The sequence below is a fragment of the Amblyomma mixtum genome, chromosome 2 (genome assembly GCF_055824585.1).
Source record: "Amblyomma mixtum isolate Tamu chromosome 2, ASM5582458v1, whole genome shotgun sequence".
Taxonomy (NCBI): domain Eukaryota; kingdom Metazoa; phylum Arthropoda; class Arachnida; order Ixodida; family Ixodidae; genus Amblyomma; species Amblyomma mixtum.
Window position 1 is genome coordinate 239,767,028 of NC_143013.1, and position 134,347 is coordinate 239,901,374.

General features: G+C 45.7%; 3 protein-coding genes and 5 long non-coding RNA genes across 9 annotated transcripts; all 8 read right to left on the reverse strand.

The window, feature by feature from the left end:
- Positions 1-6,843: 6,843 nt before the first annotated feature.
- Positions 6,844-9,993, reverse strand: LOC149363119 (uncharacterized). Its single transcript, XR_016288564.1, has 3 exons — positions 9,867-9,993; positions 7,836-7,876; positions 6,844-7,055 (listed from the first exon to the last, which is right to left on the reverse strand). It is a non-coding gene; the product is annotated as an uncharacterized LOC149363119 (long non-coding RNA).
- Positions 9,994-14,342: 4,349 nt separating this feature from the next.
- Positions 14,343-16,670, reverse strand: LOC149363120 (uncharacterized). Its single transcript, XR_016288565.1, has 3 exons — positions 16,578-16,670; positions 15,380-15,468; positions 14,343-14,574 (listed from the first exon to the last, which is right to left on the reverse strand). It is a non-coding gene; the product is annotated as an uncharacterized LOC149363120 (long non-coding RNA).
- A 5,336-nt stretch (positions 16,671-22,006) lies between these two features.
- LOC149363121 (uncharacterized) lies at positions 22,007-23,689 on the reverse strand. The gene is made up of 3 exons (XR_016288566.1): positions 23,592-23,689; positions 22,570-22,640; positions 22,007-22,216 (listed from the first exon to the last, which is right to left on the reverse strand). It is a non-coding gene; the product is annotated as an uncharacterized LOC149363121 (long non-coding RNA).
- Positions 23,690-29,389: 5,700 nt separating this feature from the next.
- LOC149363122 (uncharacterized) lies at positions 29,390-50,536 on the reverse strand. 2 transcript variants are annotated; one of them, XR_016288569.1, is made up of 3 exons: positions 50,395-50,536; positions 49,026-49,099; positions 29,390-29,542 (listed from the first exon to the last, which is right to left on the reverse strand). It is a non-coding gene; the product is annotated as an uncharacterized LOC149363122 (long non-coding RNA). The 2 variants fall into 2 exon arrangements; XR_016288568.1 differs by lacking the exon at positions 29,390-29,542 and adding an exon at positions 48,140-48,327.
- Positions 35,158-36,879, reverse strand: LOC149363123 (uncharacterized). The gene is made up of 3 exons (XR_016288567.1): positions 36,757-36,879; positions 35,735-35,805; positions 35,158-35,379 (listed from the first exon to the last, which is right to left on the reverse strand). It is a non-coding gene; the product is annotated as an uncharacterized LOC149363123 (long non-coding RNA).
- A 19,010-nt stretch (positions 50,537-69,546) lies between the features above and the next one.
- On the reverse strand, positions 69,547-103,192 carry LOC149363124 (uncharacterized). The gene is made up of 5 exons (XM_089569894.1): positions 103,089-103,192; positions 80,770-80,947; positions 72,103-73,235; positions 70,110-70,516; positions 69,547-69,789 (listed from the first exon to the last, which is right to left on the reverse strand). Exons 2-5 carry the CDS (start codon positions 80,898-80,900, stop codon positions 69,547-69,549), a joined length of 1,914 nt encoding a protein of 637 aa, XP_089426020.1. The 5' UTR covers positions 80,901-80,947; positions 103,089-103,192.
- LOC149363125 (uncharacterized) lies at positions 94,417-103,340 on the reverse strand (the record flags this gene model as incomplete). The annotated part of the gene is made up of 3 exons (XM_089568437.1): positions 94,417-95,175; positions 99,023-99,286; positions 103,089-103,340. Coding segments are annotated over 3 exons (789 nt in total), but the record flags the coding sequence as incomplete, so codon positions are not given.
- Positions 103,341-109,999: 6,659 nt separating this feature from the next.
- On the reverse strand, positions 110,000-114,725 carry LOC149363126 (uncharacterized). Its single transcript, XM_089569895.1, has 2 exons — positions 114,629-114,725; positions 110,000-110,875 (listed from the first exon to the last, which is right to left on the reverse strand). Exons 1-2 carry the CDS (start codon positions 114,717-114,719, stop codon positions 110,058-110,060), a joined length of 909 nt encoding a protein of 302 aa, XP_089426021.1. The 5' UTR covers positions 114,720-114,725; the 3' UTR covers positions 110,000-110,057.
- Between the last annotated feature and the right edge of the window lie 19,622 nt (positions 114,726-134,347).

Sequence of the window (134,347 nt, forward strand, 5' to 3'; positions counted from 1 at the left end):
TTCGTCTTCATCTGAACATGTCCATAATCATCGCTCAAAGCACAACATGCGACCTTCGTCTTCATCTGTACATATCCATCATCATCGCTCGTCTTCTTCTTCGAAGGGTTGGTCGCCATACTTGCGGGTGCCATTAAAGCTCGCTCCATCCTGCGCTCTGTCTCCTGTCTCACAATATAAAATACGGCCGTGTGCTGTGCTGTGTCAGGGCATGAACAACAAGTAGCCTCACGAAACCCGGAACCCTTGGACTATGACGCCTCCCTAAGCATGAAAAACAGCGCAAAACCATATGCAGGCCACAGGAGGATAAGGCGAGATGCAGGCGAGTTTCTGTGTCCTCTGTGTGGTTTGTCGCTGTTTTCCACCCTAGATAAACAACCAACTAGCTCTAAATGTGCAATTGAAGTCCCTTAAGGTCCAATGTATCGCTTGGGGACGTTAAACCCCACAATTTACAAGACTTCTGCAAAGTACATCTCGAGCGATTTTCTTTCCATTGTAAACAGTTTTCTACGCTGACAAGGAGTGCTCAAGCACTGCGGTAGCCTAATTGTGAACGCTCTTGAAGGTTCATACGAACAAATCGCTGAGAAGTGTTGAACCTCATGAACAGTGAATTTTAGAGTTGGTGAAGCCAAGCTATTAAAAGCCCTCTCTTCTCACGTGTTTCCGCCGACTGGCGGGCAGGAGTTAAGCGTTGGTGCTTGTCGTGCCTCTGAGTCAGATGGTGGAAGCCTGGCTCGTTGCTACGTGGACAGACAGCCTCGCGAATGGAAGTACTGCATCCTGTTTCATCACAAGCTTACTCTAAAACAAGCTGCAGGTGGTACAGACGGCACACATGGCGCCCGAACGCGCAACTCTCCAGAGAACATGTAGCACATGGAGAAATCTGCCCTATGAAATTCATCGGCAGTGCAGCGTACAGTCAAGTGTGCATTCCTAGCCTTCCAATTGTGCACCCCGAAAAATAAAAATAAAAGGAAAGTGCAGAGTGAAGTGAAAAGGTACAAATATATAATACATCGTGGCGTTGGCGACAGGCAAGGTTACAATACGAAGACATGACACGTTCAGGCTACAGTACAAATCGGATTGCTAGTTTTGTATATAAGCTGTTAATGGCTTCTCTGGATCATTTTTGGAGACTGTTCACCGCGCCTTTAGTATGCAAAAATGTGTTGCCGAAGTTTGTACACAATTTTCGGCCGTGAAATTTGTGCCCGAATATATCCCAAGAAATCTTGGAATGTTTAAAGGTACGGCAGCTTATATGGAATACGCAAGTGAGGGTTCATATGAATATATGCCATGCCAAGGGAAGAAGAAACCGTAAATAACAAATAAGACTGCAAGAAGTCGACCTTGCGTGCGTAGACTTGACATTAACATTATGTAGAACTCCAAAAGCAATGAATGGTACCATGAGCCTACAACAAAAGAATTGTCCTCTTGTTTGTTCAACACAGCGCCACGCGAATTATACTTCTGTGTTGCCCAGAGCCTTGATATTTAGACTATTTTCTTCCTTTTTCTCTGCATTCGTCGGCTGCAACCGATGTGTGTAACCGCATACACAACTCAGGTAGTTAGGAACTCCCGACGTTTAAAGACGAGACGGGTGTCAGTACTCCAAAATTCCTTCTATTAAACACATAAAGCTTCGAGCAGCTTAGCCACGCGCGAAAGAAGAAATTGCTTGGAGTGTCCAAAACTGTTAAAAATGTACAAATCTGCATTAACAATTCATGATGGAAAAGCCCACCTTCCACGACTCCTACCACCGTTCCCGTATCCGCTGCGGCTGCTACTTTGTAAACTCCCCATTATAATGATTCCTGCGTTTATCTTGCTTTTCAAAGAGTAATTAGCTGTATTTTTGCTGTCTTTATAAAGTTACTGAATTTCATTGTGTCTTTCTTTTCAGTGCCTATTAGGTTCCTTTCCTGCACTCGTTCACTTCTTTCCATTCTTCCCGGCATAATGCATGTGTTTCTTTAGCTTCGTGTATTGTATCATCGGCTTGGTGTAACAAAGTCGACGTTTCTGTTCTTGAGGTACTCACAGCTTGTAATAATAAACCCATGTGGCCGCTGTACGTATTGCGTAAATATGCTTAAAAATAAATAAAAATGCAAAAAGCACTTTCAATTCACTTCTTGCACGGCGCACCCCGTACCCTGAACGTGCAGGGCTAAATGCACAGTGCCGCCGAGTACCTACCGGTTTTCCCATGCATAGAAGCATTCTTTGACAAATTCGTCTTGGGTGAAAGGCTTAAGTATATTGGTCTTCGGTTTAAGCTGCAGCAGAACGAGTACCATATTTATGTTGCCCTTTGGCCAAATTGAGATTTGATCGTCCTCATTTGCTTTCCCCTGGCAGCCGGAATCTAACCTCCGATCTCGTGCTCAGAAGCAAACAGTCATAGCCAATGATTTATTTGGCGAGTATTTGTAGCAATTGTTTCTCTGCGCCCAGTCACATATTTTCGACTACACTGCACCGCTGGACGTCTGAACAAACCCGTGGAAAAACAGATGCCTGAAGATATGTACCTCAATTCCTACAGATTTCGTAATAAAACAGAAATGTTGTGAGCTATATTCCGTGTTCACACGTGGCCCCAAAACGTAAAGGGCGGAATGAAGAGTAAGATCCTCTGGGACCCAGGAATATCAAGGGTTGCAAGACGACTGCGGGTAATAATTTTATAAACGCTGTAATAAGACATACCACGTGACCTATAGCAGACTGCTACCGTTCTTGTGCACCGTGTGCGATTTAAAAAAAGCAGCGACACATGTACGATTCTTGCTAAGTCTTTTCCTTATGGAAGTCTGGCTATTATATTATTGGCCAAACCACCGGGTTGCTGTAAGTGATATGCTATACTAAGATGATTCATGAAACGGCTAAAACTAAGGCTTGTGTAGGCAGCTATAAGCACCGCTTCGCGCCCTTTACGACAGCACTCACAAGCAGCTGCAACAAAATCACTATTTCTTCAAGAACCCGCCATGGTGCCTCCATTTCTTTGGCTTCGGCTGCTGATCCCAAGGCCGCGGATTCGATCCTGGCCGTGGAATCTGTTTTCATGGAGGCTAAATACTAAAACGCCCATGCGTTGGGCGGTGTCAGCACACGTCAAACAACCAAGTGCCGTCTAAATTAACCAACAGCCTTTCTCTAAGGCGTACCTGTTATACCGTGCGTCGGTCGGTCACGATAAAGCCCACAGTGTATAAGAACGCTGCAAAGTGAAACGCATCTGATTTGCGCGCTTAGTTTAAAGGACTTTGAATTTAATCACAATGTTCCTGGTTGAAAAGGGCTGCTCGAACGCGAAAACTGCGGCAGCCTGATTGTGAACCTTTTTATAGGTTCGTATATAAAAACTGCTGAGCTGGAATGACGGTTGCAGAAACTCAACTATAAAGAGTCCTCTTATGTCGCGTGTTTCTGTCGTCCATGCGACCCGTGTGTTCGCCGAACTGCGCGATGTGCGTCAGGTGGCCAAAGCCTGCCTTGTTGCTCCGATGCAATGTGGTGGCGCGACCGAAGATAACGGGTTCTGTTTCGTCACATCCTTGCTATAAAACAAGGTACTGGTGGCATGCACGTCATGCGTGGCACCTGAACAGACTACTCTGGAGAGCACGTGAAACACCTGCGGATAACCGTACCGCTGAAACTTCAGACCGAGGAAAGTGTACAGTTGTATGTGCACATCAGCATTTGCACCACTCCCAACCCTCCTGGGAAAAAGTGAAATATGAAAAAGAAGAAATATATAGCTCCACGTGGCGGTAAAAAAAAAAGGTAAAAATAAAGTAGCCGAACATCCAATACACTCTACACAACATGGAGAACACGTCAGAAATCTCCTCATTTATGCACACACCTTACAAATATTAATGTAAAAACCTTAAATACCAGTCCAAACCTCCTCCAGAGTACTGGTCTCTTCACAGCAAAATTCTTCGATCCTTGCTAAAAATTGGTCGTGCACTTCTAGGCAAAGTCTAAAAATGCAGACAGAAGCCATTATTTTCCTACTGATAGTAATTAGTTAAGAAAACGGAAAGGGGCAGTATTGTCTCACTCTCGGTGGACACCAGACCCACGCCATGTGGGCGAGATAAAAACGAAGTGAAAGACAGAAAGAAAGAACACAGCAGGAGGCGCACATCTAGAGGACGCCGCATTAAAATTCGGCCACCTGGATTTGATAGACGTGCACTAACATCGCGCCGCACACGAACGCCTTTGCGTCTCGCTTACATCTGAACGCGGGTGCTGCTGCCCGGATCGAACCCGCGACCAAGGATTTACATTATTTAATTCTTTGTCCTGAATTCCCAACGGGTCTCCATATAAATACGAACTCTAATTGGATTTGTTTAAAAAAAACAAATTTCACAAGTCCGTTGTCTTAGACCCTTCTTCGAATGCGACAAGCGGACGCAAACTCTATTTAACGCATTGTCTATCTTGTTCATAGGTACCATAGCCCAAAAAAGGTTAAAAATGCTTGTATTCTTCTGGTATATACGCGCGAATTACGACGAACAGCGACAACTTGGACGTGCTTTCGAACCGTCACTCGTAGTCACAGTACAGAACCAACAATGATCGTTGAGACTCTGCGCTTCAAAGCCAGATGAATCAGCAGCACATAAAAAAAATAAAAGATGGGTATACTCGTGTATGCTCGTCATTACTACTCCTGTGTTTATACTGCACAGTTCGTCCCGTAATCATTGTAATATATCATGTATTCTTAGACCGTATGAGAAGCCTCTGGCGCTCTATACCACCTAAAGATCAGGGGCGAGGCGACAGGCAATTACTTTTTATTTACGCTTCCGCATTTTTCGAGATACACATTTCATCAATCGTATATAATCAAACACAACTTGAACAGACTTACAATTCATAGTCTTTAGTTGTCGCCAAAAATGGACTCATCATCATTATCAGCTTCACTACGTTCACTGAAGGACAAAGGACTTTCCTATGCCTTTCCAGTAACCTTTTCTTTTGTGAGCTGCGGCCACCGTATCCCCGCAAACTTCTTAACCTCAACCGGCCACCTAACTTTCTGCCGCTCCCTGCTACGCCTGCCTTCTTTTGGAATCCACTCCGTTAGCTTTAAGGACTACCGGCATCTTTGCATTATATGCCCTGGCCAAGACCATTTCTTCCTCTTGATTTTGACTTGGATGTCACTAACCCGCGTTTATTCCCTCAGCCACTCTGCTCGCTTCCGGTCTCTTAACGTTACACCTATCATTTTTTTTTTCATAATGGAAAGAAAAAAATAGACTGTAGTCAAAGAAAACAAGAATGCAGCCACTGAAAATGAATAAATAATTGGATAATGTTTTCATTTATATTGATTAGAGCGCGAAGTGAATAAAGTAATCACTCCAGGTCATAGATTACTTGACAGAAAGTAGAAAGAAAGACTACATGCCGTTGGTGCGATTCCAGCCCGTGACATTCGCATGACGCGTGCGTAGGAGTACAAACTTGGCCACCGCAGCGACTGTCCCGCATCTTATTTTCGAATGCATTTCTGCTCGTGTTCTTAACGTTAAGAAATTCTAGAGAAATGCTGTCGCCGAAACTCTCCACTAAAAGCTGATGGACGGCTCCTGTCTGTTTTAGCGTGGTCTAGACATCGAATTCACACAAAGGTCCCTGGGTTCTGATCAACAAGCTGCATATTTTCCTTTGTAGTTTAAACCAATGACTACTGCCCACTGAAAAACCGTTTCGCGAGAAAACCGCTTCATTCTTGTGCTTCCAACAAAGCCGCCTGTCAAAATAATACTTGAAGCATCCTGCAGGAGGAAATTAAAAATATCGAGATCTCCGCATCTTTATACCGCCGTTAAGCATTCAGTGCCTTTTAACATTTTTAACGCGATAGCGTACAAGGCATCGTTCATCTGAATATTCGGTGTGGGCGTTGTCGGCGTCGGCCTTGCGAGCGAAAAATAACGGGCATGGCTCTGGCAGGTGCTCCCCATAAAGCTACCTGGGAGGCCAATGGGCCACCTAGATCAAGCGACCTTGCGGCTACATCACAACCTGCACACCTGATAATGAGCAAACTGCCAAATTATTGATTGGTCGCTCGGGAAAAGCAACCTGAGTCCCACAAGGCTAACCGTGGGAGCACCTGCCATCGCAGGGCTGTGGCGCCTCGCTTAATCGCTGCACCACTGCGCCAGGAGGGGTATGAGGACTTTCAGAAATCCGGTTTAAGGTTTATGGAAGTTTAACATCCCAAAGCGACTCAAGCTGTGAGGGACGCCGTAGTGAAGGGCTCGGGAAATTTCGACCACCTGGGGTTCTGACATTGCACTGACATTGCACAGTACACGGGCCTCCAGAATTTCGCCTCCATCAAAAATTCGACCGCCACGGCCGGGATCGAACCCGAGTTGTTCGGGTCAGCCGCCGAGGACCATAACCACTGAGCCACCGCGGCAGTGGCAGTCAGGGATCTATCAATGCAAAGTGGGGAATGACCTCCTGCATATATGGGAATTAACCCATTACGTTATAGCGTCATACCTTTAAGAAGGTGCTTAAATGCCCCCCCCCCCCCCCCCCCCCCCCCCCCTTGAAAACTCACATTCGGAAGACATCGGTCAGACAGGCGCAGCTACACCGAAAAGGCTCTGGAAAAAGTCGCTGGTTTGATACTCTCCAGATTTCGAGTAGCCTAGTCTTTCACACATAGTCTTTTGTCAAATGCATACGTGCATTGTCTTCCCTGGTGTGAATTCTGTCACCCTGCCTGGAAATGATGTGAAACATGGCGACTGCTCTTTTCCCCATTTTATTACGCATCAGAATATTCTTCGCTGGTTTCTTCAGCAAAGTGCCACCGGAACTCTTATAAGCGTATCTGATGCGCAGGGTGGTGGCCATCCTCGGTGGACTCATCAGCCAACCGGGTTCGTCGTCGTCACGTTGCCTGCAGGCGGCTGTGTTGTGGTTGCGTTATGGCAGCGGCGTCTCAGCCACCGAGGGCCCTGAAAGAATAGAGAGCTACATGACTGGTCTATGTTTGTTTAAGAAGAATAGCTTTAAAGAGGCAGCACTTAATGGCAACTCTACCTTTTTGTTTCAACAGATTATGTCAGATTATTAGAAATAGAAGTCTTCATTGGCTTCAGCTTGTTGAAAGCATTAAAGGCTGAATGCAAGATTCTGCTATGCTGCTTCAATCCAAGAGAGGAGGTTCTCTAACTGATGCAGATATAGCCGCATCCCCGAGCCAAAAATTCTATATTGGTTATTTGTACGGATTCCCCTTTCCTCTGTCCAAAGGAATGACGAAAAAAGTATTGCACATGTAGAATCATTCACACTGTAGTGTAATATGGTTCTCACTATTGCTGCCCAGGACAATCGTACCCTTTCGGTGCGTCACTCCCTAGAGCCTATTTTGGCGCCCTCATAACAGACGGCCTTAGTGATGCAGCTTTTTTGTTCGAGAGGCAACCAGCGCCTTTAAAATTAGAAATTCTTTGTAGCGTCACACCGGTTCATCTAAAAATACCTCATATAGAAGTGAGGAGGCTGCGGAGGTGGCTAAAATGATCGCTAAGGCGAGAGATTAAAACAAGGCGTACGCGGCCCTAAACACACAAGTCTTCCGGCCGAAACATATTGAAAAAACGCTACGCCAGTTCCCAGAGCATTCCATGCTGATGCCTGTTTTTGGACAAAGCGATAGCTCGAAACTTTTTGGCATTGCTGGCGCAATTCTCTGACCTCAGCCCTGCCACGCGGAACTAGTAATGTCATACATGATCGCAGTGACGTCCATGGCGCCCGGCTTCTTCAGAGGCTGCGGAAAGGAAGAAAAGAAGAAACGTGCACTTCAAACACGCATGAAAGTTTTCCTTTTCATGCAAAGCAGCTTCAGCCAACTTTTGTAGAAACTACGTTGCCGTTTTTATTGCGGCCGAAACTAACCGCCACAGAATTTTACAACGTTCACGCTGCTTGCTTTAATTGCATAATTTAGTGGGAGCTTCGGTAACGTGGTTATTTTTCCTAACTCTTTCCCCTTTCCCTTCGTTTTTAATCCCTTTCTTTCCGAAACGGTCCAGGTACGCCCAAAGCAAGATTGCTACCGCGCTTTTCCTTTTAAGTGCTTGTACATTGTTTTCACAGACGCCAAAGTAGCGGCAACCTTTAGGACCGGAAGGCCGGCAAAACCCTGTGTGTTACTGTAATTCGCTCACCCCACCTGCTCCAACGTGCGCTATGCAAGAGACTAGCGCCCAAAGATGACGCCCATTATGTCGCGTGCAAACTATGTATTGCTAAGTTACAAGAAGTTATTCGCTCACGTGTCACCACCTAATCGTATTTTTACCCAATACCATTTTTCAGTGCATTTGCCGGCGTTGTCATTTGCTCTTCCCTCTTCATTTCGGTAAAATGTTCAATATCTCAATTTTTTCTCTGCGATGTTTATAGCGTAGGGCTTATTTTGTTCATCTATAATTTATTACTTTTTTTCATAAAAGCGCAATATATAATCTGAGACCAATGAATGTAGCCCAGGACCATGTAACACCCTAGTACTGAAAAAATACCGAAGGTGAACAAGCACTGGGGTATTCTGAATTAATAGGTAAATAACCCTTACGAAGATATACACTCTCCGTGATTTCGGCAGAGGTATGGCGCTCATTCATCTAGTTTGTGTTCTGGACCTTATGTCATAAATGAAGTGGAACGCGTCATCAGCGATTACATCTTTCACTGCTATATTCGAATTTGCCACATTAAACAACATGAGTAGACGCTGTCATATTTTGTCTAAAAAATGTGAACGCATAAAACTGCGCAAGTTTTCGGCTCGAGAATTTACGGGCAGCGTCCGTATAGTGTGCTCCCTGCACTCAATCCACCGCGTGTTTACAGCCTGTCAGACATTTCATCTATCTCTCACGAAATGCCGGGGCCCATTTTCCACCACAAAAACCGGTTTCTTTCAAAAATTGATTTACAGAAAATATACAAAACTATCTGCTTAAAACTGGTGTTGTTGGTTCTTATACTTTGCATGCAAAACATGCAACATGGGAAAAGAACGAATTCTCGCAAGAGTACTCAGATCTAAGGCAACATTTCGATAGCACGAACTCCGGGTCATAATCTTCACTTTTTTCGTTTTGTTTGCATCTTTCTGGCTTGATAATTCAAAGAGCTGTCATGCAGATATATTCGTAGCTGTAACGAGTAAACCTTATAGCCACCGCACATCGTAAGCGTACTTCATCTAACTTTATTTTCAATGCCATCTCAAATGTATGTAACAAAAATTCGTCTACCCTTTCATACTGATATGCTGTTTGCCATGCTGAGCAGTGGTGTCACTTCAGGAAGATATTCTATTAATATGAGACATCCCATTCTTCTTTAGGTTAAAAATGCATTATACCTAAAACTGTCAGGTTAGAGAACTTCCGATTATCGACCTTCTACTCGTAGTGAGGGGAGAGATAGAAGAAGCTGTCGCAGTAGGCGGCCCCGGATTGAACAAAACGCAAGGAATCAAAGTGCGCAGCAAGGCAGAGCCAAACGAAGTGCCGCAGTCGCAACCTCTCTGGAGCAGCCTGGGAGCGTTCTCACAAAATCCGTGTACAAAAAAGCTCATACTTAGAGACACATTATAATATCTGTGGCACTTTTCCCCGAACCTATCTTCATCTTATTCGAAGCGATGTTTTGGTACTGGTTCCGAGTTTATATGTCATCTTATCAGGCAAAGCAATACAGTGAATAAACATTGCACCGATACGGTTGAAAATTGAAGCGCTCACCGAGGACGACAGTTAACAAGCCAAGGAGGAAGATGAGAGTCCAAGCCTTCATTTTGCTCAATCAGAGAGTTGTTTGGAAACGATCGGGTACAACCGGCTTTCTGATCGCTTGTGGAACCACAGAGTTACGGGCCACTTTATAGGGCTCTTTGGTAAAGGTGACGCCGGTACTGGAAAACTACGAGCCGTATGCACGTGGCGATGACATGCCCGTAAACTCATAAAACATAACGCAGAGGTTAAAAAAAGAAACGGGTATGAACCACAAACTATTTGTCATCACTGGGATGACTGTGTAATGCTTAGCTTGAGGTCTACTGAAATGGATAGCTTCTAGCCGAAACGAATTTCCAAAAATAGGAAACCACTGCTTTCGCGGTAAGTTATTTTCTGTCCACACATAGTTAGTACTAACTCCACTCTGCCCGCCTTGACTCATCCTGCCAAAGGAGTTACACATGGCGGAAGTTCCCTCGCCCCCCTAACATGAGAGGCACTTGTTATTCGGCTGTGGCTAGTACGAATTGTGAGAGCTTTTAGACTGCGAGTATTAGCAGTTTCCGGTGTGACCACGAGAAAAATATTTTTGATGAATGGTATTCAAAGAATGGTGCTTCTGATTAGAGTGATAGAGTTGATCTGCTTCTTTGCCTGCAAGTTGAAAGCGGCAAAGCTTTTTCTGAAGTCTGTTATAACTTGTAGCTCCATGAACTGTGGCGACGGCTTACAAAATACTTTGGAATGTGGATTTAGCCCATTTAAAGGAAATAAATGAAAGAAAAATTATTTAAAGTAAATATTAGTGAAATCGGACAGGCTCAATTGCTTATGAATATTTTATGCACTCACATGTGCTAAAGTGGATTTATGGACTCTAGGATGCGCTCTGGATTTGTTTAAATCTGTGTGTTTTGTTTAAATTGAGCCGAAAATTCAGTACATCAGCGTTTTTGCATTTCACGTGCTTTCGAATGACGCCACCGAGGACGATATCAAATGGATGAATCTGGGTACAACCGAAGTCGTCTCGGGTTCAGCGCGATGGTTGGTAATATTGTTTGTTCCCAGTCAGGTACGTATTAAACACCTTTCGGAAATTTTAACTGTACTGGTTTGACAACCGTAATTTGCAGGCCCCTTGAAGCCTCTACAATTCGTTTGAAAACAGGAGAAAAAAAAGTGTAATAGGAGGTTTTCTGGCTCATATTTAGGCATGCCCTTTCCGCAAATTCTTTCATATCTTTCGCATTGAGGATGCCTTTCCGCTGACGTATTTGTGAACGCTGAAAGTTATTGCAGACAAACAAATGTATTTTGTCAACCGGGGCAATATGCTGAGACCATTGATGCGTCTACTACTCTTGGCGTGGGTTGATGTACGTAAAAATAAGTCAATATATGCCAACATAAGCAAGCTCTTCATAACAGTTCTCAGATTTACATGCACTATCGCAGTAAGTATGGCATTCCTATAGAATTGACGCTTAACCTGTTCCAGTGTTGTTTTCTTTAGAGAAAGTGACTATTAAAGAATCAATGAAAAAAGAATCAGTACCGGATAAACGCATCGCGTCATTTCAAATGCTTCATGTAAAGCTATTCTCCGTATGCCCCTGAAATAAAAATATGCCTGCTACTGGGCGATGCGATTCCAGGTTCGCATGTTTTCTGCTTGTTTTAATACAGCCGCTTATTATCGCATTTGTCTGCTATTGGAGAGCTTCCGCACCTCGCAGACCTTACATTACCTCAGGTCGTAAAGAGTCTGTAATAATACCATGCGGAACGGACTCGACTTTACTACAGCCTAAATTTATTCTACAAAAACACTCAAAGAACGTGCACTGCAGCAAGCTAACCGCAACGTCTTTGTATGCGTTTAAAATGTGTTGGTTTAAAATTTGCTACAGTGTATTTGTTTTTTTTTTATTCTGTTCCCTTTTTGTTTGCCCAAGTTAGTCCTGTAGTTTCTGAATAAGTTAACTGCTTTCTGAGCACTACTGCCATTGACAACTTCTGCTGGTGATGAAGGCTCTCAAGTGCTCACAGCAGCTGTTTTTTTTCGGTCTTCCGGTGAGAGAGACAGGTTTTTCATTTTCAGAGTTGTGCCCTTTGAATCTATGAAGTAGATTAAGATAGAAATGGAAGGCACCATTTCAGCCATACCTCCAAGGCTTGTTACAATTAGCAGAAAAACAACACTATATCAGTGTTGTGGTATCTCATTAGAAAACGTGCCTAAGCCCAAACATGTAAAGGCGAACTTCGTAAAACGACAGCATGCGATTACGATTGTTTTACACCGATCTAACTATGCATTGGTTGCAACAGAGGGAGTTTTAAAAACTCCTTGCCAGTGGCAAAACAAAAATAAACAAGCAAAACTACACGTAGCGAAACTTTGCGGCTGTATTTACCGTCTTCCTAAACCGGACCATCTTGGATAATCCGAATAACACCTCAACATAACTAACAGAACTCTTGTGTGTGAACTAAAGCAGCCAAAAATGATATATATGACGTGGCCATTGGGCAAAAGCCAGAATTGCGCAAATCTGGACATTTTCCTTGTATGTGTTGCCTGTCTTCGCACAGGCATTTTTCAGATGTTATAGATTGGAAACAAATAACCGTGGCGTTGCCCACTTTTCTAATTCCAGACAGGCATTACAATTTCTCGGTGCCTCCTTCCTTTTCGCTGGCAAACTCTTAAGCAATTGCATATCAACTAAACCAGCTAGAACACGCCCGGTATCATTTGGTTCAAGAAAAGGGCTAGAGGGCTTCTCTTGCGTCCTGTCTGTTAGGGCTGTTGAGTGGTTTCTATTGTTTTGTGTTTACTATTGCGGCAATAAGGACCACCAGCAAAGAGAGGAAGCCAGTTTTTGTTGAAACTGTGGAAAGCACGGGTGAGTGTAGTTTTCTTGAAACCGTCTAGTTGATTAGAGTGCAAATTAAATGTGTAGTCATTTTGAATAGGTGATTTCACTGAGAGTAGAAGAAAAGAAAATCGCATGCAAACGGTACAATGCGAACTTACGACGCCCATATGTCGTAAACAGTGTACCACACACTGAGCTTTTTAAAGTAGCGTACACGCTTGGCTGGGTGCTATGCTCGGGTATGGGCACCTCCCCTCTACTTGGGAGACGATAAAGTTAAAAAAAAAATAGCAAAACGTGAATGCGTATCACTTATGGGATTATTTCCTTGCGTGACATGCTATCTGAGGAGCAGCCAGATGAAGAGGGCGGCCTGCTCCTATCATTATTTCCAGCTTCCAGCATGCACTGCAGTGCAACGGTGTGTCTTTCAAAACTGAATTCAGACGCCAGTGTACATGGCAACAAACGATCAAGAAGTGACGCCGATAGGACGTCTAAGAAGGTGTGCATGGGGGTTTTAAATTCTTGGAGGACGGTGTTGCCAGGGACACTTGAGAATTTTAAAATTGCATAAGTTTTCAATGCACTGGATGAGACAAAAGATGACTTAAGCTTTGATAAGCCAGGCCCGAGCCGCGGTAACAGTGATAGCGATGAAGAACTTCAAGTGTGCCTGTAATTAGATGTCAGATAAAGCGTCAGGCTGAATGATAGAATAGATTATTTCCTGCGTTTTGTTGTCGGAAAATTGAAGAGAAGAAAAATGCTGCTTTCGTATGCGGACTCCATTCCGCCAAATTCGCAGTAAACAGTGCGGAACTTAGTGTCCTGTATACGGTAAGTGAACTGCGCACTGAATGTGTGCAGCAACGCCGCCCCCATTACATCGGCTAATGTGGGCAGCAACCTGTTGGCAATGCAGGCGTAGATTTAACATGACAACTACTGTAACGCAGGTGGCGCAGATGTCCTGTAAAATGTGTATCGCAGTCGTTCTCCCTGCTTGAGTAAACTAAACACACAGTTTAGGTAGAAGTTGTTCACTTTTGATCAACCATTGGCATCGTCTTTTGATCAACACTTGGCATCGCCTTCTTCGCGGAACTGATTTTATTCCACTGGATGGCTTTTTCACCACCCAATTACATTACCATGGTGACAACGAATAAGCCACTTCTTGTACCAACAGTGGATTCAGCTTGGTGCAGGAAGCAGAGCCATTATTCGCGCACTAAGCGTCAGATGCAACGACGTTAAAACAAGTAACCAAATATCAAACAGGCGTTGGCTTGACTCCTGGGTTCCATTTTGCTCGAAACCTCTTTTCTCGGCTACACTTTTCGTCGCTTCCTTGCCACCTTACGAGTAAGGAAGGAGTCCTCTTTTAAAGTCGGTAGTGGTAAGTTAATGGTCAGCCCACCTGGCTTAAATCCGAAAAGGCTCTGATATAATCCTCGCTAGGCCGCTACTAGTCTCAGAATAGAGCATCCCCAATGAGATCATGTTTCTTTTACACATAATGCGAACTGGCGCCCTTGTAATACCTGCTGTGTATTCTTTCCCGCTGCAGCCGCAATTCCAGACGCTTAGATCACTGAATCTTTCATTTTATTCCGCATCACATCATTATTTTGCTCTTTTCTTCACTCAGGTATCACAGGATCCTTTCTGGACGCCTTTGATTCTCGGAATGGCTGCCGCCTTCGGTAGCTTCATCAACCGACCGTGCTCAAGGTCACGTTGCCGGTGGAAGGCTGTGCGGTTGTCGTGTTCGACGGAGTTGCAGTAGTATTACGGCAGCGGTGTCTCAGCCAACGAGGTGCCTGAAAAAAAAATAGAGAATGCGTCGCTAATTTATGATTGCCTGAAGAGAATAGCCTGAAATGAGGGCTAATTTTTTGGTGGTCGTCTACGGGTTGATGGCAGCGGAAGGTGCTGTACGGGATGAGGAAATTGGAGTAAAATATTTCAAGCAAATAAAAGGCTAAAGAAAAAGCCTGTGCAGCAGCTTCGATTAAAAAAACCTTAAAATAGTGGATCTAAGAATCCTCCCTAGCAAGAAAGTCTTAATTAAAAACGAACACTAATGCTTCTTTCTTCTGTCATTAAATTTAAAATAAAGTGCTCAGAGAATAACCAAAATACGTATTTGTGTGACCACCACAGCTGCATATCTAGTTCGCGGCACTCGCTACAGACAAAGAGTAGTCGGGCCACCAGTAACAGGTGGCACTAGCAGTCATGCCATTGCAGTATTCGAGCAGTGACAACATTTTTAAACTCGACTTGCACAGGGCCACCACAGCGGAGCCCAGAAGCGCTTGACTGTTTCGGGAACACCTTTATGCGTCCGCACACAAAGATGGCAAGGCGACGAAGGCGACCAAGGGTATCAGTGTGGGCAAAATTTCGACGCGGGCGTACGCCACATCTATCACATATATTGGCGAATTCCAGCGGATACAGCAGGAGCTGGAGCAAGCACAATTGAAGACCAATCGAAGAAGTTGCTATGCACGTTCTACAAAGCGTTTGCTCCTGACACCTCCTCTCGGCAACGATGAAGACCGAAAGCTGTTAGTTATGCGTTTTATTTACCCACTTGCCATCGGAATAGGAACGTCTTACATGTAATGGGATGCGAGAGCAGGGTGGTCCACGACCAGCTCGAGGTCCATGGCCATCTGGGGGCCCACGGCGCCTTGGTTCCTGCGAGGCTGTTGAAGGCAATAAAGCAATTAATACGTCTCGCTTGAAAAGCTGATGAAGGTCGAACTTATCGCGAAACTTAGATCGTACCCAAGTGTTACTTTAGATCTGCACCCTACACTTAATGTCTACCCTTGCTGTCATTGCCAACCCTTAACTCGAGGAGGTCTCCAAATTATTTAAGGCGCCCTGAATACGTTGCTCCACGGTTCCAAAAACCGGACCGATGCGTCATGTCGGTGTTTCCTACTTTTATACAGTCCTGAGATTTTGAATAATAAAATTCTGTCATAGAAGAGCAAACTCTTAGTTTGAACGAAGCAATAATAAAATTCTGCCATACAAGATAGAGCTTCTAGTGTGAACCATTCACTGTACAAGTAGGATCTTTTGGAATACAACATATTTCAAGATGTCTCACAGTTGACGTAGGTGTCACGAGTATAGAAAATGAAGCAGAGAAAGGGTTTTCCCTTCTTTGCTAGGATAAGCGGCAGGATAAAATTAGAATCAGTAAAAGATTAATAAATGGCAACGATCGGGTATAAGGAAAGGAGCAGTAACTGTTTTTCTCATGGGGGCCACCTGAACAACTCCGGGAGAGAAGAGGTGAAGGAGAAGAGGTGCCGTAGTGGGGGGCTCCGAGTTAAGACGCTACGAAAACAATTCGAAAATGAAACAGAGCGTTTCAAAAGCACGCCGTTGCTACCCTTACGGCGCAGACTAGGGATATTGTGATGGCAGCCATCGACGAAGACGCCCAAGCGTACGGAACCACTCTCCTCTTCACACATTATGAAGAGCTTTAAAGCGACGTTGGGATAAATGGAGTGCATAATAGTTTGTACCGGTAAGTTGGTTGGTTTATAGGGTTTAACGTCCCGAAGCGACTCAGGCTATGAGAGACGCCGTAGTGAAGGGCTCCGGAAATTTCGACCACCTGGGGTTCTGCAACTGACATCGCACAGTACAAAGGCCTCTAGAATTTCTCCTCCAAAGAAATTCAGCTGCCGCGGCCGGGATCGAACCCGCGTCCTTTGGGTCAGCAGCCAAGCACCATAACCACTGAGCCACCACGGCGGCTAAAACCGGTACGAATAAGAAATAAAATGCTCACCGTAGGCAATAGCTATCAAGCCAAGGAGAAAGACGAGAGTCAAAGTCCTCATTCTCTCCAGTCGCCGAGCTGTTAGGCAAAGTTCTCGTACAACCACCTTCCTGATCGCTGATTCAAACGCTGTGTTACAGGCCGTTTTATAGGGCCCTTCAAAAGAGGCGACGCAGCTTCTGGAAGGCCACGAGGAGAGCGCACGTGGCGATGACGCATCCGAATACGGATATAACTCCGAGGACTAACGCAGAGAAAAAAACGTCACGCAAGTTGTCGTCACTCGGGTTACTGTGCAATGCTTAACCTGAAGGCTGTTGTAATTTATGGCTGCCGTCCGGAAGATCTGCTTAATATAGGGTACGGCTCCTTCCGCATTCATTTATTTTAAACCCATACCGTAGGCAGTGTCAAATTTCAGGGACCCTATGTCATCCGGGAATATCTTTAGTGAAATGTAGGTTTCTACAGTTGGAACCATGGGTGTTTTTTCAAAGTATCCATATAAAATTTGCGCAAAATTTACAAAAACCATCGTTGCTCAGTCCTATTAAAGTAATTAGGTTGCAGGATGGCCCTTCTAGTTTCCTTGCACGCTGAAGGGGTGAGGTTTATCTTTATGTCCATTGGGGTTTAACGTCCCAAGTGACTCGGGCTATAAGAGATGCCGTAGTGGAGGGCACTGGAAATTTCAACCACCTGGGGTCCTTTAACGTGCACTGACATCGCACAGCACACGGCCTCTAGCATTTTGCCTCAATCGAAATGCAACCACCGCAGCCGGGGTCCAACTTGCGTCCTTCGCGTCAGCAGCCGAGCACCATACCCACTGAACAACCGGGGCTGCCCTTGCAAGCTGAAGGTAATGGAGATATTCGCACAGTTTTTTATTGATTGCTTGTCTAAAATGTGTCAGAAGCAGTGGCAATGGCTAAACAATCATTTTACAAAAAAGCAATTTTCATACCGAAAATCTGATTAGAGCAGTAAAACTGAGTAGAGCAGTTCTGATGGGTTTTGATGCTCTCAAACACAGTTATGGACTATGAAACGCGCTATCGATTAATTTCAAATGCTAAGTTTGTTTATGTACACAAATAACTCTGTCCACAGCAGTTTTTCTTTTATTTCACGTTCACGAAATTGTGGCTGCGCTGCCGGTACTGAACCCTGGGCCTCGGGCTCAGGCATCCAAGGTCTCACACTGAGCCTCTACGCCAATCAAGTCTGAAATCCAGAGTAAAATTTGTTATTATAAGCTTTGCGCAAATGCTGTCTATGCTGGTTTTACTCCAGTATTTACCCAGTGCCCTAGGACCCCTATTAACGCTTTAAAAATACATCACTGTGTAAAAATACAAGTAACATGTTGTGGACACGACCAATAGCAAACGCCTCAAGATCAAGACAATTACAGAAAATTGGAATAAATGCTACAAAGGAGGAAGACCTCATCCAGTGGCTGATGGACAATACTAAAAGACGCAGTCGGCTCAGGTTCCTGGATGAAAATGACGTCCACGACCTTTCTATAGCATGTTGAAAGCCCCATCTTATGCCACATGATAACTACTCAAGATAAAAAATTGCCGACGATTACGTTACTTCCTAATGCGAAATCTGAGCGCAGCTCATCAGCTGTTTCAGCTTTTCGATAGATTTAGGCAAAAAGTTCAAGCACGACATGTAAGTACGTACAATTACAGACAATTTGTTATGCTTCACACATATTCCTTCTTCAAAAACACTCCACTAGCAGTTCTTGATTTTCATGAAGGAAGCTTTGTAGACGGAGAAATAGATGGATATATGCTCGACTTGCTGCACCAACGCCTCGATCTCAAAGACGAGGTCTCCTCAAGTATTTCGCGAGGTTGTTGCAGCTGTGAGAGCCGTTACGAACGAGAGGAACGGGATGTTCTCCGGCGTAAGTGGTAAGAAATTCCAGCTTGTCGTTATATCTACATTACAGTCCACACCCACCCTGCCACCCTTGCAGGTGACAGCATTTCTGGCCCAACACTGTCAATGCCAAAGCATGCAGCGCGGATCTGTCACTACCGCCACGTAGCTTAAAGCACGATTGAGGTGTCCACTGTTCCAAGAGGGCAATTAAGCGCCTTCCCTCTGCTTCAGGTGTCCACCGAGATGTGTGAGAAAGAGACTGCGCATTTCCTTTCCTCCAATACCAATTTATAAGTTTTATGGAAGTTTTATGGCACTATGGAAAATCTAAAGTGGGCTTGGCGAAAGCCTTGTGGTCAACCTACTGCCGCTTCCCCGAACCGCTCGGCGCGGAATCACTGGGCCGCTTCGGAGCCATGCGTCTCACTCACTCGACTGTAACGAGACGTCTGGCGAAGGAGCGGCGGTGTAGCTGTCACCGCCGACGCGCGCGCGCTCGTTCTACCCCTACTGTGTGACGTCACAGTTGTTTTTTTACAGCAGCGCGGTGGACACCAGCCCTGGTGAGGGGAGCGGACGCTTGTCGTACCGGCTCCCGCATTGTGGGATAATGAAAAACTAATGGTACTACTGAGAGTATCGAACACCTTCGACAAACTACGAGAAGCGCAACGTAGTGCGCAATTAAACAGACTAACTCAAACCAGGACGGGAACACACCTACTGGAGGAGTTACGGATACCTCTAGGCACACAGAGACAAGGAAGAGATGAATAATAAAGGCAGAAACAACATCCTGGTAAGACCCGTACCCCAACACATGTACCCCAATATACACCAAGAAAGACGACAAGCCCGAGTCGGAGCACTGAGCAGGGAACTCAGCGACAATCCCAGCGTAGTCTACACGGACGCAGCAAAGTACCGATACCAACGCAAAACAATCGCCGTTGTAACAGACGAAGGAGTGAAAGAAGTAACCAGCGCAACGATAAACAACCCAAACATAGAAGCAGAGAAGAAGCCGCCATTGCTCTGGCATGTCGCACGGCAACGCAACAGGACGCAACCTCACTATAGTGACGGACTCCAAACAAGCATGCATAAACTACACAAGAGGCAGGATCGACAGCATCGCCAATCATATTCTACACACGACGAGAGGACACAAAAACACTAATCATAGTATAGTGTGTGTTCCCGGACATGAGGGGATGAGGGGCAACGTGGCAGCAGACGAGTTAGCTCGCGGGTCGTCAACCGAGCAGACTCAACACTTTGCACCACGGGCACCTTTGACTCAGTTACCCCCACGTACTCAGATATACTCGATCATTACAGGGGTCAGCGGAAGCGCTAGCCAGACCCACACAAAAGGCTTACCAAAGAGGAGGCGATAGACTGGCGCGGACTACAAACCGGTACCTACCCGCACCTGCACAAACTACACAAGATTTTTCCTACACAATGCGCAGACGAATGTCCATGGTGTCAGGGTAGACCAACACTAGAACATGTCACATGGACCTGCCCTAAGGCAAGAGCCAAGAATAAACAACCCGAGTGTGATGCAGTGGGAGCACTTGCTGGCCAGCGAGGACGAGGAAGCGCAACGACTTCTCGTGCGCCGAGTCACGATGGCAGCAGTCAAGTGCGGCATCCTGGATCAAGGATGGACCACGGCACCCAGTGACCCGTGAGGGTCAAGAAAACTTTAAATTTGTCAACTATAAAGGTTTTTATCCATCCATCCATCCATCCACAGCTGTGCCCCCACCGGCGCGCCGGCTGCTAAGGAGGGGAGGAGGTTGCGCTTTTGTTTTCTCCTTTCCAAGCTCCCGCTTCATTGATTTCGCAGCTTAAAGGGTGTCCACTGCTGGTTATAACAGAAAACGGCGACGGCAACGGTGACGCCGCGAAACGCAGATACGGGCGCCTAAGAGCTGCGCTCTAAAACAAAGTATTGAGAATAAACTTCCTTTTCCTGCAATCAAAGATTCGTAATAAAGGTTTCTTTCCGAGGACATCTTTCGGAGTGCTGGAAGATGTTACAGATTAAACATATTTAATTTAGACAACAGCAGGGGAACGTCGAGCGCGACGACGCATGTCATCCGCTCTGGGTCCCTTCACGGCCAAAATGTCATTGGATGTCAACGTATGCAAGATGTACTCGCATGGTAGATCATGCTCGGTGAAGCCATGTGAAAGAAAATGTGGTCGCACTCTTTAGTAACAGGAGCCTGTTACCTGTATGTGTATGAAGAGCAGGCGGGGGCTCATTATTTTTCAGTTGTTTTGGTTAGCCCCATCCTAATGAATATGTTAGACAAGAGGCAGTGATATCTCTGTTTAACGATCGTACTCTCCGCTTTATCGCGGTCTTAGGCGACAACTAGTTGGTCTTTCTGTACAAAGAGGCGATGTGAGGGTTGTGTTAACGTCCGGAAACTGCACAGGAACTGTGACGGGGACTGTAGCTCGTTGTCGTAGATTGTGGCGCTCTCTGTTTGTAGGTTCTTTAATTGCTTAGGTTGCTTCCTTTCTGTGGTAGGCCTGCTCACGATGCGCATATGCCTCCAAAGGAATCTTTTATTCAAAAGAAAACGTTGCAGAAGCAGCCGTGGCACGTTCTGAAATACGATAGCTCAATGGCTCAGTCGATATGCAAAGAAAAAAATCAGGCCTTTACGCTTTTTACGTGAAAGCAAGAGAAACGAAGAGCGTTATATTTTTTTTTCACTATTCGTGTGCGACAGCTCCTTATTTTTTCTTTTGCTTCCGTTCGTTTTTGTTATCTTCTGCTCGTTCTGTTTATGCTACCTCTGTTTCCTGCCACAAAATGCCGCACAATTAGGCCCACTTCATTCAGTATGCCGCGACGGCTTAATTCCGCCCTGATTTATGCTTCAGAAGTAGTGAGAGACAGCACTTGCACGCACGCACCCATACACATACACACACAACACTCACGCCAAACGCATGCACCATCGTGTGCTTGCGTGTGCGCGTGTGTTTCGTGTATGTACGTGAGTGAGCGTGTCTGCAGGTTTCTGTCGTCGAAAGAAATTTGTAGGCAGCTACAATGTTCTCTACAATGGCACCGGTAACGCCATTCATTTGACTTCATTGTGCATTCAATACAAGCTAAGAGCTAACTGCGCCACTCCTTTTCTTTCATAGTTCTTGAGTAAGTGGCGTACACTGCCGAATCGATGTTTTATTAGCTTCAAATATCAGGTTAACTAATCTCACGTGCCGCAGTACCCAATTAGGAGACACTAACTTAACCGATAATGTCCATGCTTCAGGCTGTTGTGCCCAACATTCAAAGACACTGTTTTGCCGATTGCAGGCTGCGTGCCCATTGTAAAATAACTATTTCCTGTTTGTAGCTCGTGACATTACTGTAGGAGAACTGCATGTGAAACAAAAAACACAGGGGATCATGCACAGCAAAATGTTTCGTCGCAGTATTGCGATGAATCATTGTACTGTGACAAACTCAAGCAGCGCATGAATTGAGCGGTTTGTGTTGCACATCATGCAACTTAGTTGCTTTATTCTGCTCGGAAAAAGCAATACGTGCTTTTCTAAGAGATTTTACAACGGCAGCGTAATATAAACACTGGTAGTCGGTGCGGGTGTTAACCAGACGAGCTCGCCGTCGAATTGTCCGTCCCTGTTGTATTCGACGGCCCTCCAGTTTCGTTGTGGCAAGGCGGTCTGAACGGGCCACGAGGCTGCGAAAAAAAAGGCGCGTAAGAAACTATTTCTGCAAAGAACAACACATCAACTCCCGAAGTGTTCGCTCCTCATATAAACGGTTGCATTATATTGCACTATAGTTCAATTAGTGTCAACTGAATAAGTAACAATTAAACAGGAAAAATCACACTTTTCTTTAATGTCCAAGATATCGCTGTTAGTTTCACAAAGCCATTCGCTCGATGCAAGACCGAAGATTAACCTTTGCCCCAAAGTGGTACTTTTTAGCATGCTGCTCGTCATTGTTTATTTTCTAATTCTAGGCGCAGTATATTCGTGGATCATGTTTTCTTTCGTTACACAAGACTCTGAAAGTAGGGCACCTTACCGGTGGTGGGAAACCCTGGCCTGGTGGTCCGCTTCCACCTGGCGGTCCGCGACCTCTTGGTCCCTGAGAAGCTGCGGGTAAAAATAAGTTAACCATTGGTCAAGATAAATGTCAATCAAAGTACAAAAAATAAAAACGTTACGTTGTCAAATAAAATCCCCAAGGTCTCCATTTGATGTTTTCTGATTTCAGCAAACCATCGCGTCATCTTGGTAACTGGCAGCATCGTCGGCATCGATCCCCATATCATGTGTTTGTGCATTAAGAACCGTGAGACTAGAGCGGCGTCAAGTGCGCGTAACCATCATCAGACGAGAACATTTCCAAACAATCCACAGAAACACCAAACCCAGCAGCCAGTAGACATGCGTTTGTGGGGGAAATGCGCCCTTCTTCTGCGTTTTCGGGTCAAAATTTTTTCTCTTCTAGTATGCTCTTCGTCGGTGTGTACCACGTGTAATATTAGCAAAGTGGCTCTGTAAGTCTGGGAGGCCTTTACCAAGGACCTGGGTGTTAGGGGCAGGGAATTGATTAGCTCTTTACATTTCGACACCATTTATGAGGTTGCTAAAAATTCTCACCTAAGTATATGTGCACAAAAACAATTTTTCTGAGCTTTGCAACTAACAGAAATCCAGAAGGTCTAAAGAGACGAAATGTGTTTGGGCGTGTTGCGTAATTTTCTCTTTATTGTAATTGTTCTCGAGCCCACCAAGTACGCAACTATTCCACCATTAGAAGTTATGAGCCTGCATTATCTGGTCGTAATTGTGACCTCATTATTCTGTCACAAATATCCCGCGGATGTATTGAAAGGCTGCTGCACTGGCTATCTTTGAGAAAAATGCTTTCCACAATTGCAAATTGGAGACTAACACCTCTTACATTCTAACCCAGAATATGATAAGGTGTCTAGGACTAAAGTTCTTTGTTTCACTTTGTAAAGAGCATTAAGAAAGATCTCCATTTCGCAAGGTGTTTCACAAGCAAAGTGTTCTATCAGTTCAGTCGCGGCCACTCACCGGAAACCACCATCGCCAGACCAAGCAGCAGCACAAGAGTAAAGGCCTTCATCGCCGCCATTTCCGAGCCACCGGAAGAAAAGATGCCGTTCAAGGTGTTTTCTTCGGCTCTGGTGTCACCACAATACATGGCGCTTCTTTTATAGAAAAATCACAGAATTAATTTATGTTTCAGGGATGAGCAACAGCATGACTCATGTAGAGAAAGAGAGGACGTGTTCATTTTTGAATGGTTCAAAACATAATAAAAATTCACAAAATAAAATGCATATGGCTCTGGGTGCATTCGGCACGTGGAGTTCCGTCGCACCGGAAGCAGTCTGTAATGTATCCATGTGCAGTGAGAGCTTTTTTTTTTTAACTGGACCCGGAGATGTCTGCTGTACACACCCGGAGATGTCTGCTGCCAAAGCGCAGAACTATGAAACATTTCTCATCAGGAATTGAAGATAAAAAATCTACCAGCTATAATTCGCTGAAAACGTACTTTACGGCATCACGCCGAAACTTTTTTCAGCTAACAGGACATGCATTGCTTACAGCTATGCACAGCATTCTGCCGTGCCATGTGTCGGGTTCGAAGAAATGCAAACACACTACCAGCACCAAGCCACTCATCACTTGGTGCCTGCATTTGGGGCTGTCAGCTAGAGCGAGAGAGATGTCAAAACAACGGATCTACCGCACCGTCCCGGCGGCTAGCAGGAATGACAGATGAAAGAAATGTGCACAGGTGTTGTGCTTTACCTGGAAAAGGCGTCCCATGATCTGGGCCTCACGGTGTTTCTAGTGCGCTTGAATATGCGCATGCCAAAATGATAGCGACTTTCAAATGTGACACACAGGAACAAAATGGCGTTTTTCTTTGCCTGATAGCGAAACGAAAGTTTTGAGGGTTTCTGGCTAAAATTGTTGGTCTCAAATAAAGAAGCTCACTTTGTTCATGACACTGCGCTGATGATCACAAAGGAATTTAACATGTTCCAAAGATAATTGCTTAGGTGAAACTTGGTTGAAAAATAATATGCCATGAATTGGCATGTTTTGCGGGATAATCCGCTTTTATGGGCTGGAGACATTTTGTAGCTTAATTTAACAATTTCTGATAGTGTAAGCAAGGTGCATCGAGACCTCAGTACACAGGCACTTGAACACTTAGCTGACATTCAAATGCAGCTGCCGCTGTGTGGTTTTCAACCCGCGAACTTTGGGACTGATAAAAAATGGAGATTGATATTAGTTCTGTGCTGGCAGTAAAGATTGCTCCAACTGAATTTCACTACAGGTTTCACTGCCGCATCTTCTCAGCCACTTGTGGCTGCTTGTACGCCTTTGAAGAGTTCAGCGTCACATCATTGAAGAAAAATGGGATTATTTATTTGTTGCAAGAACAAAAACTGGTAAGGATGCTACAGACTAAGTTTCGCGAATAAGCTCCTGTAGTTTGTTTTCGAACATTCCTACTAGAACTTCTACGTTTTGAGCGTTGGAATTAGATTCAAATATAAAGAGTATTTGGAACAACTCATCGAATACGTCGAGTGCGCCGAAGAATCTGCTTTTCTTCGTGACACTTTGACGGCAAAAATCACGTTAGGTGTCAACATAAGAAAGAGTTTCCTAGAGCTTTATAATATTTGTCTCGCTGTATCCTGCCAACAGGACTGACGCTTAAGCATTTTACGCCTTCTTCTTCTTGTCCTTAAAAGGACTGATTTTTGTTTTCAGAAATGTGACAGGCTTGAAACGAATTTTTTCCCAAGTGTCCTTGCGTCATGACAAAGGAACCTTATGACGCGAATTCTCCTTGTTTGCGCCTCAAGCAGGATTATTTCCATTAATAAACTGTTAGAGACAATCTTTCGGCAGTTTTTTATAAAACACACGAGCACGAAAATCCGCGTTTTTATCTCACGCATGCCTTCTTCACGGCGACAAACTACGTCGGCACAGGCTTAAATTATTTGAAGTAGCCAAGTGCGGCATTCCCTACGGCTTTACTAAGTTGAAATATATTCTACCGGAACTTAAAAACTTAAAATTCCAGGGCAAGCTGACTGCAATGTTTCTTCATGCTTTTCGGGGAGTATGCATTTAGCTAGGTGCACTTACACTTTGTCGAAACGTATAGCTGCACTTTGTCTCATTTTTCTTTTCTTTATGCCCTTCCTGTTTATTTCTGTTGTCTGAAAAACAGGCTCACTGAGGCCACGTGAAAGAAATATTGTCTCACTGCTGTTAGAATAGCAAATGGTGGAATTTCGACGTAGCGGTAATATTTTCTATTACATTGCCAGCTAAGGGAGAGAGCTGCTCGTTTACTAGGAGCTGTGTCTACTAAATTTGCGGACTTTTGCATTGATAACTTTTTTGCTTTCGCTGCCGTCTTTCGTTGGTAACTGTGCTCTACTTGTCAATGCGCCTGCTCGCGATAGAAACCTAATGCAGCAATGGATCCTAGCGCTTATCTTTTTGAAGAAATAGCTCTACCACAGTTGTAGCGGCATGATATAAATCTGAAAACACAAAAGATCAGTTAAAAAAACCAAAAAATCCAAACGATTTTTTATGATCCTGGCAAGAAAAGACAACAGCTTGATTCTTTTTGCAGAATTGCGGTGCAAAGTTTTCTTCCTCACACACCTTTTTTTCTTTCGCTTCTCCTTTTTGCACACGTTTGCTGCCTCGTCCACGTCTACAACTCCTTTTTTTCCGTCGACAAAAATCTCAGCAACAGTGCAACCTGGCGAAAGGCACATAACGGTCATTCATACTTTAACTGCTGTCAGAAAAACACAATCTACCATGCAAGCATGTACAGGCGCGGCCATAAGTAAACGGAGCACGCTATTGTGTTCGAAGTGCAATCACGCCTTCTCCATTGGTAATGAAGTGGCGTTGCCTGTCTACAAGAAAGCCCACCAACCTTCTCTACCGGCGTGCGCGTTCCACTGCTGGAAATTTCAATTAGGTGACACGTGAAAAATCTTCGAAGACGGTTGCGTGCTGCGTTTACTTTTGTCCGCGCCTGTACGTATGCACAAAAGGTTTCGCATCTCTTTAGCAACAGTACTATCCATGGCTGCAGTAGCATTGGTAAAGGCTTCTGATTCTACTGCAAATGATACTGCATACGCAATACAAGGCTGCGAAAGGAGGGCTTTTTGCGCCACTTTAATTCCCTGCCGTGATCCTCAAAGAAATGGCACACGAGATGGAAAAAAATGTGTTGGTACTCGTAAACTATACTTCCCTTTTTCAAAAATCTATCTTGGTTGTGATGCGGGTATGCGCGACCGAGTTCCGGCTGCAAGTCACTAGTTCGATTCCCTGCTGGTATGTCATTTTTCCCCAAATGCATTTCGATTTCAGTTAGGCTTATCTCATCAAGGTATTAACGTTGCAATGGGTCCCCTCATACAGATACAGTTGTAAAAAAACTAGGTATACAATAACTGCACCACCCATTTAGGCAGCCCCCAAATCAATACGACTGCATCGGGTTCACACCATAATTTTTCTGTCAAGGCAACTTTCTGCTGAGGCATCACACTAGCAGCGATTCTCTGCGCTTTGCGGTTGAACGAAACAAAAATGTATGCGAGAACGTGCTTTTTTCCAAGCTTTAGCGGGAAAGAGAAGGAAGGAAATAATATCCCCGTTTGTATGCATTCTTGCAGAGACGCTCTGTACCTGGCTGAACGCATCTGGACGTTAGTTCACCACTGGCCATAGTCACCTAAAGCCCGAAGTGCCGAATGTCGTCAACAGGCCGTGATTATGATTGTCAATCATGATTCAACGCAGATGTTTCAAATATTAGCCGTTAGTGTGAAGCAGGAAAATCACAAGTTTGCAGTGATTGCAGATGATTTAGACACTGCAGCTTTTCGTTGGGCTCAGAGCGTGAAATGGCGGTCGGAGAAATTCCATTTTCTCCAGATAGTTCCGTTTACGCCGCTGAATACAGTTAAATACAAAGTGACATGCAGCAGGGATGGCAACTGGGCCTCTCCGGTTCCATTAGCGGCATGCTATCAGCTCAGCCGCGAGATGTTGAGTGGAAGGCTGCTGTCAATCCCACTTGTGTTCTTTGAAAAAAAAAAAGCTTACTTTTCAGAGAACAATGACACGAGTTGCCGAAAGAAGGCCATTCTGTACGCCGAATATATGACAGTTCTTGCTATTTTGAGCTGATATTTTGATTCCTGTTGTGGGTCAAATTGTATATTTGTCGACGTTATACCGCAGACTCACTAAAAACAGTGCCTTTAAGGTTGCCGTGGACAAACGTTGTTCACCTCGGAGTCTACTGGGGCGGAAATCATTCTCAGAAATTACGTTACAGAGAGATTTAGTATGCGCGTGTTTCTCAGTGCTTGCATTTCGTCTTTACAATGGACTAAAACGACAAACTCAGAACAATAATTATTCATAAAACGCACTACCCATACGTACACTGGGAACCCGTACTCGAGGAGAGAAGAACGCAAGGACTCATTGCTGCGGACATCGCAACTTCCTGTCGCGGCTATTAGCCCGAGTTTTTATGGTGCATGCCGTGTTTTATATCGGAGTTACTGTACCAGCGAGATTGTCGCACCATAAAAGTAGTGGCGACTTTAATTTTGATAAACGAAGAGGAAACAATGTAAACAAGCTAATCTAAAGCGACTATTTCATCGGCTTTGTGCGCCTCCTTCAATGGTGGTTCTAGGCTTTTCACCTTAGTAGCCACAAGATCGTATCAAGCAAAACTTAGGCTTTTCTAACAACTATACGTTCGTGCCTCAGTACCTCGTTAGTTTCAAAACCCGGCAATGCAGCAGAAGTCAAGTTATTGCCGTTCCTGTAAGCAAAAGCATCGTGAAGTTCTGGCGTTCACGAAAGTGCCGCGTAGTAGCACGAGTTGTGTTACGCTTAAGCAGCATAATACTTTCCAAGTCTCTTACCTCGACTATTGTTAACGTGAGTATTCCCTTCAACATTATTTTCGTACGAAGTTCTTGATTTCGAGGCAGCTCCGACAAATCTCCTTGGGGGTAAATGGTATTTAGTTAACACTACTCCATTCAAGTCTACCATAATTGGTGATCGTCTCGATAGAAGCGAGCCATTACGCGTATGTTGAAGAAATTCATTCAGTGGCACAAAAAGGTATGACCTAAGCAAGCTAATCGACATTTGTATGGGTGACGAGCAGTATGTACAGAGCAACGTGCCGGTTAAACACGCCCCATCTGGGTTGTTCAGGAATCGTCACCCCTCCTCCCACCCTTGGAGTGGTTCTAGAACTTTTCAACGGGTGCAGACAGCTACACACAGCGCGGGAAGAAAGAGCAGTCATTAGTATTATGCACCTGGTCCACATGTTTCTCCACTGGTCATTAATGACGAATTGTTTAACTGCATTACTGTATTACAAGGCGACGACGTGACCAGGAATTTCTATGGTTTAGGCTGTCACACCAAAAAATTTTAAAAGAATTTGCTACGCACGGTTCTTGATATCTCTGTTTTTGTATACTTCATGTGTATCAAGAAAACAGGGAGCTCTCCCGACAAAATCTTTCGTCAGTGTATTGTGCCAACCATTTCGAAAGAACCCCAGGTGGTCGAAATTTCCGGAGCCCTTCACTACGGCGTCGCTCATAGCCTGAGTTGCTTCGGGACGTTGAACCCCAATAAACCAAACTAAACCAAACACCTAGTTAGAAGTTATACAACGCGTAAATATATTGTTTTGTGTCGCAGTTGCTGCACACCTGCGGCTTTATTTTTGTAACACAAAAGAAAGATTGCTTTCTTAAGCAGAACTCTTTATTTCCATATAACAAGAACGTTGGTCGCCGATGAAGGCATCAACCAGAAGAGCTCTCCGTGGAATTGACCGTCCCAGTTGTGTTAGATGGACTTTCAGTTTCGTTGTGGCAAGGAGGACCACCATGTGGCTGTAAAAAGAATGCAGCTGTAAATCGAACAACTACGTGCAAATAACAACACATCTACTTGAGAAGTAGCCTGCAGCTCATAAACCTAGCAACTTTTCTCACCATACTAGACCCTCGACTAGCTATGGGTACCGAAAGCCTTTCGAGGCCGAAGAAAAATTCTGACTTCGTTACTTCAAGACGCACGGTCATCGATGTCATTTCAGAAAAGCTGTTCACTCGATGGCGGACACAACCATGGGCTTCACGCCGCAGTGGCACATTCCTACTTACTGCATTTTACTGTTATTTTTATTTCTGTAATAGGATACAACTTAAAAAGAACAGGAGTTGGTAATAACGGGCCATGGTCCACGGCGTCATGTATTACTCCGTTGACCAACCACAACACGAAACGAAATGTGCTTAAATATGTTTTACTATATCACACAAGGAAAATATGTAACATTTTGAGCTTATAATTTCATCTCGTGGTTAGCTTTTTTCCTCTAACAGAAAAGGCTTTAATTATGGCTTTATAATCTGCGCTGCGGTCCTGAATGTGGTACAGCTTCAGTGCAGAGATGAGTTATATCGGGCTATAGTCGTTTTATCATCTAGTGTTCGCGGTTTAACTTGGGATGAAATACAAAACAAAGTATGCTCGTCTTACCGGAGGCGGAAAGCCGTTCCCAGGAGGAGGAGGAGGAGGTGGTGGAGGTCCGCGTCCTCCTCCAGGTCCGCGAGAGGCTGCCGGAAAAACGAATGCCATTAATCACTACGTATAGAGTGGTAATGCGAAGCACATCTCGTTGCCATAAATAAATGCTAATTAAAATTTAATAAAACCTGAATCGTGCTCTTACCTCGAACACATGTCTCTGCCTTTATTACTTTCTGGATTAAGAAAAACATCAAGCCTACGCGATAACTTCCAGCTGCCAATATCATCTGTCTTTTCTTTGACGTCGTGTTTCACGTCTTTGACATTTCCTTTGATGTCATCAGCCAAGTAACCCGTTTATTCATCAACTTTGAGGTCACACCGATGTCTCGAATCTCGAGTGTGTAACTAACCACCAACCACGAATATCAGCTTGCAAATTGATGTAAACAACCAATGCGGTAGAAAACGTGCGCTTACGAGCACAGTCCGTTTATTTTATAATTTCGACATCAGTTAACATCATCGCTTTACGCTGCACCGCCTGTGTGCGCGGCGCACCATTAGCAAGAGGGCTTGTTGACTTTTGAGGTAACAACTACTGCAGCACCCGCACAGAGCACTTTAGAATTCAAAGGCATTTATTGCCATTCTGTGTTTCAGGAGCTCGACTTGTAGTCATGAACCTGCATTACTCAGTTTTGATGAGGTTGCTAATTATTATCACCGAAATCTCATTAGAGAAACTGAAATTTCTGAGCTTGGGTAGTGTGAAAATTGACATTAAACTGGGCTAATTAACGTGCCACTTTTGTGCGATCGCGCGTTTCGTTCGGATAGTTTAGTCTTGAAGACACGGGCTGTGAATAATATTTTGAAACAATAATGCTTACGAGTGTGCATCAATTTCTCCTGACTCTCACTTCACTGTTCCATCACCTCTACGTCGCATGAAGTACTAACCTTTCTTTCCTTACAAGCTCATTTACCGTATATGCTTTTTGGACTAACTCAAACCAGGACGGGAAGACACCTACTGGAGGAATTACGGCTACCTCTGGGCGCACAAAGAGACAAGGAACAGATGAATAATGAAGACAGAAACAACATCCTGGTAAGACCCGTACCCCAACACATGGACCTCAATATACACCATGAAAGACGACAAGCCAGAGTCGGAGCACTCAGCAGGCAACACAGCGACAATCCCCGCGTAGTCTACACGAACGCAGCAAGGTACCAATACCAACGAAAGAAGATCGCCGTTGTAGCAGACGAAGGAGGGAATGAAATAACGAGCGCAACGATAAACAACCCAAACAGAAGCAGCTGAAGAAGCCGCCGTTATTTATTTTTATTTATTTATTTATCTTTTACCCACAGCGCCATTTGGCATTACAGTGGGGGGGTTGATACAGTAACACAGCACATAAATGCAGGTAAATACAAAAAAAAGAGAAACAGCAGCCCAAGCATTCACAAAGTAAGCAAAGAATAACAACATTGACGCAATGCGCATCTATGTACAGAATTTGGGGTACAGAAAGTCAACTGTGTTGTTCACGCAATAAACGTGTATTTTAGGAGAAAGCACCAACGCAGTAGATATATATATATATATATATATATATATATATATATATATATATATATATATATATATATATATATATATATATATATATATATATATATATATATAAAAAACTTCAAACGTGTATTTCACGCAGGTATACTGCGCATTGACAGGAAGACACAGGTAAACACAGTGGAACGCACGAAACGAGGAAGCAGCGCACAGATAACGACGCACCGTCTAGCTATGAAATGACGTGACATTGTTCAAAGCGGAATAAAAGGATTCATTTGATGAGATGGAAGTAACAACGGCCGGCAAACGGTTCCATTGACGAATGGTCTTCGGAAAAAAAGAGTCGCTGTATGCTGCCGTCCTGCACTTGTATTCACGTACCTTTTGATCATGGTCAAGGCGTGCGGATACGTAATGTGGTTTGAAGATGTATGTTTCGCGTGGAATGCCAATGTGGGAGTAGTATATGTTATGGAAGAGTTTGAGCCTCAGCTTAGTTCTCCGCTGTTCTAGCGATTCCCAAACGAGGACTTTTTTCGCTATTGTTGCACTGAAAGTTGAGTTTACATGACTTACCAAGTACGCATCGAGCCGCCAAGGACTGAACTTTCTGAAGTTTTTCTATGTCACCTACGGTAGGAGGGTCCCACACCGTGCTAGCATACTCCAACACTGACCGCACATAAGTTTTGTAAAGGAGTTCTTTGGTAACTTGCGGGAAGGAACGAGTGTTTCGGCGGATAAATCCTAAGGATTTGCAGGCCTTTCCAACTATATAACCAATGTGCCGATGCCAGCAGAGCGATGACTTGAAATAGACACCTAAATACTTAAGTTCTTCGATTTTTTTCAGATTTGCGTTATTTATAGTATATGTGGGTACTAGCGATATTGCTCTGGCAATATCGCACGGCAACGCAACAGGACGCAACCTCACTATAGTGACGGACTCCAAACAAGCATGCATAAACTACACAAGAGGCAGGATCGACAGCATCACCAATCATATTCTACACACGACGAGAGGACACAAAAACACTAAACATAGTATAGTGTGGGTTCCAGGACAGAAGGGGATGAGGGGCAACGTGGCAGCAGACGAGTTAGCTCGCGGGTCGTCAACCGAGCAGACTGAACACTCTGCACCACGGGCACCTTTGACTCAGTTACCCCCACGTACTCAGATATCCTCGATCGTTACAGGGGTCAGCAGAAACGCTACCCAGACCCACACAACAGCCTTACCAAAGAGGAGGCGATAGATTGGCGCAGACTGCAAACCGGTACCTACCCGAATCTGCACAAACTACAGAAGATTTTCACTACACAATATGCCAACGAATGTTCATGGTGTCAGGGTAAACCTACACTAGAACATGTCACATGGACCTGCCCTAAGGCAGACTTAGAGCCAATAATAAACAACCCGAGTGTGATGCATTGGGAGCGCTTGCTGGCCAGCGAGGACGAGGAAGCGCAATGACTTCTCGTACGCCGAGTCACGATGGCAGCAGTCAAGTGCGGCATCCTGGACCAAGGATCGACCACGGCGCCCAGTGACTCGTGAGGGTCAAGAACACTTTAAATTTCTCAAGAATAAAGTTTTTTCCATCCATCCACAGCAGCGCCCCCCACTGGCAAGCCGGCTGCTAAGGAGGGGAGGAAGTTGCGCTTTTGCTTTCTCATTTCCAAGCTCCCGCTTCATTGATTTCGCAGCTTAAATGGTGTCCACTGCTGGTTACAACAGAAAACGGCGACGGCAACGGCGACGGTGAGGCCGCGAAACGCAGATACGGGCGCCTAAGAGCTGCGCTCTAAAACAAAGTATTGAGAACAAACTTTCCGTTCCTACAGTCAAAGATTCGTACCAAAAGTTTCTTTCGGAGGACATCTCTCTGAGTGCATGAAGATGTTAAAGATTAAACATATTTAATTCAGACAACGGCAGGGGCACGTCAACGACGACGACGCACGTCATCCACTCTGGGTCCCTTCACGGCCAAAATGCCATTGGTTGTCAACGTATGCAGGATGTACTCGAATGGTAGATCATGCTCGGTGAAGCCATGTGAAAAAAAAAGTGGTCGCATTGTTTAGTAACAGGAGCCTGGTACCTGTATGTTTAAGCAGAGCAGGCGGGGGCTCATTATTTTTCAGTTGTTTTGGTTAACCCGACCCTAATGAATGTTAGACAAGAGGCAGTGATATCTCCGTTTCACGACCGTACTCTGCGCTTTATCGCGGTCTTAGGCAAGAACTTGTTCGTCTTTTTGTAGAAAGACGTGATGTGAGGGTGGTGTGAACATCCGGAAACTGCACAGGAACTGTGACGGAGACCTATCTCGTTCTGATAGATTGTGCCGCTCTCATTTTGTAGTTTCTTTAATTGCTTAGGCTGCTTCCTTTCGGTGGTAGGCCTGCTCACAATGCGCTTATGACTCCAAAAGAATCAAACGAAAACGCTGCAGAAGCAACCATGGCACGTTCTGAAATCCGATAGCTCAACAGCTCAGTCGATAAGCAGAAAAAAATTCAGGCCGTTACGCTTTTTACGTGAAAACAAGAGAAACGTGTTTAGTGTCAAATTTTTTTCTTTTTCACTATTCGTGTGCAACAGCTCCTTATTTTTTCTTTTGCTTCCGTTCGTTTTTCTTATCTTCTGCTCGTTCTGTTTATGTTACCTCTGTTTCCTGCCACAAAATGCCGCACAATAAGGCACACTTCATTCAGTATGCCGCGGCGTCTTAATACCGCCCTGATTTATACTTCATAAGTAGTGAGAGACAGCACTTGCACGCACGCACCCACACACATACACACACAAACATTCACGCCAAACGCATGCACCATCGTGTGCTTGCGTGTGCACGTGTGTTTCGTGTATGTACGTGAGTGATCGTGTGTGCAGGTTTCTCTGGTCGAAAGAAATTTGTAGGCAGCTACAATGTTCCCTACAATGGCACCGGTAACGGCATCCATTTGACTTCATTGTGCATTCAATACAAGCTAAGAGCTAACTGCGCCACTCCTTTTCTTTCATAGTCCTTGAGTAAGTGGCGTACACTGCCGAATCGATGTTTTATTAACTTCAAATATCAGGTTAACTAATCACACGTGCCGCAGTACCCAATTAGGAGACACTAACTTAACCGATAATGTCTATGCTTCAGGCTGATGTGTCCAACATTCAAAGAGACTGTTTTGCCGATTGCAGGGTGGTGTGCCCATTGTAAAATAACTATTTCCTGTTTGTAGCTCGTGACATTACTGTAGCAGAATTGCACGTGAAACAAAAAGCACAGGGGATCATGCACAGCAAAATGTTTCGTCGCAGTATTGCGATGAATCATTGTACTGTGACAAACTCAAGCAGCGCATGAATTGAGCGGTTTGTGTTGCACATCATGCAACTTAGTTGCTTTATTCTCCACGGAAAAAGCAATACGGGCTTTTCTAAGAGATTTTACAACGGCAGCGTAATATAAACACTGGTCGCCGGTGCGGGTGTTATCCAGACGAGCTCGCCGTCGAATTGTCCGTCCCTGTTGTGTTCGACGGCCCTCCAGTTTCGTTGTGGCAAGGCGGTCTGAACGGGCCACGAGGCTGCGAAAAAAAAAGGCGCGTCAGAAACTATTTCTGCAAATAACAACACATCAACTCCCGAAGTGTTCGTTCCTCATATAAACGGTTGCATTATATTGCACTATAGTTCGATTAGTTTCAACTGATTAAGTAACACTTAAACAGAAAAAAATCACACTTTTCTTTAATGTCCAATATGTCGCTGGTAGTTTCACAAAGCCATTCGCTCGATGCAAGACAGAAGATTTAGCTTTGCCCCAAAGTGGTACTTTTTAGCATGCTGCTCGTCATCGTTTCTTTTCTAATTCTAGCCGCTGTATATTCGTGGATTATGCTTTCTTTTGCTACTGAAGACTCTGAAAGTAGGGTGCCTTACCGGTGGTGGGAAACCCTGGCCTGGTGGTCCACTTCCGCCTGGAGGTCCGCGACCTCTTGGTCCCTGAGAAGCTGCGGGTTAAAATAAGTTAACCATTGGTTAAGATAAATGTCAATCAAAGTACAAAAAATAAAAACGTTACGTTGTCAAATAAAATCCCCAAAGTCTCCATCTGATGTTTTCTGATTTCAGCAAAGCATCGCGTCATCTTGGTAACTGGCAGTATCGTCGGAATCGACCACCATATTTTGTGTTCGTGCATCAAGAACTGTGAGACTAAAGCGCCGTCACGTGCGTGTAACCATCACGACACGCGGACACTTCCATACAATGCACATAAACACCAAACCTGCCAGTAGACATGCATTTGTGGGGGAGATGCGCTCTTTTTCTGCGTTTTCGGGTCAAAATTTCTTCTCTTCTAGTATGTTCTTCGTCGCAATGTGCCACGTGTCACATTAGCAAAGCGGCTTTGTAAGTATCAAAAGCGTGTATCTAGGAACTATGTGTTAGGGGCAGGGAATATATTAACCTTTTATATTTCGACACTACTTATGAGGTTGTTAAAAATTCTCACCTAAATGTGAGTGCACGAAACGAATTATGCTGATCTTAGCAACTAACAGAAACCCAGGCGGTCTAAAGAGACGAAATGTTTATGATCCTGGCGCACCATTTTTCTGTACTGTAATTGTTTTCGAGCCCACTAAGTATGCTAACTATTCCATCATTAGAGGTTATGAGCCTGCATTAACTCGTCGTAATTATGACCTCATTATTCTGTCACGAATATCCCGCGGATGTATAGAAAGAAAGGCTGCTGCACCGGCTATCTTTGAGAAATAAGCTTTACACAGTTGCCAATTGGAGACTAAAACCACTTGCTTTCTAATCCAGAGGCTGATAAGGTGTCTGCGACTAAAGTTCTTTGTTTCGATTTGTAAAGAGCATTCCGAAAGGTCTTCATTTAGCTAGGTGTTACAAAAGCAAAGTGCGTTACCAGTTCAGTTGTGGCCACTCACCGGAAACCACCATCGCCAGTCCAAGCAGCAGCACAAGAGTAAAGGCCTTCATGGCCGCCATTTCCGAGCCACCGGAAGAAAAGATGCCGTTCAAGCTGTTTTCTTCAGCACTGATGCCACCACAATACATGGCGCTTCTTTTATAGAAAAATCACAGAATTAATTTGTGTTTCAGGGATGACAGCAGCATGACTCATGTGGAGAAAAAGACGTGTTCATTTTTGGATGGTTCAAAATTGAATAAAAATGCACAAAATAAAATGCGTATGAATGTGGGTGCATTCGGCACGTGGCGTTCCATCGCAACGGAAAGCAGTCTGCAATGAATCCATGTGCAGTGAAAGCCTTTTTTTTTCAACTGGACCCCACTCTGTTTTACACACCCGGAGATGTGTGCTGCAAAAGCCCAGAACCATGAATAATTTCTCAACAGGAATTGAAAATAAAAAAGCGAGCAGCTAAAATTCGCGGAAAACGCACTTAACAGCGTCACGCCGAAACTTTTTTCAGCGAACAGGACATGCTTTGCTCACAGTCATGCACAGCACTCTGCCGTGCCATGTGTCGGGTTCGAAGAAATGCAAACAAACTACCAGCACCAAGCCACTCATCACTTGGTGCCTGCATTTGGGGCTGTCAGCCAGAGCGAGCTAGATGTCAAAACAACGGATCTACCACACTGTCCCGGCGGCTAGCAGAGATAACAGATGGAAGAGATGTGCACAGGTGTTGTGCTTTGCCTGGAAAAGGCGTCCCATGATCTGGGCGTTGCGGTGTTTCTAGTGCGCTTGAATATGCGCATGCCAAAGTGATAGCGACTTTCAAATGTGACAGAGAGGAACAAAATGGCGCTTCGCTTTTCTTTACCTGATAGCGAAATAAAATTTTGAGGGTTTCTGGCTAAAATTGTGGGTCTCAAATAAAGAAGCCCACTTTGTTCATGTCACTGCGCTGATGATCACAAATGACTGAATTAAATATTTAGAAATTGATCTTCGATAAAAATTACACGTATTGAAGCTTTGTAACAAATATGAACACGAGATAGCTGTATTGGCCAAGGAGCCGAGATTAGAAACACTCATGATAGAGTAAAGTTAGTTTGATGCAATCCCAGCCAAATATATTTATATTGAGACTGTTTTACTTTTTTTGCATTGTTTTCTTCAGCATAGCTGTATACTTGCAGCAAGAGAAAGCAGGAACAATGTATGACTGGGTAGCCTAAAATTAAACAGCTCTGATTAAAATTTTAGTGCTTTTGAAATAGTTTCGAAATATGAGCAACATATTAAACTTTATTTGCTTAGGGTTAGAGCTTTCAGAATTTCAGCTTCATTTTTCCTTTCCGGAAAAACCATCATGTAGAACTGCGGTGAGCAACTCGCAACAACTTGTATATAAAAGTAACTAGTGGGCTGTTCAGAAAAATGAAGTCTGCGAGAAGTTTTCTCATCTATAGGTACATTTGTTGACCCTTCCTTGTTTACCCTGAAATTCCTCTACAAATGCCTTCTAATACAAAGGCTTTCATCGACGAACGATATCATGTGTTAAATCACTTACCAGAGAAGCTTCTGCGTCTATTTTATGCATGCGTTTTATATATAATGTTTGCGCAGCCCAATTCGGATACACCAGGAATAAGTGCGCTTGCCACCCACTCTTGCTTTTTAATAAAGCAGCACAACAAGCCGATTAGAAGTCTTCATAATTTTTTAAGAGAATAGAAAAATGTTATCGTGTAGTGGTTTTCTTTCAACGTACAATTGGCCAGATATTAAGCAACACCAGGTACCTGTTTAGTTCAGAATTGCGTGGATAATGTGCCGACAGTTACTTTGCCGGCGGAGGTCGCGTATTCGGTTACATTGCAAATCCAAGGTGAAAAATGGTGTCAGAATGACTGCACACAACAATGCCGACTTCCAAACTGAGGCTTTTTTTAACAAAATCTCTGGTATAGCACCCTTCAATGCTAGAATTTTTTTTATTCCACTCTGGGTTTATATTTCAAGAGGTCGTGACGCCAATATAATAAGGTTCAACCAGCGCACCTGCACTAGGAAAAGGGAAGCAGATACGAGACAACGCTGATTTACAATTGATAGAAGTTGATTCAGAGCGCCACCGTTTAAGTAAAAAAACCTGACGACGAGCGCGAAATTCGACAGGGAACAGAATGAAAAGAGAACACGTGCGTGTCTTTTCTTGTTGTACCTTGTCGAATTTCGCGCTGGTCGTCGGAATGAACACCATCCAGCTAGCCCAGTACAGTGTGCTGCAAAGAAGCCTAGATAGCAAGTGTGAAACAAGCAAAAAAAAAGTTTCAAGACTGCCATCGGGTGATCTGCAGATATATTGATTGTTATAGTGAAATTTTACATTATATGAAAAAATTGCATTCATAAAAGGCTTTCCGTTCAAGAGTACTTTTGCCCAGAATTGTTGGGTATGAAAAGCGAAGGTTAAGTCACCACGTCAACGCACTACTAGACTAGAGTTTTTCGTTCAGAACTACGAAAAGTTGAAGAAGTTCTTAAGTTAGGAGTCTCGCAAGCAGCAAACCTCTGCTGCCCTCTATACGACGCTCCCTCCGGTTTTCACCAAACCTTGACCACAAGCTGACGCTACCTCTACCTACCTCTGCCGGAATGTAATAGTCTATGGGGAATCGCGCAGCATTTTCGCGCGAAGCCTCTCATCTTCCGGCAGTGAAAGCGCTTCGCGTTTGTAGTGCCCCACGAAGTATTCAGAAATAGACTGCAGCTTCCCCATGATCTGTACCTCGCTCACTTCACGTCTCATCAGCTCAGTGCAAGGATCTCAGGAGTGCACTGCAGTGCGGAAGCATTGAATTGCTTCAATGCAATGCGCAAGGAGAAATGTTGGCACAATTTTGTACCTATTATTTTTCCTCCTCTTATATCTGCGAACTTAATAGGGGGCCTTATTGTATTTCTTACCTGTAAGAAGAACAGCGCACTTATTATCACGTGATCATCACCTGCATGCATTCAGTCCTGCGTTTAAGTATTAATAAGGCACTCCTCGGTCTTGAAAGAACAGTAGTTGGTTGTTGGAGTGAACAGCTTACCAACCTGTTTTTTTTTTCGGCAAGGAAGTTAAATACAACTTTAATCGATGGTTTCCTTGATGACAAGAGTGGCACGGAAGTAAAGGCGCGGTGCTTGTCATCATGTCTGGGCTCAGTAACATGCACTAACACTGCGGAGCACAGGGCTGTTTTAGCATTTTGCGGGCACCTAAATGCGCACGCCGCTACCATGGTTCAGTGCCGCGATCTTGGAAAGAGCGTCAGTGGCTCTTTAATATTTCTGCCGTTTCGAGCGTAATGGTCATACATTGCAATCTTCCGGTCCCTGCTGCGCTTTAGGTGTGGGTATCGTGATATAATTTGAAATAGAGAGAAAACTACGGTCGCATTGACGGTTATGTAAAGCAACGGATTTGTACAATATTCAAGCTTTCTGCTGCAATGATATCGAACTCTTTCACTTTAGAGTCCAAACACGAAATGGATGTTTCAACATCCTATACTAAAATGTTACGAGAAGTTGCAAGACGCCCTGCTTATTGCGTATAGGGGGCCTTTTATGTGCTGTGGCCGTGGGTGCATAAAAGGCGTTTAAAAGCTACAGCACAATGTGACGCTCAAAGACGGTAAAAGGTCATCATCTATCCCGCTCCTTGATGAATGATTTCGCGCAGCAGACGTCCTCAAAACACTCAGCGAAAGCACGGGGCAAGCGCAATAATAAAAAATAGGCAAACAAATGCGATGCTTCAAGAAAAAGTAGCTGTGGTTTAAACTTTGGCTAACAATGGTGAGAACCTAAAGCTTCCTTTGCATGGCTACGTTCACAAACGCCACGCACACTGCCGAACGACTTGTTGGTAAAGCGTCGATGAAATGCACGCGTAGCCGAGTCGTCACACTCGCTGAGTCTGATCACAAAGTCAGTGTTCCGGCGCTCCATCTCAGTTGAAACCATCGCCGCGTCCAGTGCCGAGTTGGAGAAGCCTCCGACTCTGCGTCGCTGGTTAGTTAAAAGGTTAGGTGGCCTCTCAGCCAATAATCAGTTTAGCCCGCCGCGGTGGCTCAGTGGTTATGGTGCTCGGCTGCTGACCCGAAAGACGCGGGTTCGATCCCGGCCGCGGCGGTCGAATTTCTTTGGAGGAGAAAGTCTAGAGGCTCGTGTACTGTGCGTTGTGAGTGCACGTTAAAGAACCCCAGGTGGTCGAAATTTCCGGAGCCCTTCATTACGGCGTTTCTCATAGCCTGAGTCGCTTCGGGACGTTAACCCCATAAGACAAACCAAACTAAACCAATTATCAATTTAATCTCCACCTACCACGGTAAGGAGGTTGCTCACAGTCCGATGGTGCTGTTGCCATCTGCCATGGTGGGCAGATTGTGATGACGTCAGTAGGTCACATGACCTCTCCCAACCAATAGGGGAAATTCAAGGATAAACTCACGGGCGCTGCTCTCTTGAAAACCTGGCGTAGTAAAGCTTTCGCTTCAAAAACTCAGTCCTGAACAGGAAGCGAACCCGGGACCACCATTATCTGCAGGACAGTCGCTCTTCCAACGAAGCTAACCGTGGCTATTGTTGATGGTATGGCGAGGCCGAATCGATCCACAACTCTAAGTGAAAACGATTGTGGTGGCGTATATGCAAATATAGCAGCGCATTGACCCATAACAGTGTCCTCGTGGTGCATTACACTGCGGGGTGTAGACAACGGTTGCAATGCAGAAAATTCTCAAGCGTGCGGTCTGAGATCTTATGTGGAACGTGTGAGAAATAAGTGGATCAAAATAAGTTCAACAACCAGCAAGTTCCACTTAAACCTGCATGGTTCGCTGCGGGACGGCCTGTTCCACATAAAGAAAAACAAATATAAATGAAAAATTCCTATGGTTCCACATAATTAAGTGTGATCCAGATAAAATCCCCCTTGTTCCAGTGAAACTGGTGAGCTAACTCAGTTTATGTGGAACATAAGTGGAACCAGATTAAGAGTGTACGACGTACAGAGGGCAAAACACATGCCTAGAACAACCAAACTGTGTGTTTCGCCGCTCCCAAAGACGCTGCGACCAAGAAGGAAAAAACTGACGATTAAATTCTATGAGTTTAACTGCACATGTTTACATACAGACCATTTTTAACCAAATCTTATCTCTAGTTATCACGTGATCAGCCCGAAACAGGCTCAGAACGTGTTCTAGACATGCGTTTTGCCCTCTGTACATAATAAAGAGCCTCAAAAAGAAATGGCGTGCATTGAACGAAACGCAATAAACCAATGTCTGCATAACAGACTGTGACGACAATGTGCCATTGCGATTATTTGAGTGCAGCCTAGCGCCCGAAACATTTCATAATATCCATCGCCTAAAAGATGCAATAGCACGCATCCCTCCACGAACAATCAAACTCTTTGAGGTGACGGTAGGCTGCTGGTTGCTTGTTCATATCGCCCGCTGTCGGTGGAAGGAATGCAGTGCGTAAAAGTTCGCAGTGATAATGTGACGTTTGGTCTGCTTGCCGAGGACAGTTGTTACTAGCCACGAAGGAAGATGGTAGTCAAAGCCTTCACTACGATCAGTTGCAGATTTTATTGAGAAAGATCCCGTTCATCTCCCTTCCTAATCGCTAATGTAAGCCTCAGCTACAGGCCTTTTTATACAGCTCTTCAGAAGAGGCGACGCCGCCACATGAAGTTCACGAAGAGAACACGCGTGGAGATGGCACGTTCATAAATAACTGTGACACTAGGCACTAACGCAGCGATTAAACGGAAACAACGTAAGAACCTCATACAATTTGTCACCACTCGGATAAGTGTGTAATGGGTGCCCTCAAAGCTACTGATCTGAATGGCTACGAGCCAGAAATAAGTACTAAGAATAGGAAACGATAACTTGCAGAATCATTTATTTTACATGTGCAACACTGTCGGATTAAAATTTTGAAAATTCGAAAATTGCACGATACTGCTATGGAAATATTGACCGTTGTACTGATACCAAGCAAAATCTATCTTTTAGTGTGTTTCCATCGGTCGCATCGAAGAGTAATGACAGCGATGCAAAACAAATGGGAAATGATTTTCACCATAGCAAAAACGGTACTAGCAAAAAAAAAAATGCCAGACTGCCGTCGGGTGGTCTGCCGAAATATGAATTGTTTTATTAAAAGTTTATCTTATGTGAAAAAAATACATTCATAAACGGCTTCCCGCTCAAAAATGCTTTATTTTTGTACAGAATTGCTGGACAGTGGGTATAAAGCGGAATAAAGTTTCACGGACGTATATTCATCAGGGTATCCTGATAAACTGAAAGTTTCTAGAGAAGGAGTGATGAGATGCTCAGTGTTAACCGTGCGAAAATTAGGCTTAAGTTAGAAAATATCTTTCCTTTATCATATTGAAGTTAGTATCTGCTAAATAAAATTAGTTGCAGAGTTACTGACCTGTCTTCCTTGCAGGCTGACTGCGATGGAGATGTGTGTACAGCACATTATAGTTCGTTTTTCTAATAATGGGTAGAAACCTGAGGCGAAGGCTTCCACAGCCACTTTACAGAAAGGAATTTAACATTTTCCAAAGCTAATTGCTTAGGTGAAACTTGGTTGCAAAAATAATATGCGATGATTTGGCATTTTTGCGGGATAATGATCTTTTATGGACTGCAGACATTTTGTAGAATAATTTAACAATTTGTGATGGTCTAAGCAAGGGGCATCGAGACCTCAGTACACAGGCACTTAAACACTTAGCTGACGTTCAAATGCAGCTGCCGCTGTATGGTTTTCAACCCGCGAACTTTGGGACTGAGAAAACATGCAGATTAGAATTAGTTATGTGTTGGCAGTAAAGATTGCTCCAACTGAATTTTCAACACAGGTTTCACTGCCGCATCTTCTCAGCCACTTGTGGCTGCTTGTATGCGTTTGAAGAGTTCAGCGTCACATCAGTGAAGTAAAATAGCATTATTTATTTTTTGGAAGTATAAAAACAGGTAAGGAGGCTGCAGACTAAGTTCCGCGAATAAGTTCCTGCAGTTTGTTTTCAAGCATTCCCACTAGAAGTTCTACGCTTTGAGCGGTGGAATTAGATTCATATACAGAGAGTATTTCGAACCACTTTTTCTTCGCGCCTTTTTGACGGCACAAATCGCGTTAGGTGCTGGCATAAGAAAGAGTTTCCTAGAGCTTTATAATATTTATGTATCATTTGTCTCGCTGTATCCTCCCAACAGGATTGACGATTAATCATTTTACGCCTCCTTCTTCCCGTACTTAAAAGGACTGATTTATGTTTTCAGAAATATCACAGGCTTAAAACAAATTTGCTCTAGTGCCTTTGCGTCATGACAAAGGCGCCTTACGACGCCTCAAGCTGAATTATCCCTATTAATAAGCTGTTCAAGGCAATCTTTAGGCGGTTTTCTAAAAAGCACAGCATCACGAAAAGTCGCGTTTTTTTATCTCCCGCATGCCTTCTTACCACGACAGGCTACGTCGGCACAGGCTTAAATTATTTGCAGTAGCCAAGTGCAGCATTCCCTACGGTTTTACTAAGTTGAATTATATTCTACCGGAACTTTAAAACTTATAATTCTAGGGCAAGCTGACTGCAATGTTTCTTCATGCCTTTCGGGTAGTATGCATGTAGCTAGGTGCACTTACACTTTGTTGAAACGTATAGCTGCACTTTGTCTGCTTTTTCTTTTCTTTATGCCCTTCTTTATTTCTGTTGTCTGAAAAGCAGGCTCACTGAGGTCACGTGAAAGAAATATTGTCTCACTGCTGTCAGATAGCAAGCGGTGGCATTCCGACATAGCTGTAATCTTTGTTCTGACATTGCCAGCTAAGAGAGAAAGCTGCTTGAGCACTAGGAGCTGTCTACTAAAGTTGCGGACTTTTGTCTTGATAACGTTTTTGCTTTCGCTGCCGCCTTTCGTTGGTAACACTGCTCTACGCGTCAGTGCGCCTGCTCGCTATAGAAACCCAATCCAGCGATGGCTCCTAGCGCTTATCTTGAAGAAATAGCTCTACCACAGTTGTAGTGGCATGATCTAAATCTGAAAACTCAAAAGTTCAGTTTAAAAAAAAAGCACCAAAAAGTGCAAGCCATTTATTCATGATCCTGGCAAGAAAAGACAACAGCTTCATTCTTTTTGCAGAATTGCGGTGCAAAGTTTTCTTCCTCACACAGCTTTTTTTCTTTCGCTTCTCCTTTTTGCACACGTTTGCTGCCTCGTCCACGTCTACAACTCCTTTTTTTTTTCCGTCGACAAAAATCTCAGCAACAGTGCAACCTGGCGAAAGGCACATAACAGTCATTCATACTTTAACTGCTGTCAGAAAAACACAATCTACCATGCAAGCATGTACAGGCGCGGTCATAAGTAAACGGAGCATGCTATTGCGTTCGAAGTGCAATCACGCTTTCTCCACTGGTAATGAAGAGGCGTTGTCTGTCTACAAGAAAGCCCACCAACCTTCTCTACCGGCATGCGCGTACCACTGCTGGAAATTTCATTTAGGTGACACGTGAAAAATTTTCGAAGACGGTTGCGTGCTCCGTTTACTTTTGTCCGCGCCTGTACGTATGCACAAAAGGTTTCTCATCTCTTTAGCAACAGTACTATCCATGGCTACAGTAGCATTGGTGAAGGCTTCTGATTCTACTGCAAATGATACTGCATACGCAATACAAGGCTGCGAAAGGACGGCTTTTTGCGCCACTTTAATTCCCTGCCGTGATCCTCAAAGAAATGGCACACGAGATGGAAAAAAATGTGTTGGTACTCGTAAACCAACCTTCCCTTTTTCAAAAATCTATCTTGCTTGTGATGCGGGTATGCGCGACCGAGTTCCGGCTGCAAGTCACAAGTTCGATGCCCTGCTGGCATGTCATTTTTCCCCAAATGCATTTCGATTTGAGTTAGGCTTATCTCATCAAGGTATTAACGTTGTAATGGGTCTCCTCATCAAGATACTGTTGTAAAAAAACCAGGTATACAATAGCTGCACCACCCATTTAGGCAGCCACCATATCAATACGACTACATCGTGTTGACACTATAATTTTTCTGTCAAGGCAACTTTCTGCTGAGACATAACACTAGCAGCGGTTCTCTGCGCTCTGAGGTTGAAAGAACCAAAAATATATGCGAAAACATGCTTTCTTCCAAACTTTAGCGGGAAGAGGAAGGAAGGAAATGATATCCCCGTTTGTATGCATTCTTGGAGTTTCGCTCTGTACCTGACTCAACGCGTCTGGACGTTAATTCTCCACTGGCCATAGTCATCTAAGGCCCAAAGTGCCGAAGGTCGTCAACAGCCCGTGATTATGATTGTCACTCATGATTCAACGCAGATGTTTGTAAATATTAGCCGTTAATGGGAAGGAGGAAATCACAAGTTTGCAGTGATTACAGATGATTTATTAGACACTTCAGCTTTTTATTGGGCTCAGAGCGTGAAATGGCGCTCGGAGAAATTTCATTTTCTCCAGATAGTTCCATTTACGCCGCTGAATAGAGATAAATACCAGATCACATGCAGCAGAGGTGGCAACTGGGCCCCTCCGGTTCCATTGGCGCATGCTACCAGCTCAGAACGAGAAGCTGAGTGGTCGGCTGCCATCAACCCCACTTGTGTTCTCTGAAAAACCAAAATTCTTTCTTTTCAGAGAACAATGACACGAGTTGCCGAAAGAAGGCCATTCTGTAAGCAGAATATATGCCAGTTCTTGCTATTTTGAGCTGGTATATTGATTCCGGTTGTGGATTAAATTCTATATTTGTTGACAGTCTGCCGCAGACTCACTGAAAACACTGCCTCCACAAACGTTGCTCACCTCGGAGACTACTGCGGCAGAAATCACTCTGAAAAATTACGTTACAGAGAGATTGAGTATGCACGTGATTCTCAGTGGTTGTATTTCCTCTTTAAAATGGCTTAAAACGAAAAAAAAATCAGAACAATAATTTTTCATAAAACGAGCTACCCATACGTTCACTGGGAACTCATACTCGGGGAGAGAAGAACGCAAGCACATATTCGTGCGGCCTTCGCAACTTCCTGTTGCTGCCATTAGCCCGAGTTTTGTGGTGCATGTCGTGTTTTATATCTGAGTTAGTGTAGCGACATAAATTTTACGCCATAAAAATAGTGGCGACTTCGATTTTAATAAAGTGCTATTTGAACGAAGGTGGAACAATAAAAACAAGCCAACCCAGCGCGGCTATTGCCATCGGCCTTGTGCACCTCCTTCAGTAGTGGTTCTAGGCTTTCCACCTTAGTAGGCACAAGATCGCATCAAGGAAAACTTACGCTTTTCTGACAAGTATACGCTCGTGCCTCAGTGCCTCGTTAGTTAAAATCTAGCAATGCACATGGGTCAAGTTATTGCCTTTCCTGTAAGCACAACAGCATCGTGATGTTCTGGCGTTCACGAAAGTGCAGCGTAAGTAGCACAAGTTCTGTTACGCTTAAGCCGCACAATAGCTTCCCAGTCTCTTACCTCGTCTCTTGTTAACGTGAGTATTCCCTTCAACATTATTTTCATAGGAAGTTCTTGATTTCGAGGCAGCTCCGACAAATATCCTTGGGGGTAAGATGGTATTAAGTTAGCAGTACTCCATTAAAGTCTACCATGATTGGTGATCGTCTAGATAGGAGCGAGCCATTACGCGTATGTTGAAGAAATTCATTCAGTGGCACAAAAAGATATGACCTCCGCAAGCTAACTGACATTTGTATGGGTAACGAGTAGTATGTATAGAGCAACTTGACAGTTAAACACGTCCCATCTGGGTTGTCCAGGATTCGTCACCCTCCTCCCACCCTTGGAGTGGTGCTAGAACTTTTCAACGGGTGGAGACAGCTACACACAGCGCGGGAAGAAAGAGCAGTCATTAGTATTATGCACCTGGTCCACATGTTTCTCCACTGGTCATTAATGACGAACTGTTTAACTGCATTACTGTATTACAAGGCGACGACGTGACCATGAATTTCTATGGTTTAGGCTGTCTCACCAAATAATTTTAAAAGAATTTGCTACGCACGGTTCGTGATATCTCTGTTTTTGTATACTTCATGTGTATCAAGAAAACAGGGAGCTCTTCCGACAAAATCTTTCGTCAGTGCATTGTGCCAACCATTTCGAAAGAACCCCAGGTGGTCGAAATTTCCGGAGCCCTTCACTACGGCGTCCCTCATAGCCTGAGTTGCTTCGGGACGTTGAACCCCAATAAACCAAACTAAACCAAACACCTAGTTAGCAGTTATACAACGCGTAAATAGATTGTTTTGTGTCGCAGTTCTTGTACAACTGCTGCTTTATTTTTGTAAGACAAAAGAAAGATTGCTTTCTAAAGCAGAACTCTTTATGTCGATGTAATATGAACTCTGGTCGCTGATGAAGGCGTCAACCAGACGAGCTCTCCGTGGAACTGTCCGTCCCAGTTGTGTTAGATGGACTTTCAGTTTCGTTGTGGCAAGGAGGACCACCATGTGGCTGTAAGAAGAATGCAGCTGTAAATCGAGCAATTATGTGCAAATAATAAACATCTACTTCAGATGTAGCCTGCAGGTGATAAACCTATCAACTTTTCTCACCATACTCGACCCTCGACTAGTTAGGGGTACCTGAAAGCCCTTCGATGCCGAAGAAAAATTCTGACTTCGTTACTTAAAGACGCACGGTCATCGTTGTCATTTCAGAAAAGCCGCTCGCTTGATGGCGGACCCAACCTTGAGTTTCACGCCGCAGTGGCACATTCCTACTTACTGCATTTTACTGTTATTTTTATTTCTGTAATAGGATACAAATTAAAAAGAACAGGAGTTGCTAACAAGGGGTCATGGTCCACGGCGTCATGCATTACTCCACTGACCAACCACAACACGAAACGAAATAAGCCTAAAAATTTTTTACTATATCAAACAAGACAAAGGTATCACATGCTGAGCTTATAACTTCCTCTCGTGGTTAGCTTTTTTCAGCTAACAGAAAAGGCTTTAATTATGGTTTTAAAATCTGTGTTGTGGTCCTGAATGTGGGTGAAGATTCAATGCAGAGATGAGTTATATCGGGATATAGTCGTTTTATCACCTTGTGTTCGTGGTTTAACTTGAGAGAGAGAGATAGAGAAATAGACGGAAAGGGAAGGAGGAACATGAGAGGAGATACAAAATAAAGTATGCTCGTCTTACCGGAGGCGGAAAGCCGCTCCCAGGAGGAGGAGGAGGTGGTGGAGGTCCGCGACCTCCTCCAGGTCCGCGAGAGGCTGCAGGAAAAACGAACGCCATTAACCACTACGTATAGAGAGGTAATGCGAAGCACATCTCGTTGCTTGAAATAAGTGCTAAATAAAATGTAATAAAACCTGAATCGTGCTCTTACCTCGAACACATGTCTCTGCCTTTATTACTTTCTGGATTCAGAAAAACATCAAGCCTACGCGATAACTTCCAGCTGCCAATATCATCTATCTTTCTTTCAAGCCCCACGCAATAACTTCCAACTGCCAATATCATCTTTCTTTTCTTTGACGTTGTGTTTGACATCTTTGACATTTTCTTTGACGTCTTCAACCAAGTAACCCGTTTATACATCAACAACTTTGAGGTCATACCGATATCTCTTATCTCGAGTGTGTAACTAACCACCAACCACTCATATCAGCTTGCAAATTGATGTAAACAACTAATGCGGTAGAAAACGTGCGCTTACGAGCACAGTCCGTTTATTTTATAATTTCGACATCAGTTAACATCATTGCTTTACGCTGCACCGCCTGTGTGCGCCGCGCAACGTTAGCAAGAGAGCTTGTTGACTTTGAGGTAAAAACTACTGCACCACCCACACAGAGCACTTTAGAATTGAAGGGCATTTATTGCCAAGATCCGTTTCAGGAGCTCGAATTGTAGTCACGATCCTGCATTACTCAGTTCTGATGAGGTTGTTAATTATTATCGCCGAAACCTCACTGGAGAAACTGAAATCTCTGAGCTTGGGTAGCGTGAAAATTTACATCTGAACTGGGCTAATTAACGTGCCACTTTTGTGCGATCGCGCGTTTAGTTCTGATAGTTTAGTCTTGAAGACACTGGCTGTGAATAATATTTTGAAACAATAATGCTTACGAGTGCGCATCAATTTCTCCTGACTCTCACTTCACTGTTTCATCACCTCTACGTCGCATGAAGTACTAACCTTTCTTTCCTTACAGCTCATTTACCGTATATGCTTTTTCGACTTGGCCGCGCGTAACAAGTGACGTGCTTCTTCGAAATTTTCAAAGGTTAATGCTGCTGCAACACCCCTTGACAACATGGCAGAGCCGAAGAGGGCAAAATTAAAAAGGCATGTAAAAATCGCTTGCTGTGTCAGCAGTCTCTGGTCTAAATGGTTAGCATGATGCACACTGCATAACAAGGCCTCTTAATTGCTATCGCAGAAGACAAGAGGGTGTCGAGGATGAAGTTCTATGCTTTGCTTTGTAACATGCAAAAAAATGGAATCATTTCACAAGCTGTTTAACAAGACAAATGCGTAGCCGCTTCAAACTTTGCCACTTACCAAAAACCACCATCGCCATACCAAGCAGAAGAATAAGCGTGAAGGTTTTCATTGCGGCACTTCTTTCCGAGGTCCGGCAAGGAAAGAGTCGCTGAGGTTGCTCCGGAAAGCGCTAATTTCAGCCCCACATTTGTTCTGCTTTTATAGTAAATTCACAGATGTGCCCTGCATTTTCAAGAGTGAGCAGTAACGTGACTCAAAGGGAAAGAGGCGGCGCGTGGATTTCTGGAAAATGAGAAAAAATAGTCATGATACCACACATGTGGCAGCGGTTGCATTCGGCAAGCGGTGTTTCATCATGAAGGGAAAGCAGCCTGAAATAGATCGCTGAGTAGTGAAAGTGCCTTTTTCCAACTGCTACCCTCTCTATCTAACATGCCTGACATGTTGACTGCAAAAAAGTGCGCGTAGTGGAAAATTTACACAATGAAAACAGCAACATCAAATAGGTGGCAGCGAAACCTTGTTAACAGGATATTTTGCTGTCTGGGTATGAAACTTCTACAAGCGAGCACTGCGCGCATAGCCAGAAAGCGTGTAAAACACCCCACTGAGATCATCTTTTTGTTCAAAAATGAAGAAATACATTTCGAGCAGCACACGACACACAGCGTGGCATGTGCTGTGGCTTGTCAGGTAGATAAACGATATGCAAAAATAACGGAACTACCCAACCGTCCATGCATGCACCCATAACTGATGAGCAGGATGTGTGCATCTGTGCGTGTTTACCTGGACAAGGGAATTCCAGGATCTGGGGCTCACTACGCTTCTAGCGCAATAGTGTTCATGGGTGCAAGCTGAATTTAGCAAGTTTTAATGGTTGCACAAACGAGTGAAACAACTCAACTCTTCGGAGTCTTTAGGCACAGCGCAGGTTTAAGTATTGATGACTCACAATGGAGACAGATATCTGCTGTACGTACTGATGTTCCACACATACAAGTGCGTAATGGTGCATCTAACAGACAAGCGTTGTCCGTGTTTCAGTGTACGTCCCACCTTTGCCCTGTTGACGTACAATGAGCACTTACCAAAACACAGAAATCTCAACTTTAATAGCATTATTCATTGCGCTGGTGGCGTAGTGATGCTCAGTAATAATCAGCTGCAGTACCCATTCAAAAATGAAAGCTCTTGGAGCTGTGCGGCAGGTTTTAAAGCCTGCCGGCTCTTCTAAAAACACAGTTATTCAGAACAGCGGTAATAAGCAAAGACTCATAAGAAGCACTCACCCAGAAATTAGTGAAACTAAGCCTGTTTTCATTTTTAAGACATATTTGCGTGCGCGGGGGTGCGTGCCTGCGTGCTCACGCATCAACGGTGATTTCTTACTGCGAAAGTATTACTAACGTTGATTATCACAAAAGAAAAAGGCTTGAAATCTGCATCGAAGACTCTGCGTCGCCATATTTGGTCACCTGACCGTTCTGCCACGCTGCCAGGAAGTCTACAGAACGCCATCGCCCGTATCGTCCTTTTAAATTCAAGTGGCACTGAAATATTTTTCAATAGAACTGCTAGTTATTGACTATTTCACTAACTCCTTCTGGTAAGGAATCTTTCAGACTCTTAGCATGAAATACTGCCTCCAGAAATACCGTCATGGTGAACTTTAATAAACAACGCTCAGCAACGTGAATATATAAAAAAAATTGCCGACGATTACTTTACTTCCTAATGCGAAATTGGAGAGCAGCTCATCAGCTCTTTCAGCTTTTCGACAGACTGAGGCAAGGAATTCGAGCAACACACGTACAGTCTTTGCCAAAAGTAACCCGGCACAGGTGGTTCGTTTCTTAGCCGCGTAGCGAAGCACTCATGGCAGCCCTTAAGCTCTGATTCTGTGTAAAGTATGATGAGCCCTTGCCCTCATGTTCTGACACCTTCGGTCTTTAGGGGTGCCTTGATGGCTCCGTTATGCGGTTGAGAAGCAAAAACCTGTTGCTCGGTTACTTTTGGCAAAGGGGGTATGTGCAATTACAGACAACTTATTATTTTTCGCACATATTCCATCTTCAAGAAATACTCCACTAACAGTTCTTGATTGTCATGAAGGAAACTATGTGTTGGGAGAAATAGATGGATATATGCTCGACTTGCTGCACCAATGCCTTGTTCTCAAAGACGAGGCCTTCGCTAGTCTTTCGCGAGGTTGTCACCACCATGGGAGGCGTCACGAGCGAGAGGAACGGGGTATTCTCCCGCCTAAGTGGTAAGAAATTCCTGTTAGTCTTTACGTTAAAATCCCCACCCACCCTGCCACGCTGGCAGGTGGCAGTGAATGGTTGATCGCGCTTGAGTTCGCTCACCGTTGTCAGCGCTAACGCATGCAGCCCTCATCTCTCTCTCATCACCCCACGTACCTATCAGCGCGATTCTGGCGTCCAATGACCCAGAGAACCAGTTATGCGCGCTATAAATTGGTAAATTGGTGTTTGAAGAAAGGAAATGGTTAAGTATCTGTCTCGCATATCTCGATGGGCACCTGAACCGCGCCGTAAGGGAAGGGAGGAAGGTGGGAGTGAGAGAAGAAAGAGAGAAAGATGTGCCGTAGTGGAGGGCTCCGGAATAATTTTCACCACCAGGGGATATTTAACGAGCACTGACATCGCACAGCACACGGGCGCCTCTTGCGTTTCGCCTCCATCGAAACGCGGCCGCCGCGGTCGGGTTGGAACCCGGGTACTCCGGCTTATGCGCACTTCTTTTAATTGATCGGAGTGTAAAACGTTGCCAACGCCAATGAACACAATGAACACCGACAGCCTATGGCGTAAATTGGTTTTTGAGGAAAGGAAATGGCGCAGCATTTGTATCACATAACTCTGTGGATACCTGAACCGCACCGTAAGGGAAGGGAGGAAGGTGGGAATGAAAGAAGAACGAGAGAAAGAGGTCAACCTATGGCTTCAGCATCGCGTTTCTGGCCCAACGTTGTCAATGCCTGCAGCCCACATCTCTCTCTCATCACCCCACGTACCTATAAGCGCGATTCAGGTGCCCACAGACCCAGGGACCAGTTAAGCGCAATTCCTGTTCTTAAAATGATCGAAGTGGAAAACGTTGTCGACGCCAACTCTAAAGAACACAATGAACTCCGACGGCCTGTGGCTTCAGCGCCACGTTTCTGGCAAAAATTGGTAAATGGTTTTTTTTTTTTTAGGAGCAGTATCTGTCTCGCACATCTCGGAGGACACCCGAACCGCGCCGTAAAGGAAGGGAGGAAGGTGGGAGTGAAGGAAGAAAGAAATGGGCACAACGTTGTCAATGCCAACCCATGCAGCGCACATCTGTCACTACCGCCTCGTAGCTTAAAGCACAATTGAGGTGTCCACTCTTCTAAGAGGACAGTTATGCGCCTTCCCTCTGCTTTCCAAGCTCCCACTTCATTGGTTTATAAGGTGTCCAGCGCTGGTTACAACAGATACGGGCACGGCGACACCGCGAAACGCAGAAACTGGCACCAAAAAGCTGCGCTCTAAAATACCCACTGAATTATCCTCGCAAAGTTGCAGGAAGTTCTCTAATCTGCAGGAACATTGTGGACTCAGCGCTGATAGTGAAATCTATTTTTGTAGATCTATAGCAATCAGGAATCAGGAATTAAATGCATTTAATTGCATATCTATACGAAAATGTATGGATTACTTTTGTGCTATTTTTTCATAGAATATTTGGTATGCACGAATCTGAAGCAGCCGGAGCAGCAGTGCTCAACGCCGTCTAGCTTGTTTAAAGATCTATGAAGAATTACAATAAGCCGTCTACTAAGCACAATTTTCGGTTTTTGAACTCTCTACTGGTCACTGACTGCGTAGAAAATTTCACACAGACACACTACTTCTGGTGCATGGCTATTGGATGAAAATCCTCCATTGGTAACTTGTGCGGTACCTCGCGTACTCGCACGCGCATGTCCTTGTCACATCCCGTGGATAATGAATGAACGACAATTATATCCAAATGCTGGCTCAAAGCTTGAAAAAGAGGATTAGACGCCCGAAAAAGAACACAAATTAAATAACTTCAAACAATGTGTACTGCCAATTTCGGCAATTTCCTCGCTGGCGTCCCAGAACCCTCCTCGCAGCGCCGCCCCTCCTCCTCCGCTATCCTCCTCCTCCAGTTTTTTTTTTAACGGCTGTTGCGCTCTTCGGTCTATTCCTCCGCGCACCGCCCCCGCGAATCTGCGCGTCTTCTGGACCACGCGGTCTGTGTTCTTTAATATTTTTCATGTTTTCATGCTTTATAGTTTCATTTCTTTGTTATTTTGTTTCTTTTCATATTTGCATTTTTTTTATTTGTTTTATGTCACTCACGAAACCCGTGCGTTCACTAGATGTGCCTTTTCTCTAATATTTTTCGTGTTTTATGATCTAATTTCTTATATTTTTGTTTGTTTTCATACTCGCAATTTTTTCATTCGTTTTATTTCACTCACGAAACCCGCACCTTCACTAGATCTGCCTTCATTCTTGCTCAAACCGTGTTCGTGGCAGAATGGCAGCGACTACCCTTGAAGTGCCAAACGCCCTGGTTCGATTCCCAGTCTCAATAGTTTTTTTTTTTCTTCGCCGGAACTCGAACACACTTGCTAGCATTCCCTGCTCACGACAGTATGAGGCAGTAAAGGCTTTCGCCTTAATAAAGCGATTCTGCTAGTATTTTCTTTCACAGCTAATCTGCTCCTGGCGAGCTTCTAGGGCGGCCGGCTCGCGATTTTCGCGTTGCCCTTCGAGCCATTCGTGTGGCCGGCACGTTCCTCGCGCAAAGAAGGCGACTGCGCACGTACTTAAAATGGCGTTAAAAGGATCTGTACTCGCTTCGGCGAGCGCGGCTTCGGCCGCTTATCTGATTTTTTCAGCAGCGTCCGCTCCGGCGGACGCAGTTGTTGCTGCGACGCGCGTCTTTTCTTTCCTTTTTCTCTTTCCTCTGATCTCTTACCTCTCCTCTATCTGCACGTGGCAGCGGTGGTGGCTTGGCTCGAGCCAGTAGCAGGCCCGTGCAATTTCCTTTTCAACCTTCTCTCAGTCACAACAACAACAACAACAGCGATTCACACGACGGTCCATTCGCTCGTGGCCCGCGCACTACCTGGTCTCCTTCCGTGATATTCTCTCGTATTACCGATGCGACCGGCTGCAACAAGAATGGATCAAGGGAGCAGAGCAGGCCTAGGCGAAGAATGCCGCCACTCCCCAGAAGCGACTACAAGATCATTATTCGACCTAAGAAAGGACTCATGGTGAAGTCCCTCACCACCCACCAAGTAGCGCGCGCCATTGTCATGGCGTGCGGCCAGCAATGCAAGGACGAGGACCTACTTGTAAGGCTTCGCACCGGATCCAATATCATTATCGTTAGCACCCCGCACGAGCAAACGGCTCAGCTAGTGCGGCACATTACCCGTCTCAAATTCGACGGAAAGACTTATGATGTAAACGCTTACGTGGCGGCACCGGAAGATGTCCTGCGCGGCGTGATCCACGGTGTAGACCCAGGTACCCCTCCTGAAGAACTCCAAGCACACTTACGAGTCAGAACTCAAGGAGTCACCATACTTCAGGCAAGGATGCTCGGAAAATCCAAGACGGCAGTGCTCACGTTCGACGGCCCAGTCTTGCCGAAATTTGTCATTTGTTACGGAGGAGAAGTACCATGCTACCAGTACCGCCCCACTAGGCAAGTGTGTTACGTCTGCTTCCAGCAAGGGCACCGCTCCGACGTGTGCCCCACACCGAACATTATTGTGTGCGGACTGTGCGGAGTTTCGAACCCGCCCGACGACCACGAGTGCGCGCCCAAGTGCATAATCTGTGGCGAGGCACACCGGACCGGATCCAAGGAGTGCCGAGAGAGATTGAAAAAAGCGAGGCCAAAACCCACAGGAGGAAGACGACGGAGCGACCAACGCGGGCGACCACCCAAGCGATGGCTCAGCTCAGAGGGAGAGACATCGAGGAGCCGATCGAGGACCAACTCCTTCCCGCCTCTACCACCAGCCGGCCCACAGGAGGGGGAGAAGCAAGACAAAAAGAAAAAGAAGAAGCCTTCCCAGACAAGCGGCAGCAAGGTGAGCTGGGCTTCTACCACTGCTTCGCACTCGGTAGGAAAGGGTAGTGACATAAACAACACAAACAACAAAAACAGTCGCGTCACAGAACCGAAGGACGCGAACAGCGATGCGCTCAGACGCGAGCTAGAACTCGCTCGAATCAAACAAAACGAGCTCGAGAGAGAGAGAAAAACTTTATCATGGCAAGTGTGTTTAGACCCCCCTTGGGTCCCTGGACCACCGCACGGTCCCACTCTACGTCGTAACGTTCATGCGGTGTTTGTCCATGACGTCGGCACCCCGAAGCACCGCAGCAAGCTGCGATGGCGGGTCCGGAGACGAGAGCACGACCTCCCAGTCCTCCCAACTTGATAACGCTGGCTGTCCCTGCGGGGGAGGATCAGCAGGGCAGCCGAAAAGGATGTGGGAGAGTGTGGCGTGAGGGTCGCCGCACAGGGTGCATGCAGGGGAGGTGCCACAGTAGAGAGATAGCAGCTGAGGGGATGAGAGAGAGCGGGTCTGGAGGCGTCTCCAGAGGATCTGTTGGGAATGGGTAAGGGAGGGGTGTGGAGGAGGGTAAGTCCGACGGTCAAAGCGGGGCATTTGCGTGAGCTCTGCAAAGGTGTGGGCCCGCTCTCTCGAGAAACCTGGACCGAGGCCGTCCTGAGCCCGGCAAATCAAACCTCGGGCCAATTTATCGGCAGCCTCGTTTCCTGGATTCCCAGAGTGAGCCGGCACCCACTGGAGCTCTACCCTGCGTGGTAAGTTTTTGGAGGGGGTGTTCAACAACTTCCAAGCAGGGGCGTGAATCCTGCCTCTCGCGAAGTTGAACAGAGCCGTTTTGGAGTCGCTAAAGATGTAGTTTGCATTGGAATGTACAAGGGCTAGGGCGATGGCGGACGCAAAGTTGAGGAACTCACAAAAACACTAAAGGAACAACAGCGGGAACTCGACACGACTAGAGCCCTTCCAAAACGACAACCACAGCCATCGAACGAAGGAGACCTTGAAACACGAATGCAACAGATGATGCAGCAGATGATGCAGGATATGATGCAGCAAATTCAGTCCCAAATGCAACAGATGCAAGTACAATTCCAAGGGCAGATCTCAGAGATCAGAAGCGCTTTTAGAAAACAAAAACATACAGAAAACATTAGGGAAAGGACGTACAACCGTCCAGCGCTAACAGGTTTCGCAAACGAACAAGGCAACAGCAGTAACTCGTAAACATGATCAGTACGTATCGGCAAGAACAAGAACACTTAGATATTTGGCAATGGAACTGCAGAGGCTACCGCAAAAAGCAGGCCCTCTTAAAACAATATATAAACACACAACTCACACCTCCTGATGTAATTGCGCTCCAAGAGACTGGAATCAAGCCGACCTTACAAGGGTACGAGGTTTACGAGAGTCAAAACGAAGGTAAAGCGGCCGTCCTAGTCAGCAAAACCATTACCGCCATCAGGCACGATACCATTGCCAACACCGACATTGAACACGCGCTCGTTGAACTCATTCCGAAGAAGCGAAAGGGACGCAACACGTTCTTACTGAATGTGTACAGCCCGCCGAGACAAAGAAAAGCCAAACTCTTCGAACTGTTTTATGGAGCGCACAAGCTGGCCAAAGAAAATGCGCTCATCATCGTAGGAGATTTCAACGCCATGGACAGGAGTTGGGGATACCAGAAACAAGACATCAAGGGAAGAACGTTAGTGGAAGTAGCGGAATACTTTGGCTGCAGTCTAATCACAGATCCTGCGACCCCCACGAGAATCGGGAATAGCGTGAGCACGGACACATGCCCGGACCTCACCTTCGTAAGGAAGAGCAGGGAGTCACAGTGGGAAAACATGATGGAAAATCTAGGCAGCGATCACTTTATCCTCCGGACACGAATAGCATCCGACACCATAAGACGCCAGATTGGACAGGCGAAAATCACTGACTGGAACGCGTTTTGCGGGGCTTGCAACAAATCTGAAGGCGGTATCCAATCACTGGAGGAATGGAGCGGCATGCTGAGAGAAACGCGACAACGATGCACAAAAAGTCTTAGGAGAACGACAGCAACGCCCGAAGTAGACGCCCACCTCCTCAGGCTATGGGAAGCGAGACGCAGTCTCACCAAAAGATGGCGGAAGCAAAAACACAACAGGAAACTGAAACTAAAGATAGCAGAAATTACGGCAAAGGCGGAAGAATACGCGGTGGAACTCGCGAAACAAAATTGGGAACAACTCAGCGACTCGCTTAGGGGAACTCTAGGCACAGCCAGAACCTGGAATCTCTTAAGAGCACTAATCGATCCGACCAAAATAAAATCAGAAAACAATAAAGCCATCCACAGATTCATCCACTCCTTCGAGGGATCAGACATCGCCGTACTGGAGAAGGCACGAGAAAAATGTTTTGGCGATCACAATCCCCCGCGATACCAAGGAACGTATCGAGGAGCCGAAAACGAGAAACTCGACCGCCCCATAACTGTGGAAGAGGTTTACGCGGCCATAAGAAACACCACCAGAAACACGGCAGCCGGAGCGGACAGAATCGACAACGCCCTAATCCGCAACCTGAGCGACGACCTCATACAAGAGCTCGTCAGCTTTCTTAACAAACATTGGGAGGCGGAGACGGTTCCCGAAGATTGGAAACACGCCGAAGTAATAATGATACCTAAACCTGGTAAAAAGCTACAAATTGAAAACCTCAGGCCTATATCACTCACGTCGTGCCTTGGCAAGCTTTACGAACGGGTTGTAACTTTCAGACTGCAAAATTACATGGAAGACAACGACTGTGTACCACATACCATGTTCGGCTTCAGAGCGAAGCTCTCGACGCAGGACGTTCTCCTCCAAATACAAGAAGATGTCCTGCGAAACGTACCTCGGACGGGAGAAGATGTCATAATGGCCCTGGACATCAAGGGGGCATTCGATAACGTCAGCCACGAAGCGATCCTTACGGGCCTAGACAACCTGGATTGCGGACGCAGAATCCACGGCTTCGTCAAAGCCTTCCTGTCCGATAGAACAGCCACCATCGGCATAGGAGACCTTCGATCGGACAAAATTCGCACTCCAAACAAGGGAACACCCCAAGGGTCAGTTATCTCACCCCTACTCTTCAACATAGCTATGATAGGCCTAGCTCGAAAACTAGAGAACATCGAAGGCATCAGGCATGCAATGTATGCTGACGATATAACAGTCTGGACAAACACGGGCTGTCTCGGAGAGAAGGAAGAAAGGCTACAGCAAGCGGCCTCTTGTGTAGAGCAATACCTCGCAGAAAGAGGACTCGCATGCTCGACCGAGAAATCGGAACTGCTGAGAGTCTGGAGAGGCAAGCAAAACCGGACCGTCCCAACCAACGATGACCTAAAACTCAACGTCTACCTAGAAGGGACACTCATACCCGAAAAGACAACAATAAGAATTTTGGGCATGTGGGTTCAATCAAACCAGCGCAGTACTCACACTTTTACATTACTGAAAGCAGCAACGCTACAAGTCGCACGCATGATCACCCGCATCACCAACAGGCGACATGGCATGCGTGAAGAGGACACACTAAAACTAGTAAGAAGCCTAGTAGTTAGTCGAATCACGTACAGCCTACCCTACCAGTGCCTCAACAAAAACGAAATACAACAAGCGGATGCCCTGCTACGCAAAGCGTATAAGACAGCGCTCCGACTACCACGCTACACGTCTACAGAAAAACTCATGGCCCTCGGATTACATAACACCTTCGAGGAGCTACGAGAGGCGCAGCTTGAGTTGCAAAAACTCAGGCTGTTGCAAACAACGACTGGAAGAGCGCTCCTGCAGAGGCTCGGATATCGCGAGCAGATGCGAGAAATGTCGAGGACGGCAACGATCCCCGACGAGCTTCGCAAGACCCTCAAGGTAGCTCCAATACCAAAAAATATGGATCCCAACCTCCATCGAGGCAGAAGAGAAGCGAGGGCCGAATTCATTGAGAAAACATACGCTCCTCAAGCCACGACCGTGTATACAGACGCGTCTTGGAGAGGAGGAGATACCAAAATCGCTGTAGCGGCGGTGGTCGATTCGTCTTTACGCGAAATGACCAGCGCGTCTCTCCGAGGCTGCACAGCTGCAGAGTCCGAGGAAGTAGCCGTTGCTCTAGCGGTGGCGGAGGGCTACAGAACCGGGCGGTCACTAACAATACTCACGGACTCTCAAACAGCCTGCCGAAATTACATGAATGGCAGGATAGGTCGTCACGCGCTCCGTATACTCCTCGCAGCGAGCGACAGAATTAAAAACCAGGAAGAACAAAACGACAAGATCAAAACGACCCCCGGGGCACACGGGGGTGGCAGGGAACGAAGAGGCCGACAGGATAGCTCGAGGATACATTACTTTCCGAGCATCCGACGAGACCGCCGAACTCGCGCCAGCACCCAGGGAATATTCGGCCATACTACAAAACTATAGAGGCAGAAGAATGCGATATCCCCCACCGCACAAATCTCTCAGCAGAGAGGAAGCTGTCACTTGGAGACAATTACAAACAGGCTCTTTCCCAAACCTACATATACTAAACAAAATGCACCCTACGATATACACGGACAAATTTCCCTGGTGCGACGAAAAACCTACTCTATACCACATCACATGGGCCTGCCAAAACATACACGTGGTCCCCAAAATACAAAACCCGAGTGCGGAGCAGTGGGAGACTCTGCTGTCCAGCGACCGCTGTGAAGACCAACAAGGTCTGGTGCAGCGAGCTCAACGGGCGGCAGTGGCCAGCGGAGCCCTGGACTGAGGGCAACCGACCACTGATTAGAGGCGGACGACTTCGACAGAGAAGGCTCCTGGGGGTAGAACCAAGACGTCTCTGAAGATGCCCCCAAACCGCAGGAAAAACCATTAGTGTAAATAAAGTTTTCCCTTCCCCTTCCTCGTATTACCGAGACAAACGAAGGGGATACGCACCCCCCGCTCCGTCCCTCACCATAGCGCAGGCTGCACAATGGCGTCAACTACAAACACGGACTGCTCAAAACAAAATACTGCTGCATGCCCGATACCCAGACCAATTCTCGTCATCATGCAAACTTTTGCGGCAAACCAGGCGCCCCTACGATTTACATCATTGGCAATAAACGTTTCCACCACCACCTACGTGTTCATGCGTCAGCACATTGAGAGGCGCGCTGACCAGGCCGCGGTCCAGAAGACGCGCAGATTCGCGGCGGCGGGGCGCGGAGGCAGACTCGCCGGAGGAATAGACCGAAGAGCGCAACAGCCGTGAAAGAAAAAAAGAGGATAAGGGAGAAAAACAAGAGGAGGAGGGGCGGCCCTGCGAGGAGGGGTCTGGGACGCCAGCGAGAAAATTGCCGAGCTTTTAGCTTCGCATTCTTTACTATATAAAGGAACTATTAGAGCGCTTTGAAATGCAACCAGCCCTTGCTGAGCACAGCCCGTGTTGCCATGTGGTATATCAGTAAACGCATCACCATTACTGGGTTTTTTATTCGTCATTTGGCTCTTCCGATTAATGTGAAGTCACGAACTAGCCTGGAAAACCAAAAAAAAAGGTCACATCTTTTATTTTTGCTCCTATTTGGCAAGTTCGTGCAAATTACGCGTTTTAGAATGCCGCTGCCGAGACCAAACTGAACATATCGACGCAGGAGACCGCAGTGTTAAATTGAATTCAGCGCAAAAAAAAAACAGACAAGGGACAAAGAGAGACACACTGAGACAACACGAGCGCTATGTTGTTGTCTCGTGTTGTCTCAGTGTGTCTCTCTTTGTCCCTTGTCTGTTTTTTTTTGCGCTGAATTCAATTTAACATGCTTCACCAACTAGCCCGGCAGCTTGCTCTCCTGAGGAGACCGCAGAACTCACTCGGGAAGCGCAAACTGGGAAATTACTTTGAACGCAGCCTGCAAGAGGGGTGGACGCCGCTCAAGATGGCCAAGGGCAGAAAGATAACAAATACTCTCCAAAGAGGACGTTGGTACACCCTGAAGACGAGGCATTCAGATGTCTTAAGTAACATGGTGCCAACTAGTTAACTCCATTTGGGTAAAACTAACTAGCTTCCAAAGTGAGGTACTGACGACAGGTGGTCACTGGATTAGAAAAGAATTTGTTTTTCGTCAAGCCAAGTACATACATAGAAGACATTGTGCTCAGCTGGGCTTGATCACTGTGGTAGTGATTACAGAAGAACGCCTTGCCTAGCAACCCCTTTTGTTTCAATTTAACAACATGCGCGCAGAAAGACAGAAACGGTGAAAGACGACAGACAAGTGCTTTATGTCAAACGTGGTTTGCCAACGAGTTCAGACCCACAACTTAATGTTTGAAGTTCTTGACAACAACTCAAAAACAAAAACAACCCCGAAAGAAAGCAAAATGAAAAACTTGTGCACTTAATATGCATTGAGGTCCATGCAGCGTTTAAAGTAATACATAGCGATGAGTATGAGTATGAGTTTATTTCAAACAAGCATGTTTACATACATGTTTGAGGTGTATTGGAGTAAAAGCCACTCAAGAGCAGCTTGACAAAGATCCCATTACCCTTCTATACTCAGCAGTGCAGGACAGAAAACACAGATTACACTAAACGACAACAGATAACAAAAATCAGCCAGAAGCAGAACAGTACAACAAAAATTGTGCAAATAGAACAATACAAGACATTATTATATGTTAACTTTATAATGGTACTCAAACAATAAATATACACGTGAATCAGAAAAAAAAGTTATTTTAGACTTTTAAAAGAAAATGAAGAGCAGGTAATATTTTGTTGTGTAACTTTAAATTTATTTAATGTGTATGGCAAAGCATAGTTAAGTGTTTCAAAGCCATAGTTTGTGCGCGGATGTGGAACGTGCCAGTGTTCGCGGCATCGTGTTGTGTAATTTGAGGGATTTTCAATTAATTGAGCGATATCTCTAAATAACATATTGTTTTGTTTAACCTGAACTTTACAGGACCTAAGAATGCGAAATTCATACATTTTTTTTGATGAATGAGAATGGACAACAAAAACGCTGATTCACAACTCGTTTATTGAAGGTCGGTACTATCATGAGCAAAAATAAAAGAGCACTCTCTGTGCCAGTTTCAGTACTAAGAGTGCTTCATCAGGGGGGACCCGCATGCAGTGTGGCATGGTTCTGCCCACGCTATGGGTGGTCTGTTACCTTTGCGCACGTTAGCGCACCCTTCTTTTAAAACTTCGAAATAGCCATGGACCGAACAGTGAAAAAACATACATAAAAGGTGTATGTAACACGCAGGGGGGAAATGAACAAGCTGTCATTGCACAAAGGAGCGTGGAACACCCTCCTCCTAAACCTCAAAGCCAGCAGCAACCTCAGTTTCACACTTGTGCCATCAAAAACTGATAATTAAACTCAAAAGACCAAATGGTCGGACATTCTTCTTACCCTATACAGATAAGTTATAGTCAATACTGTGTAGTGAGCGTCAATATGAAGGTGATCCATATCGTGACAGCCTATACAACCCCATGTTTATGGGACGATCATTCAATCATCGAAATAGTTGCGGTCAAGGATACAGAGACGAAGAAAATAGCTACTCTCAAACAATTTTCCGTTCTTCCTGCAAATACTCACACCAATGGAACACGTTATTCATAGAGGGTAACCCTAAAGTGATCACCTTCATATTCATATTCATGTCCACTGTGCAGGTGGAGGGTATGTTCGGTATAATCAATAGAAGGCACATTAAGAAAAGCGATATATCGGCTACGTGCATGCAGGTACTTGCGCATTTTAAACTTAATGGTGAGCAGTGCTGGGGATACTTGTTCCTGCGCTTAGCAATACAAAGATCTTAAGCGCGAGTGTGCGGAAAAAACATAGTGGGTGATGCGCTACTATGCAGCTGATGGTAGTATTTATTTATTTATTTATTTACAACAATGCTTTCATAGCGACGGCAACGCCGCCTTCTCTTAAGCGGCAGAACCCATCTTGAGTTTTGTAAAAGGATGTGCGGGAAGGTACCAGCGATAAAAATTCTCATGTGGTGACGTGTACAAGAATAATAAATTGAGGCTCAGAGTTAAGTGTGCCTCCGAAGATAACAAAATCGATCTAATTTTTATGCATACCTATAAAGCCGACTGAGCAGTTGCAAATTATGAACCTGACCATTCTAAATGACAAAGCGTGTCATCGACGTACTTACCATAGGGTCCTAAGTGGCACGTATTTTCCGGCTCAAGTCTGAGCCTTTTTAGTCGTTCGTTTGATGGTCGCTTCCGAATACAAAAAGGGACCTGTGAAATTGTTTAACTCGTGATGACCCGTCATTACATTACCAATCTGTGCATCCTTGAGCTTCAAAGAAGAGCCACTAAGTCTTCATATTTCTCAACTCTACTCCTTTTAATTTGTTCGACTTGATTCCTGTAGACTTATCTCAACATCAACGCTTTTTGTCCAAAAATACCGCCAACTGGATGACCTGCGTCGCAACGCATGTGAAGCGGATTGATTTTGGCTACTGCTTTGTCAGAATGACGCGTGTGTGTATTCTGCGCATTATGATATTAAAAAGATTATGCAGAAAAGATATTGAACTCTTGCCGCTTTTTTAGTGGCTTACCAGAGAATACTGTTGGGCTTGCTCGCATCGAGCATAGATTTTCACCTTAGCTGAGGCTCAAGTCTTTTTACAGTTTGCCAATGTAAACGCTGAAATGTTTTTCAGTGAAAACAATGTTCCGTGGCCTCTCCCATAAATTTCACGAAACACGACTCACACGAGCAATCGTAGCCAATATAAACTCTTGGTGAAGGGAACCCGGTACAACGACATAGCGTGAGCACATGAACATCAAAAGAACAAAAATAGTGTTAGCCTAATTCGGAAAAGAGCTATGGAACATAATACTCTATGTCTAGAAGCAATATAAAACCACAACTTTAAAAGGGCAATTACACATGAAAAGGAGGATTGTCAAGCCGTAGTTATGACGTCGGTGGTTGAGACAGGGTTTCATTTCGTATCGAGCTTTGATTACGCTCATTACAAAATAATAATCTGGATACTGAAAATGGCACCAAGTTCAAATGAAGAAGCATATCCAAAATGAAAATGTTCCTAATTGTCCTTAAAATAGCCCACTTGTATTATTGAGTCAAATGAACAACATTGCGATTTTCCGCGATCTACCAGAATTCATGAAATATTTGTTCCCACAGAAACACTGCGTTTGCGAGTTGATAGTGAGGTATGATAGAGCACTTAGAACGCCTATGACCAATAAAGCGGATGGAATTGCTTCAAGCACGCGGAAGAGGCACAAGGTGGCACAAAGTTGTAATTAGTTGAAGTGTTTTTTAAGAAGGCTATATGGTTGAATGTACGGTGCTTTTAGTGGAACCGATGTGCTCCAAGATAAATTGAAAGCTTCCTTTCCGACAACTATAAAGTTGAGACAGAACCTCGAACGAATTACCACCTTGTAGCAAACAGATAGGAATGGCGGGTGTAATAGACAGAGGCGCCGACGTCTTCAAAAGGGACAGCTGAAACATTTTGGTCTAGGAATGAAAACAAAATATCATTATGGGGGCTGATTCGCCTCCTTTTATTCTGACTCCTGTTTAAAACTATAACAACTCTATTTTCGTAGCTATCTAAGAAGCGCACTTCGGCACTGAGCGCCATATTAACTGCATATTTCTGGTATGAACTAAGTATTAGGCGCATAATAAATTAAATAAACCGAGCAAAAGGATAAAACGAGTGTCCAGAAGGACTCCTGACGCCATCGGCCTGAAAATCGTGCAAGACACCTGGTACGTTGACCGATTGTGGTTGTGGACGCGAGTCCGAATTGTTTTACGAGGATCAATGCTTGCGATAAAAAAAAAGGATGTCGTGATTAATATCAGCAAAAGACACGTGGTCGCCAATGGCTGTTTATCACTAACTTTTCCCGTAATGTACGAATCGCGTGGGGGTGGGTATTTTTTCAGCAGCGCGCTAGTATTGGCAAAGCTTTACTGCGTATTCTCTTGGTTGTGAGTCACAAGGGCGTGTTTTCACCATGACGCATGGTAGGCAAGCTCACAGCTGCCAGCTGCGTGTTACTCATCCTATGCTGCTTCTAACAGCACGTGTCGTTTTAAAACGCGAAATTTACTGTCTGACGGTGCAAGTGGACTCATGTACTACTGCCATCTTCAAAAACTGAGCGCCCAGAATTATTCAAGCGCTCGGCTGTCCCCATATCATACGGTAGAGCAATAAAATGGTACCTTTGTCATTTTGCGAAAGCCTCAGACAGCGTTCAGGACCATCTGAAATAACAGGGAGACTGAGAGAGCTTAGTAATGAATTATGGTATCTGTCGCCGCTAGAGTAGATGTGCGACGACCATGAATTCGTGAACACCCATGTGCTTACGTTAAAATATGCCTCGAGCACCAGCAGTATAGCGCAACCAAAGGCGAACGGCACGTGCGTGTTACATTTGCCCACACTCGCCCTTTTTAAGTTAATAGGGAGAAGAATCACCTAAATATGGCGCGACTGACTATGCTCTCAGGCTTGCTGTGACTATACCCATCCTGTGCAAAAAAACTGTACTTTCTTGAAGGCCGTTCATTACACAGCGTGAAAATTGTAATATTAGCTGCAATAACTTGCTCTTTCACATTAAAGCACTGAAATTATAACCTCTTTGTTCAGACGCAGGATGGGAACAAATGACAATATAGAGAATAACTCCCTTATATATATAAAATTTTGCTCTCAGTTCCATTAGAACTGGTGTGACAATAAAGCTTTAACTTCCGTCGTATACTATCACGCACATTTTCTTGCTACCATTCAAAATTTTGTCGGGTACAAGTGGGCACAGTTTAATGTTAATTTGAACAAATTATAAATCTGTACTAGTTTCAAACCTTACGTCGATTTCATGTTCACATCTAACTGGCAGTGCAGTCGATTGAAGTCTCGTAATATCTTAAGTGGGCCGCCCATGTTTAAAATTCGTGGTGTTGACTATGTTAATTACTGTGTACAGTTTACCAAACAGGAATTATTTAGAATGCTCTAACAATTTCAACCACCAGTCCGAAAAAACAAATTTCTTTGTCATCGGTGAGTCTTAGCATTTCACTGTATAGAGCAATATAGCCTGCCAGGAACAGAATGAATTACTAAAAACCGCACGAAGACACACGAAGAGCTATAATGCCTGTGACGCTGCACGGGCAGTGAAAAAAAAAAAAAACTAACAGCCACTGCGGTGGCTGAGTGGTTGTGGCACTAGGCTGCTGACCCGAAAGACGCGGTTTCGATCCCAGCCACGGTGGTCGAATTTCAATGAACGCGAAATTCTAAGGGATCGTGTACTGTGCGATGTCAGTGCACGTTAAAGAACCCGAGGTGGTCTAAATTTCCGGAGCCCTTTACTACTACGGCGCCCCTCATAGCCTGAGTCCCTTTGGGAAGTGAAACCCCATAAAGCGAACTAAACCAAACCAAAAAAATTAACTAGCAATTTTTCGAACTAAACCTTCTTATCTATGGCTCCGTCTTACGTTGTCGCCTGCCTCACTCATCAGCGACTTCATCTGTTCGTTGTTTTTTTTTTTTTGTGCTGTCAGTGACCATGACTACTTTCACCACAGAAACCTTTCACAATTTATTCGGTCAGAAGCATTAAGGGTTTTCGATGCAGAAACAAAGAAAGCATCATAGTACATGTCGAACCACCGTATATTACGCATCCAAAAATATGAGACAGAAATAAGCCTTTTTGCTGCTTTACTTGAAGTTAAACGACCCGTCCTGTTCAAAGCTATGATGCAGCCGCAAGGCCTGGCGCAGTCCGCGCGTAAAAAGCATGGCACGTAAGAGACAGTATATTATAGCGTTTCTTATTCTTTCCTTTATTCTTTCTCATGAGCCAGTTTGGTTGGCACCGCCCAACGATACAGAGCCAGCGACTGGCATTCCTTTTTTTCAGCTACCAGTCATGACGTCATAAGTCGCAGCTTGTCGCTGCAGAAGAGCAAATGAACTTATCCCGCAAAGCGTAGTTACAGAAAGCGGCCGCTGTTGAAATGCAACTAACCAGTAATTTTTGGCAAAAACTAATTTTATTTTTGACAACACAATGTACATAAAAGGCAATGCACCCGGTACGCCGCGTTTCTAATTTTTTTCACACCGTCAGAAAAGTAGTAGTTTGCTAACACAGCAAAATAAGCATGGGCGCGGCTTGGGCGCGGCTTTACAATTTTCAGCGACGAGAACTTTCTCCGCCAAATCCTATTACGAAGTTTGCTAACAACGAAAAAATTGGCAGGGAGAAATTCAAAGACATATGATTGTGATTGCATGAACCACTTCGAAGCGTAATTTATCTGATTCCGCCATGCTCGGCCGTTCCGCTATATATATTTTGCATTTCTTTTGTCTTTTGTTTATTATAACCAGCGCCAAGCCTGTACGCGGGCATTTGATACTGGCTTAACTCTGAAATATGTAGCACACAAAATGAACAGTGGCATCCTGTGCTAGCTACGATCGTTAATAGCGTTGTCAAGAACTCTGGGGATAACGCTACAAACACGGAGAGCGCCCGACCTGTTCATGGTATTCTCGAGAGAAGTAAAGGTCAGAAGCAGCTTCACGTGGCGGTCAAGACAAGACCACAAGACCATTTAGTTTAGTAGTCGTCCACTTGCAAAGCCTCGTAACTCTGTCGCAAGCCACCTCCAAGCCTAAATAAAATAACTGTGTTTGCTGTGTTTCTTCCTTTGTTCTGCAGAGATTAGACACCTGGTGGAAATTCTAGTTTCGGTGTGCTATTATTTTAATTCAACGTCACTGCGCAATTGGCTCAATATCAAAGCACCTTTCTCTTCTTCGGCGTATCGATGCGCCGAAGTTATTGTATTAACAGCACCGCATTATTAGTCAACTGCGTTCAATAAAAAGGCTATCTTCATATCTGTGCACCCTTTTTGAACCAACATTGTGTCGTGTTAGTCCGTAAGCTCTGCGCCTCCACGCGGCCAACTGTCAGCAGTTGTGTGCAGGGACCTCAGAGCAGTTGAACGCCTTTGAGTACAGAGGCAGCGTCATGAGAGCCAGCCGAGACAGCTTCGCCACATGCACCTCTTCGCCGCAGAGAGTCCGCAGGAAACGCATGACGAACAGCCTCGTCTTCAGTGCACCGCTGACACCGCCCGGGTCGCGGATGGCCGCCGCCTTATGCGCTGTCTCCAGGGCCCAGGATGTCCGCAGCACGGGAAGACGCTCTTGCTGTAGATGAGAGCCACAAAGAATTTTCATCACGCTCATCATCATAATCAAAATTGTTGCGTGCACGTTTAAGAACCCCAGCTTGTCGAAATTATCTGGAGCCCTCCAAAACAACGTCTCCAGTAGCCTGAGCCTCTTTGGGACGTTAGACCCTATAAACCAAACCAAACACCCCCGCGTAAATCCAGATCGAACTTCTGGCCAGCAGTTCAACACCGTGGCAAATAGACCACTGTGTCAGCTGCGTTTCGGTGGGTGCGGTAGTAGGATCAAAAACCTGGGCTGCCCAAGCGACAACAAGTTAGCCCTAGTGCACTCACCGCGCTAAGGGTTACACCGAGGCGAGAGCTCACGTAGTCAGCCAAGCAGGCCGCATAAGCTTCGACTCCAATAGATGAAGAGGCCGCGTCGAAGACGTCCATAGCTACAAGGACACCCACGGTGGCGTAGTTGAGGAGCTTTTCGCGCGCGTCGCTGTAGTAGGCGTCGGGAACGAGCTGCGTCACGTAGTCGCCGGGAACCCCGGCCGCACCGGCGGCCACCGCGGCAGGCGATTGTCGGGAGCAGCTGCCGGCGTCGATGCTGTGCGCAGCCAAGAGCGCGACATCGGCCAGTGCGCCCGACATGTTGAAGGCTCCGCGTCGGGCAAGCAGTATGATGTTCGCGATGAAGTCGTCTCCGTACTCGGGCAGCGGAAGGAGGGCTGCAGAGCTCTCGTTCCCGACAGCTAGAAAACAAAGGAGAGACACAATTTCGCGTGCCCGTACACTAACGGCATGGTCACAAGACACGCCACTGTGAAAGCCTCGAAAACACAATCGGCCAGCTTGGGCTCTTCTAAATTGGACGGTGGTCTGAGTACGTGAGCTTTGCAGCACTTCGCCTCTATCAAATAGCAGCCGCCGCAGCCAGGATCAGACGTGGCACTGAGTGTTTAGAACTATGAGGTATGAACGTGTACAGGGTTGTGCAAAGTGGAGTGCAGGAGGGGGGAGGCGAGCTTAATAGATGCCTCAAGCTGAGACCTTTGAAAAGGTGTAACAAATTTGAAATAGGCGCAAAACCCGAGGCGCCTATATCATATCATCCGTCGGAGCAGGGCTTGAAGGAAGCTAAATTCTAATTTGGAGCCCCCACAGACGCAATCATAGCTGGCGCTGATGCAAGTTTTTTCATCCCTGAAAGGAACACTGAGGATAAAGAGAAACGGAGCTGCATCCCCATGGTACATTGTTTTAATAGCAAACAGGCGACACTCTCTGCTAAGAACGAAGATTGTATAAGCTGAAAAGACCAGTACAGGTGTCGCCATCAGTGGCCGATTGCGCAGGTGGGACCTGTGCGTCTACGCCAATTTTTAGACGCAGATCCCGGAGGCCGTGGTGCACTGTCATTTACATCAAAACGGTAGCAACTCTTCCTTTACGGCAAGAACGTCACGAGTTTAAATTAATTGCAGGGAAGAATTTACCTTCCACGGTGGCAAAAGTGTGTTTTGCTGTCGGAAAAAATCAATATAGCTAGAAAAAGCCAGACAATCAATTTTTACGCGATAGCGTAAGACCACCATGGTGCAGGAATTTCGGCGTTGTCGTCCTCGTGAGTCAGAATTACGGCTTGGTCGAAAACAAGGCTACGTAACAGGTATATCGGCGGGTTTGAAAAGTGATTGAAACATTACAAAACTGGTGATTACAAGGTCGCAATGTAAATCAAACGTCATAAAGCACATGCCCTACGCTTATAAGAAAATTGGGGTAATTAGTCTGGAATGAAATTCCAAGCCCTTGGATTTCGAGTCAGACACGTGAACTCTAGGCTACGCAGGCATGTTCGTAGCGATTGGTTAAAGCGAGGCTCTATATGTATGTCGCGTGGTCATTCACACAACGATTCCGACAGTTACAGAGGAAATAGTGTCAGTGTCTGCGAGGGCAAGAAGAACCGCTAACGGGACCCATTAACGTTGTTGAGTTATGCATTTACAGGAGGACCATACGTGTCCCCCAAATTTTTTTCCGAGGACAAGTAGCTGGACAAAGTAACTGGAGAACAAGTAGCTGGATAAGAAGCGGGTTCAATTCAGACTGCGGCGGTCGCATTTCGATGGAGACGAAACGCTACAGACCCGTGCACTGTGAGAAGTCAGTGTGCTTTAAAGAATCCCGGTTGGTTAAAATTATCCGATGAATTATCCCACAAACCTTACAAAGGAGAATAACCGATCAACTTCTTCGAAAGGACTTCTAGAATGGGAACTTAGGTATACTGTCTAAATGACCATGCGTGGCAACAAAGTAATGTCTTGCTTACCGTCCGCCCATCCCAGGTTCCTTTCTATATCACGCTCATCGACCACTCCACTGAATCGCTTGAAGGTCACCCTGGATGCTTGGCGAATATCTGCCACCGTTTGTAACACGTCTGCGGTAGTTCCGTATTCCAGGACGCGCGTCTTCACCCACAGCCGATAGGCCTGTGTGACCCGCGCGCCAATGACCTCCACGCATATCTCCTTTCGTGCGCTGTCACTCAGGCGCTTACGCACGGGGCGAACCGTGTGCTCGAACACCATGAACGGTGCTACTGGAACGAGCATAAGATACACCTTCGCCGCTGCCAATTCAGCGGCGGTCAGGACGTCCAAGATGGCGCGAACAGCTTCTGGGCTGTTCATGTGTACCCTGGAAGTGCTTAGGTGATTGCGGCTTAAAAATTCGCACCACACGCGCGACTTGTTGCTGTTGAAGTAACCACACGGGATCACGGAATAGGAGCCACTCTGGTTCGCCTTTCGAATCGCGTCTCGGACAGCGTCATCGATGTCCCGGATCTTGTCGTGCAGGGACTCCGCGTCAACCAGCAGCTCGGTTGCCGCCTCCTCGACGAGCATCCGCCTCAGCAGTCCACCCTCATCGGCCGGGGCGATCGCACTTCCCGTCGAAACGTCGAACGACTTGTTGCCGGTCGAGACTACCTTGTAGACGGTCGTCAGTCCGACACGCGTGGCAAAGTCAATCATGAGCGTGAAGACCGATATGAAGTCGCTGGCGTTCATCCAGCGCTGGACATCGATGTCGGCAGCGGTCCAGGAGTCTGCGATACTGGCCTTTCTGCTTCCGAGCACGCCGATACAGGACGCGTAGAATGCGCTCATGTAGTAGAACGGCTGGCCGGTGAACACAGCTCGGCGCCGGATAGATAGCACGCTGGTGTCCACGGCGGCCACGTAGCGGCGTCTCTGCTCCAGCCAGTACGTGGCGGCTGGAGCGGTCGGAACAGCGCACCAGCGACCGCAAGCGAAACTCTGCAAATCATTGCACGGATCGAATGACAGGTCCGCCGATGCAGCCATCTCTTTCACGGCACTCCGGCAACTGGAGCTCTCGCAAAACTTTTCCAAGTTCTCCAAAGCAATGAGGTTCTTAGAGGCAAGAGGCGTCATCCTGGAAAAAAGAGAGTCGTTATTTGCGACACTGCGCACAAAAGCCAGCATATAAAACGTGTAAAATTTGATAAGAATAAGGCGAGTCCCGAGTACTTAGTGGGAAATGGTTGCAATTGCGTCAAACGCGCACTAAGCAGGTATGACACGCACCACTGTAAGGAATTAAAAAAATCCGTGCAAGCAATTTCTCTGCTGCAAATTACACAGTCACCACCGTTCCCTGTGGAAGTTAAACCAGATAATTTCGTATCACTGCCAGTGCTCGTCGACCGGAGAACGTAATCCAGGTAGCTGGCAACTATGTAACCAGTGTTTAATGTTCTTTTAGGCCGTATTGTGAGCAGCATGAGAATAGTGATAGAACAAAAGATGCGCCCCTTTTTTTTTTGCGTGTGTGTGTGTGGGGAGGGGGGGGGGGGGACGACCGCAATACTGTGGGGTAGTTTCATTGAAGCCGAGAAATGAGCCTTTTCATAGTTTAGAGGGCAGGTACTACCAGCGTCAAGTGAAATGCAAACAGCGGAGTGCGCATGGCCAAAGGTATGGATGCTACTCCGTCTGCTTGTCGTCATCAAAGATAGGCGGGCTCATTCAGTTTGCGATTGTTTTGCTTCTTTTTTCTACAGTCGTTTTCTCGCTTTCCCACTGGAGCGCCACATTTTTGGCGGAGAAACGGTGAAAAAAATTCTGCTCACCGCCAGAACCAAGCGATTCAGCGACGGCCACGTTGGACACGGACCGTAACCCGATCGGTCTTTCTCACGGTTCGCATCGCAGCCAGACGCTGATAACAGGGCGATTACAGTTCTAAGCACGGTGTAAGAATAATATAGTATTCTTGCACCGTGGTTCTAAGCAAAGTCAAAGAGCTGCAGGCAGGGGTGCTGAGAGCGCTCGCTTCCATCAACGCGGCCTACAGCCGCTGCCGCCAACGAAACCGCGCTGCACAAGTTGCGATCGGTGGAAAGTATAAATGTTGCTCTACAGTGGCAAATCGAGAAAACGAACGTCAAAGAAAACAGACACAAAACTATCGCAGACCGGATGAGCGCGCCCATATCTGATGACGACCGGCAGACGGAGTAAACTAGACCTTTGGCCACGCGCCAGGCTGCTCACATATTATTTGACGCTGATAGTACATCAGCAGTCATTCCTCTGCAGTAGAAAATTCGAAATGTTTCATCGCTTTCATTGTGCATGCTTGTTTCTTTGACGGTTTCGGTCTTGATGCGCGAAATGACGAGTGCGCGGCGTTACTGCAAGCCGGGAATCTGTAGACGAGATAACCAAATACCTGATCTGTCATATTATGGAGATGATGATGTATATTTATGACGCAAGGGCATCTGTGAGTAAACAGTGCCATGGGACAACGAGTTTTTAAGCACTCACGACGGGGTAGAAGAACCGTCTTTCAAGCATGCCATCCCAATGGGGCCGAGCCTCGGGCCAGGGTAGAGCTCGTACCCTTTGTATTACCGATGGGTACCCAGCGACATAAGGGATCACACCCCCCGCATGAGAGGCAGAAGCTCAAAAATCTATATGCTGCCGCCGCGGTCCTGATCTCTGCGTAAGTTTTCCTTTATATTGCCCTACTTCAAAAGCACGCCATACAAAGAAAGCTGTAAAGATGTGTGCGAGCCTTTCTTTTGGCTCTAGTACACAGGAAGAAGCTTAACGAGCACGTCCGCAACTACACGCGCTTTTCACGCGATAACGTTAAAGGCCCATCTGTGCAGAAAATAGGGTGGCGTAGGGTGGTCCATGCAGCCACCCCCGGAGAAGCAGCCTAGGTAGGCAACCTTGGCCACGTGACCTTGTGGGCTCGGCAGAACCTCCCCTCCGGAATATGGGAAAGCTAACCACAAAGGAAAGTGGCAGAAAAATGAATGGTTGATCGCGAGAGGTTGCTCGGGGAGATCAACTTTGGTCGCACAAGCCCCACCGGTGGCAGCAACTGTCATCGCGGGGCAGTGGCGCATCCCTTAAGCCTAGAACCATTGCACAAGGAGTGGTATGAGGACTCCCATGGACACATGGACATATGAATGTAAAGTTAAAAATGGCTAATTCCACGTATATGAGCATGCACTCATTAACGTTATCGCGTCATATCCTGAAAGCGGATCTTAATTGCCCCCCCCCCCTTTTTCCGCTTTCTCTGCAGTTGAAACCTAGACGTGGTCAACAAATAAACCCGAAGAGCGTTAGTGTCTTGACCACCTTAGGTGTCTTGCATAGGGGGTAGCATCTTCCGTCTCTGAAGTCTGGTTTCATAACGCCGCCGATGACTTAAGGTGTGGTGCGTATGTCGTCGAACACAATTGTGCTTAGCACTACTAGAGTAAGGAGTTTGTTCAGCAGCATCGAAACATTCGGCTAGTGTGGAGCCAAGCAGCGGCAAGGAGCGTCTTTCTCAGACCACTGAAGTGGGCCAGACAAGACTAGAAACCGGCCAAGAGCGCCTAGCCAGCGTGTAGGTCAGCACAGCAACGGCTTTTTTACGCAATAGCGTATATGCAGACACAGCGCCAAGGGTAATCGCGCTTTCTAATTTCTAAAAACTGATACGGCTGTAACTAAAGACCGGGTATAAATCTCTAATTGCAACTAGGCGTCTAAGTCGACTAGTTAAGAAGTTAATTATTAAAAATTTGTTAACCAGCTTACTACTAAAAACGATTTACCATTTTTCTGGTGTCAGCCAACACTGGTAATACTGTCCCGCAAAAGCCATATTCGTACCCAAAAGCCTATCTATTATTATTTTTGAAAGTAGGCTGTTTAGGGCGAAAATGTAGCTTTTGTGGCGTAGTATTACCAGTGTTGGCGGGCACCAGGTAACGGTGAATCGTCTTAAGTAGTCAGCTGGATAGCTAATTTTTAATAATTAACTTTTTAACTATTAGTGTAAGGCACCTAGTTGCAATTAGAGCTTCGTTGCCAGTCGTTAGTAATAACCATATCATTTCTTAGAATTTCGAAAACGCGATTATCCTCGCCGCTCTGGAACGACGAAATCCGGCTGCATTGTGCGAAAATACGTTTTTTCGAAAGCATTCACGCAAAGCAGCCCCTCCAGTTCACGTAACTAGTCGAAAAACCAGAATTTTGTCGAGCCACAGCGCCAAGAGTGATCGCGTTTTCGAAATTTTAAAAACTAGTATGGCTATTACTAACGACCGGCTACAAGTCTCTAATTGCAACTAGGCAACTAGAACTACTAGTTAAAAAGTTAATTATTAAAAATTAGTTGACCAGCTGACTACCTAAGACGATTCACCGGTTTTCTGATGTCCGCCAACACTGGTAGTACTATGCCGTAAAAGCCATATTTTTACCCCAAAAACCCTACTTCTGAATATTTTTGAAACTGTTCGATGAAACACCCGGTATATATATGCTAATTCGCATTCAGAAATTGAACGGAACTAAAAGGTGATGTTGTGGTGCTTCATTGCACTGAACAAATTGTGCGTTTGTGTATGAGCATATAGTGGCCTAGTATTTCATTCACTGCTGACCCGAAAGACGCGGGTTCGATCCCGGCCGCGGTGGTTGAATTTCTTTGGAGGAGAAATTCTAGAGGCCCGTGTGCTGTGCGATGTCAGTGCACGTAAAAGAACCCCAGGTGATCGAAATTTCCGCAGCCCTCCACTACGGCCTCTCTCATAGCCTTAGTCGCTGTGGGACGTTAAACCCCATAAACCCAACCCTCACTGTAACCTAGACAGTGATTGGTGATTGGTAATCGATAATTTTGGTTGGTGATTGCTAAACGGTAACGTGATCAGTACTTGCGATTGTAGTCGACGAACGTGATCGGCACCGTCATAGTGGATTGGTAATCGTGAAGAAATGGGAAATAAAAGTAATAAAAAGAGAAAAAGATTATGATGATGACAGTGAATTTTTATGGCGCAAGGGCGTCTGTGGCCAGAGCGCCGCGGCACAAGGTATTTTCGTTTGCTCAAGGTGGCGTCAAAGACTTATTTCCCAAGCATTTCACCATACAGAAGCCGAGGGACAGGCAGTGCAACTGGGAATCGAACCCCGCACCTCCGGCATGCGAGGCGGATGCTCAAACGACCAGGCCACCGCAGCGGTCCAAGAGGAAAAAAAGGAAAAAAGAAGGAAGAGGCGCAATCGTGTCTACTTTTCGATCACACCGTAAAACAGCGCGCTTACACGGGACGAAGAAAGAAGACACGCACACACACAGCGCTCAACTTACAACTGCATGGTTTATTGCATTGCTCGCAATAAATACCGGAAAGGAAAACAAAAAACAACCAAAGGAAGGCGAGGAGATATCCTCCTGTCGCATCATGTCGTCAAAGGTTATTCAAGATATTTAATCTCTTTTCTTGTCAGTGCCATCGATGGAGTGCTAACGCATGACGCGCCTTTCCTGACTATGATGAATGCTTCATATAGTTCACGTTTGTGCTGATGATTGTACCGCCTCAAAATCTGGCTTCGTCCAAGGTTAGGTGTGCAATGACAGGCAGATACGTGTTTTGCCAGCGTGCTGCCGTATCCCGTGCGGATGTTAATGGCGTGCTCTCGTAGACGGTCGTTTCTGCAGCGTCCACTTTGGCCCACATAAGATGCGCCGCATCACAGCGGTATCTCGTAGATTATCTCCGTGTCACAGGTGGTGAACATTTTTTCATGTTTCTTACTGCACCGCGCTGGTTTTGGGGCATCTTCATTCACCATTCTGCAAAGCATATTGAGCTTTCTGGGTGCGGTTAGGACCAAGTTCACTCCAGCACGCCCTACTATCTTCTTCAACGAGTGGCTGATCCCGTGCAGATACGGCATAACAGCCATCTTCTCTCTTTCTTTGCGTGGCCTCATCGGGAGGCTAGATAGGCGGAGATCCTTCAGGAGCTTGAAGCCGATCCCTGAAATGAGGGCATCCGGGAAACCCGCTTCGCGTAGACGTTTCAGCTGAGATTCCATGCTAGCTTGCTGTCGGTGATGGCACGATCTTTTGAGGGCATTGTTCAAGGCGCCCAAAGCTATTGCTCGTTTGACAAGCTTCGTATGCGCGGACGAGTAAGGCAGAAGGCATTTCTTAGACCTCGGAGCATAGCACCAACACAGATGGTCTTCACTCGAGAACAACCGTAGGTCAAGGTACTGAAGTTGGCCTTCGTCAGGCAGTTCTTTCGTGAGTTCAAACTCACCCAAACTTTCAGAGAAGACCTTGAAAAGGGCCTCCACGTCCTTGCCTGGGTCCTGATCCGACTTTTTGTAGACAACGAGGAAGTCGTCGACAAAACGGAAAACCCTTATCACGCTGGTGTTCAGCAACGCTTCTTTTAGCCGACGATCAGCCTTCGCAAGCAGAAGATCGCTGAGTAGAGGTGCGACACAGGATCCTATGCACACGCCCTTCTTCTGTACAAACAGTTCTTCATTGAAACTGATGAACGTTGACCTTAGGTAGAAAGCCATCGCCTCGAGGAACTTCTCTGTGCTGATTCCGCAAGCGTTTTGAAACCGGACACTCCCCAGTGCTTCAATGCCTTCTCTTACCACAGCAAACAGAGAGGGGTGCGGTAGTGAGTAGTATATATCCTTTACATCGATGGAAAATACACCCACTCCTTTCGGGTCTGAGCCATGAAGGAAAGTGGAGACTACTTCAGGCTTCTTGACCTGGAACGGATCTTCTATGGCTATCAAAGAAAGTGAGTCTTGTAGAAACTTGCCCATGAAGTGCTGCCATGGAGTGTGTAAGCGCGCTGTTTTACGGTGTGATCATGTACCAACTGGCCCGGCAACTATCCTTACTACTTTTCGAACCTGGCTTTTTTTTTTTTTCAAGTGTTTGCGTCGTCCCAAGCACGTCCTACATCCCGCCCAAGCACGTCCGCATCGTTCCTCGCGCGTGCTTTAAATGCTGCGTGTTTGTTGGTTCACAGCGCCGATGATAACAGTTCGAGATTTTAGCTCATATGGTATTACTTACGGTGGGCTACAGGTCTCTCAATAATTGAGGAAACTACCAGTAATACTTAACTATTCAATTATAGTTAACCTGCCGGCCAGTTACACGTCTTAGCTGTATTCTGATGTACTATCAGCAACGAATAAAACGCGAACAAGAAAAATGAGGTAACAACCTAAATATCCCCACATATTAACTGCTATAGAGAGCAAATACAAGCAACGTTGATTAACACTTCTGTAGAATAGTATTTGCGCTTTCGAAGTGACATTAGCCTCCGCTCATACACAGGTTCCCCTGTCTAAAAACTTATTTTTCTGTTCCTGGCTAAGTAATCTTGATCGCGTTTCATTTCTTGCTGATAGTATTACACCGCTAACAATGTTATACCGAAAAAACCGCTCATCTAACTAAAGAGCCCTATTGTTGAAAATTGTGTAAAGTCTTACGTCAAACATCTTGCATATATAGTATAATGTGTCATCACGCGGAACCGCCAGGGTGAAGGGCATAAATTGGTGCTAGCGTGCTTCGATTGATCGAAAACGTCTTAAAAATCAGAAGAGAAAACGCAGCGCAAAAATCAGGGACACAAGAGAAGAGGCAAACAACCGGACTGGCGGTGAACTAATGACCGAAATTTCAGTCGTTAGTTCAACGCCAGTCCTGTTGTTTGTGTCTTCTCTTGTGTCCCTGATTTTTGCGCTGCGTTTTTTTTTTTTACTTAAGATGACCCACCGACTAGCCCATGCCAAGTTTTTGATTGATTGGTTGTGGTCTTTGACTTGGTTAGATGTCTTGAACGCATGCACTGATGCGTGCATTGTTAAATAGGACAATGCTAATTAGCGATTATGTAATTCAACAAGATTAATTCGATTTCTGAGGTGGTTTCCTATTTTAACGGTTCGATTCGTGTGAGTGATGTATCGATGTCTAAGGTGTCTCGTCTCTCCGGCGGAAACTTTCCGTCCATCGCGGAGTCCGTCAAGGGGCGCTGCGACCCCGTTTGTCTGCGAAGCCCCCCCCCCCCCCCCCCCCCCCCCTCCTTCCCTTCACCGCCCTCCCCCTGCGGTTGCAGATAGCAGCTACCGATTAGTGGAGGCGGTCCGATAACGCTACCGCGTTCTACTCTTAAAAGCGAAGCTTAAGTCTCCTCCATTTTTTCATCCCAACACTGGAGGCAAACAGCGAAAACACTGACAGTGCAGCACACACCAAGTGAGCATGCATAAGTCACACGCAGTGCAAATATGCATTCTAACCGGAGGAACGCCAGATAGACTAGCCTAATCGGCTCTCATTCGGTTGATTCACTCTACGCATGACACCCGATTTTAAAATCCTGGCTCACGGAACAACACAACATGCTCTGGGCGTTACAAGTGCGTTTGCACACGTGAGACGTTTTGTTCGATCAGAAATTTCCGCTTGACAATTTCTGTTCGCATAAACAGGAAATATGTTACAATCCCATGCCCGGGGAACAGCGACGCGCTGGAAAGACACATTATTCAGTTACCGCCAGGGAGCATGACGTCGACTTTCACTCGAGCAGTCCTACCTGTGGGTTTCCTTGCCGAAGAGCAGAGCCCAGAGTACGGCCAGGGAGCAGGCAGCGCAAAAGAACAGCAGGACGGCGTCCACCGGGGACGGCCGGTAGCTGGAGCGCTGGCTCTGGAGGTTGGCCTCCATGCCGCAGGGCGAAGGGAGGGCCAAGTACACCCTTGCCGATGAACCCTCTTGGACGCAGCCATGGAGATTAATCGGGAAAGTAGCCAGATGTAAAGCACGAGAAAATGTGATAGCTTATTCTCCACAAACTACAGCGCTTAGCAATAGCACCTCTCTACACAGGTTACCTGTTCTCTTTAATTTCTCTCTCATTTCAAAGTAGACAAGGTTCAAAAGAGGGCTTCTCGGCAAAAAATATAACGACCACCGACATACATCAGTATTGCATCTTTTAATCAAAGCTGGCCTGACGAGAATAATTGAACGAAATTGTTCTAGCCGAATTAAACCCATGTAACAATTTAATAAAGGACAATACAGACTCGGCGAATTGCTTTTTTTTTCGTTTGGATATGCAACCCGGAAACTACATCAGCTAGCTTTAACTCCTCTTCGTGTCAGTAATAATTGCATCAAATACCCATTCCATCCACGAAATGTGTCCAATTGGAAGAGCCTCACTAACAATGAAGCTTTGCAACCACCACTGACGCAGTTCGCACAACGTATTGTCTATTATTCTTTTCCTGCATTTTTCACGCTACTTTTTTACTGTATATTGTATTTTTGGTTTGTTCTGATACTGTGCTCAAGTTATTGTATTGCTGATGCTGGCAGCAGCGTTTCAAGTTCTACTGTTACTCTATCGCCATTTTTTTTGGCCTCTTTCTGTATCAATGAATAAAAAAGTAAAACTGATAGAACTCCCTTTCCCCCATGCGCCCTGTGTCTGGGTTCTAAGATGATCCCATAGTTTTACACCGCTCTCCTTCGCGTTTTGATATTCGTTTACAGCTGTTAAATTTTATACTCCTAACTCTGCCGCCCTGCGCACGGCCGTTCTACCTTGCGGGGGCTTAGTACGTCAGCAGTGAAGCGTTCACGAAACTGGAAATAATCAGGGTTGAGAATTAAATGTGGAGCCCTCCACTACGGCGACCCTCATAGCCTGAGTAGCTTTGGTATGTTAAACCCCATTAAACCAAGCCATGGAATTAAAGAATTAGGGTGTAAATTATTCTACAAAATTTATTACGACACAACATCTCTTCAAGTTCCAGGCACTATTACACATCTCGACGTCGCGATCAGGTATACGCGGCGTTTCCGCGTGAGCACAGGTAATTTTTTTTCTAAAGAAAGCTTATCGAGGAATAAAGATGGCTTCTGCAGCATAATAACATCAATAATGCGAAGAAGTTAGGTGAATCATGGTATTTCAGGCACCTAATCCTAATTCCACATTTGCAGCTGGCCTTTTAAAGTCCTGATTTCGTTTTAATCATAGCCATACCAGTTTTTTAAATTTTGTAAACCGCACTGACACTCGTAGCTGTCACGTGACAAATTTAGCCCACCCCTCACGTCATTTGGAAACCACGCGGCAGCGGAGAGCGCGCAGTCATAACGACAAGCAACCGTCGCTCGGCGACGCGCGTGTCACGTGCCCTTCTCGGGACCACCTAGGCGGGGCAGCAGTAGCAGAATGTATGAATAAACATTCATTGATAAAAGTGTTTGTTGGAGCTGTTGCGAGTGGGGCCCTGGAGTGGGGCAGTGGCGTCTGCTGACTACTTGACGATGGTCAGCAGCGGCTCCTGGTATTCCAGGGAGACGCTGGCCAGCTTCACCGTCCACTTCTTCAAGGTCGTATCAGGTGGCTTAAAGTGGTTGAGTTTCTGTGGACATGTCTATGTGATATGGGCGAAATTATACGGGTGTCTCTACACCAAGGACACGCATCTACGTATAGTGTTGGTCGAAGGCGATAGAAGTGGTGGAGATTAGGGTATGTGAGGATCTGAACTCATAGAAGTGGTGGATATTAGGGTATGTGAGGATCTGAACTCGCCGCAGATAGTATGAGTCTTCAGGCGAAAGGTGTCTGGGAGGTGGGAGGTGGAGGTTATAGTGCCTGTTGAGACGCAAGGTGTCTGGGCGTGCGGCGGAGCCGGTGGATACGGGGTAGAGCTCAGAGTGTAGACCATACTCGCTGAGGAGAATCGCGAGCTAAGGTATCAGCCCCTACGTTACCAGCCAGACTCTTGTTTTCGGAGACATGGCCTTGTTGGAGAGTATGCCTCAGGATGTGGAGAGCTTGCCTTGGTACACGACCAATCGTGTGAGCTCGGCAAGTAGATAAGTGAGCTGTGGGAATGGGCGTCAATCAATTTAATGGTGAGGGCAATAGCAATGGCTTCAGCGGCGGAAGGGTCTACTGCCCGGAAGGAAGGGGCCAGGTATGGAATGTTGGTGCAGTCTAGTGCTGCTCAAGCGTATGGTTGTGGCTGGGCATAGGAGGTAATATCCACGTGGATGTCTGTGGTTTCCAGTCTATACTGTTTAAGATGCCTAAGGCGGGCCTGTCTTCTGGCCGTTTTATGTTCGTGGTGCATTCGGCGGAGGATAGGGTCAAGGTTGGGATAGGTGTGGATCTCAGTGAAAAGCACGCCCGCGAGTGCAGATGTCTGTGAGGCCTGGGGATCGCCAGTGTGGTGGAGAATGGCTCTGCCTGTGGAGGAGGTGAGCAAAAAAGTGCGTTGGGAGGTAAGGACAGCGTCATGGAGTTCTTCAAAGTGGTTGTGAATGATCAGGGTGAGCAGGCAGGCCGTGAACGTGCACACTTGAAGGCCGAGAGCAATCTTGTAGAGGGTGCGGATTAGGCCGTCAACATGCTCCGGGGACCCCGGACCAGGACGAATTTTGCTTTAACTGCGAAGTTTCTGAGAAAGCTGTATAGCTTTCATTTGTAGCCGTATCGCTGCGCTCGGGTGGATAACAATGAGTAATTACTTCCTTATTACAAATATACTCCACCTGGAGGGTTTCCCCTAAACATTTGACCAACACAGTTCCCACTTCACGTTACTGATCAATTCGCTCTCGCCCTACCATAAGCTAGCCATCCCGGTTAGCTCAATTGGTAGAGCAACTGCTCCGGTGAAGCAGTAGTCGCGAGTTCGTACCACGGACCAGGACGAATTTTGTTGCGAAAGCAACACTACGCTAGTCGCCGAGCAATTTCGCGGAGCTGACGAAAGGCCATACCGCGCATGCGCGAGCAGCAGTGACGTCACACGGCGCACAGCTGGCGAGCCGCGGCCGTCGCTGCGCGGGTGACTCAGAGGTGCCGCCGCCGCGCTCGCCAGTTGCGCATGCACAGTAGCGGCTCAATAAGCACTTTCGTCTGGGCGAGTTGGTTCTTAACAGAAATTAATGGAATAAAATTGCGCAAAGGGATTGAAGAAAACGAAAGAGACGTGAGGATAGGTCAGAGCGCAAACTTCCAACTAGTTTTTATTTCTAAGACACCGGTATCCGGTATTATTTTGGTATTATTTCTGGGCTCATTCTAAGGCAATTTTGCGATTTTTACGCATGTAAGACGCATATAGCTTGCGCCTTATAAAGCGTTAAATACTTATGCACCAAAAAAACAGCATTGGCTCGCACTGGCGGAAAAGGACCAGGCAACTAAAAAGTAAGCATCCAAGAAACAAGGACGGATAACTTACTGCAAGTAACAAAAACTCAAGAGGTCAGAACTGCATTAATTCATCGGAAAAGAAGCAGACTGTAGAAATATATAGAAAGTGTAAAAAGCAAATGTGGAAGGAATCCTTTCGTCTGAGGATCGTGATAATTCAACAGGCAGCGCCCCACTCTTTGAAGCTGCACCAGGGTGTTCCAGAACGCCAAGCTTCAAAAGGAAATCTAACCATTAATATGACACATGTCCACCGTGTGGTAAATCTGCAGAACTAAATGCAAATCTGATAGTAGAATGTGGCATTAGCTATCTCGATGGGACGCAGGCTGTCACTCTCCCTGAGGCCCTAGGATTTCAAGATACCATAGATAATTGAATGAAATTGGAGTACTAATTATCAAAAAGCGATTATCAGATTTGTGGCTCAAAAGCAGGGCAGTGACGTGAGTTCAGGATAAAAATTCTTTTTTAACAATGGTTAATTTCTATATAATACTGTTAAGTTTCACGGATTCGTTGAAGAAGTACAAGGGAAAGGAATAGCCGAGCTTGGTGGCAACTGCCACCACCCTATTTTAAAGGGGGCGCTACTAACTTCAATCCATTGCATTTTTCAAAAAAAAAAATCTTATCAGACTATAACAAGGTACCCATGTGGGCTAGTTGGTGTACATCAGACATAGCTTCACCAGCGAAAGTACGAGACACCAGGAGAACACAGGACAACGCGTTGTCCTGTGTTGTTCTTCTCCTGATGTCTCGTACTTTCGCTTGTGATGTTATGCCTATAAGAATATAACAGGCAAACTACAAATTTATTTAAAACAGGCGCCTAGCTTACTTATTAACATGATCCCCTGTTTTCTGACGCTGCCGTCACAGATGCCACAGAAGCGATTCTTATGAAACTCAAAATGCCTATTTTTAATAATCACTGGTGGGCTTCGCTGAAGCACCCTGCATATGGTACGAGAGCATAAATGCAACAACACTGTCTTCCAGTATAGTTATATTTTCCGAAAGTTTTTACTCACTGAAATCATTTGCCTTCAGATGCTGCTGCTGTCGATGTCAACGATGCATTGCTGACAGCACTCTTTCGTGTGCTGCAGTTCTGTCAATGTGTTTCATGCCGCAATTATCTACGTATTGTACGCACACCATAATGACGTCGGGCAATGTGAGCGCGTCATTTAAAAAATGCGCGAATAAGGCTTCTGTGTATTTAAAACAAAAATATAGCTGCAAGTGCAGCGATATTACCGCCGTTCTCTCTTTCCCTGTTTCGTTTCCGCCCCACTGCTAGATATATGGCCAGATTTCGTCTATACTGCCGAAGAAGGTAGGAGCGATCTATGGCAAAGGCCGCGGTCAAGCGATAGGCTTCGTGGACGTAACACTGGCATGTCGCCTGAACTTTGCAACAAAACCATATAGGAAGGGTAGCCCGAGTGTGTATGAGGTGGTTCATGGAGTGTGCGGATTCCGCAGTCGGTATAATAATCGACTGAGTTCGTAGTCTAGATAGATTTCTCATTTTAGAGCGCAGCTCTTTGGCGTCCGTTCCTGGGTTTCGCGTCGTCGTCGGCCTCGTAACCAGCTCCGCCCCCCTTTCATCCCCCCAGCGCTAGCAGCGACCGACTGATAACGACCGACTGATACCGCTGGATGCCGCTGACGCCGCTAGAGAGTCAAGATAACGTGACTGCATAGAACACCGTCGCCGCCATGCAGAAAGAGGAGGAAAGGGTCCCCCCCCCCTGTTCTTGTGTGGCGGATAGGGTGCTCTTCAGTTGCCGACGCGCCGGTTATTTCACGTAGGCCCCGGCACGTCGACGAATACGTGACCACCTTCCCACGGCTAGACCTGGTTCTTAGCGCTGCGGAAGCGAGGGTATCATATTGTTTGTGTCGGCATCGGCGGCGTTGTCCCTGAAACCAACTCCGCAGCTGGGGTTGACTCACTATCGAAAAGGTGAAACAGCTTATTTGCTGCGCTCAAATTTCGCATTAGGAAGTAACGTAATCGTCGGTAATTTTTTTTTTAGGAGGACAGGCGGTCACCAGAAAGCACCGCCTACCCAGCCTGATAGTACTTGTGGTACGCTTGCAGAATACATCTATGGTATTGGCTCACTTTAGATATGCCCTAAAATCACCCCCACGGATCGCGCCACGTCCGTAGAACGGCTTACCCAGTGGAGGCCCGAAGACGCTGCTAGAACGCAGAGACTGCTCATCTCGCGTCGACTTCAGCGATGTCCCAGCTGGCTGATCACGAGCTGCGTCGCACTCGGACAGCGAGACACTTCCAACAGCCGACCGCGCTTGCAGGCTCGTCGCCCCGCCTTCCAGTCCCTCCTTCTTGGGCGCATTCTCTTCCGCTGGCGCCGCGTTTCTTGCCTCCTGGCCGACGCCTGCCTCTTGAGCGAAGGATTTCATGACTCGTCCATGCAATTCGCTGGTGCGTTCTCTGGTTTTGCCGTCGTCCTCCGAGTCTAAAGGCTCTTGGACGTGCGACGGGGCACGAGTAATGCTGGAGGTCAGCAAGAAAGCAGTGTCTAAAGTTTTTAGACCCGTTTGTTTGTCTGAATGCGACGAATCGTCGGGTACAGGGGTCTTAGTGCAGTCTGTTTTCGGCTTGATGGCTTTATCTGGCTGTACAAAATTCTCGTCTGCCTTGTCTGCAGAAGACGGCTGCGCAAGAGAAGTAACTGTCGAGGATGCTTCTCTTCCCACTGTGATCTCGCCGTTTCTTTGGCTTTCGACGGAAGGTGACCTGGTACCTTTTGAAGAACGCTTCCCCGTTTGCGACTCCTCTACCGTGGACTTCAGTGCACTGTCCTTGATTGCCGGGCGAGCGTCGGCGTTCGTTGTAGCCGTTTGATCTTGGGCGATGGCTTTATCCTTCCTTCGTGACTTCCGCTTGCCGCTGCGAGCTTTTTTGCTCCCCTTTACGGACTCTTCTCGCTGCGAAAAATCATCTGGAGATGTCTTAGACGGGGGCTGTTCGATGTCTGGGCGGCTCCCACGGCCGCCGTTCTTCATCGCGTTCGTCTTCCTGGCAGCTTTCTTGCCACCGCAGCTCTTGTTCGCTGTACTGGACAGCTCAGGAACTTTGCCTTCGCTGTAACTTACCGGCGATGGTTGACTGGGAGAGCCCTTGACTTGTTCAATTTTTCGGCGAGGTGTACTATAGGCTTGACCGAACGGCACGAAGTATGTTTCTTCTTTGTCCTCGTCGTTCGCCAGATAGTCTCTGCTGCTGAAGCAGACTTACAGTTTTTGTCTAGCCACTCTACAATTCAACGATTAAACAATAATGCCAAAATAGGAGCAGCCAAAATAATGCCAAAATAAGACTGCACTGGTTCAGTGAGTGCATTACGAACATATTGTACCTAACTAACGGGACCACAAGAAGACCACGGCAGCACAGGTTAAGACATAACAAGTCAAGCAATAAAACTAAGTGCTATTATACCGTGAAATATCTAGATTTTGTGCAGTATATATGACTAAAGTAGGCACAGATAGATCCTACAGCGTACACAGCAAAACCAGCCAGCCTGGCCATATATACTGAAATATCCTTTCCGAAAAGACAGTAGCGAAGACATCCCTGAATCCAGAGTCCCTGAAGCCGCGTGTGGCAGCGGCAGGTGTAGCTCGGCAGCGGAAGAAAACCGGCATCAATCGACAGCGAGTTTTAGAATAGGGAGACTGCCGGTTAGGTGAAATAGGGAAATAGCAGGGTGCCAGTGCGCATGCGCAGAAAAATAACTTCCCCCGGTTTATCGTTCCACGCATGCGCACTGGCGTCTCGCTATTCCCTTATGCCCCTAACCGATAGAGTCTGCCTATTGTACCCTATCTAAAACTCGCTAATAATCGAGACGAAGCCATTAGCAAGTTGCAAATCGTCCGGTGGCTGCGCCATGTGTAGCTCGCTTTACGCATTTTTCTGGCTTATAAAAGCGTGTTTTCGGTAAAAACAGATATATTTGCTATCAGGTGACCCTACCCTGTTGGTCCAGACTGACTTAGTATTCAACTTTAGTGTTCCTTTGAGCTGTGCTGTAGCTGTGCGCACTGCCCTGGTGGCTTGAAACAGCCACCGGTGGGGCTTGCCACCATGGTGAAAATAAAAAGCTCAAGAGGGATTGTCCGGCTATAATCTTGAAGCCTAGTCGCGGGCGTGTTTTTGTTTCTGCAACGTTCTTTTCATTTTTGCCTTTGCTCCTATAGTCCATCGGTTTTCTCAGTATATTGCATCATTTGCCTCAATTACTGTCTTTTATCTGTTGCTTTTATGATGTTTCCCCCTACAAAATGCCCCAGTGGGGGCGCTGTAGTTATTTTGTATAAATAAAGAAATAAAAAGTAAAAAGGAGGGAGTAGGCCCCCACGTCATAGCCTGCGGTGATATCCGTCACCGCTGCCCGCGCGCACGCGCGGGCCTGCGCAGCAAACTGACTGCAAAAGAACCTCCTTGCTGCAGGCGCCCGCGCCATTGACCGCGCAGATGCGCACACTAAAGCATACCAACACTAAAACATTAGGGACTGACTCGCAGCGTCACGCTCCCTCCTGAGTTTCATCTTCTTGCTTGCTAGGTTTGCTCTTCCCGAGAAATCATTACTTCAGCCGCCACCTGCTGCGGTGGGCAGTTTGCGCACAGAATGCACAGATGCGCTAGCCCTTTACTACGCTAGCCCCAGTCACTGCGCTAGCCTCAATTACTACGCTTGCCCCAGCCCTAGATGCGCTAGCCCCAGTTACTCTGTGGGCTCCCTACGGGAGCGAAAGTTTCGAGTTTGTAGTCCCTGCGCAGCTCGCACCTCAACTCGTCAGACGCGATACGTGGTCCAAAAGTATCCGTGCAGTGCGGAGAAGCCGGCACCTGAACATCGTTGAGCACTAGACTGCTGCTGAAAATTTCACTGGTCCACGTACTCTTCTCGCGCTTTGCAGTATTTCCTTGTGTCCGAGTCCACGTGTTCAATGAAAAGTTGTTTTCGTGTGAAAAGAAAGCAATTTAATGTCGTTTCTGGAACTCTAAAAACGAAAAAAAGATTCCAGAATTGTACCGTTTACATTAGATAATGCTACCCATTTTTTTCACAACTCATAGACTTTTTTTTTTGCAGCCTACTTATTACTAATCAGCTGCGTAGAGAGAGAGAAAGGAATTTTAATGAGGGAAAGGTGGAGAGGTCGGCCGGTGGTAACATGGCCCTGGCCTGCTACTCCACACAGGGGAAAGGGAAGAGGAGGAAAAGGAAAGTGCGAATGAAGGCTGATGATGGCATAATACAATAAGTTTCTAGGGTGATGTCTACTCACACACACACCACACACACCACACTGGCTGGCACTCGCATCGCGGTGAGTAGACGCACATAAAACTCATAAAACTGGTGTCAGCAATACAAACACCGACACATGTCATTAACCATGTAGGTTGTGCACAGGCGGTCACAGACGAGTATCCAGGCCTGTTTCACAGAAAAAGTTGAGCAGGGCCTTTGTCACACGGCACCAATCAGAACGTCTCGTCCTGGCGCCCAGAAGAGTTTCCTCAGAGAGAGGGCGAGAGTCCAGTCGTTTCACGGAATCAGCTGCGTAATTCCGTGCAAAGGTATATGGACTAGAATAAAACAAGTTCGGCAGCCAAAACTAATCTGACTTAGCTGCCAACCGCTCTGACCAATGCACCAAGCACCCTTGAATGTAAGAGCTGCTGCTTTTCCTCATGACTTAGATGCTTGGAAGAGCAATATGGCGGACCTACGCGCAGCTCTTGCTCCCGAAGGGTGCCTACACACTAACTCTACGCCCTACCCTATAATGACCCTTGATGAGCAGGTTTTACCTTTCCTCTATGCGCAGCGCCCTGCGTGACATCAGAACGGTTTGGAGGCAGCTTTCAACAGACGCTTTGTACACCTCAACCATTTTATATATAGTCGGATACAACACAAGAACGAACTGACAGATGTCCCTCAAAGCATGTCTAGCTCCAGCTAATGGCGTCGACCGATTCTCAAGACGCCGCGTTTAATCCAAGTAAGCCGCGGTTATTCCCCTTTCATCTGCAGCCCCCTGCAATTTCATGCTAGCATGTGCAAGGGGATCTGTCAAGGGGCGATGGGAAGAATCGACCGGTGCGACATAGACTGAAGGGGTCCTTTGAAGGGCATTCGTCGCTTTATGCTTGAGTTGTATTCAACTATACAGTCACCTTAACTTCAATTGCGTGGCACAATGCGCTGCCCGTGCAAGCTCTGAAGTACAGGAAACGGCACTCGTGATGACGATCAAAGGGTCTTGCCGCCGCGTGGTTTCGTTTTCTGAGCATCGCTGACAGTCTGCAGCGACAGCGGCTATCGATAGTGCATCAGTCAGCCAAGCCTGGCTGTGCTCCGTTTCGGCCGCTTACTGGCCTGTTGGCTGTTGCTGGTCTTTTTATTTTCTTTTTTTAGAAGCCATATCGCAGTCTTGGTGCTAGTTTGTGTGCTCCCCTCACTTCCGTTCGCATGGATCTCTGTATGAGCCGAAACGGTGAGCCCGTTACGTGTAGTTCGTCGTTTGTGCGGTGAAGCCTCCTCATGTGGACGCTGTCACTCATCAAAGGTCGCAACGAGCCGCGCCGCATCACTACAGAAGTCGCGGAGGCCGTTATCAGTTTGGGACAGTTGACGGAACAGAGAAAAATTCACATTGTCGTGCAGTTTTCACTCAGAAGCAGATGACCTGTGGCTACTTTTTAACCAAATAAATTCTGCGATACGACGTGATTTTTGGTACCGTTTTCAGAGGCCACTCGATAATTGAACTTTTGGATAAACCGGGCGTTTTAAACGGCCAATTATTGTGGTATTACTCTACTGGGAAACCAGCGCATTACTGATAACTTTTTCAACCACACACCCAGTTGGGGACTGTGATTGAATAAGAAAATTAGTACCTTTTACTTATATTTCATGCTCTAATAATACTTATAGCTATGTTGGCATTGAGCAAAAAGGTCCAAAATACTATTTGTAAGCGCAGATATCCATAAGGCGAATCACATTTGATCTTGGTATCAAGGTGCACTTCTCAAAATTAAAACAAAGGTCTCTTGCTCCTTGCAGTTTGAAGTACTTCAAGTCTACCGTATTCTAGAAGTTCCTGCTTGTCATGGCAGTGGCAGGATGCAATGAGGCAGTGGTGCTGAGCTTTGTGATATGCTTTACTTCTTTTCTGCTATGAGATGCTGTCCAAGGTGGTCTAATGAATGACATGGTATGGCATAGTGCCATAGAAATTTGTGCACGACAGTTTGAATTCGACTGGGTTTACTTTCTCTTAGCCCATATAGGCCTAATGTTCTAGGATGCCACTTTTTTGCGCAGTAACTCGTAAAAGTTTATCGTGTAAAGCTTGCGTCCGCTAGCGTGGGTGTAAGAGCTAGGTCCTAAACTTTTCCTGTGGAAGTGTTCTGTGTTCAGAAAGATAAGCTAATAATCTCCGCACACCATTTTTGACATTCGACCCCATCAAGTACATTGAAATTCTGCAAGGAAAACAATTTTTTTTTTGCGCTATCACAGGAAACCAGCGCGCGTATGAGAAATGTGTTTCTAAAGTCAGCGCAAAATGTGCTGAAGTTTTACCAGATGTGACAGCTATAGAATTTGCTTAGTATCCTGCATTGGTTGGTAGGTTGGTTTAAGGGGTTTAACGTACCAAAGCGACTCAGGCTATGAGAGACGCCGTAGTGAAGGGCTCCGGAAATTTTCACCACCTGGGGTTCTTTAACGTGCACTGACATCGCACAGTACACGGGCCTCTAGAATTTCGCCTGCATCGAAATTCGACCGCCGCGGCCAGGATCGAACCCGCGTCTTTCGGGTCAGCAGCCGAGCACCGTAACCACTGAGCCACCGCGGCGGCCAGTATCCTGCATTGTATGATGGCTAAATTGTCGGTGGCGAGAAAAATATTTCCATCAACAAAAAGATGTTTCTCCATTGTGAACTGAAATAAACATTTTCTATCCCAAAATATTTAAGTTTTTGCAATATTTGAGGTTTTGGCATATATAGGTCAAGTGAAAATAAAGGTACCGTATATTGCCGATTATAAGTCGACCCCCAACTCGCGACCCCCGCTGAAAAAAGTTTGACTCCGAATGTAAGACGGCACTGCCTCACCCTGCACTTTTACTCGCATATTTTATGTTCCCTTCTGCGCCAGAACAGCCGAATGCACGCGGGTGCAAGAAACAGGATTGGAAATAATGGCACGGCCGCGTCGCCGTGTACTTCCTGTGATCTCTGGCGCCGGGATTTCAAATTACCGAATCGTTGGCTGCTCGTTTGCCATTGCTTAGCGCCCCCCCCCCCCCCCACCCATCCCACGACGCTGCCGTTTTATCGCTATTGGTCTCCGAGTGCTTTCTTTGCGCGTTTTTTGCTTTGAGCTGCGCGTTCCTGTTCAAATTGTTGCCCAACCAATTTTTTTTATTTAAAGACTCGCTTTCGCACCGTGTCTGAAAACTACGCGCACGGGGCGCGATATAACCCGCGGCTCGGTCGAAACTAGGGTGACCAACTTTCTGCTAGGGAAATGCGGGACACGCTGACCGGAAGGGGGGGGGGGGATCATTGACACGTACAGCCCGATGAGAAATTGGCAATGTATTTTTCACTTTTGGCGAGAACTTTTTTCTTGGGATATTTTGACAGCGTTGAAACGGAAAATAGAGAACCTGAAACAAGCTATGGCAAGTATTTCTACATCACTGTAAAATGCTCGGAGATGAAACAAATTTCTTAATATCAATGTAAAAATTCGGCACCTCAAAAAATAGTCCCTCTAAAAAAACCTGTGGCATACTTTCCACACGTTACTGAGTCTGGGAAGTACTCGACACTGCTTGGTTTGCTTTCTTGAAGTCATACTTCTTCTCAGGCCGAAACGCCTCTAAAATAGCTCGGTCTGATTACACGAAATGGTTGAACTCCTAGCAGGTTTGTTCACAGTCTGCCTTTACCAATATTTCGGCCTTGATCAGGTCCACGCTGCATCGGCTTCGTTCACGGCTCGAGTGCTTGCAGCTATCACATACTCAAATTGGGTGGCCAGACGCAGCTGAAATTATGGCGCTTCCGAACGATAATAATAAAGTGTGAAATGCGGGCCATTTTTGACGATTTTCTCATCTCTTGCGGGATGCGGGACAATGACTCTCAATGCGGGACAGTCCCGCAAGTTGCAGGACAGTTGGTCACCCTATAGTCGAAACTACCTTTCACCCCGCACATAGGTTGACTTTACGAGTCCGCGCATAGGTTGACTGCGATTGCAAGTCGACCCCTTCACGTTTCGAAGGTCAATTTTCGAAAAAAATGTCGACTTATAATCGGCAATATATCGTAAGTGCATGACTCAGGAGAATAAGATCATTTTGACAATCATGTGAGATGGTGTACATTGAGCCCATGAATGGTGCGGATAAAATTATTCTCCAACAATGGATGAGGCTCTATTAGATGAAACAAGAATTTGCTGAACATAGAGTCCCAAGACACACCTACAAGGCATCCCTGGCAGAGGATTGGAGTATAAATTCTAAAAGAAGACAAGCTACTATGAAGAAATTGCTCATCGGTCATCAAATAAGCCACAATACAGTTTAATGATATCCATAAGACATGCCCTTTCAAGGGAAGTTCTAGAATTTAACTTCAAAGCATTAAAGCTATGAAAGAACAAAAGGTCTTTACTTTGCTGGAAAGAAGCAAGGCATGATTTTGCATCCACAACCAGAAACCAAGTCCTTCAAAACATAAACAGCAGCAGTACATCTGTTTTCACATTCACATCTTGAGATCTAGTGAATTAGGTCAAAGATTAAGCAATCCAAAAGATATCACAGTTGTGCTATTAATCTGAAATTGCACAAGCCACTTCAGCACAAGATGAAAACTCCTCCAGTATCTGTGCATTGGGTTTGCACCTGCTCTTGTGTCAAAAGCTCGCCGTCGGAACACAATCTGCAAAATGTAAAGCTTGCATGCATAGTGTAACCACTTGTTAAGTATGCATGCAAGAGTAATGTGTAAATAAAACTGTGAGCACTACATGCAATTTACTCAACTGGTTCAATAGCTTACAAGGTCATTTGCTTTGCTTTTTCAGACTGGGCAAACATTTGCAACCTGCATGCTGAATGGGCCACATCATATTTCTAAAGTTTGCTTTCTTCAACCATGCTGCACAGGTGACAACAAAATGTCATCAACAGGTGTGATCTTCATTTTATTTACACATATAGAAGACTCACAAAGCACAAACAATAGAGATTTCCATGTTCAGTTGCACAAGGTTGTCACTGAGGGGGCACTTCTTGTGCACAACCATATTTCTTGAATTCTTTACAGGCACTTGCCTAGGGCTTTAGCTCAGCAATGGCAGCATTATTCACATCAGTGGATTAGTGGGTCCACTCGGATCAGTGGGCCTGCTGGGATCAGCAGGTCCACCAGGATCAGTGGGTTTGCTCGGGTCAGTGGCTTGGCTGGGATCAGTCGGTCTGCCGGAATCAGTGGGTCCACTAGGATCAGTTGCCTCGCTGGGATTGGTTGACCCGCTGGCATCAGCTGACGGCTTTGGAGCATTATTCTGGCACTCTCGCGACTTGGCCCTGGCCAACTGGTGACGACGTGCTTCCGCCAGCTTTGACAGGAATTTTGCCTGCGAAAGAAATGTGCTCCTTTACTGGTGTGTAAAACGTAATACCAATGTGACCTCATACTTGAGATCACTATAACTCTGTGCGTTCAAGTTACTTGACACTCAGAGAAAGTGCACAACAATGAATTTTGCCATTATTTGACAATCACACAACCTGGAAGAAAAAAAAAAGTCAGAATTATAAACCGGTACGGAAAAAAGTACCCTGGAAAGCATTACCGTATTTTCCGGTGTATAAGACGCGCTTTTTTTTTAATAATTTTGCTGGTGCGTAATATACAAGGGTGCGTCTTATATGCGAATTTTCTGTTTTTTTTTGCGAGGTCAGAAATTACTCAGGTTTATGTTCAAGCTTTATTCACCGAAAAAATATTACTACCAATAACGCGGTTGTAACAGTTGCGCACAGTGGTCTTCAATACGAAGACCACTGTGCGCAACTTTTTTAGGTGAACTTTATCATGAAACGGCGGGGTTGACCACTTCCGGGATATTAAACACGCGGCCGTTTCGGAGGCCCCAAGCAAAGGTAATGTGAAATGCCAAAAGATGGCGACAGTCGCGCTTCTCGCCATTGTCAAGACAAGCCAAGAGAAGCCGATGTTTTTTTTTAGTGACCCTTTGCAAGTACGTAGTGCGAAGAGAATGCTTCAGCCGCGTTGCCTTTTCGATAGCGCATCCGAAGATGAAGACTTTGAAGGTTTTATGTAAAAATAAAATGTTGTGGACATAAAGAGAGTTTTTTCGCTTTTTTTTCTTTTGTGCTAAAACGTGGGCTGTTATGGCGTGAGTGTTGCCTTTTTCGATCACTTAGCGTTGCTTAAGAACTTCTCACACGTACGGTGCATTTTGCGATGGCCGCATAAGCATGTTTAATTAAGCCTCACTAGCCTAACTGGGTAAATTGGGGTGCGTCTTATACACGGGTGCGTCTTATATACCAATTTTTTTCAATGACAGCCTGCATATATGGCGGGTGCGTCTTATACAAGGGTGCGTCTTGTACACCGGAAAATACCTACATGAATGAAGGCTGCATTCTGTTATGCACTAAGAAATCGCATACATCAGCTTCTCTTAAGGACTGCAACTTCCGGAAGCGGGTTGGCGACATTGTAGTGCACACAAAAAACCTGCAGATATTATCAACATTTCACTGTGCTTTCCATGACTCACAATGGGCCCGATAGCTTCCATCATGTCCTACTTCCTTTCGCTGAATGTGTGAATGTCGCATTGTTCAGCGACACTGCAATGTCGCTGATGTCAGTGATGTTGTCATTGCCACTGATAAAGTGGAAAAGTTATTCGTAGCCGAAAACAGCCAAAGTACAGGTCATCTCTGATCAAAATCACCCTTCTCTCCTTTTCCTGCTACACTCAGCTCTTTCAGTGCCTCCTCTTCCTCGACAACCTACACCGCCTTCTTTCCACATTCATGAGCACCCTGTACTTCGCCCGTGCACGGTGCGCAGCTCCAAGGGTGTCTAAAAGGTGGCTTCTCCTAGCGGCTTACGATTCTGATGGTGAAACAGAGCAGAGATAGAACAAAGCATGCTATATTCGTGTTCATGTTACAAATATTACATGAGATGTGTTCTCACACCATTGAACTATGGAAAAGAACTCATGTTATATTCATGTAAATACAGTCCCTTCCTCTCAGCACTAATTATTTAAGAGCTGATAAGCACCTTACTACATATTATCTGATATTACAAACTCGAGGAAGTCTTGTTTTAAGGCGTAAGGCTTAACACTCGATGGTACCCATGAAAGACAGCGTCCTTATGCAACCTGGCAGGTGGCGGTTAAATTAATGATTGGTTGCATGTCATCCCACCGTGCACATTGTCCCACTGGGGGCGGCACTTGTCATCACAGGGCACTGACGCACCGCTTAACTGCCGTACCACTGGGCCAGGAGTGTTATGAAGACCCTCAGGGATCCATGAATGTTAAGTAGAGATAGAACAATCTTGCATATATGGGCATTAACCTATTAGCTATCACATCATATACTTTAAGAAAGAGCGCTGGCCACGGAAAGGCGGCGACTGCCTTCACGAAGTTAGTGCGCAGATCAGAAAGGGTGCAGTGATGTCATCGTGGCGGCTACATGAGCCATGCAGAGGTAGAATTACCATTTGTGTGGCATCGAGCTACATTTGAGAGCAATAGGGAAAGAAAGGAATAGTGGACAGATGCAAGACTGGACAATGTGAAACAACAAGCAGTGGCATCAAGGCGGTGACAGCGGTGTTGCTGCCAGGTATGCTGTGTGCAATAATGCTTTGCACGCTTTGCAGCGAACAATTGTGTCTCAAGCATCTGAAGCATTGTTTCTCAACATATCCACTGCATCTGTAATTCAGCATGCAGTTTCCCTCGCTATATTTTTGTTCCAGGGGAAGAGGAGGCTCGGTTATGGTTGGCCTTAACAGTTTGAGACCAGGTTATGATCATAATGATATTTCCTTAAAAAAATTTTTGAGGCCTAAGACTCCTCTTGCGTTATATTGATGCAAATAACAAATACGTAGAATTAGCATATTTTCCCATCGTTATGTCGTTCCTAGCAATATCCGGAAGCAACGTAAACAAACACAAAAAAATAGAATATGCCTGTTAACACACTACTCTGCGAAAAATGCTCAAATTCACAATTTTTTGGAATTGAGCGAAACTAAGCATATTACTTGTCAATAACTAAAGAGCAATGTATTAACATTACAAATGTGAACTACAGCTGATGTACAGTCGTGAAAAATATGAGTGGGGAACACAGTTGGAGCATTCATTTATTGATTACTCCGTTATTATTTGTGACAAGCGCAGTTTTTCTCTCTCTTTAACTAGTTTTCGTCTGCGCCTACAATATCCCAATGTCGTTGTGCAATTTAGTAGAGAAATAACAAAGAAATTTGCAATTTTCTGCTTGAAGTTTCTTCCCTCTCATATTTTTCACGACTGTACCTACCAAAACAGCTAAACGGGCGAGTTGGGGGTACATAATGAAAGGCAAACAGCGGAAAGACGGACAGCGCGCATCCTGTGTTTCTTTTGCTGCGATCTTCGTCTTTGTGCTGTTTGCCTTTCAGTATGTACCTACCAAGAGATGACTACCAAGAGAGATTTTGCACTTTTCATGTGTGCCCCACATCTATACTGACGCGAGTTTGATCTTTCATTAATCATCATCTTGGCGGCAATACACCATTTTGCTACCAATTCTCAGCCAGTAATTTAGCCAGTACATTCAGAAACTAAGCTTCAAGTTGGCCAGTGCAGATAGGTTATCACTTGCTTACCATAAAGAGGTTATTTTCACTGAAAAGAGAGCCTTCACAGGCAAGAAAAGGCCAAATGTGTAATATGTACATGTACTACTGGTGTCACAGGCCAATTTTACAAACAAGCTGTAATGACGTTAATGCATTTCTGTCACAGATATCTGAAGCTGCCATTCAACCAACGATCATGGAGTCCTTTTTAGTCTTTACATCAAGCATTTGAAACGAGTGGCAAGGAAAAATGTATTCAAGTTTTAAATGCAACGCTGTCAAACGAGCGACAAAGCAGGCACAAGGATGCAAGAAATCAACTTTTACTAAAAGCTGATGGAGCTGTTCTCGAGTGATCCGGAAGCTTGCCTTTCTCAGCTATTTTTCATCAGTAAGAATATTCAGCATGCTGTAGGTCTGTCATCTCTTCCCTGAGATGAAGAGGAAGGAGTCTTTTCTCCTGCAGTGCTTAGAAGACGAGCAATACCATAAAATTGAATTTCAAGCAAAACACACAGGGGGGGGGGGGGGGTTAAAATACAGAAGCAAGATTATGGGTATACCTTGGCGCTCATGTGTTCATTGTACGATGCTCGGCTGCCCCTGAAGTCCCACTGGAGCCTAGGGTACTGGGAGGACATGGTGAGGCCCAGGTAGTGGTACTTCCAGCGGCGGCCCACACAACTGGCATCCTTGATCAGGTGGTGCGTGCTGTTCGAGGGTGGTGGGGGAAAGGAAAATGCCGGCACAAGGTTGGCACTGGTGGGCGCATCATTGCAGCTGCTTGCCATGTTTTCGGGCAATGTGCAAGGCATGGTGGGAATAATCTGCGAGCACGAGTCCACAGACTCAAACCAAAGCAAAATCACTCGGACTAGGAGTTCTCTATTTCTCAGCCTCAGGGAAACACACCTTTTCAAAACGGGCTGAGAAACTTAATGCGTCTTGCCTCTTGTTCATTCAAGATTAACATAGATCAAGGAAGAGCATGTAGATCAGGGGTCTGAAACATGTGGCTCGGCTGCCCTCCAAGTTTCATCTTTTATGCTGAAAGCTCCTGCCAGCTTCATGAGTCAGCAGCACCATCAGACTTGCTTTCCAACTGAAATTAGTCAGAAAGTTTCGTCTGCACATGGCAATCATTCTCTGTGGAAAGAAAAAGAGACAGGGTCCCCTTAATCTGCCCTACCTTCAAACGGACGTCAGCTGCCTTCAAGAGCACACCAGGAGCAAGGCACTGGACCAACCTCCCTCTCCCTCTCTTTCATCATCGTCATCATCATCAGCCTGAATACGCCCACTGCAGGGCAAAGGCCTCTCCCATGGCTCTCCAATTAACCCTGTCCTTTGCCAGTTGCAGCCACCGCATACCCACAAACTTCTTAATCTCATCCGCCCACCTAACTTTCTGCCTTCCCCCTGCTGCGCTTGCCTTCTCTTGGAATCCACTCCGTTGCCCTTAAAGACCAGCAGTTATCTTGCCCTCCAAAACCCTAAACCGAACAACGAACCCATTTTCCACAGCATGTGGACAAAGGACATTCACCTTCCCTTTCCCCGCGTAGCCTTCATTGCAGGGCCGCAGGAAGCCATCTGGGAGAGGACAATTTTCACACCACAGTGGAAATCCCTGGCGTAGAAACTGAAAGGCAGTAACTTCCTACCTTCCCCTTTGTTGCTGCCTGTGAGTCACTGTCTTGCATGAGGCAGACATACTGAGCTGGTCATAAAAGGCACGAACAATGCACTTCCCAGAAGCCACAGCGCAGGTAATTCGTAAATTGAGCACTTATCCATCTCCCGAAGTGCTTCAGCAACAATGCTGTTTCGTTCATTTGGCGAAATCGTGTCACGAAGGCGAGATGGACAACTACAGATGACTAATGAAAGATTTAAAGACGCCGAGAGCATACCTCGATTTGCACACAAAGCATCCCTATGTGAGTGGGCCGGAAACTGCGAAGTTTATTTTCTTTTTTTGTGGGGTGGGGGGGAGAGGAGTGGACGGGGAGGGGGGTGGTGGATGAGCAGCCTTTTTTAAGTTCTCACTTCCTTACTGAAAGGAGGTCAAAAGATGTCCATCTACCATTTATTTCTTCCTGCTGTATCAAGCTACGGACTTCCTGACTGCCAGCAACCCTAAGAAAGATTTGTTCTCCCTCATTCCTGAAACCACGCTCTTACCCACACACATTTTTCATTTTAGTAGTTTAACAGCCAAACTGCGGCTCGAAATACCAGGGAAACCAAAGTGAGGAAGGCTACAGGTATGAAAGGCAGCACATTTAGCTGGTGGAGATGACTATCTACTAGTTTTAAAAATTGGAGATCAAGGAATACCAGGAGTGTGTTAAGGCATGCAGAATGAAAGCAAAATTAAGCTGGCCACCAGCTTTGCTTGTTCCCTTTAGCGCTTTCAGTGAGTACCCACAAATGCAGTGCCTTGCAAGTAATCCTACAAAAGCATACAGATTGTGTTGAGGAGTAGCCCTCTTAGCCAGAAGTATTTGTTGCAGGCCTCATAGCCCTTGCCACTTGAAGACGTTTAAATCCACAGATTGAATACAAACACCTGCTTTACTGGGGAGGGTTTTTCTTGTTTTTCTCACTCTTTCTGGCCTTATTTGGGAAGCTATATTAGGCGCGTCCCCACGGATGATGCCGCGTTTCATTGCCGATGAGCCATATAATTGTTGCACATTAAACAGAGAGGAAAGCGCATCTTGTCCGTGGCAGAACACATCAATACTCAATAAGAAATGAAAGAGGGTTGCACCAAGTTCACAGACTAGCGATCTGATGTGGCACCTTGTTCTGCTCTATTTGTTGAGCACCTTAATGCCCACACACCTTGTGCCCTTGCGTCATCAAGCAGGGCATGTGGCACAGACAGGAACCAGGCACTTGTAAGGGAAATAGAAGTGGCAGCGGTGAACTGCACACTCTGCCCATCGCAACAGCTGAGCGGCAAAGGAGGCAAAATGGAAGTGCCCTCCTTCATTCTGACCGTCAGAAGCAAAACGGCTGGACGCTGCACTGGAAATTTATCAAGCGCCTCATGAGCCCGAGGGAGAGTGAGGGTGAAGACTGTCGCCACTCAGTGCACCCTTGCAGCGAGTGCCCCGATGTTAGCTTGATGAAGACAGCAGCACCGCGGTAAAGCCCCGTAGCCACTCCTGCGGCCGAAGCCGTGGGCCATGCATTTTTGACCGCAATTGTACTTAGGTAGCCCAAAGGGCATTCCAAAGAATCCAAGGGCTCTTTAGATTAACTCTAACCCCCTAACTTTTTAAGCGGCTACTAATGGGAGCTTTTTATGCACCAATGAACAGCTGATACAAAACAATGGTACCAGCAATACTTTAGCTTGTGGATAACTAACAACTCTATTTACTCATAAATAACTTTCGCTATGGCCTCCGATAATTATGCCATTGCTGCTGCCTTTACAAGCCTACTTACTAGCAATTATCTCATTTATCAACATTAAGAACAGTTGTTATTGCGTCGGACTAAGCTGACAATGTGAAGGATGTGAGACATGAACAAAGAACATGAACACAGGAACGTGAACATATGAGAACACCCCATCCCATGTTTGCCTGGCTCTCGTCTCACATCTTTCATGCTAATAGCTTTGTTCTGTCATTCTGCTATACCAACACTATCGCGTGTTGCGCAAATAAACGCGCGCGGTAGAATGCTTCTCCCAGCTAAACGGGCTCATTGTTCGAGCTGAAATTTCGCAGAGAAGTGGCATTTGGTCGGCAGAATTGTTTTATACCACGTTTGCTTGGGGTACTTACCTGATTCCAACAGAATAAGTCGGATATTCACATCGTCTGCGGCGACGACAAAGGAAATTAAGCCGCTCTGTCAGCGATCGCACCGGTGGCGCCATCTCGCGTGTTGGTGGTGAAGATTCGGCAAAGGAGGGAGACTCGGGAGGTTTGAAGACGCTCTTTCAACTGGTTTTTTAATGGTCACCGAAAACTTAGCTTGGCCAAACTAAGTTTTCAGCAAGTTAAGTTTTCTGTGACCATTTTGTGACCAGTTTTCTGTGACAGCCTCCTGCATGCTGCTAGAGTGCACCTCACACAGCACAAGCATGTGCTTGCACGTTCCCTGTAATACTGTTCTTCTGTGCGCATGTCCCAGAGACATTTCATGCATGCTGCTCTTTCACATCCCTCGCTGTTCAAAGGAAAAAGGAAGTCAGTGCTCCTTTAAAGAGAGACTGCAGACAACTCCATCTCAGTTTTGTTCAAACTAAAAATTATCTAACACTTCCTTGCTACGCTGATGTTGATCTGGCCTGAAAAGGTGCTTTTTTTTCTGTAGAAAATTCAATTTAAATAAGCAACCCTTTTTATATCCATTTTCGTTCGATTCACACTCTTTTATCAAGACTAAAAAAGGTTCTGTAATCACTGTTACGAAGTGAACTTGGCGTTTTCTAGTTCATAACAGCTCCATATTCAGCGAAACTATCACTTTTGTCGTCAGAACCGAGTAATTTATCGATACAGGCCAGCTTCATCACTTCTTCAGGAGTGTTGGTGTAGTGTTTAAGCAGACCACCACTCCTGGGTTGCCACTGTGGCTGAATGGGAAAAATGAAAGGCCTACCGTTGGCAACAAAGATGTTGAATGTGACGCCAGCTGGCCACCAGGGTCTGTATCCACAGTAGAGTCAGTAGCCTCCTGCACCTGCACCTTCAGCTCGTAGCAAGTGTCCAGACCGTGCATTGTCACATCATCACATCCCTGGTACAGACTGTCGGCAAGCATGTCCTCCGGTAGTTCTTCCTTGACCACGAACAAACCTAAAGCCCAACAGACCACCTGTTTCAACACGGCCACTGACACAAAGAAGTCACAAAGACAAAGTCAAGCTGAAATCATGGCTAATATGGAAAGCTTCAAATACATTCTGGAGCTACCACTAGACTAGACGGTTATGGAAACTCCCTGCCCGGAAACCTCAGGCTCCTTGGAATGCTGTTTCGGTTCTTTGAGCACCTAAATCTATGCATGCCTAATGCCCTATGCTTGCACTGCCCACCTTAATTTAGGACTAATCATGCTCTAACCGCTTGCATCACACAGTGCCACTATAAATCAGTCATTATTCAATTAAAGCTGGAATTTTTTCAAAGACCCACGCATTTGCATGCCCTAATTTACTTGAAGAAAACATCACGAGCTAGTTTGTTTTCCATCACACGAAAACAGCGCAAACTTCACGAGGACGCAGTGCTCGTGAAGTTTGCGCTGTTTTCGTGTGCCCTAATTTACACCTTGCCAACATTTGCTTTATTTGCACTACTTCTTTAAATTTACAGGGGCAGAAGCAAAGACCCACACAGGTCTTCCGCCCCATTGGATGGCTGCAGGGCTTCCCAAGGCAAGAAGATGAAAAATTTCTGCAAAGAGTGTCCGCCTCACAACGTAATTACGGATTCACAAGAAGCACATGGAAACATTATCGAAATCAACTTAACTCCCACAGCAACCAACGTTGCCTGCAAGCACCATGGTAGACAGTATGAAATGTTCTGGACTCAAAGTCACATCAATATCCTTTAAGACAAAAGAGCAAACTCGCCAGCTAGGCAGCAAGTGTTCACAGAGAACGGAATCGTAAGACATGTGAAAAGAAACGGTGTCCACTCAGAGTGCTGAAATACATCAAATGCACGTTTGTCTTTCAACCCAAGTCACTCATCAAGAAGCATGGGTTATTATTCTGACAAGCAGACCTCGGATGTCCCACAGTGTTTGGTTCTTGAGACAGGGCCAACCATACACATGCAAATTTTTACACTGAGCAGCTCTGCTCACATAATTAGAAAGTCTGCCCGTTATAAAAAAAACAAAACTTTTTGATGCCAAAATCAAAAACAGGAAATCCCTTCCTGCATTCGAAACAGAATGGGTGACTAGTGACAACTGCAGCTAACATCAGCAAACCACATCAAAAAGCAAAAGGATTATAACTGCATCCCGCTAAAGACATTGACACAATGACCCTGGGCATGCGGTCTCTTATAGCACCAACCATCAAATGAATTTTTCTTCTTGCAGAATTGCGAAGATGATGGCACAGGTAAGTACCTAGTTCCCCCAGGAGAGCCGCAGGCTGTTTGTGAGCACCTTAATCGCTCAACTTTGGCACGCCAGCGCGTCTCTTGCCCGAACCATCGGCAACAGAGGTCAGGCGATTACTGCACACGTTGCCTGCACGTGGTTCCAGCTTGTCCAGAACTGCACCTACGGCACAAATGGCGCAGTTAACCCAACAAATGCTACATTGGTGCCACAGTCAAACATGCAAACAATTAGGCTGCCAGAACGCCTCAAGTAGGTTTGCAGAAAACTACTAGAAAATGAACACAAATTCTAACAAACGTAAATTGGCAACAGTGGTTAGCTAGACACCAGCGTGCCTCTTTCGCAGGAATAGAGCTGCGGAAATAAATAACCAATTCCACCTCCGTGTCAAAAATAGAGATAAGACATGAAAGACTCGGTTTCTTTACAGCGCAATAGCATCACGCACACCAAGTAGGTTTTGCTATGTGTAGGGGTCTACATGTCCACGAAAACTCAGCCTGACTTACAGCTCGTGTCGTTTGCAACAAGACGATTTCATAATGTTGACATCTAAGCACCATAATACACAACACCACGCATATAGACTTTGTCTTAAAATGTGACAAGTTTGTTTTGGCGGCTTTAGTCTTCATATTTCGACATCAAATGGTTCTCTCTCGCCGTTTCCTTTCAATGTTCTCCTCAACGTTGAAACTTTATGGCCCAAAGTAACTGTGCAGGAATTTGTTCCCACAAAGGCAGAAAAGGAAGGAAAAATTTTCAGAAACATAAACTGATCCCACAGCACCTTTATTTCCTGTCCCACTGAAATTTAAAAAAAATATAAATGACCATTTACATAGGCTCAACCCCCTATAGGAATACTTAGGGATGTGCCAAATATTAGCAATTCCCCCTTCCTGCCCCATTTACTTGGGCCGAGCCTCCCCTATAAGAATACTTGCAGCCCCTACCCCCTGCAACCCTAGTTCCCGTGTCCCTGAAAACATAAAATGACAACAAAAGCCGCATAAAACTCAGTACCACACGTGAAGGACAGGAGTTGCAATACCATCATGCATGCTAGCCAATGGCAATAAGTCTGGCGAGAAACAGCAACAAGGCATTTTTGACATTGAGGTGCTAATACTGCAATCAGTGAGCTTCTTCGTGAAAATGATTTGCTTGCTTGCTTGGCATACTACCATACTAGTGTAGATTATAATGTCATTCCGTTGTAATCAAGAAGGTAAATAAACAAAACTATGCCTTCCTGTGTACACGAAGAAAGAACAGTCCCTATATGTATTAAGCAAAAGAATGACGTAGTTGAGCAACCTAGTAAAAGTAGCCTCCACACACTTTAACAGACTTCAGGACCACTGTGTCTCTAAGCACAAAAAGCGATTCCTGTATTCTCATCATCTGTGTAATACTACATGTCATGGATTAGTCACATGTTAACATGAGAAAGCCTTCAAAAGTCTACTGCCTCCCAAATTATCTGAGGCAGAGAAGAGGCGGAATAGTATAACACAACATAACTGATCAGAGATAAGTGTTTTAGGTGAGCATTCATAATGAAAACAGAATTATCACTGCAAAGGTTCAGTTATTTCCACCAAATCGCTGTGAGAAAGTGACCTCTTTCAGCTTCACAGCTTGTAGTGTCAGCGGTTGCATTTTCTGGCATTTCGCAATAAGGACCTCCAAGCCACATCAGACTGCCTCCAATTCAACTCTGTCATCTGCACAACAAAAGCAGGAAAGATCAGCACCTACAGAGGTGGTGACTTCCTCGTAAAACTAAATTTTAATTTTTATAACACGAAGCAAAACTGGCTCCTATCTTTATCACCTCACAAAAAAACAGGCGGGCTGCTAAAATAAATAGAAGGTGCCATCTCTGGTAGCTTACTCCTAAGCATTACTGACAAGCGAAAAACAATAATTTATACATGAGCAGCCATAGGAAGCAAGGTGACACGTGTCTGCTCGATGAAGTACATTCAATTACTGTTCTATGGGATGGGGAACCACAGCTCCAGGATACAGAGATGCTAACGTCCCGAGAAAATAAAGCAGGGACCATGCTTTGAGCAACCGTTCGCGAGTCGCAGTGCAATTTTCTTGACGAGAGCTGCGTAAATAAGTCTCTAGTTAGGAAATTAAGTTATTTGCTAATACTACGCACACGTTTCAAACACGTACACGAACGAGATAAATGTGCGCGCGCCTAGCAGCCAACTACAGCACATATGACCAAAGTCATGCATCTTCAGAACATAGGAACTGACGGCGCCAAATTCACGCTTTTAATACGGCAGACAGTTATAATTGAGAACGCTTGTCATTCGGTGGTAAGCTCTGTTCACTCCCTCGCATTGGCATTCGTGCGAAACTAGCCAGAACGTGAAAACATCCCGACAAAGTAAAACACTCGTTGAGATACTGGGAGCTGTAATGCGAGGCACCACGCATAACCATATGTCACCGCAAATTTTCCGTCCGCACGTTATTGGCAGGCCGTAACATTCGCAAAACCACAGCGGTTGAAATAAGGAACCACAGCAGACAGCAGATCCACAGCGGGTGCAGCACTTTCTCAATGTGTTTCTGTCAGCGCTGCAAAGTTCTTTCCTCACTTGCTCTCTCTCTCTCTCTCTCTTCAGCTGAACTTCACTCTATCCAAGAAGTGTGACTGTGGTCACAACGCAGCATGACACATAGACAACATGAATAAGCAAGCACCCCACCCCTTCAACACTGACACACACACACACACACGGCTGCGCGCACGCGACACACGCGACTCCAATGTTATGGTATAGTGCCTAGAATATAGTTATGGTTATGTTGCGGACCGTATTATTGTGGGACGGCTTATCTTGACGTCGCACGTGCAGTTTCAGTAGTTTCAGACATGGCACCGCAGGCAGCGGACAAGAATTTTAAGAATTAGTTTTCTACCAGAAACTTATTGAGAACCTTTCATTTTTCACAGTTGATATCATCAAAAAACAAAAAGATCATTTACACATTACGTGGTTTACGATGTGTTTCCATCCGCGTTTTCAGGTTCCATCAATTCTTACCGATTCCTCGCAAACAGCGGTTTTTTCAAAAGAAGTTGCAGTGCCGCCTTTGGTTTGGTTTATTGGGGTTTAACGTCCCAGAGCGACTCAGGCTATGAGGGACGCCGTAGTGAAGGCCTCGGGAAATTTCGACCACCAGGGGTTCTTTAACGTGCACTGACATCGCACAGTACACGGGCTTCTAGAATTTCGCCTCCATCGAAATTCGGCCGCCGCGGCCGGGATCGAACCCGCGTACGTGTTTCAGGCCAACAGCCGAGCGCCGTAACAGAGCCACCGCAGCGGGCGCAGTGCCTTCTTTGCAGACTTGTTCTGATCTAAGCCTTCTCGTCCTGAGAATAGTGGCAGGGACCATTTAAGTATACAGAAGCCCTGTAAAATACCACTAACTAATCCCGCTGTAGATGGTCATGACCTAGTGATCACGCTCGTTATTATGCTCTGACATTACGCAAGTGAGACCGAGTGCCGGAAAATAATCAATCGAAGCCACTGAGGTGCCCTCATAGTCATATACGAGGCTGGCCTTCCCTTCCTTCCTCAGACATATGTAACATAACGCACTTAGAAAGCAACACTACTGTCAGAAACAATAGGTAATGCTCACCCTATGTGACAACCAAGTTGAATGTAGTCAATCCACATCGATCCACTAGGCGTTCGTACTTCGTCTAGAAATATTCTTTCAAAATGTTTTCTTGCTTCTAAACTGTACTTTTCCTAGTCTGTGAGAGGAGCGGGGTAGCGGAAGGGGGATGTTGTGAACGTAAACTTCCAACACCGGAACGCTCCCAAGGATGGCGTCCAGGCCTGCGTCTCAACGAGTCTACGCGTCGTCTTCGTGGAGAGAGCTGCGCGTTCCGGTCAGCTACCGAGACGCTCCCCAAGGACGGCGTCCAAGCCTGCGTCTCTCCGAGCCCGCGCGTCGCCATCGTGGATCGCGTTGTGCGTTCGGGCCGGACAGCTACCGGAACGCTACCAGGGATGGCGTTCAAGCCTTCCAGGCCAATCAGCCACCAGGACGCTCCTGATAGGACGAATAGGGGCAGAGTCTGTCTCTTTTCCTGTTGTGATGCTTTGTGGCATGTAGCGTGCTTCTCGCTGCTTGTAAATATTTGAATACATTTATCTTTCTCATGCTGCATTAAATAAGTTCCCCGTCTCATCATTGCTCCGGCCGGTCGTCGACAGCGGACCCGCGTCCCGACGACAACTGAGAACTCGCGTCTCAACAGGGAGTACCCTCCCTGCATTACAGGCGTGCACTGCGGAGAACACGCCGCTGAAAACGGGGATCTTGCTGCTATAGTACCCGCCGCGGTGGCTCAGTGGTTAAGGCGCTCGTCTATTGAGCCGGAGTACCCGGGCTCGAACCCGACCGCGGCGGCCGCATTTCGACGGGGGCGGAACGCAAAAAGCGCCCGTGTACTGTGCGATGTTAATGCACGTTAAAGATCCCCAAGTGGTCGAAATTACTCCGGAGACTTCCACTACGGCACCTCTTTCTCTCTATCTTCTTTCACTCCCACCTTCCTTCCTTCCCTAAGGCGGGGTCCAAATGTCCACCGAGACATGTGAGACAGACACTGCGCCATTTACTTTCCTCAGAAAACAAATTTACCAATTTTACTGCTATAGTAGGGTACAAGTTAGGAAGAGAGCAGTTAACAATGGGCCATGTAACTGCGTGCTGTATTGCTAGCCAACCGGAACAGCAAACGAAATCAACTTTTTAACGTTTTGCTTTATTAAACGGTTCCCTCCTTGCATTACAGGAGCGTACTGCAGAAAAAACGCCGCCGAAAACGGGGATCTTGCTGCTACAGTAGGATAGAACTAAAGAAAACTGCATTTGTTAACACTGTATTACTCCGCTAGCCAACCATAACAGCAAACGAAATCAACTTTTTTACGTTTGACTTCATTAAACAAGCCAGGTATGAAAATTCTTATCATTTGTTTCTTCTGGTTAGCTTATTGTTGAGCTAACAAGAAATTTTTAACAATGACTGCTTTGTCTTCGAGGAATTCTGTGCGGCGGCACTGAATGTGGTGGAGCTTCACTGCAGACTTATATCCGAATATACACATAATTCTTCCGACAAAATACGAAAACCTGCCGCTAAAACCGCCATCCCTCAGCAGTGACAGGTCTTCAGACGCGTAAACGGTAGGCTCGGTGGTTTAAAACAGTTGGTGGTTTAAAACAGCCGCTCGTATAGAGAAGTGTGTACAGACGTTACGAGCAATCTCAACAGCGTCAAGTTAATGATTCTTTATTCGGTGTCACTTGATCCAAACAAAAAAAAAATAGATTTGTTTCAAACGCTAGAGCATGATTTGCTTGTTTCACTCCGCCAACCATAACCCGTTTACCACTTCCGTGGAAAGTCCTTCTTCACTTGAGTTATGCATCTAGGAGGGCTTCAAACTGTTTTATCGCCTCCAGAAGTTCTTTCTCTTCGGCTGCGGTTCTCGAACGGCGCGACCGAGAGCGCGAACTTTCCCGTGACTTTTGCTTGGCGCCGGAAGAGGATCCGTATCCTTCCGACGACTTTCGTGCAGTCGATCGGGACGCATCGCTGCTGCTCGACCCTGGTGGCCCATGCGGTGACGAACTAGACCAGGAGTCTGGCGGGTACCCGTTGCGTCCAGTCCCGGCTTCCGGTGGTATAAATCCAATAAGAGGGGGTGCTCCGATCATTCCTAAAAACGGTCCTGAAGGCTGTCTTCCGCCCTGTGGGGGAGGGGGGTTGCGAGGTCCATATATCGGTCCACTGCTGCTCTGTTCCGCCTGACGCTGAGGAAATATTCCTGGCGCACTGGGTCCAGGAATGCTGCTTCGGTTTGCCCCTTTATCTCTAGCTGTTGGAGGCATACCGCCACCGCTTGACTTGTGCTTTTCCGAAGAACGACTCCCGTACACGGCTCCCGCTGGTTTTTCCCAGCCCGGGCCCTGACTCGTAGGACCCTGTGGTGCTCCTCTTTCTTGTGAGGGTGCTCGCCCTTCTTTGTTTGGCACCTGCCAACCAGACAGTCCAGCAGAAGGCGGTTGGTATTGTCCAGCAGGTGCAGGGCTGCGATCTGGCTGTGGGCCTGCGCTGGCTGTGCCGGGCATGGGCAAGCCAAATGGAGGTGGCACTGGGTTCGGCCCGTTTTGTCTTGGACCAGAAGATCCGTATGAGGGGCCTGGTGGGCCGGTTTGTGCGAAGCCTGGGGGTGCCCCTGTAATTGAGAAGAAAATGGAATTATATGCGGCAAACATATTGTCATTCGATAAAGAAATTCCGAATCCAAAGTAAAACCCCTTCCCTCGAGGAAAAAATTAAAAATATAAAAGCCCGACTTGCAAGACAGCGGTTTATCTTTCTTGTTTTGTATGCTGTATCGTCCTTTGGCGTTCATACCATTCCAAAACCAATTAACTGACTCAGCCACACCACAACCTACAATGAGGACATGAACGCTGCTACCGGTTCTTGAAATATTATGTATTCGCCCGACCGTCACCACACTGCAAAAGGGAACGAAAAAAGAAAGCGTTTTATAGTGCTGCCTTCGATGATGAAAAAAGTGGATAGTGAAAAACAGTACAGCAACTACACCAGTTATTTTTACACAGCATTTTAGAATTTCAAATCAATATTAGCTTGCCATAGCCAACAAGCGCATCGAAATCATCTAGAGCAGCGCCACCACGTTGCGCAACATGTTTGAATGTCATTGGGCGGCTTGCTGGAAAACACAGCTGCTAATTACGGACAACACAAATGAATCTAATGAAGAGTGTGCATCATTGTTGTGCACCAATTGTTTTATTTTTCTCTCTTCCTTTTGTCATGCTCATCATTAATACATCTTTTTCCGCCCCATGAGCGCTCGCCGAGTGATGTCATCGAATGGAATTCTTCCCTAGGCAGCACCGAACATTAGAATAACGTCATAGAAATGTAGTGTAAGTTGCAGTAGCGTTATACATTGCTTAAATGTATAAGCATGTACAAGAATCCTTGCGCAGGGTTGCTTTAAAATTTTCAAGAATGTTAAGTTTATGTTGCTTAAATGTTTAAGTAATGTTAGTGAAAGGCTATTCGAAAGTTTATTTGTATCATTACAAAAATGTTAGCAGAAAAGGAGATTAAGAACACTGAATTAACATTTGAACTTCAGTTCTTTGCATGGAAAGGAGCTCACAAATGTACACGTGGTAGAAGAAAAATCAGCAGTCCGTGTCGAGTGTTTGCACCACACTGTCTCCTCAGATACGGGTTCTGGTATGACCCAACGTTGTATGTGCAATGGCGTGGCCGTGTCTGGTGTTCCCGTCAGACCCGGATTTCAGACATCGTTTCTGATGCGACACGGGGAGGTGTATTCTGGTGTGGTGCACTCTGGTGTTCTCCGGAGTGAACCGGTCGGCTGTTACCAGCTCTGGTTCAGAGTTTCCTGGTGTGGTTGGTATACCGTGCCGGTGATGCAGATATCGCAGAAAGAGGCATGCCGGAAGAGATTTGTTTTCTAGCATGTCTTTATAGTGATGCTGTATATTTGCAATTAAATGGATTGAAATGTTTGATTTCTGATTTATCGACGTAAAAGTAAGAGACGCTCTGCATATATCTCGCTTACGAATGTGCAAACAAACGTTTGCTTTGTCTTCAGAAAATAAACCAGCGAAAAAGACGCACACAGAAAAACCTAAAAGATAGAAAGGAGGCTCGACTACCAACATGTTTATCCCAATGTTCGTTGCTCAAATATATACATGGCACTCAGTCACATGACCCTCTCACAATCGCTATCACACCAACCTCCCACCGTTGAAACAAAATTTACAATGACCGCCACACCTTCTATCTTACAATTGATCTCACGGTTACCGTTGCCCACTTCTAGTACAAAAACATCTTTGCAAAAGCAGCGTGAGAACAATCATTGTAAAAAACAAAGTGATACACAATAAAACAAGAAAAAGGCAAAATTTGGCATGCTTTCAGCTCAAAAGTATCGAACAATAAAAACACAACATGCAGAACAGAATTTTTTGTTCTTAGAACACACACATTCACTATAAAGGCCTGATGATTATGAAAATCAAGAAGACGATTTCCTTCATTCGAAGGGCAACAGAACAGTCACTACAGCATTCGCATTCTTTGCAATCAGAAATGCCTCTAAACCTCAAGCGCTGTCTTATAGCGACTCCTGCCAAGAATCTTGATACCGTCAAGCACCAGCTCGCATTTGCACTCGTTGCAGTGAAGGGGAAAATTGGAGATGAATAATAAAATAGAAGGTGTCGCGGTCGTTGTAAATTTTGTTTCCACAATGGAAGGTCGATGTGAAAGCGATTGTAAGAGGGTTATGTGACAGGGTTCCCTGTATACCGGGTGTCCCACCTAAATGTAACCAAACTTTTAAAAAAGGCGAAGTGTCCTAGTCCAGTGAAACCAACTCAAGGTTGTTCATAGTCGCGTGGCCTAATCTTGAGTATTTTTTTTCGCTCTTCAAAGTTAATTAATTAGATAAGTGCAATTAGCGAACTTTTTAACTATTGTCTTCAGGAAGAACGTGTCAATCCAAAAGTTTTAGATCACCTCGAAAAACCGCTAGTAATGCTGTTTCCGTCAAGTTACGATTTACGTAGCTTCATTTATTGGCCTTAAAAGAAAGTTGTCACGTGACCAGCTGCTCGCTCACTTCTCTGCCCCAATGTGCACCCGAAACCTCATCGAGGAGAGGACTTCAGAAAAAACGGATTTTATTCTTTAAAGCGCGTCTGGGGACGTTGAAGTGGCACAGTTGTCATGTGGAAGCTTTTTCTTAATGTGCGGGTTATAGTTAAAGGCCGGTAAAAAACTAGTTTACGTAAATATTACTTTGCTGCAAATGTCTCAGTAAGCTGTTTCTCAAAGCTATCTACAACTTTTTCATTGACACTTCGTTCCTCAAGTCAATAATTAAAAAGTTAGTTAATTAAGCTTAACTAATTAGTCCACCTTGAAGAACGAAAAAAATACTGGAGACTAGGTCACGCGACTCTAAACAACACTCATTTGGTTTTAGACGGCAAGGACACCCTGTGTTTTTTAAAAGCTTGGTTACATATAGCTGGGACACCTGGTATATTTGAGCCCCTAAGTTTCGAATAAACAGTTGGTAGTACAGCCTCCTTCACATCTTCTTCTTAGTTTTCCTATGCGCGTCTTTTTGGCTGGTTCATTTTCTTATTACAATGCAGCAACTGGCCCAACAACGTGCGTTACTGAATTTGCTTACCCAAACGTGAGCAAACAGGGCGCGTTACGATAACCCCACTGCGCCCTCGAAGGACCAAACACTGATCCCTAATTAAAATTGATTGAAATAAAGAAATTGATCAGTCCATTCTCACAAAGCATAATTTTAGGTTTATTCAGCACTTTGGATAACCTTGGCGTTTTATACATATAAAGACACATATATACCATGCAAGGACACCGACCACCTGCGCTGAGCTCAGCTGAGGTGTGACCATCTCTCCGCGGGACAGTTCACCCGTAACCACTTGCTACTAGAGACATCGCGTATAGAGAACCTGCTGTTGCTTTGGCTACTGCCGTGCTATTTGTCGCGGTATTGTAACTTAAAAAGTTGGAATATACAACGTGACAGAAGGGGTGAGTGCCCCTTCCCCCTGACTGGCACCGCTCTGCCATCCTCATTCATGCAGGCGCTGATGTAGTATTCGCCCATAAAAAATCATACAAGCCGTTCTAGACCACCTGAAACCTTTTTATGGGATGCGGGCTGATGTCAAAACAGCAATTCATCGGATTGCTGCGAGAAGGTTTAGAAAGATTTTGTTACCCCTTCCATTGTGCTTGCACAAAGTGTACAAGTATAGCGAGAAATATGGCGACGCGCAGAAAGCCCTTTTTGTAAAGGTCTAATAAAAAACCTTCGAGCCGGGAAGGCCCTACCGCTTGGAATTCTAACCTGTTTGCGGTGGTACGGTGAATCCAACCCCGGTTGGAGGAGCGCCGGATTGCTGAGGGAGCCCAAAGCCGGGTGGACGCTGGTAGGCCATTTTATTTTCGCTGCTGGCGCGAGTGAAAACATGAAAAAGGTTAATACTGACGCCCATATGACAACAAATGGTCAGCGATGATGATCATCATCATCATCATCAGCCTGACTACGCCCACTGCAGGGCAAAGGCCTCTCCCATGTCTCTCCAATCAACCCTGTCCTTCGCCAGCCGCGGCCACCATATTCCCGCAAATTTCTTAACCTCATCCGCCCACCTAATTTTCTGTCGCCCCCTGCTACGCTTGCCTTCTCTTGGAATCCACTCGGTTACCCTTAAGGACCAGCGGTTATCTTGCCTTCGCATTACATGCCCTGCCCAAGTCCACTTCTTCCTCTTTGTTTCAACTAGGATATCATTAACGCGCGTCTCTTCTCTCACCCACTCCGCCCGCTTCCGATCTCTTAACGTTACAACTATCATTTTTCTGTCCATAGCTCGCTGCGTTGTCCTTAAGTTAAGCTGAACCCTCTTTGTTAGCCTCCACGTTTCTTCCCCATAGGTGAGTACCGGTAAGATACAACTGTTGTATACTTTTCTCTTGAGGGATATTGGTAAACTGCCATTCATGATCTGAGATAACCTGCCATATGTGCTCCACCCCATTATTATGCTTCTAGTTATTTCTCTCTCATGATCTGAATCAGCTGTCTCCGGATTGGATGTTTTCAAACGGTGCAAAAGTAGGCTGATAAAGCTCTTCGTCAGGATTTATTTAATGACTGTGCGAGAATGCCTTCGCAAGTGTACGTCTAAAAATGCAGCCCATAAACATGGAGAGAGAATAGGCAGGAATAGCCTACTTCTTTTAGGTGCACAGTTTCCACCGTATGTGCACTGATTGTGTCGCGGAGTTTTCATCGTTCTAGGCCAATCTCGTACAGTAGCTAACCTAGATTCAGCAGCAGAACTTTACGGAATGTGAATCTCCCACAACAAAAGCAGTGCTGCCAAAAACCACAAGTTCTTTGTTTGGAATGATGCGGAGCTATTTAAAAACGATGGACAGCCGCGGCGTCAACAAACGGTAAATAATATATAATTTAATTTCTTTTGCTAATGCTGTTTTGGTTTCGGCATTAACAGCCGAATGACGGCTGTGATGTAACAGACGATTTGAGGTATGCATGAGGCACACAGAAACTGCAGTATGGTTGCTGCTTTTTAGTGCGCTCAGCACTAAGACCACCGCTTACCGATTTCGCCAGTCTGTCTGCCAACTTGGGTTGCTAATTTCGCCACTGTCTGCCTCTGTCTAGGTGGCACCCTAGGCGACAGGTGAGCCATCTAGGTCACGTGACCTTGTGACCTTGCGTTTCACGTGACCTTGTGACCTTGCGTTAACTCATTAACGCTACGCGTCAAACCATTAAGGCGGAGCTTAAACGTCATCTCCACTTTTTGTGCGCTAACACTAAGGCCCCACTCAGTGATTTCGCGGATCATTTTCTGAAGTCTGCTGGATCATGAAAACCGAAGTGAAAACCTAAGTGTTAGCGCACCTAATTCTGATTTGACCTAATTCGGATTTGACCTAATTTTTTAGTTTTCATTCACACCAACTTTAAGCAAGCCTAGTCCAGAGTTTGAATCACAAAAAATGAACAAGGAGAGATTATAATTCAGTTTTTCAGTATTCACGTGACCTCAGGTTGTCCGCTACATCCCAGCCGAGTTTAGGCTGTTGAAACCGAAACGGTATAAGAAAAAAAAAATCAGCTCTTAACTATACTAGTGTCCTGCACACCATTCCAAAGAAAAAAAAACTTAAATCCAAAAGTTTAGTGCACAGGCAGCAAGAAAATAGTATTTTGCCTTTGCCTTGGTACCACAACACCTCGAGCGCCAGCACGTATTGGGAAACGTGCATGCTCTATCCGCTGGTATTGTACGATTGGATCTCGAGGCAGCACAGGAATAAATTGTCTCAAGCACCCGCATCCCGCATACTTTTGCAGCTCACTGTAAAATAATCTGTAATAATACTCTGAAGGCTGCCCTGGGACTATTGAGCAGGTTTAGAAATGCGGGCGTCGATAAAATACCTGACATCGCTATGCCAAGGGTAACCATGTATTAACATTGGCTCCCATTGCACTTTAAATCCTGCACTGGAACCGCCTGTATAGTTATTCGGGCACCCAGCGCCAAACCTGCATATATTCATCGTTTGCCAGATATTTCGCATAAAAGTCACATTTATGAAATATGATGTAAAAGGGAGCTCACCACGCAGAGATCCTTTCTTTTCCTCGTCGTCGCTGACAACGCTAATCGCTTCCTAATGCGCTCAAAAAATCTAAAAATGACAGAAAAAGGAGACACGCTTTTTTGGGGTTCTTCTCTTTCCAGATCAGCTCGCTTTCATTCGAGGCAATATTTTGTCAATATTTACACTTAGTTAAGATGTGAAACTACACAATAGAATGTGTCGCTGGTTTTGGTGCACGTGGAAAAAATAACAAAGAGGAAGGTGGCTCTGTTGATGCTGCACGTACGACGTTCCCTGCATGCTTACAAACTAAGGGCATCAAGGGGGCCAGTTAGAAAAAAAAAAACAATTAAGAAATATACTTATGAGACTTCGCAATTCTCTATGGTGTGAAGCAGTGAAGGTGATACCTGAAACTCGATACAAGTATTATTCAAAATGAATACGCCATTTCGCATTTTACTTATTTATTAATACTACGGCCTTGTTTCGAAGACCTGTGCAAGGTGGATACAAAAAGTGAAAACTAAATGTACCAAAGTCAGGGGACGTATCTTTAGCACGATCTTTTCGGCGACTTCGTGAAAACGTCAACATTTGTCAAACCTGCCTGCGCGCGCACAACCCCATACGTGTTAAGGGGAGTGCCAATCACATACGTAGCCAGAAAAACTACGATATGTCACGTAGCGGCGACTGTAGTCAGGCAGACAGGCATGCAGACCCATCCTTATGCTGTATTAATAAAAGGCTCAGCTCAAAGCAATTCCTTGAAAATGAGTTAATGCTGCTTCGCTAGCAAGTATATATATTTGTACAGCGGTGCACGTACCTTCAACACCTTCGAGATTGCGCCAGTCAATGCGTCCTCCCGAAGGATAGGTGGCCGGGCTAGCTGGTACTGCATGATTAATTAGGGCAGGTCTCAACAGAGACGAGACATAAGACAACACGGTCACAGATGTCACTTCGAACTGTTGATTGGCAGAACAGTTGCACGTACGTGTACTAGGCGCGGCCAAGCAGACAATGACACACTTGTTTTTTTTTTTTTTTTTACAACGCAAGCTTAAGACAGTCAACATTTATAGCGTAGTCACGTGACGGCCGCCGATTCACGGTCCCGTGTCAACAAGTTACCAGCGCCAGGCAGCATAAATGACTTGAATTTATCTGAGTAACTGAGAAAATCCCGTTCAGATCTTTGGGAGCAAAGCGCTTTATACCGCGTTTGTCCCCATGCGCAACATTACCCCAAAAGGCTAAGCTATACATATACAGGGCGCTTCATGTAAGGGGAGCCTGCAGCTGCTATAAAGACTGTTGAATTGAAACCTCACAGAAAGCGGGCTTACTCGAATCCAGGCACGCATTCAACTAGCAATAAATTAGGTCGGCCATATTTTCAGCTACCCCAGAGATGACTATTACAGAAACGGTGACCAACACTTGGTTTTGTTCTGAAAAGTACCGGACTCAAGGGGGAGAAAAGTTTCTATGCTTGCTACGTTATACAGCTCGTAATCGGGTTCCTGAAAGAAATAGCGTCTGCCTCCTGCACAGTAAATTGTTTTGTAAGCTGACTTTCTCCTGATCTCATTAAGCAGCGCATGCTGCTAGATGCGTTAGCAGATGCGTTCTTGTAGAGAATGTATGTGTGTATGTAGCGGAAGTGAGCTGTGGCTCAGCAATGAACGGAATATCTCGTCAGCTATTGATACGCAGTCTTCTTGTTTCGTCTGTTGCTTTGTTCCACGTATTGCTTAATTGCATGGATTAGTTTTATGTTCTATGGTATACAAGTTTGTTTCATGAGTTGGTCTGTCAGTGAGACTTAACTGTGATAGAAACGACCACATTGCTCAGGTTAGGTGAGCCAGCTTGAGGGTTACCCCAGCTGCACATTGATCTCGCAACATTCACTTCAGCCTTACCTCAGTCCTGTGGTGCAGACAGTCCCCATCACATGACTCAAATGCGGAGGCGGGTACAGCGGTGCACGTACCTTCAACACCTTCGAGATTGCGCCAGTCAATGCGTCCTCCCGAAGGATAGGTGGCCGGGCTAGCTGGTACTGCATGATTAATTAGGGCAAGCTTAAGACAGTCAACATTTATAGCGTAGTCACGTGACTGCCGCCGATTCACGGTCCCGTGTCAACAAGTTACCAGCGCCAGGCAGCATAAATGACTTGAATTTATCTGAGTAACTGAGAAAATCCCGTTCAGATCTTTGGGAGCAAAGCGCTTTATACCGCGTTTGTCCCCATGCGCAACATTACCCCAAAAGGCTAAGCTATACATATACAGGGCGCTTCATGTAAGGCAGCTCCTTTGTCCAAAGAGCGTACATGCAATAAGCGATGCAGTAAATTATCTCAGTGTTTCTGGCACCAAGGCAGCAGGCGTGACCTAGATTCCTACTAAGTGAAGTAAATTGCGGATATATGCCATTTACTCAATACCGGGATCACAATGATGAATGATTGTACTTCTTTCCTGATTGCACTTTCACAATGCCAGCCTCACACCAGTAAAATACGGCAACATTGAGTTCCCACTGCGCAACCACAACGAAGTTGGTGACAACTAGCAGGAGATCAGTCTCCAAACTGTCGACCCGAAACAATAACACCACCCGGGTGTCAGATCTTTAGCAGCTGCAAAGGTGCGCAACTACCTTGCAGTTGAGGTTACAGCCCTAGTATGACCAATGAGTGGAACATATAGAGACGGGTGCAGAGATGGACAACCCTTATAAATTAGGAGAACGAAAGGCAGAAAAGAAACGACCTCCTTTGAAAGCTATGTTTAGGAAAACATTTATGAGTTCTATCTGTGTATAGAAGATCCAAGAGGGGTGGGGAGCATGTGTGGACAGCTGTCCCCCCCAAAGAAAATTCTCTATTCCCCCCCCCCCCCACCCTGAAGCAGCGCCGGGGAATTGAAGTGAAAAACGTTGCTTTGACGCAAACAGGTCGTACCTAGGCTTTGAGCGAACACTCATATGTGATAAGTTTATTCTCGTTTTTATAGAAGCTGAGGGGTTATGGCGCTCGGCTCCTGACCCTGAAAGACGCTGGTTCGATCCCGGTCGCGGCAGTCGAATTTCGGTGGAGGCGAAATTCTAGAGGCCCGTGCACTGTGCGATGTCAGTACTCCAGGTAATGGAAATTTCCGGAGCGCTTCACTTCTTAAAGCTCGTGCACATTCGTGCCCTTCACTACGGCGTCCCTCATAGCCTGAGTTGCTGGGACCTTAAACGTCAATAAACCAAACCTAACCAAACCAGAAGCTGAGACTTCAACAAAATATGCGCATATATTCGCGCCGCGCGTTCTTTCTCGTCCTGTGTTTCTGGGCTGTTCTTTCTTATTAAGTGGGATGTACCAACTTGCCCAAATCTCTGCCTCAACACAGTTAATTCTAACTGCTATGAGAACGTAAATTTTCTTTTTATCTTTGCAATTTCTCCGGGGTTTCACTTAAGAAACCCTGAACGATGAGAAAGAAGAGAAGGAATTTTTAGGGGCAAACAACAGTGAAAGACGACGGCTGTGATTTGCTCATTTTCTATGGACCCGGCAGAAAAAACGACCTCCGAAGAAGGTAAACTGCTTCTAGACGCTTTTCCATGATCTATTATTGCCTCTGGTCTTTAACGCAGAATGCCTCGAGTCAGTCGAACCGCTGCAGCTGTCTCCAAGTTCGGGCTCCGCCACGTACCTCAACCCAGCCTTTGTTCTGGATGAGTCAGAGCCTTCTGCCGTTGGGAACACTCTAGATGAAGCTAGGCGCCATCCTTCCGATTCGTCAGTTCCAGCGGCGGATGGCGGTCAGACAGGAGCTGCGTCTACCAGCGCTGTGCCGGCACACGACTCGACGGACGCGGAGGACAATCCCGGCTGCTCACGCCAAGGGGGCAGTGCGTCGGAGAGCAGACCGTGTCACCGGTGCCAGAGAGGCAAGGGCAATGTGGACGGCTGGATTCTTTGTTCCTACAGATATAGCGTTATTAGAAGTATACCATAGCTGTATATTACCGGAACTGAACCTATGGGGCAGAAACGTGGAGGCTAACGAAAAGGGTTTAGCTTAAGTTAAGGGCAACGCAGCGAGCTATGGAAAGAAAAATGATAGGTGTAATGTTAAGAGACCGGAAGCAGGCAGTGTTGGTGAGGGAGCAAAAGCGGGTTAAAGTCATCCTTGTCGAAATCAAGAGGAAGAAATGGGTTTTGGGCAGGGTATGCAATGCGAATGCAGGGTAATCGCTGGTCCTTAAGGGTAACAGAGTGGATTTCAAGAGAAGGCAAGAGTAGCAGGGTCAGTGGGCGTTAATAAGTGAGGTGGGCGGATGAGATTAAGAAGTTTGCGCGGATACGGCGGCCGCAGCTGGCAAATGACAGGGTTGAATGAGGAGTCATGGGAGATGCCTTTGCCCTGCAGTGGGCGTAGTCAGGCTGATGATGATGATACAGCGTTATTAGTCCTAGAAGCGTCTTCACTGACAAAAGCGTAAAATTAGCTTTGATTTCTCAGAGGCGATAAGGCTCGGGCTTATCGGCTGGACATGATAACGACGAAAAGTGTTGGAACAGTAAAGTACGTCGAGTCTTTAATGCGTGAGCACTATTTTGAATTTTTCCGCGGCGTTTTTTGTTCGAGCTTTGTTTCCTGTCTAGAGCGCACCTAGCCACGTATCTCACCATGCTATCTGAGGGATTCTTTGTTGACACATTTTAACATTGGCGTGTTTTTTGGCAACGGGAAACTATAAATTACTCTGTGAATGCTCCTTATACAAGTTACTGACGCTTTTATTGTCATCTTAAGTTTAGAAGAAATGCATGCGCACCAAATACATTTCTAGGCCCACGTGTACTGGGGAAACAAGCATAAATACATCAGCACTAAATTCACCCCTGCGCCATTATTTTTGTCGTTTCATTGCCTAATTTTTGTCCATGTCCCCTGACCAACCCTTGCGAGATGTGCATGCGTTTGTTTCAAATATTTCCTTTCTTCATAGAAGACAGTCTGGCTTGACAAAACAGCGAAAAGGGGCTGCGTTGGTTCTTTGTAATTGAACCAGTACATAAACGAATTTGGCGAGCGTGAAATGCCTCGGAGAAAAAAACAGTGGTTTCGTTTTAAATGTTCCCTGCGCCTTCTTCCCATACAGTCGCCCTTCTAAGAGTTGCCTATATATCCGCTTTTGGGCCGCTGTCGCTGCCGCGACTTCAGGCACTGAATCTCTTTTCGGAAGTCTCCTTTACAGGGCGTGCCGTGATACCTTTGCGGACATAAGAATTACTGAGAAGAGTGACAAATTCTGTGAAACTAGAATAGTTGCAGGGTTGGGGAGGGGTTATTTATTTCTGCAGAAAAGTTACATATCGCCAGAATTCACTGCGCTTGTCCGAATGCTCTGTGAGGGAGTACTCATTTTTTTATTCATCATTTTTTTTTTCAGAAGCCCGAAACTTGCAGGAGGCGGCCGATGGAGCACAGAGAAACCGGCTTCTGCGCTCCGTGGACCGGTTCGCTTTGACCGTCTTCCAGCTGCTGCTGCTGATTTTCACGACGGCTGCCTTTGTTGTGATGCTGCGTGTCTGGCACAAAATTATTGAGTCACACGCGGATAGGAACTCTGGGAACGACTGAGATGCTGCCTCGTAGAAGCGGCGGAAATTGGACTGTATGCCGGAGTGGGGTTCGCTCGACACGAATTAAACTTTGAGCCACTGCATCTATGCCGAGCAATTTTCTCGTTGTGATGTATAATGTGGCAACAAGGCGTTGTTTTGCTTAATGCGTTTGCAACTTACGTTTCGCAAAAGCTTGTGCTTTACTGTGAACCTTTGATACCCAGGGCGTAGCCTACACGGATGCCTCCTTCGTGGATCCTCGAGGTTCCTGCGGCTACGCCCTGTACCATCCCCACCTCCCCGCTCCTGAAAACCACACCAGCGGGCCGTATCCACGCCCTCCGGACACATTGTCCCTCGAGGTCCTCGCCATTGCGCATACCCTCCAGTCATTTGCCCTCCTTCCCTCTCTACAAGAGTACACGGTCTATTCAGACTCACAAGCCGCTATACACCACATACAGAAACACACCCTAACCCCTTCTCTCCAACATGAGGTCGAACGAGCGGTCTCCGTACTGCAGCCTTCCATCGTTTTCCTCCGCTGGGTCCCTGGGCATTCAGGGACTGACGGCAATGAGCTCGCCCATCAACTCGCCCGCGACACACTTTTGCGGGCACCATTGATCCCCTGGCCCAAACCCTCAGAGGATGGTACAAGACTCACCCTTCGCCGCGCCATAAAAGAGGTCTATCTCGAGCTCCGCCTCGACAAATGCCTCTACCCTTTCCCTCACCCATCACTCACGGTGCCGGAGCCTCGCCTTCTTCGGCACATCCAAATGAATGCAGTCATCACCCCGTCCCGCCTCTTTCTCTATCGCTATCGATCGGACCCTTCCTGTCCCAACTGCCCCTGTATCTATGCGGACCTGGCACTTTTCCTCTTCTATTGCCCGGCTGCTCAGCAGTCGGGTTCCTACCCCCCACCTTCTCTATACGTCATCACCTGGCTCGACTGGCTTGGCGCTGATGGGGAGAAAGAACAGCGACTTCTGGTCGCCCAGGCGGTCGACATGCTCGGCCTGTAAATTATGGTCGAATAAAGGTTTTCTACTACAACTACTATGAATGCGCTACTTCCCTCAACTATCGTTTTTATTTTGCTACGCTCTCGACGAAGTAATTTATGCCATGATCTGATGGGCATTGAATTAAGTGCTAGAAGTTGTCTTCTACCTTTTTTTGCTTGAATTCCACTCTTCTTTTTTCAGCCTAACTCTAGCCGAAATCTACTCTGCTCATTATGCAGAATAAATCAGATGTCGAGATGAACTGTGAGAACACACTATAATATCACCTTTGATCAGAGCACTTATGGGGCTGAAAAGGCGGAACACGAAGAAAAAGGCAAGGCGTGACGCATAGAGTTTTTGGCTGTGACTGGCGGTCTGTTGCAGGGATAATGATTCTTTTACAATTCGCTTACCACTCCTGAATGTCAAATATATAAACCCCTTTGCGGACCTGTGCACCAGAACATTTGCAGGCCACATCGGTTTGCAACAAAACGTCTCTTTGGACCTGTTGCGTCTGCTTATCATTCAGCTGGTTCCTTTTTACGGAAACCCGCTGAATATAATTTAAATATTTAAATGTTCTGAAATTTAGCGTGCTTATCCGTGACAGGCTACAGAAACAGACACGGCTTTCAACATTTCTGCGTAACTATTTGAGTTAGTGTTCGAAGAATACATATTATTCTGTGTAACGTTCACGAAAAAATAGGCCTCTCAAAGTTTTTGGAAAATTTAATTTCCAATCTAAAGGAGGACATAGAAGTCGGAAGCGAAACTTGACGAAAAGGACCTGGTAAAGCTGCTTTGGAAATTTTGCTTTGTAGCGGAGGTTGCAGACATCCTTTATTTTTGGGATATATTCCAGAATTACCGATAGCCTACAAATTTAGTGCAACAACAAGACTTCAACATAAGAAGAGGCAACACAGGTGTCTATCGATTACATATTGAATCGAAGTGAACAATAGCGTTCGTCCATGGATGAAAAGTGAAATCACCAAAAAAAAAGGGGGAGAAGAGAAGTGGAGCTCACCAGCAATTTTAGTGATGGTAAATTTGGTATGAAACTTTCCACTGAGGCCTTGGAGATATACGGTCAGCGATCTATGGAGATACTTACTTCTTTTACAAGCACTAAAAATTTTAGTGTGATGGCACTACAACGGCGGCGGGGGGGGGGGATGCTAAGCCCCCTCCGGAAAAATTTCCATGGTAGCTCGAGCCCTCCAGCCCCCCTCCTCCCCGCAGTCGGCGCCAATGGTGGCAGTGAAAGTCAGTGTCGGAGTGACTTATTTTTATTTGACTAGAAGGTGGAATGCGGCGATGTGTACCGGCTTGAAAGGCAGTGAAGTATGCGAGAAAATGACGGAAAGTCCCTTGAATACTTTGTTTGTAATGTAGGCTACGACGACCATGTGAACAGGAAAGTACAGTCTTTGTCAAAAGTAACCAGGCTGCATGGTTTTCTTCTAGCTTGTATAGTGGAGCCCTTGTGGCTTTCTTAAAGATGGAAAAGTGTTGGAAGGTAAGAAGACCCCCAGTCCTTACCTTTAACGACCATTTCAGCTCCAGGGAAGCTATAAGGGCTCCACTCTACGAGCTAGAAGCAAACCATGCAGCCTGGTTACCTTTGACAAAGACTGTACATGAGGCTTCTACGTAAAATTCAAAGGTGCACATAGCCCGTATAATTCTGACGAAAACCACGATGACACAACTGCGCTCAGGAAATTTAACGCTCCTGATGGTTCCTCTTCATAAGACCAATTGATTGGTGTAATCTTAATTCTGCGAAAAGGCGAGGGACAACGACGGCAGTTCAGAGTAAAAGAAAGACATGACGATGCTCTAAGCTCAAGTGTCAAGTGTGTGTAAGCTCAATTTAGCGCTCCTGATGGTTCCACTTCGTAAGACCGATTGATTGGTGTCATCTTCATTCTGCGAAAAGGCAAGTGACAACGACGGCAGTTCAGAGTAATAGACAGACATGACGATGCTGTAAACTCAAGTGTCAAGTGTGTGTAAGCTCAATTTAGCGCTCCTGATGGTTCCACTTCGTAAGACCGATTGATTGGTGTAATCTTCATTCTGCGAAAAGGCAAGTGACAACGACGGCAGTTCAGAGTAATAGACAGACCTGACGATGCTGTAAACTCAAGTGTCAAGTGTGTGTAAGCTCAATTTAACGCTCCTGATGGTTCCACTTCGTAAGACCGATTGATTGGTGTAATCTTCATTCTGCGAAAAGGCAAGTGACAACGACGGCAGTTCAGAGTAATAGACAGACATGACGATGCTGTAAACTCAAGTGTCAAGTGTGTGTAAGCTCAATTTAGCGCTCCTGATGGTTCCACTTCGTAAGACCGATTGATTGGTGTAATCTTCATTCTGCGAAAAGGCAAGTGTCAACGACGGCAGTTCAGAGTAATAGACAGACCTGACGATGCTGTAAACTCAAGTGTCAAGTGTGTGTAAGCTCAATTTAACGCTCCTGATGGTTCCACTTCGTAAGACCGATTGATTGGTGTCATCTTCATTCTGCGAAAAGGCAAGTGACAACGACGGCAGTTCAGAGTAATAGACAGACATGACGATGCTGTAAACTCAAGTGTCAAGTGTGTGTAAGCTCAATTTAGCGCTCCTGATGGTTCCACTTCGTAAGACCGATTGATTGGTGTCATCTTCACTCTGCGAAAAGGCAAGTGACAACGACGGCAGTTCAGAGTAATAGACAGATATGACGATGCTGTAAACTCAAGTGTCAAGTGTGTGTAAGCTCAATTTAACGCTCCTGATGGTTCCACTTCGTAAGACCGATTGATTGGTGTAATCTTCATTCTGCGAAAAGGCAAGTGACAACGACGGCAGTTCAGAGTAATAGACAGACATGACGATGCTGTAAACTCAAGTGTCAAGTGTGTGTAAGCTCAATTTAACGCTCCTGATGGTTCCACTTCGTAAGACCGATTGATTGGTGTAATCTTCATTCTGCGAAAAGGCAAGTGACAACGACGGCAGTTCAGAGTAATAGACAGACATGACGATGCTGTAAACTCAAGTGTCAAGTGTGTGTAAGCTCAATTTAACGCTCCTGATGGTTCCACTTCGTAAGACCGATTGATTGGTGTAATCTTCATTCTGCGAAAAGGCAAGTGACAACGACGGCAGTTCAGAGTAATAGACAGACATGACGATGCTGTAAACTCAAGTGTCAAGTGTGTGTAAGCTCAATTTAACGCTCCTGATGGTTCCACTTCGTAAGACCAATTGGTTGGTGTAATCTTAATTCTGCGAAAAGGCGAGTGACAACGACGGCAGTTCAGAGTAATAGACAGACCTGACGATGTTGTAAGCTCAAGTGTTTGTTATATGTTTGCACAGCCGTACACAGGACAGCTTCTTGAGGACAGCTTCTTGCGGGGTGCCCTTATTCGAAGTCCTAACGTCCTACGCAACGTCATCGGCAAAAAAAGAAGAAAAACTGAAATTTTGGTGTTCTTGCTCCTTGAGGTTGACCAACTTGCCCCAACTGAACTTACAATGAAACGAGGGAGTTATGGGAGTTTGGAAACGAGGGAGTTTTTTGGTTGCGCCCTAAAACCTTTGCATGCTGCTTAGGATAAACGGACGTATCCGCGTGGTAAAATACACGGCGCCTCAAGAAGATGGGTTTGTTGTTGTTGTTATTTTATTGGTTTATAGGAAATACGCCGATGACAGGCCCATCGATAGGTGCGACGTGCCATAGAGGGCCAGCTAGGATGAAAATTACACTGTATTACGGCCGGCGTGGTATAACGACTTAATTTCGACAGCATTCTGTTTTCGTTTCGCACTCACTCCTTGGCTAGAGCGACGCCACAGCCAGTATTCTCTGTTCTTCATTTTTTAGAGCCCAGAACTTTCAGGTCTCTGAAAGCCTAACTTCGTGGGAGAAAAATGATGTAACATATGTGCTCTGCGAATATTGTTAGCCCGCTGTTTTCTTCGAGCGCTAAACGTATTATTGCGACAGCCTGAAGTGAAAGAGGACAACGAAATGCTTTTCATTTGTATTGTGCTTTTGCCTTCGTAACAAAAGAAGAAGAAGCGAGGAGAGCATACCTATGCAGATGTGGGTGGTCTCCGACAAACCTATGTGACTCAGGCGGGGTCGTTGAATCTGTGGACCATTTCCTGCTCTACTGTCCAAAGTTCGCACTTCAGAGAAAGATTTACCTGGAGGTCCCTCTCTCCAGGTTAGGGCTCCCGTTATCTCTGGCAGTGTTGCTATCGTTCGGAGCGAGCGCCAAAGGATTTGCTTTGAGTTCAATTTGTGGGAATCTCCATGATTACATAATTGCAACTGGTAGGTTGATTTGCTAACTCCTTTAAAAGTCTCGGAGTTTTTTTTCTTTTTTTTAATTATTATTATTCTCGCCAAAATGTTCTTTGTTATTTCACTTCAAATATTCTTCTGTCGTTTTTCATCAATACATTTTTCAAAATTCACGTTTAATCCTATGAAAATTTTCTTATGTATACCACTACACCTTGGCCAATCCCCCCACGTGGGTATGTGCCATTATAAAGAGGTGAAGAAGAAGAAGAAGAAGGTGAGCTGTACTCAAGAGTCTTGGCCACTCCCCCGTAGTGGGTATGTGCCATTCTACTTGAGGCCAACCAACCAACCAACCAGCTAGAGCTCCCATTTGTTAAGCCTTTCTATCACGGCTCCTGTGAACGTGTCACGCAAACCTTTCTTTTCTAAAACTTGGAATTTTCTCAGGCCATGCAGAGGCTTCTGGAATCGGACCGCGCCCTGCTGTCAGCAGGTCCTGAGCCTCCCGACGTTGAGGACGATGTCGTTGACTTCGCAGCATCATCCGCTTCCCCGTCGCACCCGGCGGTGGTCAGTGGCATCGGAGACACAGGGCTATTCTCCTCTCATGGTGACGAGGGGGTACTCGCCTGTGAAAACCCAGGAAGCGACGAGAGCTCACGGCGGCCTGAAAACCTGCCTCTACAAGGACCTACGCCTGAACAGCAACAAGGCGAGCATGCTAAGCTCTGGAGCAATGTTCCTCGTTTCAAGAGTTGTAGAACGGAATCTCGTAAATACATTCCGACCTAATTATAACATACACCTCATTCGAACTGACGCAATGATGCCGTCAACGTCACGCAGGGGAACCTCTTAATCTGCGGCAACGATGTTCGGAATGCTAAACTCAGCGCATCGTGGCAAGACCAACTTCTTTGAGCATCCAACAGATGGCCATAACGAGGTCGCATGTGCATGTATGCTTTTCGCGGACACTGTAAATTTAGTGAGCCGTCCCTTGGCTTCATAGCGTGATTTAACATTTCTTGCCGCACAGCTTGCGTATGGAACGTAATCCAGCGATGTCCAATAAATCACTCTGTTAAGTGAATGCACACAATTTTCGCAAATATTTTTAGACCACCCATCTCAATATAATCTCAATCTAACTTCTGTCCTCTTCGGGTTCAAACGACATGGATTGGACTTGTTTTGATGTCAGGACGCGAGGTGCTGACAAAGGGGAAGTGCAGAAACACTTTTAACGAGGCGTAAATATGGTGACAAAGCTAGTTACAACCGCGCCAAGAGATCCTCACTGGGGAAGCTAGGTCCAGCAGTGGTCAAGCTTCGGCTCCTGACTATCAACGCCAGGTTGGAGTCGTGAATACCCTTGTGAAGCAGTGAAGGAGTCCTGCTTAAGAAATGATAAAGTGTGCAAAATTGACCCGCGACCTCAGCAACACTAACTTGGACTCTATGTTCGGCGACTTTTGTGTAGTTAGCACTGATGAAGAAACCGTGGCCTCAATAAACATTTTCGTTCGAAGAAACTGCAGCCGTATGGTTGAGCGAAATGTAAAATCAATTTTTCGCTTGCCCAACAGTCTACCCGTTAAGGAATCCTAAATCAGACCTCCAATCAAAAGCTTTTTTTCCGACATTTTCTGCATGTAAATCTTGGAAAACTTATCGGCGTGAGTTTATAAAAAAATTGTAAGACATCCAGAAAGCAATATTATTAAAGAAGCCTGCCATATATGTCATGCTGAAACTGCTGAAATTTTAATAGTGGTTTTTGCTGAACCGGACACCGGTCACATCACACACCTCCAGTTGCAAATAGATGTCGCTTCATGCTCCTGAAATAGAAAGCGAAAATATGCATATAGGTATATTCAATAGTATATCACACAGGGAGAGATTTGACTAAAAGGGACTCTACGGATATTTTCATACATGGTTTGGTTTTCGTAAACTAAACTGTTTACATCCCCACGCATCTTTTTACTTTTCTTTGGGATCGTGAGACTTATTTATTGGTGATAAATTTCTAGCTAAAAACAAATATAATTTCCTTGCCACTTGATTAAACCTCGTGTTGTTTTATATTCTGAGAATCTCAGGGATTTCGTAATCGATGCAGCATCGATGCAGGCAAGCTGCTGAGACCCACAAATGTAAACCACTTGATGCCAAAATCTGTAAAGTGCCTGTCGTGGTGATACCTGTTTTTAAGGCTTGTGCATTTCTAAAAGCTGCCATCTCTGGAAATTACTTTTCTGGTAGAATATGATTTCAGTCTTTCGTTTTCTTCGGCTTCTGAAATAAAATCTCCTTTTCCTCTGTTACTATATGACAAGCCTTTCAAATATCAAATCAGTACGATATTTACGGAAATAATGCCGCAACTATTGGGTAGTGCGTTCGTGTAACGGAGAGAGATTAGTTAGCTTCAATTGAGTAATCAACATTCATTCATATAGGATATCGTGACCAAGTTCAACCTCCAATATGAATTGATGCTCAAACAAGCATTACTGGACGGATGAGCATGGAATAAACACGGGAAGGTAGAGAGACGTAAATGTTTTTTTTTATATTTATTGCAAAAGACCCGCGTAGTTTTTATTGCGTTAGCATTGGAACCCCAGTGTCAGAAAAATACGTTCGTCCTTTCACTGGAGGCCTCGGTTGGAAGGTGGCGAAGTGGAGGGAAGGTAATCCTCCTCTGTACTTTCAGGCCAGAGAAGAACAAGAAAACTGGGAGCGGGAAGACGAAAAGAAGGTGGGAGGGGCTGAATGGTGGGTGGCGGAGATTGGAGCGGGGAACGTTGTGATTGCTGGATTGGATTGGGGGAGTGGAGCCAGGTGTGCGGCTTGTCACACGGTGAATGACGGATTGCACCATGCCACCCGCTCGCATTGTTTGAAGCCGTCAGCGCCAGCTGCTGCTCCGTCCTAATAGAACACTAATGCTAAAGCTTACTCCATCGTATCAGTCGCATTGATGGTCTACAATCTTTCTTCTTCGCACGCTATCCCGCATTGGCGTAATACTCCACAAACTCGTCGGACGCTCAAAGCATCTGGGGCCGAATTACGGAACGATCAAAATCTCAATACAGTCCCAAAATGGTCACAAAGCCCTGCTCCCATTGATCGGCATGGACTGGCGGGCATATCTACAATTATGAGCAGCAGCTTTCGACTGTTTCCCGCGTTTTGAGTACGGTTTAATAGGTCTTTACAAACTTTCCGGTATAAATTGTCCAAGTAGCCTAGATGAGCTAAGGTACAACACGCTGAGAGGACAAAAAGGAGGACACTGAAACAAGAGCTTTAGTTGTTGCTTTTATGATATTCAGCGTTCGATGCACCAACCACTCCATATGAGATATAGAGATGCCACATATGGAGATGCCACATATGTTGGTGATCTTATGCAAAACGTAAGTTGCTCAAGGTAACACAGAATAACGCAGCAGCTTTTAGCTTTAGCGCCATCAATGAACAGATGTCTTCCTGACATTGACGTCATCGTCTTGACAACAATTACACGGAAGAGTGTTATGCCACGACATCTAGGTCTCTCACACTTGCAGGTTCAACATTGGTTTGAATTTCATACAGATCTGTTACTGTGCGCTACAGCGGTTTATAGGAATTTGCTGAAGCTTTTCATCTTCCTCGTCTGCAGAGGCGGCAGCTTCAACCCCGCCGGCCCGAGCAGCTCTGGCAGTCACCGTCTTGCGTCACATCGCCAGTCTGTCGCCGACGCTCTTGCTGGTGACGTTGCTCACGTTGGCCATGCTGCATCTCGTGCTGCTGATGGAAGTGTGGCGCATCAGGATGCTCGTGCAAGCAAGGAGTCTCTGACTGAGGGACACGGCCTCTTTCCAGGTCACTCTGCGGTAACGTGCGCCGGAGCCAACACCCAGCTTACCAATTCTCCGACAATCGAATGCGATATAGGCGACTTCAGCCATAATTGTCGGCTGATACTATAAGCATGTTCTGCGAATTAAAACTGAGAAGTATTCGAAACAAGGTATCAGCTTTTAACTCAATTTCTGGCAGTGAGCAAACATCGTGCTGTGCAGCACCGCATGTAATGGCCCTCGCAATTAGCAATACATGCCTGACATCATCTCATCCTGGCAGAACTTTTAAGCATGCGTGTGGAACATAAAACAGTTTATTATAGTGAAAACGTCCCGCATATACATCTGCCAGATGTAAAGAGCTCAAGGAATTTTATTCTGGGCCATGCTGACACATAAAGTAAACATTGCTTCTTTATAAGGCGAAGCCTGTACGTCACCAGCTCCTTAGTGCTGGTTTGTGAAGGACATGTTGATTTTACGTACATTCAGTGATCCACAACAAGTTCCAACAATGAATAAGCTTTAGAAGTTTCTGGGCGTTTGGCGCAATGGCCAAAACCCTGGAACCTATGATCCCCCCTCCCCAAGGAGTGCAGGTAAGTCCGGTATCTTGCAGACTGCAAATACTTACGTGGCTGAGCGGCTGTGAAAACCGTGAAACACCAGCCAAAAGCAGCTTTAAATGTGATTTAGCTGCAGCCTCATGCACTTCCGCTGACCAGCGGTCGTGTGCTGCTTTCCTGTTCTGAAAACAGGGTCAATTTTTTCAGTTACCGGTGACGACCGCAGTCGATGCCGTTTTGCTGTTCAGATTGGAGCATTTCTCGTGTTTCTCTTGCATGGTCTCAGTGAGCCCATAGTTTTTGCCTTCAGGGTGGTGCCTTGCTCTTGCCCAAAATAAACTGTTCTGATAACTACTTCCCTTCTGCGGTGCCCTGTAATACGAACCTAAGCCTGACAACACCGGTAACCAGAACTGTTAATATTTAAGTTGTGTAACCGCCTAGCTACTATAAAGTTCCGTTGCAATAGCCGTGGTCTGCCGATGCTACATTTGCTTTGCTCGAAAATATGGGGCTGGGCTGTACAATTATTTCGGGGCTTTTTGTGGCGTCCTGTATCTCGCAGACCCATTCTTTGATACCGGCTCACGAGATAACTTCTTGGGTATTGATCATTTGCCCAGGAATGCAAAAAACTTCTATAAAGTGAAACGACAAATCGACAGAATCATTAAACAATATTGCTGCTGCTCTGCCTTTCACTAATGATCTGCCTGTTGCTTTCAGCCCAAATGATGATAATGGTATGGTCTTGACTAATTAATTTGCTCAGGAGCATAGAACGCTACTCCTAGGTACACTTCCTAGGTTGTATCACAGCTTTCTGAATGGGTGTTTCGGCACGAAGACGTCTAAATGTTGGTTGGTTGGTTGGTTTATGGGGTTTAACGTCCTAAAGTGACCATGGCTATGAGAGACGCCGTAGTGGAGGGCTCCGGAAATTTCGACCACCAGGGGTTCTTTAACGTGCACTGACATCGCACAGTACACGGGCCTCTAGAATTTCTCCTCCAAAGAAAATGTGTAGTAAAAAGTTGCACACAGCCTCGGAGGAGACAGTAAATAATTTTATATTTATTCTGCGCGACAGAAATAAGACAGAAATAACCGTGCAAAGTTTAGTTTTTTTGGAACGAATGAAATTTTGTACTTCATTCTCCTTTTTGCCCTAGGCGACCATCCTTGAATGTTGCAAAGAAACTGGACATTACAACATCATCATTATTGCGGTTCTTTGCATTTGTTATAGTAGAATTCTATGCTTAGTTGTTTCCCAGCCAAGAAGGAAGATGGAGGGAGTAGAGCAGTTTTTCTGTGAAGCAACAACAACAACAACAGCAACAATTTTCGCCGTTGAGGCCATGCCTCCTCTGCGGCCTCTGCACTCAGGGCGCTGACATAAAGCCTCCATTTTCAAATGTCATGATTACGATCATTTTATTTACGACAACAGGTCGCTTATAAGGCCTCTGAAGATAATCTGAAATGCACTAGTGCCGAGAAGGCTGAACATAATGACGACAGAAATCGAATTTGACAGAAATCCAAATTTTAGAAGCGTATGTTCGGGTTTCACACCGGCTCTGGTAAACCTCTGCCATTTGAAGTGGTGTTGCCATTACGTTAAGCATTTTCGGTGCTAGTGTATTTCTAATGTTCCGAGGCATTATAAGCCACCTGTTTTCATAAATAAAATCATTTGAGAGGTCTGCGCCTTGTCTGTGATTATGTTAGGCTTTCGTCCCGTTATGTTTGCGCAGTTTTCCTCGTTCGTAACTCTACTACTGAGGTGACGACCGGGAGGCTGACTGCTTGTACACAGGGCAGTACTTTGACTAGACAAATCCATATCGGATGGCAACAAGAGTTTTATTCCACAAAATAACATTTGCTGCTCACGAACCTTTACTCAATTTGCCTGCTTGTCGTAGTTAAGCTACCGACAATGCCGGCGTACTGCAATAAACTCTCCGAAAGATAAATTCGCATATAGGAGA

Coding starts and splice junctions, on each gene's coding strand:
- LOC149363124 (XM_089569894.1), bottom strand. CDS start 80,900: ATGGAGGCCAACCTCCAGAGCCAGCGCTCCAGCTACCGGCCGTCCCCG. Junction 73,236..80,769: donor TTCGGCAAGGAAACCCACAG/GTAGGACTGCTC, acceptor TCTTTTTTCCAG/GATGACGCCTCTTGCCTCTA. Junction 69,790..70,109: donor TCGGTGTAACCCTTAGCGCG/GTGAGTGCACTA, acceptor TCTCATCTACAG/CAAGAGCGTCTTCCCGTGCT.
- LOC149363126 (XM_089569895.1), bottom strand. CDS start 114,719: ATGGCCTACCAGCGTCCACCCGGCTTTGGGCTCCCTCAGCAATCCGGC. Junction 110,876..114,628: donor CACCGTACCACCGCAAACAG/GTTAGAATTCCA, acceptor TCTCAATTACAG/GGGCACCCCCAGGCTTCGCA.